The 144,179-nt window shown below is 32.5% G+C and overlaps 4 protein-coding genes across 7 annotated transcripts in view; 2 read left to right on the top strand and 2 right to left on the bottom strand.

Annotated features, from left to right (window-relative positions):
• Nucleotides 1-12,766, bottom strand: part of LOC139514331 (monocarboxylate transporter 3-like) — a 15,701-nt gene extending 2,935 nt beyond the window's left edge. Inside the window, exons 1-7 of one of the 3 annotated variants that reach the window (XM_071303425.1) lie at nt 12,669-12,766; nt 10,478-10,541; nt 8,283-8,362; nt 7,499-7,562; nt 3,173-3,227; nt 1,726-1,869; nt 680-826 (exon numbers count right to left, since the gene is read on the bottom strand). In XM_071303425.1, coding sequence (XP_071159526.1) covers nt 680-826; nt 1,726-1,869; nt 3,173-3,227 — 346 coding nt within the window. In that variant the 5' untranslated portion in view covers nt 7,499-7,562; nt 8,283-8,362; nt 10,478-10,541; nt 12,669-12,766. Of the gene's footprint in view, nt 1-679; nt 827-1,725; nt 1,870-2,439; nt 2,557-3,172; nt 3,228-7,498; nt 7,563-8,282; nt 8,363-10,477; nt 10,542-12,668 lie in introns of those variants that run through there. The other 2 variants (XM_071303424.1, XM_071303427.1) reach the window with 2 other exon arrangements.
• A 12,512-nt stretch (nt 12,767-25,278) lies between these two features.
• Nucleotides 25,279-28,074, top strand: LOC139515295 (putative uncharacterized protein DDB_G0268364). The gene has a single exon (XM_071304864.1). The coding sequence runs from the start codon at nt 25,279-25,281 to the stop codon at nt 28,072-28,074; it is 2,796 nt and encodes a 931-aa protein (XP_071160965.1).
• Nucleotides 28,075-57,709: 29,635 nt separating this feature from the next.
• On the top strand, nt 57,710-89,380 carry LOC139514330 (monocarboxylate transporter 12-like). 2 transcript variants are annotated; one of them, XM_071303423.1, is made up of 7 exons: nt 57,710-58,122; nt 62,879-62,998; nt 65,689-65,832; nt 66,473-66,619; nt 70,641-71,735; nt 72,228-72,397; nt 87,260-89,380. In XM_071303423.1, exons 2-6 carry the CDS (start codon nt 62,947-62,949, stop codon nt 72,389-72,391), a joined length of 1,602 nt encoding a protein of 533 aa, XP_071159524.1. In that variant the 5' UTR covers nt 57,710-58,122; nt 62,879-62,946; the 3' UTR covers nt 72,392-72,397; nt 87,260-89,380. The 2 variants fall into 2 exon arrangements, with proteins under 2 accessions (XP_071159524.1, XP_071159523.1); XM_071303422.1 differs by lacking the exons at nt 57,710-58,122; nt 62,879-62,998; nt 65,689-65,832; ... (1 more) ...; nt 70,641-71,735; nt 72,228-72,397 and adding an exon at nt 77,889-79,477.
• Nucleotides 89,381-110,953: 21,573 nt separating this feature from the next.
• Nucleotides 110,954-133,401, bottom strand: LOC139514332 (lysosomal acid phosphatase-like). Its single transcript, XM_071303428.1, has 11 exons — nt 133,289-133,401; nt 128,082-128,177; nt 127,466-127,561; nt 122,565-122,717; nt 122,111-122,209; nt 121,076-121,162; nt 120,260-120,386; nt 119,765-119,853; nt 119,154-119,319; nt 112,521-112,634; nt 110,954-111,308 (listed from the first exon to the last, which is right to left on the bottom strand). The coding sequence occupies exons 1-11, from the start codon at nt 133,370-133,372 to the stop codon at nt 111,169-111,171; spliced, it is 1,251 nt and encodes a 416-aa protein (XP_071159529.1). The 5' UTR covers nt 133,373-133,401; the 3' UTR covers nt 110,954-111,168.
• Nucleotides 133,402-144,179: the final 10,778 nt, after the last annotated feature.

Here is a 144,179-nt window from a genome sequence, read left to right as displayed (position 1 = left end):
ACGGCCGTGTTCTTTTCGGCATTTTATGTTCATGATTAATACAAATTACCATGCAGTACTCATGCGATGTCGGTAACTAGCCATGAAGACATAAAGCCCCGAAACGGCCAGTGTTGTTTTTGTTTTATATCTTTCTTTTGTATGATGTTCTTTAAACTAAGAATGCACGTTTTAGATATATCTGAACAAACTGGAGACTATAAAACAGTACCAGTAAAATACATCATTATCTTTGAACAAAGGTCAACCAGCATGTTTATGATCGGATAATACGTTTTTAAATGTAGCGTCATTACAGCTCCCTCCCATTTGTGTCAGATGTGCAAGGTACACTTGATTTAGAATACGTTTCTATGGTAAGAATGTTTCTGATCACTTTCTGCGGGAGTATTGCAGTAGCAGAGTCGTTTATAATTTAAACCATAAATAACTTACTTCTAAAACTGTTCATATCCAAAAACGATTTCATTTCCAAGTAATATATTCCGACATTCTTTTCATGAACTAGAATGTTCATTGTAATACGAAATTTGAGAAAAAATACGTCAACTAACGGTTACTAAAACAGATTTTTTTTATTAATTTCCACACCAAACCATCGAAACTGAAAAATAATTGTACCACGCGGTCAATCAACTTATATCAAACTAGAAAGTATTTATTGCTTTGACATACCCACCAACTAAAATGCTTATTGAAAAGAGTAGGAAATAAATGTTCGGTGCAAGACAACTAAGACTATATCCGGCTGCTATCAAAACACTTCCAATGATCATAACACCTCTTGGCTGGATAGCTTTTATCAGATACATCATGACTGGTAACGCTGAAATTATAAATTGGTATATGTTTTAAGGAAACATTGGGTATATGTCGTAGAATCAGGTAAGATGTTTGAAAAAAATATTAATCAACGACGAACGCCAGTATCAAACAGTTTGATATAGCATGTTTTTTTTTCTCTCTCTCTCTCTCTCTCTCTAATAGCTCGTACTAACTGAAGTGCCAAAATGTATTACCTGTTTTAAATAAAACCCAGAATACTTTAACAGGACAAACAATAACAAATAAGCAAAAACGATATATAGTTACTGTTAGTGCCATGTAATATTCAATTATAACTCTTAAATGATTCAATGATATGTCATTCAAGGGAAAACAATGAATGCAAATACGATTAATGGAACAAATCTGGTAATCTATGACACACGCATTTCAAAACGTCGAACAATTGTAAAAAAAACTAATAACAGCTGAATAAATATCAGAACCCCTTATTATCTATTATTTTATCAAATATAAATTTAACCACATGCACTTTTAGAGCTGCATGTGATTATAATATATGATTGTATTTATCTTGAACAATTTATCAGATGTTTTAAGAGTTTTTAATTTCAAGGTTGATATTTTTTTAATCTTTTATTGACGAAGGAAAGATTTCCAATAATATGTGAATATGAATTTGTTACTTTAATGTACTTTTACAAAATAACCAATGTTTGATTGGTTTTTTTAACGTTATTGTATTAGACTTATAAATCTTTGTAAGTATCTTCTCCATTTTTATTACAATCATTGATATAAAGTTGTTTGTAAATACTATGTTTTTTTGTGACGCAGGTGCCAGTACCCCGCTAGGGCTTGACCTGTGGTACAGGGGTAGTTTCACAGTAGGAGTTTAAGTCTAGTTCCGATGCACGTGGTAATGGACACTGGACTTACTTGATAGACAGTAAACGCCAAACATTATTCCTGTTATTAGACTGGTAAATGAGACACTTTCCTGAAATTCGTCGATAATTTCAACGTAAAAGAGTCCAAAAGATTTCAGAATGCTGTCTGTCAGAAACTGCAACACTGTACAGGCTGCAAATGAATGAAAACAACATGAGATTAGATAAAGGCAATAATAAACTTGAAATAATATAAGGATGAGGTTCTGTGATACAAGTTAATTTCGAATCACAACGTTCTATTAGAAAATTAACCATGGTAAACTTCTGAATCAATATTGTCGTCAAGAGCAAAATGTATGCTGAATCAAATTTTGATTTAATTAAATGTAAATATTTAGTTGTGGTATGAATGACAACGAGACACCTATATATCCACCAAACTTTAGGCAATCACCATACTTCTGACATTCATTAATATGTGAAACCCGTACCGTATACAGCTATAGTAGGCCCCGACATGCCAAAAATAAACAATTTAAGGTTTATGACCCCTTCTGTAGCCATTTTTGTACGAATTTTTCAAACTTCAATTGTATCAAACTACAGATATAACGAATAATAGAGATAGGCCATTTTGTAAATACACCAAGGGGAAACTTGCAAGCATTATTATTTACATGTAAACCAGGATTTTAAAAGAAAATCAACAGCTTTATATAAAGAGATTTTTGTTATAAAATTTGGAACATACATTACTCACTTGCTTTTCTATGATGTGCTAGTGTTTTACAAAAAATTTAAACCAACCTGTAAATTCAAAAAAGCCTCGTGCTGAGTCATTAAGTCGAGCGCACCCTAAAAGGTGTACATGATTTTGTCCATATTTTTATTTGTTTTAACCAATAACTACATTGGTAATAATAATAATACTTGTTTTAAGGAAATAAATCAATGCTACACTGTATGCAATAATCCTATATCTATCAGTCATCAAATTGCCAAATATGAGAGTGCAAGGATAAAGGCTGTGGATTTTCTGTAAAATTTCCATATGTTTAGCATTGAATCAACACAAGGGTACATAATCCTTAAACAAGAAAAATAACTCCTAGTAGCTGAGAGTTAGTTCAAAGTCAATTACAACTCCAAATAAACCATGTTCTCCCAGAATAAAAGTTCAATCAGTTCATATCAGGGACGTCATAAACAGTCTGAGCAAACATGGCATTATGCCATGCCACAATATAAGTTAACCTAATTTACAGGATGTACCATCATGAGTACGCATAACTGTATAATAGCAATATGCCTGTACCAAGTCAGGAATATGACAGTTGTTATCTATTCGTCTGATGAGTTTGAGCTTTTGATTTTTGACATAAATTTTAATTATGGACTTTCCTTTGAAATTCAATATTTTTGTGATTGAAATGTTTTAGCTATGTATGTTCAACCAAAACGTGCTGATAATTTAAACTATAATTAAAACTTACCAAATAAAACTATCCAAGCATAGCAGCCATCTGTTGTTTCTTTGTCTTTTAACATCTAGTACATTTATATCAATATTAACATTAACTAAATTAGCATTTCGATGTGAAAATATACGATTGTAAAATAAAATTAATGACATCTAAATGTGTTTGTCCTTTTGGGAGTTTTGTTTGGATTGGAGGTCGTCTACGTTATTCACAATTTCTACAAACTCTTGGATGATTTTAATCTTGAAAACGTTAAACACCTGTTTGTTTTTGAAGACCTTGTGTCGACAACGTGAAGGATTTTGTATTTTAATGTTGTTGGATTGCGGTCTTATTTAAATCTATCCCGGATCTTTATGTTCATATCGAAAACAGTGGCGGATCCAGCCATTTTAAACCCCCGGAACCCCCCCCCCCCCCCTTTTCCCCCCTGGATCCGCCCTCGAGGATCCGCCACTGGAAAAGTCACCATGTAACAACCAACAACGATAGCAATATTCTAATGCAATATACTGTGTAACACAATTTTTTTTTTTATTAAATTACATCAACAGTCAAGAATATAAAGTACTAAATGGTGGCCCCATTGCCGGCAATGCTATTTTTACAATTATCTTCTTAAAAGGCGTTTTTAATAAACTAATTATGGAAAAACTGCTGTTGTCTAATTAAAGCTCGATATCTATTTATGATTTTACCGCACTCAAATATATATGGTCCCATGGCTTTTCTTGGTGAATTTGAGGGTTTTCACGATACCGTAATTACGAATTCGCAGAAAAATTTCCCTAATTTTGATCAACATAAAACAAATATTTCCGGCCCTTCATCATATACATTAAAGGACAAATTTGTGCTTGCATGAAACTTCATTCATAATGCTTTCCAGTTGAAAAATATACTGAAATGCAGTGAAGTTTAGCATTTGATAATTCATTGATAACATTCTGGCGTATCATAAACAAACAACTTGTAACATCTCATTTCATTGGCCGAAAGATTCAAATACAACAACAATGTAGTCAGTGTGCACGTGAATTGACACAGGTGACCGACAATGGAATGTACTACGTTACTACGAACGTAAAAACAAGGATTTCATTTTGTATAGTTCACAAACCTTTTTTGTTAACTTCAAATAGTGGGGTCGAAATATTATACTGATATTTTGTACACAAAGTAGCTAAGCGTATCATAAACGGAGGAAATTGTCCCCCAAAATAGAAACAAAACAACTTTAATCGTATTATTTGTGCACCTAAATGAATTCAGTGAAGGCATGCTGTTGTAATAAATTGAAATGTTACATCGGCGAAGATTATTTCTTTTGCATGTGTTGAACAAAATAATGAATTATACTTGCGAGAAATGTCGTAGTTTATAAGTTTCTAGTTTGAATTGTTTTACATTGTCATATCGGGGCCTTTTATGGCTGACTTTGCGGTATGGGCTTTGCTCATTATTGAAAGCCGTACGGTGATCTATAGTTGTTAATTTCTGTGTCATTTTGGTCTCTTGTAGAGAGTTGTCTCATTGGTAATCATACCACATCTTCTTTTTTTTAAATATAAATGTACTGTTTTTGATTTTAAACGGATTAACATTTATCTTTTAATTTTATACTGTGTCATTTTGGTCTCTTTTGGAGAGTTGTCTCATTGGCAATCATACAACATCTTCTTTTGTATATGTATTTATAGTATACAAGCTAGGTATTATCCCGCAGTTAAGATTTGTCACTTTTTAAGAACACATCCGTAAAAAACGGACGCCACCGGACAGAAGGGATCAGAAGGGCAAACACCACATCTTTTTTAAATATAAATGTACTGTTTTCGATTTTAAATGGATGAACATTTAATTTTTAATTTTATACTGTAAGAATAGAGCTGCATAACATTGTTGAACTATTCGCTAAAGTACATGTAGTATGTATTCGTATTTAACATGAAATACAAAACGAAACATGTATGATAAAATGATAAACAAATATCAAGAAATTAAGGATAACTAAATGCATGTACAAGAAGAAACTCACCTTTTTATCAAAACATTTCATGAATAAACACTTTTTTTAAAAACTGATTGTTTCTATTTACATGTACATATTTACAATATACAATTTACGTTCGTTTTTCATCCGAGAATAGTAAAACCTCATGAAGTATGTCGCTGGAGTTTATTAACTACATTTAATTCCCATGTGCCATGATTTGCCATCTCTGTTTTTTTTAACAAAGCATGGTTGGTTACATGTTATGAATTTACTTACAATTTGGGGATTTTTTTTCTCTAAAGTAAACAGAATCAGAAAAAAAATCACCATCCTATGTCGAAAACCTAAAACTTGTCAAAGAATATGAAAAGTGTTTGTAGAAAAGTACGGTTTCATTTTTCAAGTACAACGCTAATTCATCGAGTCCATTGGGTGAAAAGAAGGCAGGATGAGGATGAGCAACTTGGGGGGGGGGGGGGGGGGGGGGGGTAGAGGGAGTCAATGAAAAAAATATAAATTGAGTTTTTTTTTAATTTTTCATTTAACTTTTGATGTCGTCCCTTGATCCAGAGGGCAAATTTGAATTAAATATTTCGATGTGAAAACTGTTAAGATTTTAAAGTTTAAAATTTTACTATCAATTGCAGAAAATTATAAAACCAAGGAATTTCACATGCACATTTATAAAAGCTAGAATTGTGACTGCATAATCTAGAACACAATCATGTACGCAAATACGACAGTGGAAGCTTTAAACGACCTTGACCAGCTACGTGAATATTAATCAGTCCATTCAACGTTATAGTACGCATTTTCTATTTTCGCAGGTGTGAGGTCGAAGGTTTGAATTGACCAATGAAAACGATCGTTCCTTAAAGAGTTAATCTAATAAAGTTTGTTTGACTGATTACATCGCAATACCTTTCGCTAAGCTTTACCGCATATGAGTATATATAAATGATATAACAACCAATCACAGAGAGCCATCTATTTTTATATCTATGTCATGTTCCTTCATAAAATGGCTGCGCCCATGTAATTTTAGTTGGTACATTGTAACCTCATCGACTGAAGCGATTGTAAGGTTGCAAGAAACGATAGATGGGAAAACATTGCAATTACAAATAATATTTTATAGGAACCGATGTTTAGCTTCTTGGTGTCTCAAACAAAAATGTCGCCTTGATTATTCCCGAAATACTTGCCACTGTATGTTAATCAACATACATGTATATTTATATATAAACGTCCACGTATGTAATTATTTATTCAAACACATATTGTATAATAATCGTTATAAATAGATATAACACATTTAACAACAACAACCAGATGTTACAATAATACTAATAGTACATGGTTGCGGCAATTTCTCACATGTATATGAATAAAAGAAATAGCGTAAAGGTTAATGAGATTAAACCAATAAAAAATAAAACAAGAGCGCACCCCGAAGGTACACCTATTTTATAGCAAAGCTGCAAATAACTTGACCAAACTAAAAACAAACAATGAAATTGAAAAAATGAATAACCAATAACAAGAAACTGACATAGTTCCAGAAGTAGGTCAGAAACACAAACTGCTAGTAAAACATGTGAGGGGGGAAAGGGGTTGAACTTCCCAATTAATGAGCGATAGTGATGAGCCACTAGAATAGGCATGTTTTTCATGGTGTATATTATACACAATGTTGCAAAATTGGGAGGGAATGTATTGAAGGGATCATCATTTATTTTCTTTACTAAAGATAATCAGATGTAGATATATTGATACAATTTCAAGAAAGCATCGATCATTAAATCTAGTATTTGTCAATTTGACCTGTAAGCACACCGGCTGTTGGTAGAGTTCTTGTTACTCGGTCTTTGGTTGTTTCTATAATGTTGTTTGTCTATTTTTTTCTTTTTTGTCATGGCATTGTCTGTTTGTTAAGAATACTAGTAATGAGTTTGTCAAATTAGACAAAATTAGACCAAAAAAAAAAAAAAACAACATCCGTTTAAATTCAGGTCGGGTCAATCACCACTTGAACAATGACATCTACCCGCACACCCTGAAGTTCGTATTAATTTACATTGTATACAACTTGTACTTTTCATATTATATTTTCAGTTGAAAGTACAATTTCTTGTTTTACCATTTAATAATAAACAAATCATTAAAAATTCAAACAGATATTGTTAATTCAAATTCAGAAAAAATATAAACTTGTGTATTGAACAAATCGATATTCAAAAACATTACATGCCTGATAATTTGATCGATAGAAAAGCTGTAACAGTCAAATCATTGGGAAAAAAGTAATACCGAAATATTATTCTTTTTCAGTTTATTCTTACCTTTCAATATTATTCAGTTGATGTACACGTTCCTGTGTCTTATCTGTGTACTGTCATGTGCAACCTGTTGTTAATATATCAATATAACAAAGATATACATCTCATCTAGTACATCGCTAGATCGGACGCTAAAAGCTAAACTATCCATTGTATCAAATTGTATATTATTAGTTTCGAGTCTTTCTCTATGATTTAAATTGAGTTTGTCAACTATGATATGCAAGAAAACACAAGGAAGGTAATAGCAAGCTTGGTTCTCTGTTTAAGTCAGTATATTGAATAAACACCATGTGTGATATTGATAAATGTTGATAGAAAAATATAAACTAGTAAGTAAGAGCAATAAAACGTGGCAATTAAAGTAAGGAAAACAGATAGAACATAGTTTCTTTGGGGTAGTATATATAAGTTGTGTACAAGATCTAATGTTGTGCAAATAATAATTTGTACAGAATTTGTGTACAAGTTATAATTGTTTTATGAACCGCTTAAAGCAAATGGATGATGCAAGCGCACAGTCTTTTGTTTCGCATATTTCTGTCATATTTTCACTACTACATAATATGATACAGTCTAATACTGAGCTTTGATGCAAGAAACATCACAAGAACACAAAAAGACTTTTTATGGATATGATTTTGGTAGAAGGAGAACAATAAAAATAGAATTTAAACCATTCAGGTGCCATCATTTCTGTTTTTAAGACAATGAGAATAGGACTAAATGTTAGGTTGAAGTATATAAATTTGAATTAAATTAAAAGACATTAAACTGACAAACTTACATCTTGTATACAACATATATACTACTCCGTATGCAGCGTCTGTTTACTTGTCTACTGTGTTAGAACACCCAGAATAAAATCTAGAAGCATTAAGGCTTAATTTTGTTTTTCTATAGAACCGTAAATTTGATATCATACAACGAATACAACACCGATACCAATTTCTGTTATTTATCATAAATTTGTTTTAAGAAGGCATATTAAAAATGATTTACTGTTTAAACTTAATAATCCAAAAATATCCAATGCATTTAAAATACAGTTGAATAAAAATGCTGTAGAATCAAATAAAAAGTGTTCTAAGGTATATTAATAGTAAAAAGGCTGTCCCCTTCTCTCGCCACAACTCAAAATGTTTTATTTACGGCAGATCAAAGACTAGTATAGTTTATAAGATTGAAATTTGTGATGCCCATGTAATAAACGGAGTTGTTGAAGCACGAACTATAATATAAGCTTAAATCGATCCATTATTCGTTCCTAAATACTTTATAATTCTGACTACTTCCATATATTGGACAGAAATAGCTTAAGCATTAATTTTCGTAATAAAAAATGATGCCTGTTAAAACCCGCTGCATTTGTTTGCTCATTCCAAGTCCTGAACTGTTTTTCAGTGGTTGTCGTTTGTTGATGTGGTTCAAAAGTGTTTATCGTATCTCGTATTTTTATATAAAGATTAGACCGTTCGTTTCCCTGTTAAAATTGTTTTACACTAGTAGTGTTTGGCCTTTAAGGATGTACTTAGGTGAGGTTAGGTGAAAATTAATAAATCAAGAAGTTAAAATTGATACTATAAGTTGGTAGAGCATCAATTAAGGATACAAATAAGCTAAAAATATTGATAGGTCATGGGCCTCCTTTTCGAGATATTTGAGATTTAAATTATGGCGGGAAAAAGCTGACTCGGACTTTTACCTTATATTTGCATAGGCATTATTGGGTCTCAAAACAAAAGACAAAAAATTAAGAATCTTCTAAAATTTTGGTAAATGACCTTTCATGAGCTATTAAGTCTTATATGAAAAAATAAATGGGTGTTATGGGGCAAAATATTTGACATTGTATTGTATGGAAAAACACCAAGGTGTCCGAACATTTGACACAAGTTCCAAAACCTCACCCTTTAATAGCTTGCTGTTCGGTGTGAGACGAGGCGCCGAACTTTGATCTATAATTATTTACGTTTTACACAATGTGACTTGGAAGGAGAATTGTCTCATTGGTACTAGCTCATACCACATCTTTTTTATTTTGATAGATTTGAAATAATTTACATGCCGTTTTCCTGGTTCTATTGAAGTGTTTGAAATTATAAGTCCTTGAATTGAGCGGACATCTAGTTTGCATTCATTTTAAATGGAAGGAACATATGTAGTTCAATGAGATATTTTAGAATCTCTAAATGACCTGATTTGTAAAATTCCGAAATGTATTTTATCATCATTTATTTTGAGTTATTTAGATAATATTTGATAAACAGAAACAATAAACTAGTTATGCATAATTTAAGCGAGGAAATAAAACACAAAATGCCATCATATTTTCCTTGTAATATAAGACGAAAGCGATACCGGTTCGAGACTGAGGAGTTTCAAACCAAACGACAAGGATGTATAACAATTTGTTTCGAACTTCCATTTAATAAATTCGAAGTGGTTTTTTTTTATAGAAAGTTGGATTTTTGTGAAATGCATTAGATCTTGGTTATACCTAGACACTTGTTTTATACCAAATTGTCCTTGTAGCAAAAGTTGTATCGCTCCTCGTCTCGAATTTCATCAAAGTATACTAGTTTGTTACTTACGAAGTCCTGCATGATTTATCAATCATCCAATAAAATTATGAAAGACAAAGCCACTCGAAGAAGGCTACACAATTGTAATTTTAATATTTCATTAACTAGTTACAGAAATCATAAAATGATTAATAATCTTCCCCAAACTGCCTGGTCGAAAAGAAAGTTAACCTTTAAGGTATTTCAGTTGATGGGGTTATCTTCCTTTTCGTATAATTAATTTTAATTATTCAATATGATATACTATGAGCAAAGGCACAAGTTTTTAAAATATGGGTAGTTTTAGATATATGACTTTGCAATGTGAACAATATAAAAAAAATAAAAAAAATACTGACCTTAGAATCCATGGACCCCCTAAGCATCATTCTGATAGCAATTAAGCGATAAAACATACCTGGTTCGGTTTTTCTCAGAAGTTTTCCTACACCATCATCAAGCAGAATAGGATTTCTCGCAAACTGAAAATATGATTAAAATAATACGAAAAATATAACAAACTTGCCTTTTACTGGTTTAACATGTTTAAAACCAATAATCTTGTAACAAGGTAACAACACTTGCTTCACATCCACTTTTAAGAACGGGATGTTTTATTTTGTTATGACTAATATTGCCTAACATATATATACTGACCTTATGATATTGAATATTGATAAACGTTTACTAACCATACAATTTAAAAAAAATTGTTTGACTGTTAACACCCTTCCTCTACTTAAAATCAAACTCAAATATTATAGTCCAACATAGACGTATATTCAAAAATAGCAGAACACATATGACAAATAGGTTTATCAATATACAAAATAGGAAATATAAAAATAAATGAGGAATCAGAAACCTTGAATAATAATCATCGATCGTTTCCTTCCCCTGGTATCTCGATTGTTCTGAATGGTATGTTAAATCTGATCTTGATTTATATACTATCTGATGAGACAACCATCTTATCTTGATACTAGGTTCAAAAGAAAAGAAAAATCGCAACGAAAGATACACGTGCACATTGAAAGTTATAACCATCAATCAAAATACAAATTAATACATAAAATAAAAAACATAACACGGAGAACAACTGTAATCTCAGCTTTTCTTTGTAGTGTACAATAAGCTACATATATGAGCCTACGCACACATAACCACATTTTTCTGTTTAAGTTTCCAATAATCTCATAATGAATAATTCAAGTTTTAACTAAAGTTGTTTCGGTGTTTATTGTACAATAATGAAAATAAAACTCAATAAATTTCAGCGCTAGTGGCAATCTTGGTAGATTCAAGTAAACATCTTTCAACTTTTTCCCCTTAATTCTTAAAACGTCTTGGGCTATTGAAACGAGCAAAACTTATGGAAGTGTGCATAGTGTTTATTTATAATTTTAACATGTTGCAGTTCCAACCTTTTTAATTAGAAAGATGGCTAAATATAAGATGAGCGACTTCAAGTTCAAATCCTATTAAGAGAATATCATGCTCACTTTTAAAAAGAACACTTAGAAAGGCCTAGGATATGATTTATAATATAAATCTTCCTGCTGATTAAGTTGTGCATGTGTCTACTTCAACCTCAATCTACTGATATATTTATATTTTATCTGGTAGATGTATATATATATATATATATCTATATAATGTACAATCATGAATGAATTTACTTATTAATAAAGTCCTCATATTTATCGTTTGTATAATTATATCCTTTAATTTTAGCAAATCAACTAAACTAATTTTAGCTAAATCTTTGGGAATAAGAATTTTATTAATCTAATCAAGAACCCACAAAGGGCATCATTTTACAACACAATATGATTGGAATAAGCAAAACAGAAAACCAATACCATACTATAACATTATGGACAGGATCAGAGCCTAACACAACATGTGTTTTATATAACTATTATATTAAATCTTATAACAATAAAATATTATATTATTTCATATATTTTGTTTATATCTAGATCTTATTTCTAAACCTTTATCTAATGTAATTTCCTAGGCACATGAGAGTTGGTAAATGCTCATTTGTGAACAGCCAGAAATATTTCTTATCATTACGTAGTTCTTTAACTGTTAGATAAGAAGGAGGATTGAGCGCTCACAGTCATGTTTTACCCTGTCGCATTATATATGAGCCAGTCTCAAGCATGGAACATGTATATTATAAGTGTTTGATGTTGATTGCAACCTATCATATATGTTTTTCTGTAATTGTTTTTTCATAAATCAGGCCATTGTCCTTCATACATCACAAACAATGTCAAATTCAAGCACTCATTTCATCTTTTAAAGAAACTAGTAAGTGCCTGTTTTATATCTTAACCTGAGTTTAATGCATGATTTTTTTTTTGCCGTTGTAACTGAAAGCCAAATGTCAAAATGTCATGCATATTTAGGATAGGAACACATTTACTTAATATTGCACATAATATGTAAATGGTAGTTTTTGCTCAGCCCTCCCCTAACATGGGACAGTGGTGTGTAACAGTACAACAAACTATAAAAATCAGCTGTATGTTTTACAATATTAACTTGTTTATAGCGAAGAAATAACACATACATTGTACTATTATATTAATCAAGCCTACCTTCATCAGTTACAGCATAGATATGTAATACTAGTAGCAGATGCTGTTGTATACTATAGATGTAATATATTAATGATTTAACACGTTATGTACAGTACTTTAGTTGCTGTAGACTATTGACCTAATAACACATTTACGTATAGTATCTCAAGTTTATATATTTATAACCTTAAAAGATTCATTAATCATGTTTTGTGCGTGTCAATAATGTAGTTATGCACCCATACATTTATCTTTTCAGTTTTATATCTTTCTGTACTTTTCACGTTGTAAGCATTTCAAATCAATGTTATTATGCGCGATGATAAAAGTACAATTATATCGCATTTGTTGGGATAGCTTTGGCAATGAAGGGAATGTTTCAAGATCAATGACTTCATGCAGGGTCTCAATGTTCATTTAAATTACAATTACAATCATCCGGACTTCTCTGACCGCATTCCTTTATGGTTTTCGTCTAATTGGCTGTAGAGGATGTACAAACACGTATACAGATAAGATAAGATAAGATAAATTTTATTTTCCAAATTAGGTCCCCAGGGAGGCATATACACATAACATATATTAATTGATACAACATACAGTATTTTACATAACATTGTAAAACAAACTATTGAAATAAAGTCATACAGGTATTATTTGTTAAATAAAAAAAAGTATTCAAGAGTTACTACTCCAGAGATGTGGCAAACTTTTTTTTTTACATTGTGCACAGCTAAATTAAAACTGGTTAACGTTGAAATAATGATTTTCAATTTTTTTTTTAAATTAAGGGATTACAGGAATAGTTTTCAATAAGTTATGGAACGACCGTAGAATTTCATTAAAGGGAGAGAAAACAGGGGGTATGAATTTTGTTGTGGAGACAAGTGATATGTCGTTTTTCTTTTTTAAAGTATTCTCTTTTTGTCAACTAACAAAAGATACAATTTCTTTCATTTCTATTAGTACCAACATAGCGTCCAGTCTCAATACAGAGATTATGCAAAGACAAACGAATACTTGTTATACATTTACGAAAAAGTACAGGTTGGAATGCATTTCTGTAAATAAAATTGCAAAACTACATTTGTTACCACATACTTATATAATCTACACTTTGCAGAGGAATCTAATAAAAATTGTAACTCACTTGGTAAGCTTGAACAAACAAATGCTGTCTACATGGTCTAATCAAAGGTAAATATACAGTATACTTATCGTACTAACAATTAGGCTAAGCTGATATGTAAACACCAATTAATATAATGTTTATTGTTATCTAATAAATCAAAAGTATGTATTTCTGGTATCTTTGACGAAAAAGTTTTATACACACGCCACTATTCCTATTAATAAGTTAGTTTCATTCAACAATGAATATTTGACTAGATTGCATGCATGATACAATGTATCCTCACGAGACAATAATCTTTTTTTTCTCAATGAAACAATTTTTTCTGTCTACAAAGAAATAATATCAAAAATGTGGTATACACTGAAATCTACGTTTATTCTTGTATAACATTGTATGTTTTGTCGTATTCTATCTTGTTTTTGGGAAATCTTTTTATAAATTCAAATGTGACGTCACCTAGTTGATGGCTTTGGCTAAGTTTAAACTCGGCTGTTGATCCGTATTTATTCTGTAGTTAGTCACCACTTCGGTTTTATCATGACTGTGTATTTATTATATAGTCTTTTATAAAATTTACTGTTTGCAAAAGTATGAATTATTCCAAATAATAAGGATGTTCTTATCTCAGGCATAAAACCTTATCCGTATTGATCACAGCTTTTTGGAACTTTTTGTCTTCAGTGCTCTTCAACTTTGTACTTGTCTTTCGAACTTTTTTCATCTGAGCGTCACTGGTTAGTCTTGTGTTGACGAAACGCACGTCTGGCGTATTAAATTTTAAACCCGATACCTTTTGTTAGATAATATTCGTGTGTTTCTCTGTCCTATATTTTCTCCCATTTATTTGTATTGTAATTCTGCCATGTAATGTTGTCATTTTAATGTTATATTTAACATTGCCATTAAAGCGGGATATTTGGCATGCCATGAAACCAGGTTCAACCAACCATTTTTTTTCTTAAAATGTCCTGTACCAAGTCAGAAAATGGCCATTGTTATATTATATTTCGTTCCTGTGTGTGTTAAATTTTAATGTGTTTCTGTTGTGTCGTAGTTTTCTTCTTATATTTGATGCGTTTCCCACAGTTTTTGTTTGTAACCCGGATTTGGTTTTGTTTCTCAATCGATTGATGAATTTCGAACAGCGATATACATGTACTACTGTTGCCTTTATTTGTGTCTGTTTACAAAGTATGGATTGCCTGCCATCGTACATCATTCTATGTTAAAGTGGATCGTGAAATTGTGGTAAAACTCTAATTTGGCATTTATATTAGACGGATCTTACCATAGGAAACATGTGTACTACGTTTGAAGTTGATTGGACTTTAATTTCATCAAAAACTACCTTGACTAAAATCTTTAACATGAAATAGGACAGACGGACAAACGGACGCACTGACCGAAAAATAATGTTCATCAGTGGTAAAAAAAAACACTTTTACCCCCTTTCTTTTTTCTAATAAAAAAAACCTCGATAAAATCTGAACATGGCCGTAGATGCATTTAATCCATCCATATATAAGATAAAGATATTTTATTTCCTAATCATAGGGCTCATAACAAGTGTAACCTGTAACCAGGCGTTTATATCTCAAACGTCCGTTCCATTTATTCCTGGATCCAAGTTGTCCACAAACAACACTGTAATACTAAAACTACAACTATCTATATTATGCACAACGAACCAAAATATATGCACTGGCTCTTTGTCGATACAATGTAAGCATGAACTTTTATATATACAAGTTTATACAATATAACAGCCTGTCCTGCTAATGGGACGTTATGTCACTATAAGACAATGTGGCTGATAGCTTGTCCTCCGAATGGGACAGTCTGTTACTACTAGACAGTGCAGCTTGGTACAACTTGTCCTCCGAGTGGGGCAGTCTGTCACTACCAGACAGTGCGGCCTGGTACAACTTGTCCTCCGAGTGGGACAGTCTGTCACTACCAGACAGTGCGGGCTGGTACAGCCTGTCCTCCGATTGGGACAGTCTGCTATGTCAATCCTGTCAACGTGTACGTCCACTTTGTACCCATAAGGGTTTTTAGAAGGATCTTACCATAGGAAACATGTGTACTACGTTTGAAGTTGATTGGACTTTAATTTCATCAAAAACTACCTTGACCAAAATCTTTAACATGAAATAGGACAAACGGACGCACTGACCGAAAAATAATGTTCATCAGTGGGAAAAAAAAAACTTTACCCTATGTTTTTCTTCTAATGAAAAAAAACCTCGATAAAATCTGAACATGGCCGTAGATGCATTTAATCCATCCATATATAAGATAAAGATATTTTATTTCCTAATCATAGGGCTCATAACAAGTGTAACCTGTAACCAGGCGTTTATATCTCAAACGTCCGTTCCATTTATTCCTGGATCCAAGTTGTCCACACACAACACTGTAATACTAAAACTACAACTATCTATATTATGCACAACGAACCAAAATATATGCACTGGCTCTTAATTTGTCGATACAATGTAAGCATGAACTTTTATATATACAAGTTTATACAATATAACAGCCTGTCCTGCTAATGGGACGTTATGTCACTATAAGACAATGTGGCTGATAGCTTGTCCTCCGAATGGGACAGTCTGTTACTACTAGACAGTGCAGCCTGGTACAACTTGTCCTCCGAGTGGGGCAATCTGTCACTACCAGACAGTGCGGCCTGGTACAACTTGTCCTCCGAGTGGGACAGTCTGTCACTACCAGACAGTGCGGGCTGGTACAGCCTGTCCTCCGAGTGGGACAGTCTGCTATGTCAATCCTGTCAACGTGTACGTCCACTTTGTACCCATAAGGGTTTTTAGAAGGATCTTACCATAGGAAACATGTGTACTACGTTTGAAGTTGATTGGACTTTAATTTCATCAAAAACTACCTTGACCAAAATCTTTAACATGAAATAGGACAAACGGACGCACTGACCGAAAAATAATGTTCATCAGTTGGAAAAAAAAAAACTTTACCCTCTTTCTTTCTTCTAATAAAAAAAACCTCGATAAAATCTGAACATGGCCGTAGATGCATTTAATCCATTCATATATAAGATAAAGATATTTTATTTCCTAATCATAGGGCTCATAACAAGTGTAACCTGTAACCAGGCGTTTATATCTCAAACGTCCGTTCCATTTATTCCTGGATCCAAGTTGTCCACAAACAACACTGTAATACTAAAAACTACAACTATCTATATTATGCACAATGAACCAAAACATATGCACTGGCTCTTTGTCGATACAAAGTAAGCATGAACTCTTATATATACAAGTTTATACAATATAATAGCCTGTCCTGCTAATGGGACGTTATGTCACTATAAGACAATGTGGCTGGTACAGCTTGTCCTCCGAATGGGACAGTCTGTTACTGCTAGACAGTGCAGCCTGGTACAACTTGTCCTCCGAGTGGGGCAGTCTGTCACTATAAGACAGTGCGGCCTGGTACAACTTGTCCTCCGAGTGGGACAGTCTGTCACTACCAGACAGTGCGGGCTGGTACAGCCTGTCCTCCGAGTGGGACAAACTGCTATGTCAATCCTGTCAACGTGTACGTCCACTTTGTACCCAGTACAAAGTGTCCTCTGAATATCAAGGCTCTTCTAGCACTTAATATATCCGACGTACGCTCGGTTGAAGGATGACAGCTCATCGACAGCCAACCGACAGCCCCGAGTGCTGTTTCTCGCTCTCTTATATACCCGGGGTCGATACCACTATTTACTTGATAGGGGTGTTCTCTAAATGTTGTCCTCACGGAGCATAAACAGTCCCTTACGATCACCCCTATAACTTTCGACCCGGCCAATTATTTTCCCGCCAAATGTCTACATCAGCGTTACTCTTTCTCTAGCGTAAATCTCTGGTACAATTTGAAAGCTCAACTTAACAAACATTCCTGCATTCTCTGATGCTGAAAAAACAACAGCGTCTTTGTCATTGCTTGAAGACTTAACTTCAAACTTCAGTTTCTTGACCGTACCGTCTGTATTAAAATCGTTCTTAGAATGTAATTCAAAACAGTGTGGCTGTGGCCATTGATTGACACATTAAATTCATCCATTGACTGGGACAATTCACGTGAACGTTTGTCTGTAACGACCACTGTTCACGACGTACCTACGATAGACATTTAAACTGTGGGGTCACCAAAGGTAGCAATACACAGTTAGGAAAAAAACTTAAAATTGACACTCATAATTTTTAAACACCCTCTTTCCCCTCATGTCTAACAAAGAAGGCTTTATATTTGTGTTATGCATGTATATACTTATAGAAAGAGAATCTTCCATAGATTTAATTTCTAATGGTCATAAGGGTGAAATATAATCCCTCTTGGGTGTAACCATGGCAACAATCTGCATTTCTTAGATACAAAATATAGCAAAAAAGGGGGGTGACCATGTCACAAAAGTCTCCATAATTTGGTCTAAAGGAAAATTTCAATCAATTACAGTAATACCTTTCCTGAATCCATAGGTTTATATCTATCAAGTAGTCCCAAAAAAATCATATGCTTAGTTATCTGCTCGTTTTTCCATAAAATTGAATTGAAAAGATCGAGCGCAAAATCTTTGTTGATAAACACTATAATAATGTATGGACCTATGAACGGTACGGATAGGAAAATACTTGGATCCAAGTTGTCCACAAACAATTCTGTAATACTAAAAACTACAACTATCTATATTATGCACAATGAACCAAAATATATACACTGGCTCTTTGCCGATACAAAGTAAGCATGAACTCTTATATATACAAGTTTATACAATATAACAGCCTGTCCTGCAAATGGGACGTTATGTCACTATAAGACAATGTGGCTGTTACAGCTTGTCCTCCGAATGGGACAGTCTGTTACTACTAGACAGTGTAGCCTGGTACAACTTGTCCTCCGAGTGGGACAGTCTGTCACTACCAGACAATGCGGGCTGGTACAGCCCGTCCTCCGAGTGGGACAGTCTGCTATTTCAATCCTGTCAACGTGTACGTCCACCAAGTGTCCTCTGAATATCAAGGCTCTTCTAGCACTTAATATATCTGACGTACGCTCGGTTGAAGAATGACAGCTCATCGACAGCCAACCGACAGCCCCGAGTGCTGTTTCTCGCTCTCTTATATACCCGGGGTCGATACATGAGGTTTAATTGACCACAAACAGTTTTGTAGTGACATAATTTAGGACTGATGCACTAATACAAGTGCAACCTACACGATATGATAACATGACTAGAAAGTGTACTTTACAGAAACAATAATTCTTTATTTCTAGAAGATTTTTTAAAGATAAAATCGAATGAATAAATCGGAAACAAAATATATACTTTTATTCAACAAGTAATTTACCCCCCCCCCCCCCTTTCCAAAAGAAAATAGTACAAAATAGTAAATACAGTTTAAGCATGACCGGATGTAACAACACATGTATACCTTTTATTTCAAGTATTGCTTAAATCTACAATTTACATTAGTCCGGTATCATTCAACCTTTTTTTTGCGTGTTTTCTTTTTTTAATATCGGTAATTTCTAAGTGTTACGGTTGCATCTTTGTAACGTGCTCTAATTGTCACCACATCTTTAATCAACATCATCTGAGGAAACTATTTGAGGGAAATTCTTAGACCTTCTATAGTCGTGAAAGAAAGAACGAAGAAAAAGACCAGGCAAGTAACTGTGGCTAGTTGTCTGACAGAAAAAGAATTTTTAGTTCAGTTGTTCAAAAGATCGAAGGAAAAGGGAGAGGGATGAAAAGAAGAAGACGAAAGAACTTGAACACGCATTTAAGAAGAGCAGTAGGACCGAGAACACAGTTATTTCGCAGTGCATTTCTTTTAGACAATAAATTCAAATTAAAAAAATCGCACCCGCTCTTTCTCAAAAAGATTTTTACAGTGAAGTGTACTACCAGTGAGACAAATAATATCAAAATTATAGAAACTTCTACTAGCTCTATAACTCAAAATATTGACAATTCTGTGTTAAGGGGGTGTAAAATTCAGTTTGACAGCTTCAGACGTGATCAAAATTTGACCATTTTGAACTGGACCAAATCACTACTTAAACATAAAGATTCAGCACCCAATTTTTTTTAACATGTAATTGCATCCCCCTACTTAATATTTCATGCATTTAATATCAAAAACTAAATTGGGAAAGTGTATCAAATAAAACATGCAAGTTATACACTGTTTACACTAGGGACTATATTCGACGATAACTGTGTCCTTGGACCAGTAAGGCAAAGACGAACACACAGAAGCGTTTAGTCAAAAACTAAGAGTATGACCGTCATAGTTCATTGACTAAAGACCAGTCTTACAGGTATTATATTCGTGATATTTTTTTGCTAAAATAACACGAATATCATGCCTACCCATAATAAAACTACAATAAAGTATAGCTAGCATCAATTATTTCTTAAATCAATCATGCAACTACATGTATGTATAGCAACAGCCTATTGTGTGGTTTGTGATAAGACCCGGCTGCTTACCCTTCTGAAGCATCTGAAGTCGCCTAAGTTTTTTCGGGTCCGTATTTCACATTAGTTTTTAGTTTTCGATGGTAAATGTTGTTGTTTGTCCTTGGGTGTCTTGTCTTATTTGTGGTATTTTATGTAAGTTTCATCTACCTGCCACCCTTTATTTTCTCCTATTTAGACAGTTTTTCCAGTGACCCGTTGATTCAGACAATTTTTATTTTTATTTTCAAATGGACGTCAAGTTACGAGAGACTTCGCGGCCTTGAGACTGAAATTATGCAAATATTTATACTAATTTCGGTATTCTGTATATTTCTTCACCTCCTTTATATGAGATCGGTATTGACCATTTAGTAGTCAACCATGATAACAAATGGACGCACTCGGACATTTACCTTACTTGCATCGTAAATGAACGAGTTGTAGATTATGTATTTATATTGACCGAAGGACATACATTCGCTCCCATGATCCATTGTGCCTTACTTTTACTCGCTGATCACATGACAATCTTTTTAAATGAAAGTTAAAATGCAGGAATCCATGGGTAACTGAGAAAACTGTCTAAAAACGAGAGAATAAAGGGTGGTAGGTAGATGAAACTACATAAATAAAGAGATAAATAAAAATGAACAAATTGAGGTCCGATATATTATATTGATCGATTGTCATCAGGCGGTACCAGAAGCAATGAAGCAGCGCGTCCATTTTGGACGGGCAAAAATCCACTTTTTGATATTGGACGAACTCTGAAGTCTCTGATGTCTCACGACCCAGCTTGTCTAGCAAAACAGCCGTTGGCCGTCAGACTAATCTCGGACTAATGTAAAACGTTTATGTTGCAATGTTGATTGATTGACGGGTGTCATGACTCTTCCTATTAGAAAACGTCATGGAGGTGAAAGTAGACTACAAAAGTTTTTGTCGGGAATCGGGGAGGAAAAGTACTAAAATTTAATGGATACAAATATCAACAAAACAGACAGAGAACCGAATCAATTTACTGGCGCGTTGAGTGTAGGGCTAATTTAAGAACAGTCAAATTTATTTGATGTCTATGACACTCATGGCATTATTCGCATTCTCGGAAACAATGAGCACACACGAATCATACGATGCAAGTATTTTAAGGAGCGAAATTTAAAATACATTATGATACGATAATGGAGGACCCTATTGAACCTATCAAAAGACTACTTAACCTATCAAAAGTCTCTATGGCAAAATAGCTATAGTTATAAAAAGAGGCGGTGGTGATAGGGAGAGCACCCCCGTGTTTCATAAAGTACGAACTTCTGTGACTCGTGCCAGACTCGAACAAATACCCGGCGTCCCACACACAGTTGATGACGTTTCTTTACTTGGAGGATCGAGGGAAACCTGGTCTGGTGACCTACATATTTTCTTGATATATACAGCGAATCTTTGGAAATATTTTTTTTTACAAAGGTACAAGAGTATATTAATCAAATTTAAAAAAATCGATGTTGACTTTTTCCATAAAAATTGATAAGGTAAATCAGTTTAAATAATAAAAAAATAGTCTTAAAATGCAGTTCTTCCTGATATGTCACAGTTTGACGTCGCGAAATAAACATTTTACGTTAGCAACGGCATTGCCTCCCATGAAACTGTATCTATAAAACAAACAGTTATATAAACTAAAATTGACCATAAAGGAATGCACAAGTACACATAGTTATCAAAGATACCATGCTTATTAGTGGAGTGACAAAGTCGATGAATTTTCAACTTTAATGGACCACCCTACCTGCAGGCTAAATTATACATTTTTGAATAGAGAAATGATTAAAGTTTAATGTTTGCCTGGTCGTAGAATCGAAATATGGTGCATTTTTTTTTTAATTTGGGGTTAAAGTGCAGTGGTCGATTTTTTCACCGAAGTACATTTATTTCACACGGGGTTATGAACAATCAAAAAAATAATGTCACATTTGCTTTAATAAACAAAATTTAATTCTTAAATGAAGCAATAAACTGTAACAATTCACTATTCAAAAAAAAAAATAAAAAAATTTAAAAAAAATGGCGATTTTAAAGAAAATTCAGATCAGCAACAATATTTACACACAAGATAAACATGTTTAGAAAGGTGTTCCGAATGTGCAAGTGAATGGATGTTTGAAAAAGACGAGCGAAAGAAAACCAGAGTTTTAATAACTTTTCTCTAAAAGTTTTTACCTGTATATTTTCCCGTGTCACACATTTGTTTATTTAACAACTTTTATTGAATTTTTCTCGTGTAAATAACCCTGTAAATCCTGTTAATTTAATAGATAAGGGTAGATTTGTGTCCAGGGTCCGCCATTTTTTCCCGTGCTAGTTCCAAAGAAAGGTGAAAACTTGTAAACAAATCAATTACCTGTGTATATATACTAAAGAACAATACCAAAACACTTATGTCAATAGTAAAAATAAGGAAAAACATATTTAACATATGTTTGGGTAACGCAAGAAAAAAAGAGCCAAAGAAAAAAGCCCTTCTCATAGCTGACAGCAGAGGCAGATATCTGGCGGACGAAATTTCAACTGAAAAATTTATTGATATAAAAATTGTCTCTGAACCTGGACTTAATATCAACAAGACCCATATTATTTGGAAATCTATTAAGGCCAACATAAAGAAAAAGGACAGAGCAATATTATTTCTGTGGATAGCCCCCTGTGACTTGACAACAAAAGAAGGGAAATTCATCTCCCTCACCTATAACACATCAAAATATCACAGTAAAATAGACAACTTAGTAACCAAATTTTCAACATTAAAGGCTCAGATAGAATCGAGATACAAGCATACAAAAGTCTGTTTCCTGGAGTGCCCACCATACAGTATCAAACTTTATAACAAACACCAAGGGCACGAGGACCCGATCAAATTTACAGAACAAACCACCAGGCTCGAAAATCAAATCTTTTACCTAAACAGGCAAATACGCAGGCTAAACACGCAGCTATATAGAGTAAGATCTACTGACAAACCTGCGAAGGATCCAAACAACAACAGCCAAACCATAAAAGACAGGAATAAAAGCTCAAACCTTTACTATTCACCAAATTTTACCAGAGATCTCCTTCGTCAGACAAAATTTCCTGGGCAAAAAACAAAATACTATACAGACTTTAAAATTCTCAAAGACGGTCTTCACCCGAGCCCACTACTATCAAAACTTTGGATTAGAAAGATCTTAAAACGAGTGGTAGAACTCTGCTATTAGTTTACGAAACACAGTATAAGCAAGGTTTTAGCTTGCTAACTTTAACTTCAACTTCAACTTTTTTATTCAAACATTATATCTATTCAAAGCAAGGCTTAATCTTGCTAAAAGACTACAAAGATACAGTTCTAATCATCCAACAACGCATATATAATCCATATTAATCAACAAATATTTAGCTGCAATTTCTTGGGCTCATTCATATATTAACATAACATACTAAGTTTCTAGCTTACTTGTCCTATCGAACATACAATAACCATTAACAGTTTATAATTACAAATATAATCTTAGCAAGGATAAAGCTTGCTTCATCATCATAATAATCAGTATCATAGTATTCAAATATTTCCTTAGAGCAAGGATAAAGCTTGCTTCAGCATAATCAACATACTAACTCAAGACTCCATCACAGCGAAGTAATAACTTGCTACATCCCGTCCGCTTTAAAGAATCTATACAATATAAGCAAGGATAAAGCTTGCTTCATCCTCAACATAATTTTCGAATACTCATTTATATAGCAAGGATAAAGCTTGCCTCATCATAATCATCATACTTAATAAAGACTTCCAATCAGCAAGCTAATAGCGTGCTACAATTTCGTCGCAGTAAAGACCTCCACATATAGCAAGGTAAAAGCTTGCTCAGTATCAGCTACAACTATACAATCTAAGCAAGGACAAAAGTTTGCTCCATCTTCACAATCATATTTTTTCAAATACTTATATATAGCAAGGATAAAGCTTGCTTCATCATAATCATCATACTCAGTAAAGACTCCATCATAACAAGGTAATAGCTTGCTACAATTCGTCCGCACTAAAGACAATCAAACAATATAAGCAAGGATAAAGCTTGCTTCATCCTCATCATAATTTTCGAATACTCATTTATATAGCAAGGATAAAGCTTGCCTCATCATAATCATCATACTTAATAAAGACTTCCATTCAGCAAGCTAATAGCGTGCTACAATTTCGTCGCAATAAAGACCTTCACATATAGCAAGGTAAAAGCTTGCTCAGTATCAGCTACAACATTCTAATAAATCATCATAATCATCATACTCAGTAAAGACTCCATCATAGCAAGGTAATAGCTTGCTACAATTCGTCCGCACTAAAGACAATTAAACAATATAAGCAAGGATAAAGCTTGCCTCATCATAATCATCAAACTCAGTAAAGACTTCCAATCAGCAAGGTAAAAGCTACAATCTCGTCGCATTAAAGACCTCAACTTATAGCAAGGTAAAAGCTTGCTCTTTATCAGCTTCAACTATACAATATAAGCAAGGACAAAAGCTTGCTCCATCTTTACAATCATATTTTTCTAATACTTATATATAGCAAGGATAAAGCTTGCTTCATCATAATCATCATACTCAGTAAAGACTCCATCAGAGCAAGGTAATAGCTTGCTACAATTCGTCCGCACTAAAGACAATTTAACAATATAAGCAAGGATAAAGCTTGCCTCATCATAATCATCAAACTCAGTAAAGACTTCCAACCAGCAAGGTAAAAGCTTGCTACAATCTCATCGCATTAAAGACCTCCACTTATAGCAAGGTAAAAGCTTGCTCTTTATCAGCTTCAACTATCATCATACTCAATAAAGACTTCCAATCAGCAAGGTAATAGCTTGCTACAATTTCGTCACATTAAAGACCTCCACACATAGCAAGGTAAAAGCTTGCTCTTTATCAGCACAGACCTAAAGTTAGCAAAATACAAAAAAACTATGGCAACATTAATCCAAAAACAAGAAGTGGCTGTTGCCAAGCTAAGAAGAAGTAACAGATCTAAAACACAGTTAACTTCATGTCCAGAAGATCAAATTTCAAATGGAAAAAATGTCACTAGAGAATACAGCCTCAATAGAAGGAATGCTCTACAGAAAAAGATTGACAACTGTAACTCCAAGCATATAGATATCAACTTTAAGCCAGGAAATAATGTTATAATAGCCTTCAGCTCTGCAGCATACGAACTTTTCCGGGTAGAAATGAAGGAAAAATTAAACAGCCCACAATTCACTTTTAATTACAATGTGACACATGAAGCTATCTTTGATGAACAAAGACATATAGTAGAGGATAAATATAAAATACACAAGAAAAAAATGGATGGTACTTCAGGGAAAATCTCGAAATGTACAATCAACTCATATAGAACCACCAGCAAAATACTTGTAAATGGTTCTGAAATAAATATAATCCTACAGCATATACTACCAGACATACAGGAATATATAAACAAATGTTCTGATGTACTAGATGTTGCAAATACAGGTATGGCTGAAACGATGAAGATGATAGAAAAGAACAGGAATCAGACATCTGAAATAACAGTAAGCACAGAACTGGTAAAAACATCAGATGAAACCTCCAGTCAAGTCCAACCAGTTAAACAAGATACGTTAATGCAGGATGACATAGACATATGCCTATGTCCCATATGTAAAGAAGAATCTCAAGAAAACACTATTGCCTGTGATGAATGCAACGAATGGTTTCATTACAGCTGCCTAAAACTATCAACAATGGAGGTAAATAAAATGGACCCAGACACTCCATATATATGTGACCTTTGTAGCTATGAACTTATATTTGAAAACAAGGATAAATCTAGTGAAGACACTAGCTATACACAGTTGCCAATCACTATGTATAGCCCAATACAAAATTCAGAGAGGAAAAGTGATACAAACCTTATGGCTGATCAAGAACAAAAGAATGAGAATAACACAAGCTCAGACCTACAGATAAATGCCAACAATGAGAATGATAACAACACTATACTCATAACCTCTAATCATGCTAATGATGACTTAACAAGCCAAAACATTAGTCAAAAAGCAATACAGCAGGTCCAAACATCTGAAGAAAGTGCTAAAAGTACAAGTGTACAAAAAGAACAGGTTAAGCAGCACTCAGTCAATCAAACAATAATCATTCAAACGGAAGAGACCTTTCCAAAACAAATAGAGGTGAACAACACTCACACAGAAGAAGTGATGGCATCAATTACCAAAATCAATCAGGTAAATAAAGAAAATACAAAGCCTTCCCAAAGGAAATCTTCCAAAAATATAAACCAAAAGAATGAGGGAAATAAAACTGTCTATATAACCTCATTGGAACAACGCATCAAGCAACAAGATCAGACCATTGATCTTCTCAAACGAAACATGGAACTGCTACAGAATAAAGATCCAAATGAATATGATAGAAACACAACAGAAGACCCCTACCCATGTAAATGTAAAAACTCAGATACAGGGCAAATGAGAAGAGAAATAGAATCACAGCTAAGACAAGAAATGCAAACTCAAATGCTTGAAATGAGAGTAAAACAGGTGGAACAACAAATGATCCAGTTCATGTGTCTAAACAATGCAATCACATCCCAAATGATGCTACAATCTCAAAAAGGTGGAACACATTTTATTAATGATAACAACCACTATGCTAAGAAAGACAACCCACTGGATCAGATACATCAGATGTGGAATTCTCAACAGACAGAAGAGCAAAAACAATTTCAAGAAACAAGCCACCTATCCGGACAAGAACACTACCGGTATATGAACAACTTCCACCATGACCATCATCATATCCCAAAGACATACTACAATTCCAATAGGAAATATCAAGTGGGCAATATAAATGTTGAATCAGAAAAGAACTACAACTCTAGTATACCTGATCAACTAAACAACAAAGATAATAGACCCCATCTCATAAGCCAAAGGAATATTCCAGAATACGAACACCAAATGACCAACAGAGAATGTCACCTGAATGCACACCAAGATCACCAAATCAGACATACTCATGAATATAATCACACAGAAAGAATGGTGCATAGGAAACACTCAAATGATATCCCAAACCAAACAACTGGGAGGGCTGAAGCACATAAAAATGCTCACCTACACAATTATCACCAGCCACATCAGGTGCAAGGACACGTCAACAATCAACTATACCAAGGTGCAAAAATGCATCACATACAACCATATCCGTTGCAAATTCATAGCCAGGAGTCCTTAAACATGGTAAAAAAGAATGTACCATTCCAAGATGAGCAACACCAGTACAGTCAACCACAAAACTATGTCCATCAGATTGAAAATAATCCTGTGGGTACATGTCAACCAACAAACTTTCACCAAATGGTATCAAATCCAGATAGTCAACTACCAACACGAAGTATGGAACATCAAAATAGACACAGAGCTAACGCAACATGTGATTCCAGAAGTATACCTTATAGAAAGTTCTTATTACCACCACCATACAGTCAGATTCAGAGTAATCTTAAACCATCCCACTCTTCTCCAGAGGTAGACAGACAGCAAACTATACCACAACAACAGAAAAGCAATATACCAGAACAAAAGATTACTATAGGAAGCAATGAGAAAAATAGAATGCATCTTCCAAGTTCTTTTTTAGAGATGAGAGGGACTCCAATACCCCCAGACATCAATCAAGAAGAAATACAAATAGGAAGAACCAACAGACAATGCTAGAGATTGTCTCCTTCAATATTGAAGGGATCAAAGGTAACACCCCATATCTCAAAGAATTACAGTCTGATTCAAATATTATATGTCTTCAAGAACATTGGCTACATGGATATGAGTCCAACGTCTTACAAAATATAGCACCTGATCATGACTACCATATCTCCTGTTTTGATGATAACAACATTGATATAGAAAATCACAATAGAAGAGGAAATGGAGGTGTTATAACTCTCTGGCCCAAAATTTTTTCACACAAAATAAAAAAACTTGAAAAAGAGGAAAGAATAGTGGTAATTGAAATATGTGCAGAGACTCATCAACTATTAATCATCAACAATTATATGCCAACAATGATGACAGGATCTAAACCTCAATATAGAGAACATCTAGATAAAATCTCATCAATAATAGACAAGTATGATAACACTCATAGTATTATTGTAACCGGTGACCTAAATGGTTCATTAATAGCAACCAGAAATAACAACCATGATAAACTTCTGAAAGAGTTCTGCAGGAAACATCATCTGAACCACACATTTGAGAACACCCAAGACTCTACTTTTTACCACCATAATGGTAAATCATGCTCACAAATTGACTATATCCTGGAGAAGAAAGATACAGACTTATTAAGGAGTACAATAATAGAAGACCAGTACCATTCAAATGGATCAGCACATGTTCCAATAAGAGCGAAAACTAATATCTCGATAGCGTCTGATAAGATCAAAGGAAAAAAGTCAAAACAAAAAACCATACTCAAATGGGAAGAAACCAATATAGGGTCTTATCAAGAAGCTATAGAAACACTACAGGAACATGGTAACACCACTGACTCTAAAGTAGACATAGAAGAACAGGCATTTAACATCATCAATATTCTATCCAACGCCAGCAATACAAATGTCAAGAAAAAAATAGTCTCTTTAAAAGGACCAAATTGGAAAGCCTCTGAGAAGGTTAAAGAGCTCATATCAAAAAGTAAGAATGCATTTTATAGCTGGAAACAAAATGGAAGACCCAAAGAGCAGGATAATATAGTATACACGGAAATGAAAAAATGCAAAAGAGAAGCAAGAAAACAAGTCCGCCAGGAAGATCATCTGGATAGCCAAAGATTTTACAATAACATGATGAATAATCCTGACTCAAAAACTTTCCACCGATTAATTAGGAAAAACAGGGCACAATCTGACAACACTAATAATAAAGGATACAAATGGAGATGATATTGTAGAACAAGAAAAGCAAACTGAAATCTTTGCAGAATTCTACGAAACTTTAGCAACTCCAGCTACAGAAGAACATTTCGACTCAGAATATATGGAAGAATGTGAATTTAGATACAATCTAATCAACTCAATTGTACATCAATCTGCCATCAATAGAAATGACATTACCCAATTTACTGAAGAAGAGATAAAAAAAGCCATCAATGAACTGAATACAGGGAAAACAGAGGATGGCTACTCCTTAACAGCAGAGCACTTTAAATATGCCGGTAATACAATATTACCAGATATTGCTAATCTCTTTAACAATATCATGCTGACAGGGACAATACCCGAGATATTTAAAACTGGCATCCTTACTCCTGTTCATAAAAAGAAAAAAGATCCAACCTTAACAACAAACTACAGAGGAATTACAGTCACCTCTGTCTTGGGGAAAATTTTTGAATATGCATTATTAGAAAAAATGCCTGACTTGAATGCTAATCAGACGGAACTCCAATTTGGCTTTACAACAGGTCTCTCACCAATCATGGCAGCTCTTATTGTTTCTGAAGGCATACTTCATGCAAAACAACAAAACAAAAACCTATTTCTAGCAACCCTTGACAGTCAAAAGGCCTTTGATGTAGTACATCATATGATCCTGCTAGAAAAATTATACTATGAAGTTCCAGCAGATGTTTGGAAAGTAATTCAAAATCTGTACTCAAATATGTCAACGGAAGTAAAATGGAATAATCACTTCAGTAAAAAATTTCCAATAAAACAGGGAGTCAGACAGGGAGGTGTATTATCCACTCATTTTTACAAATCTTATATCAATGAATTACCAAAAGAACTAGAAAAAAGAGCCTTAGGACTATCAATAGGACTAGAATACTGTGGCAGCCCATTATGTGCAGATGATATTGTGCTGATGTCAACAGATGAAACAGAGATTCAAGCAATGCTTGACATTGCATATAAATATTCCTGTGAACACAGGTACAATATCCATCCTCAAAAAAGCACTCTTATAAAGACAGAAAGAACGAAGTCGAAATATCAACCAGAAATAATCAGATTAGGAAATGAAGCAATACAAACTGATAACCAAGCAACACATTTAGGAATCATAAGAGCATCTAAAAACGAATCAAGAATAAATATACAAGAACATATAAGTATTGCAAGAAAGACTCTGTATTCTCTAATTCCAGTGGGACTAAATGGTAAACGAGGTCTTAACCCCAAAACATCTTACAAGATCTACCAAGCTTACGTACTTCCAAGACTGCTATACGGACTTGAAAAACTTCCTCTGAATTTGACACAAATAGGAGAATTAAGGCAATTCCACATCAAAACTATCAGATGTTTCCAATCCCTTCCAATAAGAACTTCAACAGCGGCTGTATATATGCTTATTGGCGCAATACCAATTGAAGCTGAACTTCACAAGAGGCAACTTAGCCTGCTATATTCTATCCTAGCAAGTGAAAACACCAAACTAAGGAATCTAATGGAAAGACAACTGATTGTTAACTCAGAAAATCCAGATAGTTTCTTTCCAAGGGTGCAAGAAATCTTACAGTACTACAGCTTAACTCCAATTCATGAGCTAAAAGAAAAACTTCCAACAAAATTTCAATGGAAAAAACAAATTAATATAGCCATAGCCGATAAATGGACAAGTAAGCTACAAACAGATATGAAGGAAAAATCCACTTTGAAATTCTGCAATACAACAGATCTCAAAATACACCAGACTCACCCAGTATGGAACTCTCTACCATCAGTAACATACGAGGTAAAAAAGGCACAAATCAAAGCCAGATTACTGACTGGTACATACCTTTTAGAATGTGACATACAGAAATTCAAAAGGGAACAAGAAAAAGCACACTGTACTCTGTGTCAGCTTGAAACAGAAACATTAGAACACTTCCTACTCAAGTGCCCAGCTCTGCACGAAAAAAGGCAAAACATTTTCCCGGATTTGAAAAAAATCATTATACAGTCTGTTGGAGATAACAAATGGAATGATACTTTCATAGGGAACCAGTCCTTAATAATTCAAATAATTATCGACTGCACAAAAGTAGCCAATGAAATGAACTTTAGTCCAGAGACAACTGTGCAAATTGAAAATATTAGCAGAGATCTATGCTATGGACTTCATACAAACAGAATACTGCTACAAAAGAGGATTAAGACTTTATAAAATGGTAATCACCCAATGGACACAAACTCTAATGGTTGTAAATTTTTTTTATATAAAATTTTATGTTTTAAATTTTAATGAATTTAAGCATTAAAAGTTTAAATCATGTAATATAAGGCTTGATATGGACCACAGATTAAGGACACTTACATATATCAAGACCAAACCTGTGGAAGCTTTTATTATTATTTATTTTCTTTTTTATCTTTTACAACCATTCGTAACCATTTTTAAGGATATAGCCAATTAAAATAAATCACCTTTAAATTTTATGAGTTACCATATACATGTAAATAATGCAATAATTATAATTTAAACTGATGTAAACATTATCACTGTAAATTCTTGAGCACCAATCGTATTTATTTTAAATCTTTTATTTTATCAACATCCTATTTAAAACTCATTTAACATAGCAAATGTTCTGTTTTTTAGTGTTTTAAATTTTAATAAAAAGATAAATAATGGCCTGTAAATATATCCCTTCACCTAATACTCTTTTAACATTAAAATATAAGAACTATTTTTTTTTACTACCGTGTGACACGGGTGCTCCGTTGCGGAGGAATTTACGAAGAAAAGAAAAAGTTTATGACTTTTAATTGGTATTTTTTTCTTCACATATACATTTTACGATGTTTTTCTGATTTATACGTTTTCTCAAATTAAAAGAGAGTATATTATGCTTCTGGTATGGTATATGCCATTTGTCAGTGGCAAATATTTCACCAAAGGTATGTGAATGAGATCGAAACAATTAATTCCAATGTGTCATTGTTATGTGTATTCCAATAAAAATACATATTTTATGGATAGAAAAACAAACTTTCCCTTATTGCAGGACAGCTATGCATACATGAAATCCATAAAACAAATAAAAAGTGGTCAGTCATAAAGGGCAGTTGCAAATGCAAAACAAAACATACACAAAAACAAAAAACAAAAAACAAAACAAAATACACAGGTTCAAATAATCGCATAGTCGAAGTGATATTAACCACAAAGAAACCAACTGTAATCATATTTTGTTAAAAATAATGTCATGAATATATACAGCTTTACATGATTCACTCAGACGCCATTTTCATCGTCATCTTCTTCACTAATTTGAATGTGAGTAAGATAGTTTCTACAACTCTCAGAACCTTCACACGACCAAATAGTTGTACAACCTAGATTTTGCTGGTTGCAGACACAATTTTTATCGCAAGCCTTTTTACCCTTGCATGTGCAAATAGGGTCTTGAAGGAAATCTGCTGACATAGGTCCTCTAAACAAAATCGGTAGTAAATCATTTTTACCCTCTTGCCAACCAGAGTTTTTGGGCTGTCTGTTTGCTGGTTTTGCAATGTGTGAATGCATCCAAACTTGCGTCTGTAACATTGCACGGAGGATGTGTTGTAGAAAGGACGCCTCACATGGGGGTAATCTAACAAGATTCATATCTTTTGTTGTGGCAAATTTCACCCATAACTTGTTCAGGTCTTCATGTAAATCACTGAATTTCCTCTTCGGATCGTATAACAAAGCAACAAATTTGCGTCCATCATGAATGGCGGATTCCTGATCTCCCGTTGAAAAACCTATCTGAAGGAATTGGAAATTGTCTGCACTTTTCTGTAAAAGTTTGTACATAGACTTCTTTCCGAGACCAAAAAAAAGAAGAAGTCGTAGCGCATCCTGTGAGGGCATGTGTGGCTGGCAGTAAATTACAGATTGAGGGTTCAACTGAGCGACACATATCGTGAACAGGTAGAAAACGCCTTCCATCTTTCAAATTTGATACTGACCCAGTTTGGAACCACATCTCCTCTGTATTTTCAAGTTTAGGAAAATAGTGGACACAGCACTAACACATCAGTGTCAGATGACTTTATAATAATACGACCTTTTCTATCATTCGAAAAAATATTGGCATCTGCATACACCGAATGAAGAATCATTCGTATATCTGCTTCTTCTTTTGTGCTGTATAAGTCAGTACAATTTGACAAGCCATCACAAGAAAATCTCTTGACAACTTCTGTGTTTTCAAAAACATCCTCGAGAAACAATTCGGTACCTCCCTCTAAAGGAGACTGTCCAAAATACCGTTCGCAATACTCACCAAGTAATCTGATAAGTGACTGTTTATTTTCTGGATTGCAAAGGAACTTTTTCCAGTCCGGAATTGCTCTTCCTTCAATAACCTGATAAACCTGTTGAGCTCCAAATGACAAGGTTCGACGCAATCTTTCCGCTGCTTTGATTGAATGTTTTACATCGTAGCGATCAAAAACATCGACCACTGTTCCAGCATTTAAAAAAAACACGTTAGAAGCATTGTTACATAGTTTTGTAGCAGATCACCAAATGTGTTGCGTTTCTTGACATCCATACATTGAATAATTCCCATACCATCACGTATCAAAACTGTATTTGCTGTGTCATAATTTAGAAAGTTGAAGGAAGAGCAGATTTCCTCTTCAAGAAGGTGAATTATATCTGATTTGCAACACTTACACATGGTACCATCATCGTGGAAAAGTGCTGAAGGTATTGAACCAATAGGATATGCCAAGATATTGTCTACTGTAACATCTTCTCGAACATTAGTCAGGGCTAAAGCGCGACGAAATATCATCTCTGGGTTTATATGGGCTTTCACAAAGTCACCTGTTTTACATTTGAGTTTTGAAGTCTTAGGCCGTGTTCACATTGACCTAAATTCGGTGTTGTGTTAGTGTAACTCACACGTAAACTAAACACAATTGCGTTCCCATTGATAAAACTCAATGTTTACATGTAGTTTAAATCATGTTTTATCTACACACAGTCGATAGTCAATGTAGGCCTTGTGTAGGTTAAGTGTACACAAAACTAGGCATTTAGGACATTAGTTTTACCGTGTATATATTTAAGGAGGAAACTATTTTTGAGTAAAATTGATATTTTTGATAATTATTAGTATAGTTCTTTACAGAAATTGTTGTCTAAATTTTACAGATTTTTTTTGTTAAAAACAAATTCGCGTACTTTATTAACCCCTGATTAGAGATTTCCAATAAAATGACATACGTACCTAACTCGACGTACGCACGTAACGGGACCGGTTATTGCTAACCAATTAATTTTGTTAAATGCGTTACTCGTGTTTTAACTAAGCAATCCTAAACTATGAAATCCATTCATAATAAATTTTTATCAATATCAAATATTTCTAAGATGATGAAAAACGAAAGAAATCATGATTTTTATATATCACGTGATTATTGAGATTCCCGCCTAAACTTCACTGTCATAAGACCACGTATATATACGTATCTTTACCTATCATACGATTCATTTGAGTTGTCTTTCATGGTTTTGACAATGACTTTGATTTTCAGATATACTTATCTTTGCAAAATTTAATGAACCTTTTATTATTTGATATTTGTATTGATTTTGTTTGTCGTTATCAGATAGATTCTTCTTTTCGATTTTTAATGTTTTATAATATTTAATTTCCGTGGGTATTAATTTATATAGATTTTGTCGTAATTTCAGAAAAAAATTAACTCAAAATGTTAATCAGAACGTGTCTCTGTTAAAGTTGATAACTGGGATTGCATCATACTTTATTAAGTATCATTTCAAACGTTCTCTTCTTCTGCACTTAATCTTCTCAATTTACAACTTCTAAACAAAAATTCAACAGGAAAAACGTACGTCAACGGGAAGTGAATATTTAAAAAAAAAAACATTAATACAGGCCATGTACTTCTTTAAATTTAACCGGATTGACTGGTAGCAGGCTAGCCTCGAATACAAATTCAATTATTTTGTTGGACCCCCTGATCGAATGACTCTAAGACTGTATTTTTCGGCTTATCCACTAAGCATGATGCATTCACGAGCAAGAGCAGGTATTGGTTTACTCGTAAAAAGACTAGTGTGTCTTGATAGTGGTTACACTCTCTTGTTACCTAGCATATGAAAATGAGACTCTTAATTGTCGGGCATGTTTAAAAAGGTATATGTATTTATCATTATAATTAATTTTCATCATCCTCAATATATATGTAATATTTGTCGCTGGATATAAGACATACATCAGTATCATCATCATCATAAGTACTATAGCTTGAGGCTTAATCTTCGTCGTAAGTACATGTATTATATATAGCTGTAGGCTTCTTCGTCGTAAGTATAACGTGAGGCTTAATTCGTATCTAATATTTTAGCCAGATTATGTCGAGAACTTATTTTACGCATGCATCTCTATGATACATAGTTTTTATAAATATCCAAGTTAAAGCCAATGGCGATCGTTTATCAAATGATCATGTCACAATTAAAACAGATAGAAAGGGATTGACTCGTGAGACTGAAACGAAGCATAAAAACAGCTAGCCATTTCTAGTATTTCCAAATAAGCTCCATGTACCGAAATGAAAGTATCCACAGCTGCTGAACACTATCTTAAAAACAACTACAACTAATAAATAAAGAATAATTATCCCGTTTATAATATTGATCAACTATGTCGTACTGCTACACCATTGTCCTAGTATGAATGTGACTGTCCCAAGTCAGGAACCTTTAATTCAGTGCTTATCGTTTGTTGTTGTGTTTTCGTTGATTTTTTTTAACATTAATTTGGCTGTTAGTTTTAGTTGTTTTACATTTGTCAGTTTGTGGCCTCTTATAGCTGACTATGCTGTATGGACTTTTCTCATTGTTGAAAGCCCTTCGTTGGACTATAGTTGTTAAAATTTCTGTGTCATTTGGTCTCTTGTGAAGAGTTGTCTCATTGACAATCATACTACATCTTGTTTTTTGTACATCACAAATTAAGAATAAAACATTCATAGACAGTCTAGAAAAGTGAGACCTTTTGTCATGTCAAAAGTACAGAGTATCTGTAGGACCATTAGTGGTCATAACTGTTTAGCAGATTTCATGTATTGCCCATGTGTCCATTAGATTACACGTCAGTATCACATGTCTGTGTTCAGTGAGCTACAAAATCACGGGAAAAAAATCCAATTCAGTATGTAGTCTTAAACTTTTAAATCACATGCGAGTTGCCTAATGTTCAGACATTGTTGTTTTTAAAAAGTATTTATCAAAGTCAAACGACAATCGTTTAAGGTTTTTTTTTTCGTGCAATACAATTTGTGATCATGGCCGGATCCAAGATATTTGAAAGAGGGTGTAGTTTTCTTTAATTGAATTTATACTGACGAGCGGAGCGATGCAAAAAACAATTTGGACAATTATACGCTAAAAATGATATGGATTTTAAAACTTATTTAGCGATCGAAAAGGGGGAGTACGCCCTCTACCCCTGTATCCTCGGATGCAAGTTTAGGTATACTTAAACAAAAACCTCGCCCCATAATTTGGTATAGGTAAAGACGAAAAAGTACTTTTGAAAAATATATCATTGATATGAATTTCTCCCCACATCAAATTATCTTCAATTAAATTATAGAAAAATATTATTTTGTTTTAAAAGTCGAGTACACCTTTTACATTCGGGTGTGTTGGAATCTACTTTAAACGTTAATTCTTTTTAAAACAATAAAAAGGCAACCTTCTCGCTTCGGAATTCGTTATTTTAATATTTGCATGCTAAATTACGTCTTGGTAGTTTTTAAAATTCATAATTTGAGAAGAACTAAAATATGGGTCAAGTGAAATGACAAGAAATGATGGGTGTGTTTGATTACAAGTTGCTAATTTACTTGTTCCATTATATTATTTGTGTCAATAAAATCATTCAAAGTTTAATGACAAAATATTTAAAGAGTTAAACAATTAGTTGGGGTTGATTTTTACTGACGGTATATTCCAGCAAACAATGCGTGTTCAAAGAGCAAAACATGCATGCAGTGTATGCTCCCCTCCGTCATGCTTCAATGCAGTAGGACGAAATACGTTGAGTTAGGTCGGTTATGTCGAGTAAAGTCATTTTATTGGAAATCTCTATTAAGACTCAAAGCAGCATCATTGCCGAACCCATAAGGCAGGAACCAATTGATTTTCGGGAAGGGGGGCTATTATAGATGAGTATAAAACATAAAGGCATGGGTGGGGGGGGGGGGGGGTTATTATAGTTGAGTATAAAACACAAAGGCATGGGGGTGGGGCTATTATAGTTGAGTATAAAACATAAAGGCAAGGGGGTGGGGGTGAGCTATGAATTTTGTTTTGGAAACAAAAAATGTTTCCAGCTTTTGGCCCTGAAAAAAAATTTGTTTGTTTCACCCTCAGCTGCCACTATATATATATAATGCTAAAATTGATTTCGACTTGTCACCAAAATTTGTCCTGGAAAAATCAATAGCCCACGCCCCCCCCCCCCCCCCCTTTTCCCTCCCTAAAAAATGAAGTAAATAGTTGCTGCCTAATTCATTTGAAAAGGTCTTCCCGAATCGACTTGACGTACATAGAAATATTTGCCACTGGTCTTTACTCAAACAACGATTCACGCATAAATGCATGACTAAAAAAAGTGTGGGGTAAATGATATGTTTGTCTAGTATCTCAAATCCGTTAAATAACACTTAAAATAAATTTAAAAAAACGTGACCCTATTCTTTTACCAAATACTCCTTGGAGAAGAAATACCATTTGAAACAAACAGAAAAGATAAAAATTTAGAGATCCCCAATAACTCAATCCTTTTTTTCGGCTGTAAGCACGCTGCTGCAGCTAACGTTTTCTACTGCGTAATCGAGACATCTCTAGTATATTCAAACTACTGCAAATTATAAAAATGGCTTTCATAAAGTAGTAACCACTTAACTTAAAAAGGGGGAGGGTTATTTTTTTTTTATCTGAGTAAGATTTTTTTTCGCGCGTACGTTTTTATTCCTTTTTTTCGATGCTGGTGATCAAATACATTTTTTTTCAATATTTAACACTATAATGTATGGGGAAACTCTTTGATTCAGAATATTTCTTTTATCATCTGTATGATCATTTTTTTTTTTATCAAATTGGGGATCGGAATATTTCCATTCCCACCCCATCCACCCTTTTGAAGTCAAATGGTTGTTCCCTTACCGCTAGAAAAATTGTTCCAAAATTTTGAATTCAGTTCTACGTAATGAACATTTAAATGACACATAGTTTACAAGTGAGAACAAATCTTATGTACAGGTAGCTAAACAATGTGTCTATGGATGTGAACAAATGTAATGTGAAACCAGTGCACACTTCACTAAACTAATTGTAAACATGTTTACTCTACACGGCGTTTGGTGTGAACACGGCCTAAGTCATATCCTCAAATGTCTTTAGTGGAGACCTCGAAATAGGACTGTAGAAAACACGGTTTTCACCTTCATTAAAGCAACCTTCGACAAAAGACTTGACCATTTGGTTGCCACGTTCAATAGATTTTAGAAGAGAATCTTGAACGTCTTTTGAGGCTTGCATCCCTGTAGAAATATTGATCAAGTATTTTGGATAATCGGTGATGTTAATGGATCAGTCATGTTTGAATGCACATAACTAACCATGTCAGACACATTTTGTTCGTCGCGATTCATTGCTGTTGGTTTGTTTTCTTCGTGCTCACCTTCTGTGTCGGTCGATAATCCAGATCTTGCTCTCATTTCAGCACTGAAATGCGCAAGATTATGCCTTGTAAGCATCCATCGAAGTAATGCTGGTTTTTTTCTTGTCAATCCTACAATGCCGCCACAACCTTTGGAATCTTTAATGATAGTTTTTTCTGTGGCCATGTCACTCCAGATACCATTAAAGGTTCCAGACTTTTGTCTGACTGCAAACTCACCTGGCAAAAAGGAGGACTTAACCGTTTCTGTTATAGATAATGCATATTTTAAAATATGCATATAATGTTCTACGACAAGAAAAACCTTAAAATATGCATTATCTGACTTATAAACCGTCAAAAAATATTAATTTTACAAAGATTTGTAAAATTTAGTATCCTATTTTACCGACAACACTTAAGTGGGATATTCCTTTCTAATGCATTCAGGTTTTGATACGCCCTGCGGCTCATTTAGAATGTGAAATAAAACTCACTAAATAATTTAGATATAAACCTTTTAAAATTATTATCCATACACAATAAAAATATAACTGTAACTGCATGAGGTAAATCACAAATGTATTGTTACCATCCGATAACGGTGTATGACAAATACAAGACACATTGTAAGTAATTTATTGTACCACTTAGCTTATGGAAAAGGGGGAGGGGGTATGTTTGTTTTCTATTTGTTATGTTATTTTTATCGCGGAAAAGTGGTTATTTTTTTAACAATTTTACTTGAATCGAATGAAAAATTCAGAAAGATTGTCTTTTGAATAGCAATATATTTTATTAAAAGATAATCAGGATATAATCATATACCCTCCGCACCCGACCCTTTCGTGAGTCACGTTAATGTTATTCAATAGAATATAAGATTATCTTATTATTTGATCATTTGATAGAGTAAAAGGTATACATAAATTAAGAAAAAAACTAAGAACTGACACGAAGACGAATATAAATACATGTAGGTCACAGTATGATTTCCTATTCAGTGTGTATCGTTTTGAACATGCATGAAATAGTTGCCACTGGACGTTAAGCAAGCAACCAAAAATCAATCAACCTATTCAGTTTGACTCAATAAAATTTTCAAAATCTTACACACGAATATGTTAAATCTGGATTTATTTTATGAAAGTCTACATTAAAATTCATCTGACATATATGATAATGTTTCTTTATTGTAGCGATAAATTAACAAAACTTCACGTACTTCACGTTATTTGTTTCTAAAATTAAAATGCGGGACTACAATGACGGTTTCTTTTACACCTATCATCGATTGAACTTTAAGAATAAAATTCCAAATTGGCAACAAAAAACTATTAGACGAATTAAGTTTTGAAGTAATCATAGATTGCATGTTTATCAAGGAAAATAATGACCTCACACAGGTCATTATTTTATGCCTTGGAGCATATATCATTGAAACATGGTATCGTCCGGGTTGATTCTGAAAAAGAATGACCTGCCGTTCTGAAAGAAAATAACTCCATATACACGGTGGGTATGGTTGTCCTGCGAGAGAACGTACTGTGCTGGTGATTCGGTCCTGACGGGTGCTGGTGGGTCCTGATTCTGTGCTGGTGGGTTTGTTTACATTGTATCAGAACGGCAATAAAACGACTGTTTTGTTGCTTAATTTTTCTCTGATGCGTCATAAGTACCATGCAAAGTATATTACAACAATATTATATTGAAAAAGTCGTGCAAGTTCGTTAAACGGAATTGTCCTGTCGCTGTGCTGGTGATAAGAAAAACGGTCCTGGTTCTGTGCTCCTATGTCCTGGTTCTGTGCCTTTATATTTTAGTTAAAAGTGTCATATATTTTATATCATTGATGCTGTACTGTTATTGACTAATTAACTGTTGTCTACTTTCTTGAAATTGACATTTTTGTGAATCTGTTTACTGTTATTATGAGAGAAAACATACCCCTAATTTTTTTTTTTTAAATTAACTGTAATCTTATTTATTGGCCTGTTAATGGAACCCTTCTTGTCCCCTTTTAAGATAAGAAAATATGTTAACGTTTTTCGGGATTACGATCATTTTGCAAGATCATGAAAATACGTTGTAATTTATACAATACTTATATAAAGTATATGATGTGGTATGTTTGTTGTCAATGGACAAATTTCCATAAGAAACCAAAGGAAGTATGTGTTAACAACCATACGTCATCGTACGACCTTCATCAATAACCCATAAAATAAAAATGTCTTTGGCAGCTTAAAACACATTTGTTTTTGAACAATTGAGTGATGACTATAAGAATGACAATAGTATTGCGAATTTGTTTGTTTGATTGTTTGGTTTTCTTTTTTTTTGGGGGGGGGGGATAAGTTAGAGCGAGGTTACAGTGAAAATTTTAAGCTTGGAATAGTTTCCCGTAAGATTTAAAAGTTGTATTTTAAAATGTATCTTATAGCTATTAAGAATCACTTGCTGTATCTGTAAGATTTTTTCAACATAATTTTTTTGTCTAAACGGTTATCAGGTATTTTTTTTCGAAAGTTCGATAGAACATTAAAAAAAAATACTCTATTTTATGAAAGGGAAGACTAGAATATGTCAGAGAATGAAGACGAGATAACCTAGAGAACACTAACAAAACTAAGATTTCTTAGCTTTTTCATTTCAAAATTCCAAAATAAATAAATATCTTTGATAAAGAATTACTGGGGAGGAAGTGAACAATGTGTCCTACTTTTCTATAATTAAATATTTTTATGAATAAAAATCAAATGTGCCTTACTTCTAATTGAAAAAATTAAGTAAATGGAAAAATTACCCAACTAAAATACACTTTTATTATAATATTGGTAATATCACTAAGCTTTTACGTTTTGTGTGTCAAACACACCATCTCTGTAGTAATGACTCCTTACTAAGATATTTCAATTCATCCATTTTTTTCTGCATTTTATGATATTGTGAATTCTTAGTATTATTATATGAAAATGTAGCCTTAATTTATATTCAACAAACCTGAATCTAAAACCAGATATATCAAACATTTTTGTTCCCATCCAGGGGCATAGCTAGAAAGAAACGATGTGGAAGCAACTACTGCCGAGCGGAGCGAGGCGAAAAATTTTAGGGACCCTATTATGCAGAATTTTTTTTTCTTTTCGGTTTTCGGTCATAGGACGGTTAAAAGAGGAGCTATATGTAGATAAAAATTTATGAATGTAAAACTATTAATAAATCTTCTGAATATAGTAATACATAAACAACACATATTTGTGATACATAATTTACTCAAAATTGTCCAAAATCTGCTCTTCGGGTCTGGGCAGAAACAAACTTCTATATTACTTTGTCAACATTCACACTGAAATCCCGATGAATATGCAGTAATGCTATGTAACTTTCGTTGTTCATTGTTTATCGTACATTTGTTTTCAATTACATACGTAGTACCGTGACTGATAGATCTCAGGGCTATCATGGCATGGTAGCACTCGCGAGATGTTATAAACCAGCGTACGTGTTCGGCATCGAGCGACCTCCCAATTGAATTCGTCAAAATTACATGCTAGGTCAGTTTCGTATGTTTCAGACAATATTGAGATTTGTTCGTTTGTGATATTTCCTACAACACGATGAAGCAGATACAGCACAAAGAAGCGATTTTCCGATAACTTGACGCGACTCCACTCTCCAGTTGCCTTATCATATGGTCTATGAACGCAAAAAATAATGAGACTTTCCAATACTGTTTTGGCGTGTTTGCAGGGTGATTGGCTCCAGTAGTCTGTCAACCACATCGCCTCGGCATATTTTCAACGAAATCGAAGGGATCTGATAATTCTTATGCCGATTGGTACATCTCATTCCAAACTGATGAACTGTACACGGTTAAATGTGCTCCAAAACTACATATCTTAGACTGAGTATTACAAATTCAAAAGTAAAAATCTTGTAAAAGATACAAGTCACATTCCGATTTTATCATAATCTCCAAAAAAAAAAAATATTTTGAAACCAAATGTCGTTATTTAATGATATTTCATCAATTCAAAAAAGTGACAACATAGGTGTTTCCTTTAACATTCAATTTATAATTTTTTATTTTGCCATTTCTTTTTTTGCATGCCGAATCAATGTGCATGCAACTTCGGAGCTACGATCTTTTTCTGAATGAAGAGTTTCATCAACACTTGTAACTAGGTAGTCAAACTAATATCCGGGATAGACGGAAAAGACACCAACAGTCTCTGATTCCGATTGACCAATTCATCTTTCTCTCTTTTTTTTTTTTTTTTTTTTTTTGTGAAAACGACGTGGATGCACGTGCTGTCGTGCCTCCGGGTAGCTACGCCCCTGCCATCTATCCGTTTTCAGGACTTTAACAATCAACGTAATCACGCCTTGAAAGTAAAATGCGTACTCGGCTGTCTGTAATTGACAATTTTTAGACACCCTCCTAAAAAAACAAACCGGGGGTGGGGGTTCAGAGATGCAAATTAAGTACTTAGATCAATATTTTATCTTTTCGTGTATGGTTTATGACCCCTTCTGTGGCCTGTCAATTACGAAATGTGCAAACTGCAATAGTATCAAAATAGCACAGACAAGGAATAATAGAGATATAATTTTTTACATATATCAAGGGGAAACTTTTTGCAAAGCATTATTATTTATAGTTCATTATTGTATTTAGTAAAAAAAGAGAATTTGGTGAAAATAAAATCACTTTTTTTGTAGAAAATTCACAGACCTTTGAACAGAGATTTTTGTTATGTTTAGCATGGGATCAACACAAGGATACATTATCGTTAAAAATCTATTTAAAAGTATTTGAAACTACCGTTTGCTTTATTAATTGTGCCTTCAATTTCAAAAAGTTAAAATATCTCGTAGCTTCATACTACCAATTGAGTATAAAACAAGTATATTAGTTTAAAAAAGAAATTCTTAGATTAAACACCTACATTTAACTTTAAAAGGTCATAACAGTTAAAAACAATACAAATCTACACACACAAAAAACTGGCTTTATTTCAACTGGTTATCAACCCAAATCGCTATAAGATCATATATAAGCTCAAGAGTGAATCTAGGAAAAACAATATTCATCAACAAACATGACCTTTGTCTGTTAAAGTGTATTCGAGTTTTTAGTTGCAGCCGATTCCATTGAGTATGTAGGCAAAGGTAATATCTTTGGTTAGCTTTCTTGTTAGCTAAACCGTGAATTCATTGTTAGGTAAGGTATATTACCCTCCTTTCGAAGTAGCCTTGTCCTACAGACAGAAAGATGTGTCATTTGTCGGACTAGTCTACTCTTAAAGTAGGGAAGTTTACATAACATAACAATGACTTTTCTGTTCAACAAGCAAGATAACCAAAGATATTCCCTTTGTCTACACACTCATTGAAATCGGCGTTAATATTGCAAAAGTTCAAGCAATTAGGGCAAAACTTACCGAGTAAAAAAATCAAAAGGCCAATGTCCATTTACCTTGCACATTTCAGAAAATTCAGATCAGATAACGAAACTGGGTCCAGCAACATTTATAAGCAATTTAAGATTTTGACCTTCACAGTTTCCATTCACCACAAAAATTCTCGTTACAACGAATCATTTTAAATACAAAAATACCAGTTGCAGCCTTTTGTTTATCTGTTGATATATGTATACGGATAAAGTTATGAAACGCAGCAGGGTCACCAGGGTGAGGAGTCCATGTCATCTGAAATAAATGCTTAGCATAGATCTAGAAAGCGACTGATAATCATGACATTAGAAAAACTCTCTACTTTTCGACTTTTTTCGAACAAATAGACACATAAAATGAATAATATAGTATTGTGGAATTTTTAACTTGACGTGTTCAATTCATTGGTTATACCTGTTACTAGGATAACAATCCTGTCAAGTATGAGCTGGGTAAAATATTTCAGTAAAGAAGATGGAAATGTGAAAGTTTCCGTGCGTCAGTTGCAACAGCATTCGAACAGCCTCGTTAGGGTGGAAGCTAAACAGTTCACGAACATTTGATTTGAAACCTTTATTCGTTTTAACAAAGTTATTGAGATTTTGTTGAGGATTTAACCATCTACGACAACAAGATTTTTTTCTTAGAATTTACAGCTCTTCTAATACATTAATTTTAATTCCTCTCAGTTTTTATTTGTCCAATCAAATTAATCCCAGTATGTATTGAAACTCCGCCTCCCTATTGTTTGAAAACATCCAAGCAAACATAGCAAGCAAGTCAATCAAAGTTTTTTTTTGCATGCTTTTATAGAAGAGCTGTTCTATATAATGCAAAGAAGCGTTTAAGTCTTTTGTCAAAAAAAACTATCAATTTCTTTTTGTCCTATGTAATCTTTCGTACCATTTCCTTCCATTCATGATTATTAAATTGAAGTGTAAAATATTATAGGTACCTTCTTTATTCCTTTATAAGTCTTATGCAAACATAATTATGACAATAACTGTTGTGAGCACAAGATTCACTGCACACTTTTAAAGTTCTGCTTCATCAAACATTAAAATGTGAACTTAAGTTTTGAGACTTTTTTAATCGACACGATTTGGATTTTTGTATATGAGAACATGGTTTATCTATTAGTTGAAAATGCGACTTTGAACTAGCTTTCAGCATGTTCAGTACCTGCGAGCATTCGTTGTTCAATAATGTGTGTCTTTGTGTTATTATTTTGTTGTGTTGGTACACCACTGTAACAATGAAGGAGGAAATGAGGAAGGTTGGTTGGGTGGAAGTGGGGAGGGGAATGCGGAGCGCTAGCAAACAAGTCTATGCGGCATGGGCTTTGATCATTGTTGAAGCCTCAATGTAAGGGGCATTTAATATCTTAATAAAACTATTTTTATTTTAGATAGTATATATTGTTATCTGATATTGGACGAAAGATGTTGCCCTTTTATGTAATTATGTAATACAAGTTACGATCATTTGAAAACACATATTGAACAGCCAAAATGGATGCACAAGAGCTAAAATAGGAGTCATAGATCCTATTGACAACATTTATCTGCCCAATTTTATTGATTTTGTAACATTTGTTTCAAATATGACCAACTTCTTATCCAAAATCACCAGCACCGTATCAGGACCCACCAGCACAATGACAGGACCCACCAGCACAGTATCAGGACATGAATAAATTGAGAAAATGCTAAATTTTAATTAATTGCAATGTTTTATTCACAAAATAGTTTTGTCGTGTGGATTGCTGTATAGAAAGCGGACTCCATGAGCATTTTTGTTTTATTTTTTCAGTTCTAGATTTTCTGAAAGTGAGCATTTTTGTGTTACGCTTACTGAAACAGTTTAGAGGGTCAACTTTTTAATGGTTTACATATGAACCCATAAGAAACAAAATTGAAAAATCTCAACCGTTTTCTTGCATTTTTTATGAGTGAAAACGTCAAAAATCATCATTTTCGTCTTTGTTTACATTTTTTCATTGATCACCAGCACCCGTCAGGACCGAATCACCAGCACAGTACGTTCTCTCGCAGGACAACCATACCCACCGTGATATAGGTATATAAGGTAAATTTAACGTATCCAAAACGTAGGCTGGAGTCCACCTAGCATAGTTTGTCCAGTACTGATTTCAAATGTAAAAGCCACAAACCATCCCGTTCAGCTCTTATATTCTGTAACAATATTTCAACTGCATGAAGAAACATATCCCAAAATGCAAAGATTGGTGATGTACTACAATAATGTGTTCTGAATTCTTCAAACAAAGGTAAAATATGTTCTTCAAAAACATCGAAGAACTCCTGAATATCTTCAGTGCTTTGTGGTGTGCTGGGGACAGCAAACAAGCCATGACAGTCAAGAACACCTTCCACACATTTGGTTGAATCGTTTTCATACGGTTTTCATCTCTACACCAATTAAAGAATGCCTTAAACAAAAGAACCATAAGAGCCTCATAGGCCAATGTTAATCCCCGAACACCACGATTAAACTGTTTACCAACTAGCATTTGATCAACTGTATTTGAAGTATAAATTAAGTCCGGAAATTCAATGAATTTCATAGCAATGTTTATAAATTGCTAAAAATATAGATATACTCATCCGAATGAGCTGAATTTTGGTCTCATAAGTTTAGAAAATGAAGTTTTATTACTTTTCCATGTTTTCACATAAAAACTTTGTAATATATCGATAAATTATGAATTACAAGTTTTGTAACCTCTCCGTTCAAATAAAAAAAAGAGTATGCATTTTGCAAAGGGGATAAAAAAGTTACAAATAAGGTTCAATAGAACAAATTTTCATTTTATAATATACATGTGTAGTTACTCTCTTAATAAAATCCAAAATTAAGAGTTTGTGGATTATAAAAATGAAATCATGTTAAAAAATATTTTTGGAATGCATTTCAAGTTAAAATCGAAAATTCATTTTCTTTTCACTCTCAAAAAAAATTGCACCGTACGAAATGTCTACGACCGGGCAAAAAAGTTAGATGAATGTATTGGCTTTGCAAAAATATAATTTTCAGCCTGCAGGTATGCCGGTCCATTAAACTCGTAAAATAAGCACCTTTTTTGTGATTTGTCACTCCACGATTTACACGCCAGACACGCGTTTCGTATGCATAAGACTCACCAGTGAGTCAGTGCAGTGACGCTCATATCCTCAATAGTAATGAAACCAAACAAGTACAAAGTTGAGAGTCACGTCATGTGCAAGAATAAAACACAAAAAAGGCGCACAGACAAAGCATATTAGCAAAAATGAAAGACAATACAGAAGTTATAGAACAATGACGGGATGCATAAGTACACACCACCGCCATATATATGTAACCAAGAAACAAAATAAGATATATACAGAAAGAGCGTATTAAATTGCAAAATACAAAAATTATAGTACAATGACGGGATGTATAGAGCCCGTCAAATGGATATCGCCAAAAGAACTAAACTGGAAAAGTAATATTCAAAAAGACAAATAAGAGAATACTATAACACGTTTTTCAGATGATAAACAACGGCAATAACCAAAATTTATACCTCAAGACCATATATCCATACTGATTCCATCTAATATCTCTCGGACTACCAACACAAAGGTTCCTAGTTCGATTCCCGTTGCTGGATGAAAGTTTCAGGGACTGAATTTTCGGCTCACCCTTGACACCATTTGCGAGTATGGTCTTAAGAAAACGATGATAGTCCGTCGGAAGAGGACGATAAATGGCTGACTCTTGTAAAGAGAGAGCCATATCTCTTGCACGTTAAAGACACCCTTGTAGATTTCGAAAAAGAGCAGGTTAATGCCGCTACAAGCTAGGCAGCACTCGCAAAGTGGAAAGGGGTTTATATAAGTTGCAAAACTTGTTTCCCAAACCACTATCATAAATAAATATATTTAAACTATATATCTCAATATGGACACAATCAAAACAAAAAAAATAAACGCGTATGTAACTAAATTACCCCTATTTTGACAGTTTCTTTAGAAAAGAGTTTTCGTTCTGTATTGATTTTGTTACTGTATCTTTTATTAGATTGTGTAGGGGTCGGTTCAAATCTATGTTTCTATAATTCAATATTAATTCAAACTTTAACAGCGGGAATTTTTTTTAGACTACGATTCTGTATTCAAATTGTTTCCATGTTTACATTCATATCCGTAATCACCTTTTCCAGTAAATGCTTCATCTGTTGATATAATGCAGTGAGCGTTATGTGACGCGACGTGTATACTGTCTTATTTACAACATGAAAGATACATCTTAAAATGAATATGCGCCTCCTGGTGTACAGTCATAAACGATTCATAAATTAAAACGAAGCAAGAAATCATTAGCTCAGTGTTGGCTTTTTAGTAAAGTTAGATTCAGAACTGTTTGAAAGAATACAGTGATTCGTCCCACAAAATGTACTAGCATTCCTAAATCTCAAGAAACACTGACTTTAATCTCCTCGAGATTATGTAAGTAAAACCCAATGGAAAATATATTTGTTATGTATGAATGCAGTTCACCTTTTTGTTGAATTGTTTTCATAAACCGAGTTCGACACTTCCTGCATTACACGGGCCATACGTAAGCCTTGCGTTAGCCATACCAGAGTTCTTTTGACAATGTGGGATGCATAAGTACGCAGCAACGTTATACCTTAATTAATGGGAAACATGTAAGTTGATGGCGTCTCAAGTTTAGTAGCAAGTTGTCTTTCGGGACATTTTTGAGTGTGATGAAGATAGAAACATGCAGTTATGTTCATAGGAAGGAAGACGTTAAATGCGAATACTTCCATTTGCCTCATTGGAGATAAATCCCCAATATAAATTGTGCCCACAGATTATTAAAGCCCCAAACAACATCGTTTCTATGTGTAAATTATATTACTTAAACTGCTTAATATATGAATTAGGCATTGACAATTCACTTGCAAGTTCAACATATAACCCCACAACACTTGCTAAAGAGGACATCCTGGAAAATATGATGTCTGTTCTATGCTCCTTTGGACTTTCAACTAAAAATAAAGACCTGAATCTGTCATCACTGTACTTGATACGTAGACTACATAAGCACCCTTACAAACAACGGTATATTGCTGAGATTCCAAGTAGTCTGCGTAACCTTCTAAATGATCAATATCACTTTATCAGCAATCCAAGCTCCAAAGTATTGTGAAACTATATTCGAGAGGTGGCGTTATTCAGAAGTGGATACTACATTTTCTTACTTAAAGACAAATAGAAAGAGTTGGTATTTCTTTGTTTCATGAACAAGCATAGCCAACGTGAATACAAGTATCATGTCTTTGGGAGGGATAAATCCAACTTTATAAAAAAAAATTACACCGAATTTCTGAAACTGATATTATGAAGATTCTTGATTGACAACATATTTGTTACGTTTGGATGAAGTGTTTTCAACAAACAATCGACTTTCGAATGGGAACCAACTGTGCTTCTCTTCTTGCCGACTTGTTCCTTTATTCCTATGAGGCTGACTTCATACAAAAACTTATAAGTTAGAAAGAAAAGCAGTTAGCAATATCATTAACTTACTTTTCGCAATAAAGAATGATGTTTTCTCACTAAATAATTCCAAAGTTGATGACTATGTTGAAAGCAACTATCCCATCGAAATAGACAAATAGGATAAAACAGATGAGGGACAGTTAAGTCTGCTTCATATTTTGACTTACATCTAGAAATTGACAATGAGGGTATGTAGAAAGAAAAATTATGACAAAAGAGATGCTTTCAGTTTCCTAATCGTAAATTTTCCATTTGTATGTAGCGACTTTCCAGCAGCACCTGCATACACCAAAGTCTGAGGGTTGATTATTATCATGAATAAGGGCCGATAAAGAATCGGATATGAAAAATGACACGTAATAATCTTTTTATCATATACTTCAGAAGAAATACAGAGTGGAACTATTGAAATTTTTTCTGTCTTTGAACATTTAGATAATAATTTACATACAACTCAATAGAAATTTCTGAACACTAATTGTTTTTACTTATCATGTGGCATATCACTACAATTATCATGTTCTTAGTTTGAAAAAGGTAACATTTCCTGTGATGATTGCCCCAGAAAACATGTGCACAGTTAATCTCTTTCATTGTCATGGATAATTTCTGGCATCTTATTTATCCCTGAATTTGTTGGGGCTAATCTTAATTCGTTGTTGCCCCTCAACCATTTTGTGAAAACAAATCTGAAATAAGTTGCGGTTCTCGCACTGTGTTGTCGAATTTCAAAGACCCCACAAACTGGCCGTGCTGTGTCAAGCGAAGTACTGTGTCCACACGTTATATTCTTATATTTTAGAGTAGGCATTTGTTAATTAGTGAAATCATTACAAATCGCTTCTAAAACCATTACATAAAAAAAGTACAATCTGAGTCCTGATTGATATTATTTTTTTGAAAATGACTACGATAATTATAATTTGAATGATTTTTTTTCTGTTACTACATATTTCACATTGTGGTGCTTATTTGACCACTGTTGGGTTTTTTTTCAGTCCAAGAGGAATTTTAACATCTTTAAGTGGATCAGAAACCTGTTATCCGGATTGAGATTTGATTCCGCCCACTTTTGAAATTTATACAGAAAAAAGAAACTTTGTATTTCTTTCTTAATAGACCACTTTCGAGTTCATCCATCACCGGAAAAAACTCTTCAATTATACGCGCCTTTGTGTCGTCATTTACCAGATAGAGGGGCTCGCCTGTATCCCTGCACTATAAACGTTCATCAAGCGTCTTAGTGATCGTCGTTGTGCAGGATAAACTAGAAATAAAATGTTCAGTAGGTACTTAATCACACAATTCCCTAATGACAGTGGTGCAGATTGTCAATTATGATAATTTAATTTGCCTAATAATTCGTGCAATATAGCTTTATAGTTTTCCAACCTCTCGCTCAACATTGAAACGGAAGTCACGACGCACCTAAACGCACGAGTGACGTTCACTAAAACCAAAGTTTTTGACGGAAATGCATCGAACTCGAAAGTTGTCTATTGATTTTTAATTTTAAAAATACATAAAAAAAAAAGACAGAAGCATCAAAACAGAAGGACAACTAAGAGATATCAGAAATCAAACACATTGCCAAAATGTGATCACAAGAAACAAAACCGATCCCCATACACACTGTAAACAGCAGAATAAAATACAATTTCATTTGTATAAACTGAAGATAAGAAAAACAAGACAGCAAATAAAAAACTTAAGGAGAACGCCCGCAAAAAAAATATCAGGTGCCACATAGAGTAAGCATGTCTTGTTGTATGTTACATAATTATTTCCATTTCCATTCTGATTGATGCAACTGACATAACCAACATAGTATCACAAGGACTATTTCAAAAGATACATGAAGGTGTAACCTACGATATGAAAATTATTAGAATGTTTCTCGGGCATACTTTTTATTGGATTTTAATGTTGTTGTTTTTTTGTACTTTTTCCAGTTTCATAAATATCTAAGCTGTCATAGAAGAGGGTCAAAAGATACCAGACGGATAGTTAAACTCATAGATTGAAAATAAACTGACAACGCCATGGCTAAGAATAAAAAGACGAACTGACAAATAAAAGTACAGAAGACACAACATAGAAAAGCTACAGACTAAACACGAACCCCATCAAAAAACTGTGGCGATCTCAGGTGCCCCGAAAGGATAAGCAGAACCTGCTCCACATGTGGCACCCGTCGTGTTGCTAATGTTATTACAAACACGGTAAATAGTAAAATTCGGTAGGTCACATTCATGAAAAGGGAAGGGGATTGAAGTTACGACATAAGGAACCTATACGATAACATCTGTGAAACGGTTATTCCATAAAAGTCAACCAACTCGTGATGCCTTCCATAACATTTACGAAGGGATGATTTCAACATCACCATTTTGAACTCTTCGTTTAATAGCTTCCTTGTGAGCAACAACCGTATCAAGGAATAGTGATAGAAATATGCAAACCAGGGAATATCGTATTAATCGGGATATATATACACCGCTGCTAGAATGTTGCTACACAGAAATGGAAAGTTCACAGTTGGGAAGCTGAAATCAGATCATTTGTCGTAAAGTTTTGTTTTCAACCGATCATCATTGTCAATTTTTAGATATAAGTCAAGATATGAGGTAGACTTAGCTATATATGTAGTCCCCTTATCTCTAGTTCAATGGGATAGATGCATTCATCATAATCATCGCACTTTGAATTATTTAGTGAGAGAACATCATCTATATAGCGAAAAGTAAAGTTAAAGGATATTGCTTACTTTTTATCTTTCTTCCTAGGAAGTTCCAGTATAGATTCAGCTTCATAATAATAAAGGAACAAGTCGGCAAGACGAGAGACACACATGGTTCATATTTGAATGCCGACATTATGTTGAAAAACACGTCCTCCTCCTAACGTAACAAATGTGTTGTCAATCAAAAAATCAAGCATCTTTATAATATCAGTTTCAGAAACTGTTTTGTTTGAATCAGAGTGATTTTTTACATATTAGGATTTATCCATAACACAATACTTGTATCTACGTTGGCCATTCTGTTTTATGAAGCTATTAAACCAAGAGTTCCAAATGGTGAAGTTGAAATCATTCCTTCGTAAATTTTACGGACGCCATCACGAGTTGGTTGACCGTTATGGAATTACTGTTTCACAAATGATATCGGATATGTTCGTTACGTCGTAACTACAGTTCCCTTCCCTTTCATAAATGTGACCTACCGAATTGGACTATTTACCGGATTTGTTATCACATAAGCAACACGACAGGTGGCATATATGGAGCAGGATCTACTTACCCTTCCGGAGCACCGGAGATCACCCCTAGTTTTTGGTGGGGTTCGTGTTGTTTATTCTTTAGTTTTCTATATTGTGTCTTCTGTACTATTGTTTGTCTTTTTCATTTTAGGCCAAGGCGTTGTCAGTTTATTTTTGATTTATAAGTTTGGCTGTCCCTTTGATATATTTCGTCCCTTTTTAGTATACCGCTGTTCGAAATTCATAAATCGATTGAGAAAAAAAAAAAACAAATCCGGGTTACAAACTAAAACTGAAAACAATATACCGTTGTTTGTAAGAACGCTTATGATGTTTAGGTATCCATTGCAGAATTTAAAGTGATGGAAAATCCAGTTCTTCATCTTTGAATGTAATTCCAAAGTAATATACAATACATTCTTCTAGCAATTGCCAAACTAGCAAAGAAACACTTTCAAGACCATCTGCCCGGGAGTATCTTATAAAGCCCAAACGAAGAATTGGTAGAAATAAAAATGAGTCTAACCAAACTTAATAAAGGAGTAGGTCCAGTATTACACCTTTTCAGCCCCAACATATATAAGTTTTACAAAATTGTTAAAATGTAAACTTTCAGTATTATTGGAATGTAGAATACTTCTGTTACATAAACATGGGCTGTTTTAGACAAGACAATGCATATGTATTGGATATCAACATTATTAAGTCATGCTAAATTACTGAAATTTTAGCATTTTGGAAAAAAATTAGATGGTTTCCGTCTGAACTGGATGTAAATGGAAATATTTATTATCTTTTTTTGTTTTGTTTTATGCATTTTTTTAAATCAAATTTCAAAATACATTTCATACTGGAATCTTGTAAATAAATTCAAAATCAATTATGGGTCAATAACCAACAAAACATTGTCAAATATAATTAATGTATATACACATACTTGATCTCTGACATATATTGACGGGACTTGATTCATTACTTTTTATACGCCCGTCAAAATTTTGACGGGACGTATTATGGTATACAAATGTCCGGTGTCCGTCCGTCTGTCTGTCCGTCCGTCTGTCCGTCTGTCCGGCGTAAACATGTCGCACCGTAACTTGAGAACGACTTATCCAAATTTCATGAAACTTCATATATTTGTTTCTTATGATGGTCAAATTATCTGTATACTTTTTGGTGAAAATAAGATTTAAACTTTTTGAGTTACGGCACTTTGTAACTAAAACAGGGGTGTGTTTTTTTTCACATGTCGCACCGTATCTCAAAAACTTTTCTTGATTATTGCTTAAAACTTTACACACTTCTTAGTTATATTAATCTTAATATCTGTATACTTTTTGGTGATGATTCAAAATTTCATTTTTGAGTTTTTGAGTATTTTGTAAAAAAGGGGGAGGTTTTTTTTACATGTCGCGCCGTATCTCAAAAACGATTTATGATTATTGCTTAAATTTAACTTTACACACATCTTTGTTATATTAATCTTAAGATCTGTATACTTTTTGGTGATGATTCAAAATTTCATTTTTGAGTTATTGAGTATTTTGTAAAAAAGGGGGAGGGTTTTTTTACATGTCGTGCCGTATCTCAAAAACGATTTATGATTATTGCTTAAAATTTTACACACTTCTTTGTTATATTAATCTAAAGATCTGTATACTTTTTGGTGATGACTCAAAATTTTATTTTTGAGTTATTGAGTATTTTGTAAAAAAGGGGAGGTTTTTTTTACATGTCGCGCCGTATCTCAAAAACAATTTATGATTATTGCTTGAAACTGTACACACTTCTTTGTTATACTAATTTAAAGATCTGTATACTTTTTGGTTTGATTCAAAATTTTATTTTAGTGATATTTGTAAAAAAAAAACAGGGTGGGGGGGGGGGGGGGGGGGGGGTTTCACATGTCCCGCCGTGTCTCAAAAACAAATGGTTATTGCTTAAAACTTCCTCAGAAACTATTTATGATTATTGCATAAAACTTCCACACAAGACGTCGGGCGTATCATGCGCTCATGGCGCAGCTGTTTATTAGCTCACCTGTCCCGAAGGGACAAGTGAGCTTATGCCATCACTTGGCGTCCGTCGTCTGTCGTCCGTCGTCGTCTGTCGTCGTAAACTATTTCAAGAATCTTCTCCTCTGAAACTACTGGGCCAAATACTTTCAAACATTAACTGAATGTTCCTTAGGGTATCTTATTTATAAATTGTATCCGAAGTTTTGATCTATCAACAAACATGGTCGCCATTGCTAAAAATAGAACATAGGGGTCAAATGCAGTTTTTGGCTTATAACTCAAAAACCAAAGCATTTAGAGCAAATCTGACTGAATTAATATTGTTTATCAGGTCAAGATCTATCTGCCCTGAAATTTTCAGATGAATCAGACAACCCGTTGTTGGGTTGCTGCCCCTGAATTGGTAATTTTAAGGAAATTTTGCTGTTTTTGGTTATTATCTTGAATATTATTATAGATAAACTGTAAACAGGAATAATGTTCAGCAAAGTAAGATTTACAAGTAAGTCAACATGACGGAAATGGTCAGTTGACCCCTTTAGGAGTTATTGCCCTTTATAGTCAATTTTTAACCATTTTTCGTAAATCTTAGTAATCTTTTACAAAAATCTTCTCCTCTGAAACTACTAGGCCAAATACTTCCAAACTTTAATTGAATGTTCCTTAGGGTATCTAGTTTGTAAATTGTATCCGAAGTTATGATCTATCAACAAACATGGTCGCCATTGCTAAAAATAGAACATAGGGGTCAAATGCAGTTTTTGGCTTATAACTCAAAAACCAAAGCATTTAGAGCAAATCTGACATGGGGTAATATTGTTCATCAGGTCAAGATCTATCTGCCCTGAAATTTTCAGATGAATCAGACAACCTGTTGTTGGGTTGCTGCCCCTGAATTGGTAATTTTAAGGAAATTTTGCTGTTTTTGGTTATTCTTTTGAATATTATTATAGATAGAGATAAACTGTAAACAGGAAAAATGTTCAGCAAAGTAAGATTTACAAATAAGTCAACATGACGGAAATGGTCAGTTGACCCCTTTAGGAGTTATTGCCCTTTATAGTCAATTTTTAACCATTTTTCGTAAATCTTAGTAATCTTTTACAAAAATCTTCTCCTCTGAAACTACTGGGCCAAATACTTCCAAACTTTAACTGAATGTTCCTTAGGGTATCTAGTTTGTAAATTGTATCCGAAGTTATGATCTATCAACAAACATGGTCGCCATTGCTAAAAATAGAACATAGAGGTCAAATGCAGTTTTTGGCTTATAACTCAAAAACCTAAGCATTTAGAGCAAATCTGACGTTGGGTAATATTGTTTATCAGGTCAAGATCTAACTGCCCTGAAATTTTCAGATGAATCAGACAACCTGTTGTTGGGTTGCTGCCCCTGAATTGATAATTTTAAGGAAATTTTGCTGTTTTTGTTTATTATCTTGAATATAATTATAGATAGAAATAAACTGTAAACAGCAATGATGTTCAGCAAAGTAAGATCTTCAATTAAGTCAATTTGACCAAAATTGTCAATTGACCCCTTGAGGAGTTATTGCCCTTTAAAGACTTTTTTCACAATTTGTTCATCATGTTGACTTACTTTAAAAAATCTTCTCCTTTGAATTTGCTGTATCAATTTCAGCCAAACTTAGGCTAAATGAGTTTCAGAGTATCTAGTATAAATTTTATATTTTATTTCCTTGTATGTCAAGAAACATAGCTCCTATGGCTAAAATAGAACATAGGAGAAAATGATTATTTTTTTTTGGCTTTTGAAGAAAATAGGACGATCCAAAAAACATTTAAATAAATTGAAAAGCCAAAATAATCATTGATGAGAGATTTAACCAAAAGAATTAAGGTGAGCGATTCAGGCTCTTGCGAGCCTCTTGTTTCTCTTTCTCGACATGGCATTAAATTTTATTTTCTCTTGTTTTGAAGGATAAAAAGACACAAGAGTTGAATAGGTAATATAGAATAATGTTCATCCCTTGGTCTTCTTCTGACCGACAATAAAACGATTAAAAATGTGGAGATAGGTAAATTCGCAGCCACGTCCGGTCAGAATGGGGACATTAAAACAGACGCCTCGTGTAGAAAATGACTAGATTTCTGCATGCTTGCAATAATTCGGATAGATTTATAGGTTGCTTTTTATAAGGGTAAATAATGTCTCTTTAGAATATATACTGATTTTCCAGTAGTATTCCAATTTGTCTCCCATTGGTGCACCTTTACATGGTAAATTTTGTTTATTAATTCTCGTCTTGAACATTCATGAAATATTTGCTACTAGATGTTATGCAAACAACAATATAGTTATAACAAATCTGTATGACAAATTATAAATATTGACCGATGTTACCAAACATACACATTTTTATTTGTCGATCAGGGCTAGCAATAACAGGAGAGTAATAACAAAATTGTAATTGATAAGCACAATATGATAACATGGATAATGCGTACATGTAGTAGCTATTGACAGTGGTCCATAATCATTGACGGACACCTATTTATTAATGATTACCTTCATTATTAATTTACCTAAACACTAAAACGTTTGAGTTGTAGATACAAGTGAAAGATTGACCATTCAAATATACGTAACATTGTCAACTATATTTAATTGCTTTAAATGTGTACCCAAGAACCCTTATACGTGCACATTATAAGTAGGTCTGTTGTGAAGATAATGACTTCCAGTTTATTAAACCACATGATGGTCAAGAAAAGTAATTTGTTAAAATCCAACAAAAGCAGGTCAACACGCTTACTTTAAGGTAGGTAAATATTTACATTTCAGTTTGAAAAGTTAACCTGGTCAATTTATTAAATGTATATCTATGTGGAGCAAATCCATGGATACATGTCAAAGCCTAGCTACACAAATATGTAGTGTTGATGGTTCATCAGGTATCGGTTATAAATAGCCACATCAAACTATCTAAATAATAAAACGATTGAACTGAAATAGTCGGTATTCATGGTAATAAAATAATTATTATATAATTAAATGTTAAAGTGGTATGGGAGTCTAAAATAAAAATGATAGAATTTGTTCATACTTTGCCAAAACGTTGTATCTATTGATACATGTTGAAAAATATAATAAAAATGATAGGTCACCGCGCATTTTCTCAAGCTACAGGACGGGACAAAATGGCACATTTTGTATGGATTATACAGGAAAAAATACCATTTTGTGATTAGAAACTAAACAAAATGATAGAATTGTTAAATACTTCAGGAAAAGATAGCTTTCAGACACTGCTTTGAGAATATCAAAAGAAAAGATAGGGTCACCGTACGTTTTTTCCGGCTAAAATACAAAATAGGAAAATTCCATACAGAATCCTTCAGAAAATGAACTTTTTTTTAGAGTTACCTCCCCTTAAAATGCCAATTTAAAAAAATAAATAAAAAAACAACCAAAAATAATTAACATTTGCAAAAATATCAATATTTAGAAGTTATATTCTTATAAATTGGTACTTTTAAATGAAAATGTACATTAAACATCTGCATTCCTGCATCAAATTTTGCTAACTTGATGGAAAATCTGGACCTATGATTCTCTGTTTTTTACAATCCAAGATGGAGGAAGACACCCATACCACCTTAACAACGAAGTTCTGACTACTGGGCTGATGATAGACACCATGCTACCCTCGGGGGTCCACCATCAATGGCATCGAATGAAAAGTTATTAAAGGTACCAGGGGTCGTGTCGACGAAGCTGTCCTAGGACTAGGACGTGTCTTAGGATGGTCTTAGGACATGTCCTAGTTCTAAGTCAGGTTAACGACGGTGCCCTAAAATAAAGATATGTTATGATATGGTCGAAAAGTTAGGATATATTATAAATAGGTGTCTTAGGATATTCCTAAAAGTTACGATGTCCTTAAAAGAAACACAAACAAAAAATATGGCATAAACTCAATAATAAAATAAATACTTTTACAATATTAAACTATAATACTGTTATTCGAATTATATTTTTATATTTTTTAAATATTTTTTAAAGATTCAATTGTGTTACTTTATTTTCAATTTGTAGACAAATTTTATCCATAAAATACTTCCAGATATAAAAAAAAAAAAGCGTTTATACACGTCGGGTTCCACATGTGGAGCAGGATCTGCTTACCCTTCCGGAGCACCTGCGATCACCCCTAGTTTTTGGTGGGGTTCGAGTTGCTTATTCTTTAGTTTTCTATGTTGTGCCATGTGTACTATTGTTTGTCTTTTTCATTTTTAGCCATGGCGTTGTCAGTTTATTTCGATTTATGAGTTTGACTGTCCCTCTGGTATCTTTCGTCCCTCTTTTATAGTATTCAGTTTGAGTTTTTGGAATAAGAAGCATATTACAAGAACTTTGTGTGTGTGTCTTCTAAAACCTACTTGATGCACATATATAAATACATTGAGATATTGCGGAGTCATTTGGTGAAGTCCTTTACTAACTTACATTACTTTTCATATATACAATTTTTTTATGAAATGGGCACCAATAGTAACTCTCCAAAAAGTATATTTGACGATGACATATTATTACGCTCATCTAAAATATTTCGTGTTGCCCTTTTTGAAGCTTAAAAAATGCTATCATTTACAGCGTTTTTGCACTTGAACATACGGTGCAATATTAATTTAAATGTGGAAAATTATTGACCTCTTCCTACTTTTTTCAATGAGATCAATATGTGAGAATGGTCTAATGTCTTAGGACTGTACTAAGATATATATATATATATTTTGATAGGTTGCTGTTATTTGTGTTCTAATATTCAGTATAGATATTTGTTTTGTCAATGCATGTCCTCACAATCACATTAGTGTAAGTCCTTTACTGTATAAAGATTCGTGGAAATGAATTTACTTTATTTAATTCTCCACAGCGCAAAATTCCTTATACATGTAACACAGTCGCTATTTTGTTACCAAAGGATGAATAGTGAATAGAAATATTGTCAAACTTGGTCTTCTACAGACTGGATGTTAACCCCTTACAAAAGTGGGCTTACCGCGGTTTGGCTGTGCGGAATGAACATGTACTCAGCCATGTCCAGTGATAATGAGGGCGTTTATTAGGAGGGAGCACGCTCTTTGCACTTGAAGAGCCCTTGCAAAATAAATTTGTTCTGAAGGTGGCCTATTGCAAGGCAATCTTTCTGTCCCTATCTTATATACCGCCACTTTCTGCTTTATTAATTTCCTCAGGAGTAGAAAATGTAATTCTAACAAAAACTACGTAGTGGAAGCTTAAAATTATATTTAGAAACGGGTCGCTATGACAATATTCCTAGAGACAATCGTATTTGTAAATGTTGTAAAATGAATAATATTGAAGATGAATATCATTTTGTGTTGATTTGTCCTGCATATAGAACACTAAGATGTAATTTTTTGCCAAAGTATTATTGTTCATGGCCAAATACACGAAAGCTAATTTTTCTGTTACAAGCTGGGTCAAAAAGCTTAACAAAAAATCTTTGTAATTATCTTAAAGCTGCATGGAAACTAAGATCGCAAATTATCAGTTAATATATAATTATTCATATTATTATAAGTTATCTCTGCATTATTTAATTTATTTAATTGTTCTCTGTATTCTGTCATATTTGTCATATTTGTATATACCTTGTTTTATGCTAAAGCAATGTTGTTGTTAATGCAATAAAGATTCATTCATTCATTCATTAACTTCCTTGTACTCCTATATCTCTATTTTGTCATTGGCTCTAAATTAGATTTTGTTTGCTTTCTATCAATCTGTTTCAATTAGTGTTTATTTGAATGTGTTTTACCTAATGATTTATTTTCAATTTTTTTAAGGTCATGATTTTTCTTGGCGGAAATAAATTACTACACTTCACCACTTTACAATCATTAATTGTAGAATATCTTAATTAAACCCATCATATCTTGGTGACAATAATATATGCATTCAGTGAATAATGTACTATTTTAATTATTAATATGTCAAAAATTGTAAATATAATTTATATCCTATAAGCTGTACTTGCTTTTGGATAACGTATTTTTATTTTACCACAGATGATAGTACGAAAAGCCTGACTTTCCGGATTTAATATTTTCCATATTTGTAGAAGTCGTATATTTCCATGTGTCCATTTATTATAAATTTATTATTTCTTTGCTACTTGTTTTTTATTTTGATTTATGTCACACGCTTATTGTACTTTTATGACAATAAAGATATGATTACGATTATAACAAAAACAAATAAAGTTTTAACAATCAGTCTGATATGTATGATCGACTTGAATTTTGCCTGTTTCTTTATAAAAAGGATAATGTTGTATTGGGTTAGTATATTGGATTGCAACTGCCAACCTACAACAGGGGCGGATCCAGCCATTTGTAAAAGGGGGGGTTCCAACTATATGTCCCCATTTAAATGTATAAAATGTGGCCCTCTCTAGTCGAGGTATTATATAAATGACACAGTTTGAACCGAACGTGGCTACGTATCTATACATCCCGAACGGAGAAACGGAGGATGGATAAGAAACTAAAATGAAGAGGTATGGCATTCCCCCCTCCCCCCTCCCCCCCCCCCCCCGAGTTATTTCACGTTGGGGCACATTGCAAATTAGCTGATCTAAAGTAGTTAACCGCACAATTATTCTATTTCTAGTCTGATTATATATTGTATATAAAATCTTGGAATATTTGGCACCAGAGACTGGGTCAGCTATGAACGCTCATAACACTGTGGAATTCTCGTAGCAACTCTCAACTTGCAAGGTCTTTCTATCGTACGGACACCCCATTGCTTGCTAGGATGAAAACATGTTTTTCCTGCATTTTTTTCTGTCTTGCCTTTTTATTTTACACTGTATTCGGTCTTGCTTTTTTTATTATTTCATCCTGCTTTTTTTTGCAAAGTGACTCATCAGATGATCCTGCCTAATTTTTTGTTGCAAAGTGTCTTGTTTTTACTCAAAACTCCTATCCTGCCTATTTATTTATTTTTCAAATTTCATCCTTTAACATTGTATTACATATTTGTTTCTAGCAAATAATGTTCAAAAACTATTTTTTCAAAGACCATTTAATTTGTAGGTACCAGTATTCGGAATCGCAATGCTTGTTGTTATCCATTCGTTTGATGTATTTGAGCTTTTGATTTTGCCGTTTGATTAGGGACTTTCCGTTTTGAATTTTCCTTGGAGTTCAGTAGTTCTGTGGTTTTACTTTTTTGCCAGGTGTACAGATTTTCATTTAAACGTGTTGACATTTTCTTTAAATATTTTCATTATACTATCGAAATTATAGTCACGCGTCACATATCTTTGTGTCAACGGTTAATATTTTTATTTGCTTTTTATTCGAAAATTGACATTATGAAATAAAGTAATCTTAACTTCAATCATGACCGTTACGGTGTTATTTATGTTAAAATATAAAGATTATCATGTTCAAACAAAAATTTCTTTTGTGTGCACATGCATGCATTATAAATCATAGAAACACCATTTGGATTGATAACCTTAAAATCTTTTAATACAGAGTGAGACGGGGTTGGTCGTGATTATCTATCAGAGTGTCTCCTTTTTATTTGGACTGATTTTGACGATATGAGGAGTAAAGCCAATACAGATGGCGGATATGCTTGGGTGGTTTTATCAGGTTAGTTGAAAATTGGTTATTCAAGGTAAGTATAGATACTTTTTATTTAATACTAATTTGCAATTTTAACTTTTAAAACAACAGTTGTTCTTTAATTCTGTGACTAACTGAAAAAACAAGTTTTATTTGACGAAAAACTTTAGAAGTACGCCTGAAAGGTCTTTCGCGTACCGTAGAAGTACACGTAACTTTGTTAACCTACCATAGAGCTACGCGTAACTATTTGCTCATATATCCTAGGCATACACGTAACTGTTTGTTCACGTATGTGGAATAATCCATATGCACTATGAACTCGTCTGCTGGGAACAGGGGAGATAACTCGGTCATCAAGTTTTTGTCAATTCAAATTTCAACAATGTACTTCCTCGGCTTATTAGATAAGAACGAAACTGTAAAGGATTCGACTCGATCATAAAAATTATATTCCTATATCTATTAAACAAAAATATTCCAAATTATAATTCTTATTTTAAAATATTATTACCATTTTATATCGTAGAAAAAAACTCTTAAAACCATTTGGTAATTTTTACACTAAAAGCGTTTATTTCTTCTTTTTCTTTTTTTATCAATAACACCTTCTTGATTCAAAGACACATACAGTAAAAGTTATACATGTAGTGCTATTTTCATAACCTAATTAGGAATGTAATATTCAGTACTTAATTTAAAGTCTTAAAACTTGGTTAAAATTATTGATTTAATTAAACTTATACTTATATTAAACATTTTTTTTGTCAACACACTGTGTACACGAAAAACAGTATGTTAGGCGGAAATTGACTGAATAAGGATATGATGTTGACACAGATAATCAATTATTCAGCGATAGCCTGAGGGATAACAGACTGTCCGTTGCGGTTAGCTGCACGTGCAAACTGTTACGCGTATCTCCAGAGTACGCGAACAAACTGTTACGCTGTCTCCAAGAAACATAAACAAACTGTTACGCGGACTCCCAGAAACATAAACAAACTGCTAGGTGTGTACATCTAGAGTACGTGAAAAAATTGTTACGTATACCTCTAGGGTACATGAACAAAGTGTTACGTGAACTTTTAGGGTGCGTTAACAAAGCGTTACGTTTACCTCTAGGGTACTTGCATAAAGTGCTACGTGAACCTCTGTGGTACGTGAACAAAGCGTTACGTGTACCTCTTGGGGACGTGAACAAAGTGTTGCGTGTACATTTGGATACATGAACAAAGCCTAACGTGTACATCTAGTGTACCTCGAGTGTACGTTTAACAAAATGAGTAATGATCCGAACGGCCATATATAAGTGCCAATGAGACAACTCTCCATCTGAGTCACATTTTGTTAAAGTACACCATTATAGATTAAAGTACTTCATCACAGAGCTTTAGCTCATACCGAATAGCAAGCTATAAGGGACCTGAATAATGACTAGTGTAAAACCATTCAAACAGAAAAAACCAAAGATCTTATCTACATAAAAAACGACTAACACTTACGAACCACATCAACATACGACAATCATTAAAGTTCAAATCTGAGAGTATTCGCAGTTGCTGACAGCTAGTTCAACACCAATAAACTTATAAAAAACATGAATATAAGACTAAAATATCATTTAGCACACATCCAATATTCAATAGATCTAGTGTAAGACGTCATTAAAAGTCAGATAAAACCATACCCTTTGTATGTTGAGTCATAAACAGATTGTATTTGACTTCAGCAAAATTTATAATGAAAAGAGAACAAGTTTTGTGCTATCAACTCCTACAGTTCCCAACCAAGATCCATGAAACTTCGAAGGAAGGTCGCACATTCATTGAAATTGTGCATCTGTCATTATGGAATTGTTTGATAATTTTTTCCCCAAATTACCAGATATTAGAACTAAGTATATTTATGCCCACGCCGTAGCGGAGGGGGCATTTTTAAAAGTTTTACCCGTGTCTGTCCTTACGTCCCAAAATTGGCTTCGGTTCCCTAACATTTGTTTTACCTAAACCAAATGTTATGAAACTTATACACAATGCATATATATATACAGATCAAATTTGAATTTTGGTGGCGTCACTTTTACTGTTCTAGAGTTATGCCCCTTTACAAATGGAAAAATGACTGATTTTTTCGTTTCCATTCTCTTATTTAAGTTCGCCTCAACTGAATGTTATGAAACGTAAACACAATGCTTATTACCACAAAACACAGATCAAGTACAATTTTGTGTAGGTTCACAGTTACAGTTCTTCAGTTAAGTCCCTTCTTTCGTTATATGCATGCATCATCTGTGTCCCTATTTATTTCAGCAAATTTTAGTCCGACCAATTGAGACTTTAACCTATTTTTAAAGTAATAATCTGGCTTAATTTTGTTTTTGTTTTCTAAAAAGTATTTATATTCTAGTTATGTAAGAAATAAACCACCAATATCATTGTTGTTACATACTAGTAGTCTATTATTTCGATCTATATAATTCCCATTCTGAAGACACGGTTTAACAAGGGATGTTTAACAGTTTATAATTTTAAGTGCTTAGGGGTTAGTTTTTAAGCAAAGAATGCCAGACATTTATAAAAATGTTTGGGTTTTCTTTTTTTCTGAGCTTCATAAATGAAGTACATGTATGCACTATTTGGGGAGGGGGTACATAATTTTCAAAGATTTATATGCAAACATATTGTTTCGATAACTGTTTTACTTATGCATTGCAGCTTGTGTCACCCTCCAGTTTCTGACAGCTGGGGTAGTCAGTTCTTTCGGTTTGTTTTTCGTTGAGATTCTTGAGGTTTACGAAGAAAAAGTGTCCACTGCCACCCTTATCATGGGACTGATGAATGGAGTTTACTGTTTGTCATGTAAGTTTTTTTGTATTCGAGTTCAAAATTGTTTTAAAAATATCAGTTTATATATATGAAGCATGTGACGAGTTCAAACTTATTAAAACACAAAATAATTTTTTTTCTTTTTTTCTTTCCTCCAATTATTTAGAACAAATTTATATCATATTTGTGCTTGAATAACACTATATTTCGAAATAATCTATTGTTTTCACAGAGAAATTGGTGTTAATAAAGTCAATAAATTGTTCAGAGAAAAGTTTTCACTGTACGAGAAATAGAATAGAGACCGTTTTGCTTTCATTATTTCTTTGTCTCGGATACCAACCTCCGGTTGTGAACATGAAAAATTATAAAACAATTCAAACGACAAAACAACTGCCTGATTTATGTATAAAAAGACAGAAACAAAGACAATCAATGAATTTAAAGACACAAAGTACCGACCTGATACTTCTATAAGAGTATACTTAAATTGTACATTTGCAAAACAGTTAATAGATTTCTTATAGAAAGATCCGTACAGAAATCAGCTAATATCTTTTTTATATTTCTTCATAAACAAAGAATAAAAATGACTGAGGTTGTGGCGGTTTAACACATGTTCAGATAACGCACGAACTGTTTCATTTAGATATTTGTTATATCTTTTTTTCAGCACTTCCAATCATGATGTATTTGATTAAAGTATTGACACCAAGAACAACTGTAATACTTGGAAGTTTCATCACAGCTTCCGGTTATAGTCTGAGTTGTCTGGCTGGAAATATATACTTCCTGTTCTTTACTCTCAGCTTCCTCGTGGGTAAGTATACAACTGTTATATGTATAACAAACAACAAAACAGAACATGATTCTTTTGCAATGACTATTTTAACATTTTAATATAGTACAATTGTTAATGAGACTATCAACAGTTAAACATGCAAGTAAATTACAAATCACTGTAAGGTCGTCAACAATGAACAAAACAATTATCGTATAGAAGTCAGCAATTCTGTGTTGATCTGAATTATCATTGATGTTGTGATATTAGCAAACAATGAATTGTTCGAAATACTGGTGATTTTCTAACCCAACAATAGATTATCGTAGCTGTATATGATTGAAAATTTGGTCCTCAATGTTCTTCAATTTCAAACTTTGGTTGGTCTTTTAATTTTATTGATTCGAGCGTCACTGATGAATCTTTTTTAGACAGATTTGTCTAGCGTTAAATTTATAAGCTTTGTATCCATGATGATTTTTTTAATTAAGCTATAAAACGTCCGAAATTAAAAGTAGAAGAATCAAAAGAAGAAAACAAATCGGCCTGGTTTCATATTTTAACAATAAGAAGAAAACAATAAAGACAGACAACAATCACTGGACCACAAGCTCTATCTTGGAGTAGGCACAACAAAGCACGTACCTAATATATAAACAGATCGTACGATGACCTATAGTTTTAAATTCCTGTGTCATTTGTCATATTTTTATATTTAGATTACATACACCCGTTCAATTCCGCTTTTATCTGACAACGCTCGATAAATGGATTGGTACAAAGAAACGCAATGCACTGTAAAAATGACACTAAGATACTTGAATGTTTGTCAGTTTTAATCTACAATCACATACATGTGTTGGTGGTAGCAATTAAACGTTAACTTTGCTGGATATTATTGTCTATTAAGTAAATTTAACATTCGAGTGATGCCAGTTTATAGGATTAACATGTACAATTATCCTATAGTGTGATTTTTATGCCCCACCTACGATAGTAGAGGGGCATTATGTTTTCTGATCTGTGCGTCCGTTCGTTCGTCCGTCTGTCCCGCTTCAGGTTAAAGTTTTTGGTCAAAGTAGTTTTTGATGAAGTTGAAGTCCAATCAACTTGACACTTAGTACACAAGTGCCTTATGATATGATCTGTCTAATTTTAATGCCAAATTAAAGTTTTGACCCCAATTTCAAGGTTCACTGAACATAGAAAATGATAGTGCAAATTTCAGGTTAAAGTTTTTGGTCAAGGTAGTTTTTGATGAAGTTGAAGTCCAATCAACTTGAAACTTAGTACACATGTGCCTTATGATATGATCTTTCTAATTTTAATGCCAAATTAGAGTTTTGGCCCCAATTTCAAGGTTCACTGAACAGAGAAAATGATAGTGCAAATTTCAGGTTAAAGTTTTTGGTCAAGGTAGTATTTGATGAAGTTGAAGTCCAATCAACTTGAAACTTAGTATATGTGTTCCCTATGATATGATCATTCAAATTCAAATGCCAAATTAGAGATTTTATTCCAATTTCACGGTCCACTAAACATAGAAAATGATAGTGCGAGTGGGGCATCCATGTACTATGGACACATTCTTGTTTATTATGTTGAGTAGGAACTTCGTTCACTCAAGATTTGACCGTGAAGACCTCCCGAAGAGAAATCATATTAATATTCAAGAAAGTAACCGTTTTAGAATTTGACCTACTATTAATGAAACCATATTTAATCCTCTACTGCTCAATGAGTTCAATGCCTATATTATGAAACATTTATTTCTGTGCTGTTAGATATTATCATTTGCTATTGTCTATCCCGCTGTGCCAGTAATTAAAGAAAGCGTAAATACATCTTCTTCATTCCTGCTTACATATATAACAACTGAATCGGAAAATGAAAAAAAAAACCGGTTCAACGCAAAAGGAATTTCAGTTTTTCACGATTCAAAGGGGAATACTTAAGAACAAAGGCCAGAAATACAGGAAATCTCGAACATTCTTACGTGGTGAAAATGTTAAAATAGCAGTTGTTTTGTTTTTTGTCACTAGGTTGCTTTCTAGCCTGGTACCTTTGATAACTATTGTCAAATCGTCATATAAGATTAAGGTTCATTTATATGTTTTGAAGTTTAGTGTGGTGTCTACAAAGTTTCGATGAACTAGTATATACATTATTGATTAATGGCCAGCTGAAACATGATTCTCTCGTTGCGTTGGAGATCTATTGTTGGCCTTTTGCTGTTTACTGCTCTTTGCTCAGGTTGTTATATATTTGACCCTTTTCCTCATTTTTATTCCCTATTTTATAAATGGTAAATGTGTAAATAAAACGGATCCAGCAGCCAAAACTGTATAAATAAACATCGCCGAAAAAAAACACAACTGAGTATCAAAATTTCGTACAGAGACGATCTCAAAACAAAGTTATTGCAGTTACTTGCAAATCTGACAAAGACGCCAACATTTATTTGTAGTTGATGATACATACAGTTAATAAAAACTAGTTCTAGGAGTAAAATCTAATTACAAGGGTGTTTCTTGTCTTTTACAGGATTCTTACTTTAAATACTGGGTTTCACAAAGGGTTTTGCATGAGGAATAGGATGTACTTATACTTTCGGTAAACTTTGTATCACACTCTATATTCAATTTCGACATTCATATGTACCTTATGATATGATCTTTCTAATTCAATGCCAAATTAGAGCTCCCCTCCCTCCCCCATTTCCAGGGTCCATTGAACATAGAAAATGATAGTGTGGATGGGGCATCCGTGTACTAGGGACACATTCTTGTTTTTGTATGTTTCGGAGTTTAGTGGGGTGTCGATTTCGATGAACTAGTTAACATTATTACTTAATGGCCAGCTGACACCTGAATTTCTCGTTGCGTTGAAAATCTTTTGGTGGGTTTGTGCTATGTTTTCTTTTTTGGGCAGGTTGATATCTCTTTGACTCTTTCCTCATTTTCATTTCCGATTTTTTAAATGGTAAATGTATAAATAAAACGGATCCAGCAGCCAAAACTGTATATATTTCGGTTAAATATTTCGCGGTGGGGTCTTGCCATGGCTTTGTTTGGACTTATTAGTTTTTGACCTTGAATGTTTGTCCCTAATATTTTATTTACTGTGCATTTGCATTCAGGTATCGCAGATCAAATTTATTCGTTCATAGTGTGTTAATTTACGTTTTTTTGATTTAGTTAAGCCTTCCAATTGATATTTTATCGTGTGGTTTTCTATGTTGAGATGTTATGCTATTGTTTCAGAAAAAGGGAGAAGGTTTGGTACCATTAAAACGTTTAATCCCGCTGCAAATGTTTGCACCTGTCCTAAGTCAGGAATCTGATGTACAGTAGTTGTCGTTTGTTTATGTAATTTATACGTGTTTCTCGTTTCTCTTTTTTTATATAGATTAGACCGTTGGTTTTCCCGTTTGAATGGTTTTACACTAGTAATTTTGTGGCCCTTTATAGTTTTTTGTTCGGTGTGAGCCAAGGCTCCGTGTTGAAGGCCTTACATTGACCTATAATGGTTTACTTTTATAAATTGTTATTTGAATGGAGAGTTGTCTCATTGGCACTCACACCACATCTTCCTATATCTATATAAACATCGCCGAAAAATTTCAAACAGAGACGATCACAAAAAAAGTTATTGTAGTTACTTGCAAATCTGAAAAAGACGCCAACATTTATTTGTAGTTGATGGTACATACATTTAATAAAAACTAGTTCATGGAGTAAAATATAATTACAAGGGTCAAAACATGAACACACTACCTCGTAGATGACTGGATGCATCTATTTTTAATGTTTCTTGTCTTTTACAGGATTCTTACTTTAAATACTGTGTTTCACAAAGGGTTTTGCATGAGGAATAGGATGTACTTATACTTTCGGATAACTTTGTATCACATTCGATATTCAGTTTCGACATTCACGTCCACATCTACACATATTGAAACAAATACTAAAATATTGATTCTGGTAGAAATACCATTAAAAGACTTTTACACGAATGATTTTAAATATTTTATGCCAAAATACTTGTATTTTTAATTTAGGAGTTGGAATGGCTTTGATTTTGCCACCATCAATCTATTTACTTGGGACGTATTTTTCAAAGCGTCGAGCTATGGCAAATGGAATAGCTATCTCCGGTTGTTGTTTAGGGGGACTTGTTTGTCCTCCTCTTTACAGATACTTACTGGACAACTATGGTTTAAGAGGAGCTCTGTTGCTAACTGGAGGTATCCTGATGCACGATATCCCAATGGCATGTTTATTAAGGCCAAACAGCAAGTCTTCAAACATTTCTAAAAATGAAACCGAGAAAGAGACCAACGACACAAGAAATATAATAGAATCAGAAAGACCAATACGTATTCAGAATGTTGTAAAAGATCATAGCAATAAGAATGGTGACGTGAACATGTATAATGTTTCTAGTGGATCAGATCCGTTGTTGTATGAAAAGAAGAGCAAAATTAAACTTTTATCATCAAGTGAAAATTGTCTTTATAAAAATGTTGACACCCAATTACATGATGGGCATTATAATAAGCGACGATTTTCAATATCAGATCCATTAACATTTGGAAATAGAAGTGCATCTATAGGATTATCGATAACAAATCTGAATTCCAGTAATAATCAAGTTAGCGATTCGCCAGTTGAGGTACAAAAATGTCCTCATCCATGTACTCCTTTCTTGAATCCAACGTTCATTCTCTTCGTTGTTGCAAACTGTTTGGCAACAACTGTCTCTGCTACGTTTTTATCTTACCTTCCGCTATATGCCAAACATCACAATATTGACAATATTAAAATAGTCATTTTAGTTTCCCTCACTGGAGCAGTGGATTTTGTAGGGAGAATATGTTCTGGAATTATGGCTGACATACGGCATATAAAAACATACTATATTTTAGCAATATCGCAGGGTGTATGTGGTGTGATATATAATTGTAGTCCATTATTGACATCGTTTGACGAGCTAGTGGTGTTTTGTGTTGCAATTGGTCTATTTGCTGGTGTCCAACTTGTATTAATGTTTAGTCATACAGTAGAAATAGTTGGACTTGACTTAACTCCTCCTGCAGTATCGATCCTCATTGTTGGCCAACTACCTGCGTTTATATTTGGACCACTAATTTTCGGTAAGTAGCTGAAGTATGATCTTTTTATCTCAAACTGCAAAAATTTGGATAAACGTATACTTCAATAAAAAAGTGAATATTAAAGAAAAGAAAGTCAAGTTGATTGATAACGTTTGATTTTGTCCTGCTTTTATGGGCTTCTCCCATTTTTTGAATCTACCTAGGATTTTCTAATATTCGGGCAAAGTGTTAACTTTTATACTGGCAAGTCAGCACATGGAATGATATAGAACACGTGAGAACATCGAGAAATTGAACAACTTGGTCTACATGTGTAAGGCATTCAACCACACACTGCTCTTCATAGATAATATGTCAAGGTAATACTAATAAATTTCAGTTAAGCTCTTGATCAGAATAAGTTTATACGTTTCATTTCAAGTCTTTTTGAAGCAATAGAATAAAATGAAAGTTAGCTATTCACATTTCAGATACAGTAAAAATAAACAATTATCAAAAGATATGTTTTAGAATTACTTCTTGTTTTTGTAGGTCTTTTAAGAGACTCTACAGGTGACTTTATAGCATCGTTCCATACCATAGGAGCACTAGCTTTACTGGCGTCGGCATTATTTTTATGTGAACCTCTTACAAATCGGATTATCAGACGATCTCAGGGAGTTAGGTTCGACCAGAAAGCTGTCCTTGATACGTAATTGATGGTACAAACTTACATTATTCGATATTTCAATGACCATTCTTCTGTAGGCTCCACAAATCGGTAATATAATACATAGTGATAATCATAAGGGGTAAACAAAAACAATACCAGTATTCCTAAAGTCGTTTGTATTTTATTTTTTAGTCAATCAGTGTATAATTAGTATATGGCTAAATTTAACGCATGTATTACTTGATTTATTTTTCTTGACTGGGTGGGGTTTAGCCGGTTCAGTCATCATCATAGACCAGTTCATCCAGTCCATCTATAGACAGGTGTTTTTTGGATAAACTAATAAATGAAGTGTCCACTTATGGTCATTGATCCGCTCGAAATATGTAAACACTATATGTGATTTTCGCAGTCATTATTTTCTTGTAAAACGGAGTTAATAACATGCTTAAGGTTGCATTTCTGTAAATATTGACAATGCAATTTCCCATAGGAACTCCTTTTACGGCTAAAACTGTACCACTTTTACTATGAAGTTTTGAAAAAATCTTATCCTAGAATTGAAAGTTCATATGCACTACACTATTTTTCAAGGGTCAACATATAGTGCTGTGCGGCATATTTTCAACGTTTATATGCCCTGAACTTTTCAGAGTTTAAACTAACACTAATTTTTCTTAACTACCCCTACCTTGAATGAAGGGTTACCATAGATTTCAATGTAAACAATATGCACATGTATATTTACTGGTAACATTCCCAAGTTATGTCTCTATGAGATGGAACACAGATAGCATAACTGGGAACCAGTATGTAAACAAAATTAATTTTCTATGAATATTCTATATCTCCCCAAAAGAGGCGTGGTTTGAGAAACAGCTGTATTTACAAAGTGCAACCTATAACTGTCAAAGTTTTCATACATTGAAATACCTATTTAAAATGTATAAACATGTACTATGTAACCGTCAACTTTTAGTACACATTCGTGTCGATTCAAAACTATAAGGCTCACCATGGCCATACATAGAAATATTAGAATTAATTATTTATTGTTTTCATACGCAGATAAATATGATTTGCAATTTGTTCACTGAATTTGATGCGTCATTCATCATTTGAAACAGCAAGTTGGATTTAAACTTTAAATTTTTTATTTTCTAACTGAAAACTACACTATTGGATTTTTTGTTCTGTCATTCAACGTGGGGTAAAAAGAACATTAATTACAAGTGTTGTATGATTTTAAAGTTGTATTATTGATGAATAAAACAATAAAACAAACTATGGAGTATTATAAAAGATTTAAAACGCTTAATGACAGATGAAACGCCGAATCAATAACCGTTTGTTTGGTACATAAGTATAGTAATTACATGTCGTCAATTAAGAAAAAAATAGATATAGTATAAATCGTAAAAGGTTTTATAAATATTCAATATACTCAGGTGTTAACAACTTTCAAACAGACCTTGTTCTTGTCAGTAAGTATTGTCTTTTACAATATCAGCTATGTAATCTTTTTTTCAAATATACTAAAAAAAAATGAAAGAAAGGCATAATATTTTTTTTTCTTCAAATTATTTTTGTAAAGTTTAAATCGAATATTGACAGCAATGCCTTATTGTTTTTTGAAAGTTCAAAATAGAATTTCTAGAAATATTTTCTCAAGTTTTAAAACATACTCTTTCAGTCTGAAAATACGCTAAAATAGAATAAAATATTCTTACGCTAAAATAGAATAAAATATTCTTTATATTAAGTTCTCTAGTTCATTACTTTAGGAATATTTATCAAAAAGTAGTACTTCAATATTCAGCCCCTTTCTACTATTTAGTCAGATGTCAGTCGCTACCCTGATACCTTATCTTTTTCGGGGTATTTAATACGGATAGCGTTTGACATCTTTAGCCGAACAGATTTATCATTTTTACATAGCTTAATTCATTGTATGCTGGTTCATATTCTAGACGCCAGTCTTTGCTCCTTTCTAATATAATTCACAGACAAAAAACAAATATGAAGCTTAGAAATGGAGAAATATTAAATACAAAACTCGTTCAAAGGGTATCTACACGTCTCAATCTTCAAAATCGCTTATCTAAAAATACGACCATCGCTAATATTTTTAACAATAAAAATCGTGGTTACCCTTCTATCGATAAGTGTCATGCCAAAAAATGACTTACATGTCCCCGGCTTTCCACCAACAATACGGTAAGGTCCACATTTAATGGTCGCACATTTTCTTTAAAATTTGAAACTGATATAACTTGAAAAACAAACAGTCTTATTTATTTACTCACATGAAACAAACCGGGATGCAGTATTCAGTACGTAGGTGAAACTGGACGGTATTTATCTAAACACACTCAAGAACATCTGTATTGTTTTAAAAGACCCAATAAATTCAAAAGTATAACTTATCAACACCTTAAGAAGCACAATCATCATATTAAATATTTAGCAGTTCAACCTTTGGAAGTAGTAGATAAAAAGCCTGGTGAATCTCATTCAAAGTTTGTACGACCACGGAAAATAATTGAATTAAATTGGATTAAAAAAATACAGTCTACGCTCCCGGTCTTAATGATAATATCATGGGAATTGGCAATATATCAAGAACCGATTCTGTTAACATTTTGGATATTGTTTCTAAAACTGTTCGAAAAAAACGTTCTCATGGTCGTAGAAAAAATCGCAATCAAGGAAAATTTCGGACCAATCATACAAATATTTCGGACCTAATTTCTATTTCAAAAAATAACGGCAGGCAATATCTTAACAAAGCTCTGTTCATTACCGATTAATAAGTTAAATAAAATTTAGAGGAATGCAACACAATTTCATATAGCAGTCCTAAGTATGAAATCGTTCAAATTACAATGGCATATTGTTATTCTAAACTTAAAATTGATCGTTCTGAAGATCACAAAAAACATTTTATTAAAATAAAGTATGTCAATAAAGGTTTTCCTAATATTGATCGTCCTGAAGATCATAAAAAACATTTTATTAAAATAAAGTATGTCAATAAAGGTTTTGATTTTGTTAATATTGCTGGTATTTTTAACGACCATTCTGTTAAAGAACAAATTTCTGGATATTTTGATAATACTGAGCTCCCTCTTATTTGTTATATTTACAAGAAATAATTTTTGTTTAAATATAGCCAATTGTGTAAAGATGTTAATATCAGTGAAAATACACTTAAATTCTAATTCGTAAACTCAAACGAATATAAAATATTTATCAAATAACCACAAACTCTCACATGGGAGACGTCACTTGCAGAGACAAGTGCACATTTTATTATTCGTATATGTATAAGGAATCAATGTTTTTGTGTAAATACACCGAATATTCTCATCTGGTACTGGTTACCGCATACTAAAGATGAACAAATCTGAAAATAAATAATATAAAATTATTATATTATTTATTTGGAAAAGTGCTACTGGTCACTTTAACTGCAATGGCTCGAATGACTTTAAACTACCTGAATTCACTCGTGCATGAAACTTTAAATCCCTTTCAAACCGACCTTACTATAAATAACTAAACACGTGTTAACTATAAACAACAACAACATTCTTCATGTTCGACTTTTGTACAACTTTGATAAATACATCTACTTCATGTAATTGCAGTAATTCCGAATACATTTATGGACCCATTTCACATGTTATAACAGGAGATCTTGACATCGTTCAAGACCGAGAGTTGAAATCATTCCTCAGTAAAGGACCTAAATATCGTCCCCCGTCAATTATTAATTGGAATGAGTGTCGTGATATCATCCACGACTCACTCCGTACTTACTGTTTGAAATGGATAAAACGGGGAAAAGCTGACAAAAAATCTTTGGACTTTTTTTAATTCAGTAATGAACATAGTTGATATACGTATTCAACATTTTAAAGAACATTTTACTCTTAACAATAACCACAATAAACCTATTTCTCGTATCAAACATAAACTAAAAGAAATAGCCAAGGAATTTGTTTTTGTCCCGGCCGATAAAGCTGCTTATAATATTATTATTGTTTGACGTAAATTTTACATTGAGGTTCTACAAAAAGAAATCACCAATTCACCAACATTCCAACTGACTCCATTTTCAGAAAACGACATCTGTAACAAACATAAACTTTTAGCTACCGCTTTACAAGCAGAACCAAAAACAATGAAAGTCCTAACTATGTATTGGCTTCCGAAACTACACAAAACACCTTACAAATATAGATTTATTTCGTCTTCAAGCCATTGTTCCACTACTAAATTATCTATTCTTCTTACCAGTACACTTGGTACAATCAAAAACCTGATAATAAATTGTTCAAATAAGGCCTTCGAAAATAGTGGAATTAATTACTTTTGGAGTGTCAAAAACTCGTTGGAAGTACTTGATAAATTGCATGCTTATACTGGTGATTTTGAATCTGTTCAAAGTTTTGCTTTTCTACCCTATAAACTACATTGCCTCACATTCTCATTAAAAAAAAATTCACACACCTTATTAAATGGGCATTTAAAAAGTCAGAATGTGAATATATATGTTCAAACTCTTTTAGTTCATTTTTTAGTAGCAATAAACAAAAAACTATGTCAATTGGACATGCTTTGATACTATATCTGCTTGAATTTTTACTAGATAACATTTTTGTTCGCTTTGGAGTTTCCGTATATCGTCAGGTTATCGGAATTCCAATGGGGACTAACTGTGCACCACTTATTGCGGACCTGTTTTTGTATTGCTATGAGTTACAATTTATGACAAAAATCAGCAAAGACCCATCGAAACAACATCTGATACACAAATTTAATAATACTTTTAGATATTTGGATGATATTTTGGCTCTCAATAATGACGACTTCAGTATGTATACTAAAGACATTTATCCTGTTGAACTTACTTTAAATAAAGCTAATACTAACAATGACCACTGCCCTTTCCTCGATCTTAATATATATCATTAACGGAAAGCTTAATACCAAAATTTATGATAAAAGAGATGATTTCTCATTTCCTATCGTTAATTATCCATTTTTAGATGGTGACGTTCCCTTGTCACCATCTTACGGTGTTTATATATTTCAATTTGTACGATTCGCTCGTGTATGTAACAATGTTTTAGATTTTAACGAGAGAAATTTATGTATTACTGAAAAATTATTACACCAGGGTTTTTGATATCACAAACTAGTCAAAACATTTACTAAATTTTATCATCGGTATAAGGACATCATTCGTAAATATAGCTCAACATGCAGACTTCTTATACGTTCAGGTATTTCACATCCAATATTTTATGAAAATATTCTTTATAAAGCACAAAAATGTCAGTATTCACCTCAGAAGCTAACAAAACCTTTAAATAGACTTATTAAGAAGGGATATAGTTACGATACTGTTGTCAGGTCATTAAAGATTGCATATGTTGGCGTTAATATTGATTCACTTATAGGGTCTTTGCATCGGAACTAAACACATTTATTATTAATAAACCAGTTGTTGGTATGACACGGTTATGTTCTTCTCATATATTTTATGATGGTATGATACTAAACCCCTCACGGGGAGGATTGTGCCTGATATTCATATGACGAAGACATCATTTTTCAATCAGTTTAATTGAAGTCTGGAGCTGGCATGTCAGTTAACTGCTAGTAGTCTGATGTTATTTATGTATTATTGTCATTTTGTTTATTTTCTTTGGTTACATCTTCTGACATCAGACTCGGACTTCTCTTGAACTGAATTTTAATGTGCGTATTGTTATACGTTTACTTTTCTGCATTGGCTAGAGGTATAGGGGGAGGGTTGAGATCTCACAAACATGTTTAACCCCGCCTCATTTTTGCGCCTGTCCCAAGTCAGAAGCATCTGGCCTTTGTTAGTCTTGTATTATTTTAACTTTTAGTTTCTTGTGTACAATTTGGAGTTTAGTATGGTGTTCATTATCACTGAACTAGTATATATTTGTTTAGGGGCCAGATGAAGGACGCCTCCGGGTGCGAGAATTTCTCGTTGATTGGAAATCTGTTGGTGACCTTCTGCTGTTGTCTGCTCTATGGTCGGGTTGTTTTCTCTTTGGCACATTCCCCATTTCCATTCTCAATTTCAATATAAGAAATAAGTTTGATACAATTGTTAAAAAAAAGTCCCAGCACAGCTGAGATAAGGTGAAAAAATGCTTAGTTGTTCTAAATGCACCAATAAAAAAAACCTGAAAACCATGTTTCGCTTTCATTATTTAGGCTCCATACTTATAACAAAAACATTTTGTTTTAAGTTCCGTTTTCACCAACCGCATAATTTTACCGACGTAATGCAAAATAAACAACCGGACAACAATGATCAATATATATCCATCAAACCTTTTCTCTGTGTGTACACAATGTAGATTTCCAAAAATTAAATGCGCGGGAAAAGTTTTGAATTTTTTTTTTATTATATAGATTGCTCTTTTTCGCATTTAATAGAACATGGTAGGGAAGAAAATATTGGTTACTCCTAACCTGCTCACGTCAGAAAGCTAGGTTTAGTTGCCGTTAATGAGAATTATGGATTATCACTTTCAAAATGAATAACACTTTTAAAAAACCTTTAAATTGTGGGACAGTTTTTTTAAATAAGTAATTGATCAAAGTAGAAATATGTTAACAATACGGAATTGTGTCAGTTTAGGGCGTTTAGCGCATTTTGAAACACAATAATTGCAAAGTGTACAAATAAATGTCTGTAAATAACGTAACAAAATTTATAGAAAAATTCACGGCAAATTTGTGTACATACTGATTTGTTTCTTCAATAGTAGACAAAGTGCTAACTAATGTTGTACTATACAGTTTAGGATAATAAAAAAATCCAATAGATAAACATTCAATGATTAGTTCAAATATAAAGTATTGACTTGTTTTCACCGTTATTTTTATTGAACTGATTTGGAGAAAATGTGATAATAACCAGCATTGTTAAAACGAGTTTCAGGATGTGAAAACTCATAAATAAAACATTGATGATTTTTTTTACTGGTGTGCATAGTTCATACCATGAAAAGTTAGTACAGATCTTAATTTAGTGTTATAATACTGAAATAATCCGATTATGCCAGAAAATTATAAGGTATGTAATATATTTATAAGTTTTACGTCTATAAATGAATGATACCACTAAAAAGAATCGTAAATATGCTATATTGTTGTACTCGATATAAGAATGTTTGGAAGTTAATAGATTAATTTTTAGAAGCAGTACACTCGAATTGTTAAGGTTCTTTTACAAACATTCCTTTTTAGGAATGCCACTACCTTTTTTGAACAACATATGGTGTTTTTTTTTTATAAAGATTGCACACATTTCTCTGTTACAAATACAATTCTGCTGTCTTTGTTTTGAGTTCCTTCGAATTTTTGTCACTGTCTTGATAAGTTATATTTTCAGAGAATACATATACAATCATATCTTTTGTTGAGGGCCGTATAGTGACATACAGTTGTTTATTTCTGTGTCATTTAGTCTCCTGTGAAGGGTTGTCTAATTGACAATTATACCACAACTTCTTTTTATACATTTAAGTGTATAGTATTAGTTGACTGTTGTGTGTATGTGTTTATACATTTCTTCCTACCGTTAGATAAAGGCAACATTAGCATACCGCTGTTCAAAAGTCATCAATCGATTGAGAGAAAACAAATCCGGGTGACAAACTAAAACTGAGGGAAACACATCAACTATAGGAGGGAAACAACAAAACAACAGAAACACTGAAGTGCAAAAACAAAACGACATTGCAACATACATAGAGACGAACTTTAAAATAGCATTTGCCATTTACTTGAGTTAGTACGGGACAAAAACGTAGGCTTTAACCTCGCGCTTTTACGGCAATGATAATTAACCACTAAAATGAATACATTAAATGACAGGAAAATCACAGAAATACTGAACTCCGAGGAAAATTCAATCGGAAGGTCCCTAATCACATGGCAAATCAAATGACAATGCACATCAAACGAATGGACAACAATTGTCATATTCCTGACTTGGTACAGGCATTTTTGAATGTAGAAAATGGTGGATTAAACCTTGTTTTATAGCGCTAAACCTCTCACTTGTACGACAGTCTCATCAAATTCAGTAAAAATAAATGCAAAACCATTCAGGACAGAGAAATACATAAATTAGTCACATAAAAGTATATTTCGCCATGTTAACGACAGAATACCAACGAACACGTAAAATAATTTAGGGCAGTGCACAAAAACAGCATAACAGAATAACGAACTGCCATTACACAAATGTATCAACGCCACAAAAGTGACGTCACATGTAAATTTCTAAAATATGTATTTAAATCAAGATAAGTTTCTAATTATTTTATTTGATGTGTATTTCATAAAAATTACAAGAATACTAATATAAAATTCTTAATCAAACTGTAAACCAAATAAATCGTGAACATAAAGTTGCTTAAAACTAAAACTTTATTAATGAACTTAGTGATTAATTATCTTTACTTTTACATATAGATATATAATTAAAAAAAATCGAACTATTAACGATAAGACATTTAACAATATCTGATCAGAATTACAAAAATACAACATCATAACTTAATACATGAATGTTTGATACACAACTAAAATGGTTTAATGACTTAAACACGATGAAAATAGAATACTTTGATTGATTGGTGTTTAAAGCCACGATAAACACATGGCTATTTCATGGCAGCGTTTTTATTGGTAGAGAAAGCTGGAGAAAACCACCGGTTTTGTCAGGTAAACTTACAATCCTTGTCAATAGAGATTGAAGTTGAGAGAACCTGTCACATGCTAGGTTGGAATGTTGGTATGCTACACTACTTAGACCACATGGCCACCAAGGCTCCTCAATACCATATTACTGGTTGAAGCAAAGGATTTTACTTTTGAAATTGATGACATTTTTAAATGATTTTAATCTTTATCGGTCTGTATGCTTCATTTTATTCATGTTTTCGTTTATTAATTTAATTGAAAACAACAATGTATAAATACAATACCTTATTTAACACACAAAACATTTGAAAAACAAGGATGTTCAAAACCTGGAGAGCTATTTGACCAAAAGAGCAAACATAAATCACTTGTACAATAAGATTCTAAAATGATTTTCTTAGTAGGGTCATTATCAGGAGCCCTTGACCATCAACGCCTTCATTACCTCAAATTCACACTAATTTGTCGTATTTGTATAGACCGTCAGATTGGAAACCTGGCAAATGGTTGTATTAGTGTTTAGATGAACTATTGTGAACTTTTTAATACAATTTTATTCATCTGTAAATGAGTATGATGAGCAGATATGTTTTGCGAATTTAGTTTAATTTGTCAGTGGCATCGTCGTCGAATATAAATAAACTCATCATAGATACCAGGACTAAAATTTTAGACTTACGCCAGACGCGCGTTTCGTGTACAAAAGAGGGACAAAAGATACCAGAGGGACAGTCAAACTCATAAATCGAAAATAAACTGACAACACTATGACTAAAAATTAAATGGACAAACAAACAAACAATAGTACACATGACACAATATAGAAAACTAAAGAATAAACAACACGAACACCAAAAAGACTCATCAGTGACGCTCGAATCAAAAATTGTTTAAAAGGCCAAATAAATTACGATGTTGAAGAGCATTGAGGACCAAAAAGTCCTAAAAGTTTTGCCAAATACAGCTAAGGTAACCCTTCGGATAATTAGTAGAATTCCTACTTTAGAAAATGCATGTAAGTCAGGAATATGACAATTGTAATTCATTCGTTTGATGTGTGGACTTTTGGATTTGCTATTTGATTTGGTATTTTCCTTTCTGAATTTTCCTCGGAGTTTAGTTTTCTTGTGATTTTACATTTTTTCTATCGAATTGTTATCAAGAAATTAAAGTATATCCAATGACGCATTGACTTGCTGCTGAAAATTTAAACGCCTGAAGTGTATGCCCTTTTTTTTTAAATATTTTTACAGTTAGGGTTGTTTGCTAGTGAGAGAGATGTCTATATATTTCATTCTATTAATGTGCTATTTCTTTTACTGTATTTTGTCTGTCTCATTTGGTCTCTTCTTTTTAATATAAGCATGGTAAAAGAAAAATATACAATCATCACTATAAATATCGTGTGAATTATAATAGTATCTGTTTAGATATGGAGGTTCAACTCAGTATATTTACTTATAGACTATCTTTATAAGGTATACATAATCCATCCTTTAAATCATGATTTTGAATTTTGCTATATACGTTGTATCTATTTCATCTATTTTATGTAATCGAAATTGCATGTTATTTATCTATAATGAGATATGGTTAACGTTTTTGATGTGTAAACATTTCAATTGAAATATATTAAAGATTTTAATCTAAAATTATGTCATTAATCCTCAGAGAAAGTCTACCTCATTAGCAAAGAATAAAAGTTGTTACAGTTTAGCGTAGGAATTTTGTCGATTGAAAAAACGATAGGATTTTTTTATTAATTGAATTCCAACACATCTAATGTTTGACATCATTTTCTTGATGCTATCATATTGAAACAGAGTAACCAATATAGAACATTTTAGTGATTTAGAAATGTATGCACATTCAAGGAGGTAAATTTATTGACCTTACTCCGACCAACTTATAGCTATATATATATATATATATATATACTAAAATAACGAGGTCCAATTTGTCAGCCGTCATCGGGTAAAAAGGACAAATCAAAGTATTCAACTTTATATATAGCTAATATAGGACAATGGAGTAGATTAAAAATTACACCACTCCAGACCCTTTTGTTTTCCACATAATTAATATTGCCAATAATTAACAAGTTCCAAGTCGAATGCGATACCGATATCAATGGTATATTCACCTGTTACCTATTATCTTATCTGTACGTGCCGCATCTGACATATAATTATTAAATTTAGGATTTTGCTATATACACGGGTTATAATCACAGGGTTGACACTACTAAATTCAATCATTGTCAAATTGTTCCCTATTGTAGTATTTGAATCAGTAAGACTTTTCAAGATAACAATACGAATACTAAAAATCTTGACTTAAAATAAGGCGTATAGGTACAGTTTTCAATTTATTAGCGGGCATGACGTAAAACAGCAAATCAAACAATTCAACTTTATTTATAACTAATATAGGACACTGCTGCTAATTAAAATACTCCATTCCAGGACCTTTTGTTTTCCAAATTAATATTACCAATAATTGATAAGTTCCAGGTCGACGGGTTCACACAGAAAGAGTTTGAAAGCAGACAAAACTGTGTATCTTATAAATTCAACTTTATTTATAACTAATATAGGACAATGCTGCTGATTAAAATACTCCATTCCAGGACCTTTTTTTTCCAAATTAATATTACCAATAATTGATAAGTTCCAGGTCGACGGATTCACACAGAAAGAGTTTGAAAGCAGACAAAACTGTGTATCTTATAAATTCAACTTTATTTATAACTAATATAGGACAATGCTGCTGATTAAAATACTCCATTCCAGGACCTTTTTTTTCCAAATTAATATTACCAATAATTGATAAGTTCCAGGTCGACGGGTTCACACACAAAGAGTTTGAAAGCAGACAAAAATGTGTATCTAATAATCGGCATGACTTTATCAGATGACAATACCAACACTAAAATAAGGCTTACGCATAGTTATATACTTTAATTCAGTTACGGACCCGCGATATCACGGGTGTGCTCTAGTAATATATATAATTATACGCATAGCAACAGCGTCATGTACGGAATAACGTAGTAGTTGTGTCAAATAAAACCTTGCATCGATTTTAATAGAACGTTAAAGAATTCATGGAAATGACAATTAATAAAAACTTAACAATTCCAATAACTGGAATCGCTGTCCCCGTCTCTATCATTGTTTTAGTATTGTCATTCAGCTGCCCTGATATTGTATTTTTTTTTTTTTGTAATATTCGACTTAATGTATGTATGTTTTCAATTCATACCGTGTACAACGACCTTTAAAAATTGAAACCTGTGGTCATTTGCTGCTGCGTAGAATAAGTAATATATTTTTGAGAAGAAATCGTTTACTTAAGGTCCTTTGTGGACAAAAGATTCGTGTAGAACGAAAACAGGTACATAAGAAACCGTACGAATAGTCTGAAATACATATAATAGCGAAATATTAAAGGTCAAATTATGCAAGCATGCTCGAAACAGTTAGTAATTTGACGTACAAAAGTCATGTCGATTTTAATATTCTAAGATTTTCAGAAAGTGAAAATCGTTCTGTAAATTTCTGCAGGCGGAAAGCCGTGGATCACAAATACGTGTTTAACAACTGTTGGTTCCCAACGGTATCACAATCCCATAAGCTCAGAGTCTCAATACTGGCATGGAAATTTGAGGCCACACTAGGTAAGAATATATTCTTATCCCAGGCAGATAACCATTGTCGTATTAGACACATTTGTTTGGAACTTTTGGTCCTCAATGCTCTTCAACTTTGTTCTTTTTTTTTTTTGGCTTTCGAACTTTTTTTATCAGAGCGTCACTGATTAGTCTTGGGTAGACGAACCGCGCCTTAAATTATAGTCTGGCGTCTTAAATTATAAACCTGATACGTTTTACTAGCTATTATTTGTGTGTTTCTCTGTCCTATATGTTCTCCCATTTATTTGTATTGTAGTCCTGTCATGTAATTTTGTCATTTTAATGTTATATTTAACATTGCCATTAAAGCGGGAGGTTTGGCATGCCACAAAACCAGGTTCAACCCACCATTTTTTTCTTTACAAAATGTCCTGTACCAAGTCAGGAATATGGCCATTGTTATATTATAGTTCGTTTCTGTGGGTGTTACATTTTAACGTTGTGTTTTTGTTGTGTCGTTTGTTTCCTCTTATATTTGTGTGTGAATTCGTATTGCTATAAAACTTGACTAGTTTTGATTTTATATTTGTTATTCTCATCGTATTTTGTCTAATGCTTAGTTCGTTTCTGTGTGTGTTACATTTTAATGTTGTGTCGTTGTTCTCTTATATTTAATGCGTTTCCCTTAGTTTTAGTTTGTAACCCGGATTTGGTTTTTTTTCTATCGATTTATGAGTTTCGAACAGCGGTATACTACTGTTGCCTTTATTTATATTTAACATTGCCATAAAAGCGGCAGGCTAGCCACAAAACCAGGTTCAACCCATCATTTCGTTTTCTTGAAATGTCCTATTCCAAGTCAGGAAAATTACCATTATTATATTATAGTTCGTTTCTGCGTGTGTTACATTTTAGTGTTGTTTTTTTCTGTTGTGTGGTAGTCCTTTTTTTATATTTGATGTGTTTCCCTCAGTTTTAGTTTGTAACCCGGATTTTGTTTCTCAATCGATTAATGAATTTCGAACAGCGGTATACTACTGTTGCCTTTATTTAACTGATGTACAAATCTCATAAATCTATTAAGAAGACCAAATAAAGCGGGGAAAAACAAAAATCGCATAAAATCCTCCAGGAACGAAACAGGATTAGCGTCTTCTGTTAAATAAAAATGTAGGAGCTGTGGTATTATTGACAATGAGACAGATATTCACCAATCATAGATATAATGACGTGGATGTAATCATGTTTCAGTCAGTCGACATTCAGTCAAAATATCACAAATACGAAAAGGGAAAAATCAGCTCCGTTACTAATTAAACGACTATTCTGATATCGTAATATCTTAAACCAATAAACATGTCGCTATTGGGTTGAGTCATAAACATATTGTTACTTTCAAGATAACATTCTAACTTGGGTAGTTTAGATTTATGTCGTTTACCGTTAAAAATATAAAATTAAAAAATAAATTTTTTCATTGAAATTAGCAGTTGTATAGCTAGGGAAATCATCATAAGTAATGAAGAACCCTAGTTTATATATCTAATTCCCTGTCATGAAGCGTCACCGAAGAAACATTAATTAGAGAAATACGTATTTGGTGCAGTAAAATCGGAACCATTGCATGTTGTAAAATGTACAATGTCGTCTTTTTACTGTTAAAGACATTCAAATACGGAATAAACTCTATATTAATTTCACATTAGGGAGGTAATCTACTGTATACGATTGCCGTTTTATTTACAGTTTATACGGTATTTCACTACGGGAAGTTTAAACATAGTCTATAAACTTTAAAGTTTAGAAACGTCAGCAAGTGTATTGTATTCTCATGCAAATCTTATTCTATGGACAAATTAAAGCAAAAGAGTTACTAATGGGTTTTTATCAATATAAATTGAATGAAAATGTTGACTGCAACTGCTCATTTATTTCAGGATTACCTTATTTCACTTTGGTTCATGGTGATTCATTGATTAAGAAACCACTCTACGCAAATGGAGCCAGGTTAATAATTGGTTAAAAATGAAAAACGTATTTGATAATTTGTTTTGTTATGTTTCTTTTGTAGTTATTTCATTTGTCTTATTTGGTTTGCTTCTTTTATTGTGTGGTTGTTTGAGAAATAATAGGCGGGAGATCTTACAATTTTGGTTTATTAGTTCTCAATCATAGGAACAAATATTGACGTTGCATATATATTTCTTACCTGATTGGCTTTTCCATAAATTTGTTCCAGGTTAATGTTCGGTTCAAAATGACTATTTTGTTTATTTTGTTTGTCTGATTTGAGTTTGTATTTTTTTCTTCGTTATTGTTGTTTCATTGTACAGTTGTTGAATGTACAATTTAAATTTATAATGATTTGTTGTAACTTCCCCAACTTCCCCTCTGTACGTTGAAAATGAAATACCTTTTTTGTTCAGCTTATGTATGTTTTTACTTTTTTTTTTTTTATCTCTCTGTGTTTTAACATGATCACACTTTTACATGTCTTTACTTCTTTTACAGATACAACATGATGAAATACGTTTCCGCCACGTCACATAGTAACACACACTCTTCCTAAGAAGACACGTTTGTTATTCATTAACAATCTAGTACTGTTAACAAGATTTGTAATTCAATTAGTAGAAATGGAAATGTACGAATATCATACCGCTGACCGACCGAACTCTTCTGTCAGGTTATATACTAATGAACCAGTTTTCAAATATCCTTACTATGAACGATCATCTAGATTTCGGCGATCAGCTGATGATTTTTTCGACAATAAAAACAATATTGCAATGTACATTGTAGCGCCGATTATGTTTGTTGTTTTCTGTAGCTGTTGTGGAATTTATGGTTGCTATAAGTGTAGAAAATATATGAAAGAAAACGACCCTGTTTCAACTGTTAAGCAAAAGATATATCATGTTCGAGATTTAATCACGGGGAAAATCAAATTACGACGACAGCTATTTTTAGAACAATTAAATAACAGAAGTCGTCCCTCATCTGCAAAAAGTTTCCAATATAATGACAGAAACAGCAATACAGATGATTTAGATAAAATAAGGTCAGTTATGTCAACACCCGGGATTTCTTATTTCCCGGAAAACAAATCATTTACCAGCTCATATACAAATTCACAGTCTACTGTTTCGATACACAATTTTCAGAACTCACCGATATCAACACTGACCGAGTCTACTATAATAAGCTGTGCGGTCAGTGTTGAGGATCATCCATTCGGAATTTCAACTTCCGAATCCATTGATATGCCAATTCAAAATGAAACGGAAGCTTACAAATCGATCCCCGAACAGCATTCTTACAGTAAATATTTTGATCATGGTACTTCTAATGTTGAACAAAATGGAGATTTGTTATTTTCTGTGCAAACTCCTGGAAAGGCTGCACTTGTACGTAGCACTGTTTATGAACCAAATTCAGTATATAGACAAAATAGCAACGTTAGCTTTACAGCACCTGACGTTGGGAAGGCAGCTTTTGTGAAGACTAGATCTTATGTATCTCACGAAGATATAGAAGCAAAATTACCTAACAACTATGGACAAATTTCAAACCAGCGACAAATGGAAGCAAAATTAACTAATATAGAGCTGTCTGTTTTAAAAAGACCCGCAGAAGATTCATCATATTTTCCATCCATAGGTATTTCATCACTGAAACCAAGTGTACATAAAAATGTAGAAAATGTCAGTAGTAGTTCAAAAAATATGTTCGATAGTGACGATTGTTCGTGTGAAAGGTCAGATGAGTCAACAAAAACACTAGACTTACATGAAAAACCTCTGTCACTTTCGAGTAATTCGCCTAAATTAACATGTAGTGGGGAATTGGTATTTAAGATCAATGGAGACAATAAAAATGCCGATGATCCCCCATCGTACTCCTCTATAGAACAGCTCAGTTACAAAATGCGTGGTAGTTCTGCACAAAATAGGCACGAAAAGTTTAGTACAAATAATATAGATGCAAAACTGGACAAAATCCCATTGCCTTTTTCGAATGATGAACTTAATCAGTGGAACAATTTACCTAATAGAGGTGCAACGAAATCTTTCAATTTGGCAAATGATAAACAAAAGTCAGAATTTGAAATAAAGCACAATACATTATCTGATAATGTCAACGACACAGCCAACCAAGCTGCAACAAACAATTCTTTACAACAGTGTGAAGTTAATAAAAAAACAAAGTATCAACTACATGCAGAAAAATTTATAAAAGAGGCAGCAACCAAGCAGAGGAGAAAACGACAAAAAGACAGTAGAATAGTTGATTACTGGAGATAACTAGTATCCCCTTTTCCAATCGGCAATCATCGGGTGAATCCGGTACTCTTCGGTTAGACGAAGGTATGGAATCGGCCCGAGTTGTTATGATTGTCCCGTTTTCCACATATCCAGTTTTGTATGATTTGAAAATGACAACTTTCAGAGTATAATATATGAGATTCACCAAAATTTAAAAGACATATCATAACTTGATGTATATTACCAATAGGATGCGTTTAAAATTGTTTCAACTTATTATTGATATATTTATTGCATTTGTTATAATAGTCAATCATTATGGATTAATTAAAACTACTCGAAATGATTAATGAACCCAGAAAATAAATCCTCTATACTTATTTTATTTGTTTTACATGTTATACAGAAATTGAAAAGAGTGGCTTAAGGTGGCTCATGGGTACAAAAAAAATAGCAAAAAATTAAACCTTTATTTTTTCATTACAAATTTTATTTATTACACTACATAGTGTATTAGTTGTAACTTTATGATATGGTACAAAAAACAACCCAAAAAATTGATTTAGTTTGGCCCCAAATGACTTTAAAAATTGAAAAAGCTCCAAATTATCTCCCTTTGGTGCAAACATGCCATTTTTTGGCCTTAAATTTGAAATATCTTTTTTAACTCATCGGTGACCTATATTTTTTATTATTATTTTCAAATAAGCTGTACATAAACTAAATAATTGTAAAATTTAAGTGATTTCTTATATTAGGTTATTTTTTTATTTCGATATTTCCTCTTTTTCTCCTATTAGTTCAACAGAAAAAAAGGACATTAACAAAAATGTATGCTTCTTCCAGAGGCAGATTTTAGCTTAAATGAACGGTGACCCCATTTTTTTATTTCATTTTTCTTTTAAGTATATGATAAAGTTCATTTATGAAAAAATATAGCGAAATCCTATATTAGAAAAAAAAAATTCATTTATACCCAGGAGCCCCCTTAAATACCTTTGTTTGTTTGATTGAATTTTTTTAAGAGGGGAGGTTGTTATGTGTTTTGTTTTGTTGTTTTGTTTGATGGTTTTCCTGAATGGGGGTCGATAATTGACATAGTATTAAAATTGTTGTTTAAAATATAAACTGCTATAATATCTTCTAATGACATGCTTTTAACATGATGCCAAAAAATATATCCTTTGAACGATTAACTTAAGTTTTGTTAATTTTTTCTATTGTTTTATTTGTCTCTCTGTGTCTTCTTGTGTATCTTCAGTTTTTAAATATCAGTGATAAATGAATTTCGAGAGTTATTGCAGTAAATAGATCTTTTGCAGTTTAGTGTCAGTCAAATTATTACACATGATAATCATAGTCACTGTGGTTAACGATTGAAACTGTTACATATGTATGTATACCTATAGAGTGTGTATACATTTTTTTGGTTTTACGGTTAGATGTTTTTTTTTCTTCTGTGAAATAGAAAACTCTTAAGTATGACATTGATAGTGAAGAATGAAATATGCTTCCTATTTTAAAGTTCGATATAACACTGTAACAAGTTAAGAATATAACAGGTTTTTTTTCCCATTTGTGTGATGTGTTTCAGCTTTTGATTTTGACTTTTGAAAAGGGACTTTTCGTTTGTCCTTGGAGATTTTGGTCTTTTACTTTTGATTTAATGTCCACTTTCTGACGGTAAAAAAAGAACTTTACGTTATTAGTAATCTCTAACCCAACAAGATTTAAAAAAATTCGCAAAGGTTTGAAAAATTACTCATCAAATTGACCAGTCTTTACAATTTAATGCCATAACCGCGCGACGTCTTTTTCTCCTTTGCTTTATTATCTAATGCTTATAAAACGGTAGAGATGGATTATCGATGATTATTTCCGTCTGATAACGTGATAAAAAAAATTATATGCACTCCCGCCCTCATTGGTTGCCATTGGTATCATGAAGTAAGACTCGCATCTATTGCATTCTGGTCGATGATTTTTATTCATATATATCAAGTCTTTCTAACATAGTTGCAGACGCTTTGTTTCAGTTTAAGTTTACTTTTTGGCATTCCTATTTAATTCGGCACTCTAACTGTCTTTATTTGAGTGCCACTGATGAGCTTTAAAAAGACTTAGCGCACTTATTGCATTACATTGTGTATAGTTATCAAAGGTAGCCTTATTTTTCTAACTTTTGAGCTTTTTTTTTATCTTCTTGGGTCTGAGATTACTTACGAAAGAAAAGCTATCTAAGTTTTTTTATTCTCAATTTTAATTATGGTCCGTTCTATGCAAAATGTCATCAATTTAACTTGCTTGTGTTCGTCTGCTAAATCGTCTGACTAGTTGATAAAATATCACAATTCGACATTTCCAATCATTAAACACTCACAATTCTACGAGAGGTAAATTAATAATATATATTCAGACGCTACATTGTAGGCAAGGGAAATGTTGAAATTTGAAACATTGAATCTGTTTTGTCTGAAAATTAATAGTCTGACATTTAATCTATTTACAACTTATTGTTCAAATTGAAAACAAATCAAGCAGATATATTTATGCATTGTTCCAACATATATAATTTATAACTTTGTTGTATATGCGGTTTGCATATATGAGTCTAGTTTCTATCCACCTTCTCCCACGTAGTGTATTGACTTTTTGTTTGAGTATGACAGTTAGCCGTAATTAAAACTAAACAGTTATTAAAAAAAAGAATGAACTACATATCAAATTATCGCCAATTTTCAAACGTAAATTGACGTCTTGAGTTCATTATAATTACATTAGACGAATGCTTCATTATGATAGGTTATTGTGATTTGCTAACAACTGCAACCTCGCATCCTTCTGAAATTAACATTCATTACACAATGAAATGTAACATTCATGATGACAGGCTTCTTTTTGTAACTGCATAAGGTTGTAAAAGCGTTGAATGTTCGCACATATTTAGAATGAAGCGCTTCCGCTTAGAAATAGTAGTATACTGCTGTTCAATGGTCAAAAACAAACGCCAGCGTACATAGAAACGGACTATTTGATAAAAATTGCAATTTTCCTGACTTGGTTCAGGACATTTCAAGCAATAATGGTGGGTAGAACATCACACTTGTATGGCAATTTAAAAAATACCGCTACAATGACAACATTATGTGACAGGAATACAGTACAAATAAAAGCACGAATATTCAGGACAGAGATATACATAAATAGATAATATAATAGTACATAACCATTATTACAACATGAAAACCACAGAATAACAACGATTTGATAAATTTACGACAGTTCACAAGAACAGCATAATAGAATTCTAAACTGTGCGTCACGCCAATGTATTAACGACACAAAAAGTGACGTCACAAGTAAATTTTAAAAATTGGAATACAAAATTGGGATAACCATTACAAGTCTATTAATATAGAATTGTGTAAGAAATGTTTTGTATTTTCAAACTACGTCGGTTTAAAACTAAATCGAAACTGTGTAAATACAAATAAATTATGTGCATATCGTTGCTGTAAACTAAAAATTGATATGAATAAACTAGGAGGTTTAATATCTATAGAAGCCGGTACCAGTTGTACGTCTATTAAGGGATGTACTTCAAAGTGGAAATATCCTACTTTGATTTGATGTCTTTCCCGAACACGACCGGTGAAGAACTTAAAATGAATGCATATGTAAGACGGCATATAAGTGAGGGAGACTCGTATGTTACTAATGCATCAGATTGCATAGTTTTATGCGTTAACGTGCGTTCTCATTATTTAAATTTGATTTAATAATTTCCTATTTGACTATATAGATAACTTCATTTTCAACATTTCAACAGCACCTTTTGTATGCAATATATCTGACTATTTAAGAATTGAATGCTTCTTTTTGTAACTTCATTGGGGTGTAAAAGCGTTGACCGAAGTAGCGCTTCATTCTAAAAATGTGCGCACGGTCAACGCTTTTACAACCATATGAAGTTACAAAAAGAAGCATTCAATACTTATAATTACATTTTTTAGCTATGATAATGTAAACACGAATTTTATAATTGTTTTATTTAACTCACCTGTGCACTTAATTTTAGGACCACGTGTTATCATGAATGAAAAGTTTTATTGAGTAATGCAATTGCTTAAGGAATAACACGTGATGTGCAGTTAGCCAATCAGTATAAAGTATTATAATGAAACATACGTCTAATGTAATTATTTTGATATGATAGTGAAGGGATTGTGTTTCCCTATCACGATGTCCTTTGTAAAGTGTTTGTTTAAGCTGTCGAACCAAGATCCTAACGGTTAGCCGAAGAAGTTGTCACTACTAATCTTATAAGGAATTCATCAAGATTGAGTTAAAAATGTGCATAAATTACAATGGATATTTGTCGTAGTTACAATCCCGTGCACCTTTTCGTGTTTATTTACATCATTGCAAATAATCAACCAATTCTAACTAATCACGTGAAACACGTTGTGTGTCGCTTTTGTATCAGACAGTTCTCTTCAGAACACGAGTTTTTCGCAAGTAGGTTATTGACGTTCTTGATCTTTATTTAGTAGGTTAATGGGTAATATTTGATAGACTAGTGTCATTGAGTCGGGTTTTTTTTTTATCATGTTGCTGTTATTATCTTTTCTTTTATTGCCGTTAGTAGCTTCGTCGTCTTTTCGAATAACTCAATTTAAGTCATTAAGTCATAGGTTTAGAAAATTTAACGTAAAATAATGAATGAATTTTGAGACTAAAGTCGAAAATTTAAAACCTGATAAAAACATGCATGTGTTAAAGCATCGACCACTAATGATTACAACAAATCTATTAAAATGGCATGAACGGAAAAAAATAACCTTTCAGTATGCTCAATACATGTTTGCTTTTCAATGTTAAAACTCTATAGTGTCAATATGAATTTAAACAAAGTTAATGGAGACATGTTTACCACTATATACTGTAAGTGAGAATTCTTTTACACAGGCTTTAGTGAGTTTAAAAAAAATATATTCAAAAGTGTTTTGTAAATATAATTGATCTACAGAGTTTTGTAGTCTAATTTTTTAATGAACAACCATACCAATGCAAAGACTAAAGGCAATTGAGTAAATTGGGGAGTATTTTAATTTTTTTTTACAAAAATCCAATGAATGGAAGATATGAATTGAAATGCCGGAGTGTTTATAAAAGGTACTAAGTAAATGTTGTGATTTTTTCCTAATAAAAATCCAAACGTGTCTAAAAGGTTTTGGATAGGTCACACTTTTTTTCTCTACAAATTTTTACTTTACTGGTCTTTTCAATGTCTTTTAAAAATGTTATTTCATTGTCGTCTATAAAAATTTGAAATTATACCCCAGTAAAGGTCAAAATTTACTTTAAACTCCAATGGAAAATCCTGTCATTATGTTATTGTGCTGCGGTAAATATTTGTATTCTTGTCTTTCGTTTCGCTAATGTGCTTTGTATATATGCCTTTTAGTTTTTCTTGGTTGACATTTTTGTTTATTCTTAATCCACTATTTTCTACATAATAAAATGCATGTACCAAGTCAGGAATATGACAGTTGTTTGATGTGTTTGAGCTTTTGATTTTGGCGTTTGTTTAGGGACTTTTTAGTTATAATTTTCCTCAGAGTTTTGTATTTTTGTTATTTTACTTTTTAGACATGTGTTTGTTCTGTTTATTGTCAGAAGTTTTCAAATTAAATCAAAAACTAAAGTTTTTGTTTTTGTCTTGCATTGACTGATAAGTATACGTCTTATAAAAGTATCAAAGTTTTGGTACTTTAAAATAGCCAATCTAAATTCAAAACATTCACCATCTAAGGTTAAATTTAAAATTACTGTATTTATATTTTTTTCCAGGACTAGTAAAGTGAAATGCAACCGACATTACAAACATTACAGGAATGTTTCTCCCACGTGTTTTGGAATTTTTGTTATTTTATTTTTCCTAATTTATAACCTGTAATAAAATCAATTTCTGCACCAGATCGCATAGTTGTTATGAGTTTATTTGATTTCTTTAAATTTAATTTCGATTCGATCGTTTCCTACTTTTTTCCAATGCGGACATTTTAGGTAGCAATATTTCAATAGCACATTCATATGCAATATATCTCAGCCTGGTGATACGAAAACACATAAATTGCGATATCCTATGAAGGGTTGGTTGATCTTGGTGTATCAAGGTTTCCTATTAGATATGTTGACCTTAAGCCGATACCGAAACCGAAACCGATACCGAAACAGAGTAGTGAGGTAAATTGTAAATGGTAAATGTTTTTTTATGTTTAATTAACTTAACCCTACTACTCCATACTATTAATTGAAATTTGAATACATTAGATGGAGTATCACTTTAATTCATCCATTTACATGAATCTTTCACATGTGGACAAAAGTTACCTTTAGAGGCTAATGAAAATAACAATCAAAACCAAGGAGCAAACAAAGACTCATAAAACCAAAGGACATTTACATCAACAGTTATAAATAAGAAATAAGAAACAACACCAACTCCACTAAAAGTCGGGAGTGAAAATCAGGTGCTCCGGAAGGGTTAGCATTTCCTGCAATGTTTAACCCTTCGAAGTAAATTTGAACGCTTTCCTCCCCTTATCAAATTCCTGTTGAATTATTAATTTAACCTGATGCTTACGATATATAAATTTTGATGAAAGGTTTGCTTGACTGTTCGCATCCAACAAGGACTGTTTGATTTAGTAACAAGTGTCGGATATATTCCATTAAATGTTCTTAAAGCTATATCGAAAATATCTAAAATGTGATGTGCATTAAAGCTCATAAATATTTATATAATATATTCGATCAGGAATGTATAAGACATGAATTCAACTTCTTTGGAATTACAGGTGAAACAGTAGAAAGTTTTAATAAAATATTAATTTTATTACTCATGAGAGCGCTAAACAGAATAAGACATAGGAATAAAAAAGCGGTTCTTGTAAGCAGCCAAATGAACTTTTAATGGTTTTGTTTTATAAGATGTTACGTACTCTATATTAGTTCATAAAGCTATCCATGAAATTTGGCCAATTCTTCATCCAGCTTACATATCAATGATAACTTGACCTTCAGCTAAAAAAAAATGGGAATTTATGAAGGATGATTGGCCAGAATTGGAAGACGCAGTTGGATCTGTTGATGGTACTTCCTGAAGAACAAATCGCCCAACCAAAAACCAGGCATCGTTTTATACTGGACATCGTCATATACACTGTATTAATACGCAAGTCATTGAATTTTTGGTTAACAATTTTTTATTCGAGCGTCACTGATGAGTCTTTTGTAGACGAAACGCGCGTTTCGTGCATATTTAAAATTTCAATCCTTGTATCTATAATGAGTATATTGGCAAAGGAAAGGTAATGTGATCAATCAAAACTGGGTTCCTAGGTCGTAACAATGACGCGATGACTTACAGATTGCTGGATGCGATCGGTCTACACGAGATATTACCGTTTCCACGTGATTGTTACTTATTTGGCGATACTTTATATCCATCTGAACATCCTATTGCAACACAATATACTGTTAGGCTGCTAGGCAATCAAAATATAATATAATCCGTGATCAACACAAATTTGTTAATAAACAGATTCGTGCAAAAAGAGTTTATGTTAATCATTCAATAAGACGAATGAAAATATGCCGCACAGACTGTCGAAGAGCAAAGTAAACCTTGACCTTGATAGAATTTAAATCTTATAGACATAGTCGGAATGAAAATGCACCTTCTGTAGCACTATGTGCAGCTCTTTCACTACCATGAAACCTGCTTCATGATTAATGTACATCATAAATAAAGTGTATCAGCATCTTAAATTCTGTATTACTTGCATCAGTGTATTTAAAATTGTTGAAATTAACTTAGCTTTTTGATAGATTCATGTGAATTGATGAATCGAAGTGATACTCAATCTAGTGTATTCAAATTTCAAACATATAATGAAGTAAAGGGTTGAGTTGATTAACATAATAATCATTTACCGTTTAAATTACTACTATTTTGGGCTTCGGTATCGGTTTCGGTGTCGGCTTATTGTGAACATGTCTAATAGTTAGTCTGATGTGATATATTCCAAACTAATACGAACGTCATCAAGGTTGAAAACTGTCATTGGTAATTAAATTATTGCTTCATAGACGACAATGGGCTTTCCAGACTTTCCTTAATTATTTACATCATCATGCGTAAACAACACGACGTGTGTAATCTGTGGAGCAGAATGTAACTTTTAGGATCCGATTGTTTTGTCAATGTTTATTCAAATCCTTGTTGCGCACATTTGTATTTTTTTGGAATGAAAAACAATTATTTTAAAGACTAGTTTTGTTATTTTATCTTTCTTCCTTGTTCCTTGGTGTCGTTTTAATTATTTTGCATTCTTGATTTCCATTGTAGCTTCGTGGTCTTTATGAATAACGTAAATTTAGTCATAACGCTACAAGTTTAGAAAATGCCAGAGCACCTGAGATCACCCCCAGTATTTAATTGGGGGTCGTGTTGCTTAGTCTCTAGTTTTCTATGCTGTGTCTTGTATACTAATGTGTGTCTGTTTGTCTTTTTCTTTTATAGCCATGGCGTCAGTTTATTTTCGATTAATAAGTTTGACTGTCCCTCTGGTATCTTTCGCCCCTCTTTTACAATAATCAATCAATTTTGAGAGAAAAGTAAAGTTCCGAAACATGACCAAAACCTGCATGAGGTAAAGTATCGACCAAATATAATTACAACAAATCTATTAAAATATCATGAACGGAAAACAAAGCTTTTCAAAATTCTCAATATCTTTTTGTTTTTCAATATTTAAACTCTATAGTGTCAATATAGATTAAAACAAATTTAATGGAGACATGTTTATAACTATATACTATTGGTGAGCGCTTCCTGCATAGGCTTACTTGGGGGAGTTTTTGGATAACTTTTTTTTTTAACTTCATGAGTGTTTTGTAATAATAATTGGTACACTCAGTTTTGTAATGTTATTCTGTTTAATGGACAAATATTACACCGATAACAGAATTAAGACAATTGAATGAATTTGAAAATTTCAAATCGGACGCCGCGGAGGTGATTGAAGTTTATAATGAAACCTAAAGGGAAGAGATTAATTGAAATGTATGAAACAAACAATGCTAGAGTGTTTATAGAAGGTACTACATGAGGGTTTTCACGTTGTCCCTGTTAAAAATCTAATTTGACCCTGAGGTGCCTCAAGTAGTGGTCACAGTAATTAACAAATCAATTTGTTTATATCAATAAACTCATCATAGATACCAGGACTAAATTTTGTATATACGCCAGACGCGCGTTTCGTCTACAAAGAACTCACCAGTGACGCTCGAATCCAAAAAAGTTAATAAACAGCTGCGCCATGAGCGCATGATACGCCCGACGTCTTGTGTGGAAGTTTTATGCAATAATCATAAATAGTTTCTGAGAAAGTTTTAAGCAATTGCCATTTATTGCTTTTGAGACACGGCGGGACATGCGAAACCCCCCCCCCCCCCCCGCCCCCCCCCCCCCACCCTGTTTTTTTTTTTTTTTTTACAAATATCACTAAAATAAAATTTTGAATCAAACCAAAAAGTATACAGATCTTTAGATTAATATAACAAAGAAGTGTGTACAGTTTCAAGCAATAATCATAAATTGTTTTTGAGATACGTCACGACATGTAAAAAAAACCCTCCCCCTATTTTACAAAATACTCAATAACTCAAAAATGAAATTTTGAATCATCATCTAAAAGTATACAGATCTTTAGATTAATATATCAAAGAAGTGTGTACAGTTTTAAGCAATAATCATAAATCGTTTTTGAGATACGGCGCGACATGTAAAAAAAAGCCCTCCCCTTTTTACAAAATACTCAATAACTCAAAAATAAAATTTTGAGTCATCACCAAAAAGTATACTGATCTTTAGATTAATATAAAAAAAGAAGTGTGTAAGGTTTTAAGCAATAATCATAAATCGTTTTTGAGATACGTCACGACATGTAAAAAAACCCTCCCCCTATTTTACAAAATACTCAATAACTCAAAAATGAAATTTTGAATCATCATCTAAAAGTATACAGATCTTTAGATTAATATATCAAAGAAGTGTGTACAGTTTTAAGCAATAATCATAAATCGTTTTTGAGATACGGCGCGACATGTAAAAAACCCTCCCCCTTTTTTACAAAATACTCAATAACTCAAAAATGAAATTTTGAATCATCACCAAAAAGTATACAGATATTAAGATTAATATAATTAAGAAGTGTGTAAAGTTTTAAGCAATAATCAAGAATCGTTTTTGAGATATGGTGCGACATGTGAAAAAAATCACACCCCTGTTTTAGTTACAAAGTGCCGTAACTCAAAAAGTTTAAATCTTATTTTCACCAAAAAGTATACAGATCATTTGACCATCATAAAAAACAACTATATTAAGTTTTATGAAATTTAGATAAGCCGTTCTCAAGTTACGGTGCGACATGTTTACGCCGGACAGACAGACAGACGGACGGACGGACACCGGACATTTGTATACTCCCGTCAAAATTTTGACGGGCGTATAAAAAGGCCAAATAAAGTACGAAGTTAAAGAGCATTGAGGACCAAAATTCCTTAAAGTTTTGCCAAATCCAGCAGCTTGACTCAGTAAAAATACCAAGACACTTCATCAGATATTGTTTTTCCGGATACCACTTCATTTAAAGTTCGTACGAGTTATAAGGGCAGACTACCTTCTATGGGTAAAACATTAGTTTCCTTGTAACTAGGATCATAATATTTGAGTATATGTCGTTTACTTTGTGACTTATTAATTGTTGTTGTATGAAATATCCTTATTCGAATATTTCAGGTTAAAATAAATATGTGAAATCTATTTTGCAGTGGTATTGGTTAATTGGAAATTCAATATATGCAGCGTTTATTCATTTGATAAAATTGCTTTATCACTACGTTAAATACAATTCATATTTCCATGAAGAATTTGATTACAACTTACAACTTTCACCTTAAATAAACAAATCTATTCCGATATAGATAGATCACTCATTCTTCGAAACTCTTACTAGGATATAATTTCAATATTTAAACTAATTCAATAAGCAAACATATATAACAAAACGCATTAGGGGTAGTAAACATAAAAATGTCTATGCTTTTCATTACTTATCGACTATAAACATTTGTAGATAAAACTATTATATTTAAAAATATACCATTTATTTAACATTTTATCATTGTGTTGTTCAATCATGCAAATTGAATGATCAAAAGTAACTTTTATAATAGATGTTCTATTCTACCAAATATTTACCCAGACTTTTCCAGCTTTCTATACATTTTTTGGTTACGCCTTTCTTTAAAAAAAATTGATTACACCATTCTAAACTTTGCCTTAAAATAACATAAGGTATTTTACTCTTCGTGACCAACTTAGCGGCAGTTTTTTTTCTCACGGTCTGTGCGTTAGATCGTCCGTCCGTCCGTCCATCTGTCCCGCTTCAGGTTAAAAATTCTGGTAAAGGTACTTTTAGATGAAATTGAAGTCTAATCACCCTGCAACGTAGTACACATGGTCCCTATAACATGATTTTCAGTCTTATTCTAATGCCAAATTAAAGTTCTTATCCCAATTTCATGGTCCACTGAACATCGAAAATGATAAAGCGAGTGGGGTGTCCGTGTGTTATCGAAACATTCTTGTTATGCATTGTTGAAAAAGTATTATACTCACTGTGCTTAAACGGCTGTGGGTAACTTAAGTTACCCACAGCCCAAGATGGCGGACTCTAAACTCGTTGATATTTAATTCATACAAAATGTACCTTTTGCGACGTTTTTCATACAGAATGTAAATATTTATAGGATTATTGAATAAAGAAATGACTAACAATTACCATAAATTTGTTAATATAGAGTTCACTAAAGCGCAAGACCAACTTTAAAAAATGCATAAGATGTCCGTAACTTTTTGATCGAAACTAAGCAGACTGTCCGTAACTTTATTTTTAGATGTGGGTAACTTTTGATTTAAAATTTTAAGAATTATAATTTCAACAATTAGAAGACAATTAACATCATATTTGTAACCTTCGCAGCCGTTTATACTACTCATTCACCACCAAATGTGATTTTATTAACGCATCATACTTACACCACAGCAGTTTTATGTGGGGTTTGTGGTACTCCATCCTGGTTATGGTTTGAACTTTTATTTACTGATGTGCGTCTTATCGACGTTTTTCGCTTGTCAGACCAAGGCTTTTCCATACTCTTTAATGTTTTGAGTTTAATTATATGTTTTCGGTTTACCTTCACCTCTGATTCTTTCTATGTGTATTTTGATGAATATTCTTTGACGCGGCTCGGTATTTATACATCCCACCAGTTAGTTATAGTGTTATGATTTTTTGAATATGTTTCCTAGTATGTTTTTTTTCTCTCTCTTTGTATGTTATCAGGGGTTGTTAGACTATTAAATTACCCTGTTGTCCTACGTAGTTATTTATATTTTTATGTACTATGTCTAATTGTTACACTATGTTGACTGCTCTTTTCCTTTTATTGTCACTGACTTTTACCTATTGTGTCTTTTAGTTTTATTCAGTTTAATGAGATTTAATGCAACTTGCATACAAATGAAATATGCAGCTAGCTGTAAAACTAGGTTTATTCATTTATACAAAATGTCCTTTTTCAAGTTTTCCCATTTACTGTAAATCTTGGCTAGGGTGCCGCAATATCACCGTGCACAACGTCCCAGTGTGTCCAGATTGACACCCCTTTTATTTTACTGTCAATGCTGATGGGATTTGTTTTTGTGGGGATGAGAGAAAAGTGTTTTTGGCTTTTTCAAAAAGATGGGAAAAGTTTGTGCACTTAAGTCTCGTATAGTCTATCCACTGCATGCCTGGGCAATTTGGGTTCCCCTCCAAAATCCCGGATTCACGCTACCCTTGTCGTTGCTGGCAGAAAATCAGTAAGTGTATACATGCTACATGTATGTGTAAAAAAAACTTGTGTAGTCTACTTGTTCAAAAATAAAAACGAACAATGATGTTTCAACAGTTTATCTGCTATGATCGGAAACAACCCTCCGAACTAGGCGATTCGGGTACCCCGACGTTATACAAATTGAGACCCGAGTTTTGCGGATTTATCGTGATTTTTTTCATATTTTTCCCAATTTTGTCTTCCATCGATACAATGAATTATACCATACTAGACATCTACTTCGTTTTGTGAATATGTATTCGATGCAATCTCTATCATCAGTTTAAACATTACATGCGTATGTCGATTCTTTGAAAGTTACGGACATCTCTATTGGTATGATGAAAAAAGTTACGGACAAGTTGTTTTGAAGTTACGGACAGCCTAAGTGTTTTTTAAAATCGTGCTGTGATCGTTTATTTTGTAGAATTTAATCACCTTTCCAGTTTAGGGGTTTCCCTAAACGATTAATACAACTTTTAAATTCAGTTGTTTAATTGATGCATTCGTGGTATTGTTATTCTATAGAAGAAAAGTATCTAACCGACGCAAGGCGGATCCATCTTGGGCTGTGGGTAACTTAAGTTACCCACAGCCGTTTAAGCACAGTGATACTAATACATGGAAAAAACACTTGTATGCTGCTTAAACAAAGCAAAGCGCAAAAGAGTGAAATGACGGGTTTTGTCTTAAGTCAATTATATAGTCAACAAAATGCTATTTTACTCAAAATAGAATCAAATTACTCAAAATTCATTATTAAACTGTATTTTATGTTTTGATTGTTTAAACAAGACGTTCAACATGTCATATCAATGTGTGTTCCTCGCTCTAAGGTTGGTTTGTTATTGTATTTCTTTATTTAAGAATTGAATGATTTTTTTGTGATAGCAATTGTGATCATGAATGTTAAACTTAATTGGGATATGAAGGTGAATTTTAGTATGACGCACAAGTCTTGTTATCCAATCAAAATAGCGGATTCTTCTAAAACATACATGGTAATGTAATTAAATGGTTATGTATTTTATGTACAAAAACTTTTCAAGTTTCTCATATGCTCCAGGAGTTTAATTGTGTTGATCAATGTTACGATTCAGTAAACCTCGGCAACAAACTTGAAAGTAAACTAACTACTCAATCACAAATCACTGAATGAAGTATTATTTGGCCAAACGCATTAAAGATTCATAATAAATGTGGAAGAACAATGACAAACAAAGTAACAATACAACTGAGGACAATAAATGATAATTAACTCTGGTTCATATGAGCCAACAATATGGACTCAACATTTAGTGCCATATGAATTAACAAAGGAAAAAATGCAAAACTATTTCAATGGTAATAACTAAAATTTACGAAAGAAAAAAAGCAATATTGAATAACCAGCTGAGCATATTATTATTAAACATTTAGAATAAAAAATACTTTTAATTTCTGACCTTTGACTTATAATGGCATTAAGAAGAAATCTTTCAAGAATGACAAATAAAGAACAGTTTTTATTAAGTAAAACATAAACGATAAATTATTGCATGTACAAATAAGAGTATTTTTTTAAAAGACTTTTAAAAACACTTTACTTCATACTGATCTCTTGTTACATTCTAAACAATTTATGGCTTTAAAAAATAACTTCATATTAACCGCAAATCTAGCCCCAGTATGACAAGATATATTATCTTCAATCTTAGAATGACGTGCTTCTTTCACTTTGTGAATAAACCCATGCTTTAAATCAAATAAAATTTGTTTGCACATGCGTATATTGACTACTGCAGAATAATGAATTTTATCAAATTGGCATGCATTTATATTTTATTAACTTAAAACACTTCCAAACTCTTAAATGATGCACATATTGTTACCAATTCATTTTTATGACTGTAATGTGTTGCATTCAATAATTGACATATTTGACCTATATATGATAAGCGTACATGTTAGCTGTTCAAAACTCCTCCCTCTGAAAGATCACAGTGCCAACCGTTTGCTTCTTTACAAACAAAAATGGGAAGTTCATAGACGAGCCTACACAAACGCGTTACACTTATACACATTTAACATACAAATTACCGTAATTGTCCTAATTAGAATCGAAATAATTGATGCAAGCTATACTTTATTGTAGTTTTAACATGGGTATGCATTATATTCGTGTTATTTTAGCCCTCACAATTGCTCAGGCAAAAATAATCTCGAATATAATGCCTACCCATGTTAAAACTACAATAAGTATAGCTTGCATCAATCATTTCTTAAATATTGATATGAAATACTCTCTGAAAATAATCCAGATCTTTCTTTAAAGAGAAATAAATATCATGAACTTTACTTCAAAAATCAAACTTTTAACATACATTTTTCATTTCTACAGCTAAAACAAATATCTCAGGAATCTATTATATTCAAATTATTAACCAGGATTTTTTTTTCCTCATTTCATTTTCTATTCCTTCATTTTAATGTTGCATTTGGTCCCCTTCTTATAGGGCAACCAACAACATACTCAATTTCTTTGTCATTTGGTGGCTTGTGGAGATTTGTCTCATTGACAATCATACAGCAGCTTCCTATTTTTATGATTTGGTTGTTCAAGTGAGCTATAAAATAAATGTGGTGTCTAGGTCAATTCAGCAAAAACCCAACAACCAAATAAAACCAAAAACAAGTGATTTCTACAAAATTAATCTGAGGAATTACCAACAATTTTACCATCTAACCAGATGCTCCACAGGGCGCAGCTTTATACGACCGCAGAGGTGGAACCCTGAACGCTTAGGGAAAATATGGACACAACAATCAAGCTGGATTCAGCTCTGATTTGGATTGTGATTAAATAGTTGACACAGCATAGGTTTCTGACACAGAATGAATGTGGTCTAATGAACTTAAACGTTGTTTTTTTTGCTTTTGAGCAATTCACTTTGATGTTTTGAATATCAATCCTCTCAAAAATAAAATGTTTGAAGAAATTTTCTTTTTATTTCTGAAATCTGAAAAATTTAACAGCCCCCCCCCCCCCCCCCCCAATTTTTTTCATCTCCCCCTTTTCCTTTTTCCAAAAATGATCTCAATTCAAATTTCTAATGGAGTTTGCAACAATAACTACTCATTTAAATACATCATAAAATATTGAAATATAAAATGTCATGGTTAAAATTAATTTTAATTAATAGTAACTTCTAAAAAAATAAATGGGGAATGTGTCCAAAGGGACACAGATGATGCCCCCACTAGCAAATAACGTTAAAAAGGGACATAACTCAAGAACTGTAAAAGTGAAGCTGCCAAAAATTGAACTTGAACTGAGTTTAGAGGTACTACGAATTATATAAACATTTTATTAAATTTAGTTGAGACAAACTTAAGTTAAGAGAACAGAAACGAAAAAAATCTTCAATTTTTCCACTTGTAAAGAGGCATAACCATAATGGTAATGCTTGTAATCACTGAATGGCAAATAAAATTGAGAATGGAAATGGGGAATGTGCCAAAGAGACAACCCGACCATAGAAAAAAACAACAGCAGAAGGTCACCAACAGGTCTTCAATGTAGCGAGAAATTCCCGCACCCGGAGCAAAGCAAAGCCCGGAGCAAAGATTGTTTTAATTAATCAGTTGGTAGTAAAAATGAATATTGCATTGAATATTGTATATAGCATTGGTTTAAGTTGATTCAACTACTATTATGGACAAAGAAAGATTACTCCAATTTTCAAAGAATAATAATCATGGCTAAAAATAAACAAAAAAGCAACATTTTATATGTCAAATTTCCAATGAAGTTTATTAAACTAAATTATTGGAAAATTTCCAATGTACATAATTTAAAAGCAGTTTAGGTGAGATAAACAAAAAAGCTTCATCAGCAACATTTTATATTAGCAAATTTCCAATGAAGTTCATTAAACTAAAGTTATTGGCAAATTTCCAATGGAATTGATTAATAATAAAGTTTTTGGCAAATTTCCAATATACATAATTTAAAAGCAGTTTAGGTGAGATATTCAAATGAGTTTCAATTACCATTGTAACCTTACACTGCTTTTAAATTATGTTTTGTACTTAAGTAATTGTCCATTAACCTGGAAACCCTTTTCCCCCCTTTTTTGCACCTTATTCCTTAACGGTTTGAGCCATAACTCCCAAAGACAATTTTTACCATCCCTTTGTGGTATTCCAATATCCAAAATCTAAATACATGGTTAGATTCAGCATATCAAAGAACCCCAAGAATTCAATTTTTGATGAAATCAAATAAAGTTCAATTTTGGACCCTTTAGACTTCACTGTGGACCAATTTGATAACCGGGCCCAAATATCATAAATCTAAAAACATGGTTAGATTCAGCATATCGAAGAACCCCATATAATCAATTTTTGTTGAAATCAAACAAAGTTTAATTTTGGACCACAATTTTGACCAACTTGAAAACTAGGTCCATAATAAAAAAAAACTAAGTACATGTTTAGATTCAGCATATCAAAGAACCCCAAGAATTTCAATTTTTGTTAAAGTCATAAGAAACAAGTGACCAGTGAAAAATAATGTTCTTCCAATTCTTGAACCAATGCATACAAACATCATAAACTTAGTATTCTGTGCACAAAGTTATCATTTTTTTCGTGTAAATTTCGTACAATCGTCAATTTTTTTTTCAATCGGTCAGTGTTGTGAAAATATGGCAGGTAATTAAAGTTTGTGTTTTGAAGCAGAAGTATAATGATTGTACCTGTTTGTCAACAATCAACAAAAAAGAATGGAAATTGAGCACGTGTTTAACATGTAAATTCAGATAATAGTTTATTTTAAGGACATCCATGCATATTGTGATCGTCGGATTTATACGAGATGGTTCACACTGAGGTCACTTTGCATACGGAAAATATGTCGGGGGAATTGCTTCCTGGAAGGAAGCAATTAAAATAAATTAAACATATTCTATATATGAATAAATTAAAGAATTTTCTTCAGAAAAAAGTATATGTACATAAGTTTTATTATGAAAACTATCCATTGAGTTATAAAAAACGTATGCATTATTTTTTTTTGGATTTGAGATTTCTTATGACTTTAAAATCAAACTAAGTTTAATCTTGGACCCTTTTGACCTTAATGTAGACCATTTTGAAAACGGGACCAAAAATTAAGAATCTAAATACACGGTTAGATTCGCCCATGGTTCAATTTTTGATGAAATCAAACAAAGTTTAATTTTGGACCCTTTTGGTCCCTAATTCCTAAACTGTTAAAACCAAAACTCCCAAAATCAATCCCAACCTTCTTTTTGTGGTCATAAACCTTGTGTTTAAATTACATAGATTTCTATTTACTAATACTACAGTTATTGTGCGAAAAACCAAGAAAAAAACTTATTGAACCTTTTTTTGGCCCTTAATTCTTAAACTGTAGGGACCAAAACTTCCAAAATCAATCCCAACCTTCCTTTTGTTGTCATAAATCTTGTGTTTAAATTTCATATATTTCTATTAACTGATACTAAAGTTAAAGTGTGAAATCCAAATATCTTCAGACGACGACGCCAACATCATACCAATATATTTTGCGGTCGTATAAAAATGCTTCTTTCTTCAATTTTTAAATTTGGTCAGATTTGCTGTAGGAGCTATTTGGCTTTAAAGGCTAAAAAAACATACATTGATTTTGTGTCACACAGCAGTTAGTTAGTTCCCATTTCTCACTTCCTTCACATTTCTCATTTAGTTCACTATGCTATATAAAACATTAAAGCGTAAAAGTGCTTAACAATATACTGAGCAATTAATGTAGGTGGCATGTTTCCACTGCAAATAATCTAATTAAAAAATGATTTATCATACAATTTAAAACGAAATGTAGTATTTTAATGCTACAGTTGTTACACATCTCATTGACACTGATTCTCACACCAATTTTAATTTACTATATATGCTGTATGTCAATATAAATACATACCATACATGTTTTTCAATTTAATAAATATTCAAACAGTCATACTTTTTTTAATGTTAGCCAATTGTTCTACCTGATTATAGAGGATTTATGACAAGTATAGCAAGTGGCCTTACCATGTAGTAACAAAGTTTGCAAATTTTATAATAGATTGATGATTGAAAAATTAAAGCACTATGTGTACTGCTGTTATTGAATTTAAGCTTGATGTCATGCAGAAAAATTCTTCATTTGTCTAATGTGGATTCATTTATTTTCATGGATTCAAATTCACTATGGATTCATGAAAAATCACAATATTTGTGGATATATTTAAATTCATAGTTTTGTTAAGGTCTACAAACAGGCCTATATTTTTTTTTTATTGTTGAATATTCAAATTCTTAGTCTACCTATATCCACAAAATCCACGAAAATTGATATACCAAAAATACTAATGTATCCTCAGTATATGGAATGCTTACAGTAATGGAATTTTGAAATATACAACATCTTCTAAAATACATTTGAAACACAGTAAAATAAACTTAACAAGTTAATATGTTAAGCTTGATCAACAAAATAATCACCCAACTGACCAACTAAGAGAGGTTTACTTTGATGGAAATGACCTTCATAACAAACCTATGTAAAACTACAATAACAAGAAACATGTAAAAAGGATTGATGCAACTGAAAAATTCAGTCAATATTAAAAGAATATAACTTAATTACATGTGATAGAGAATGTATCATAAAAAAATATCCTTAAATGATGGTTTTGGGTGTGGTCCAGGTCAAATCATAGACTTAATATAATTGATCAAAATGTCTACTGCTTCTCCACTCAATTCAAGAGGGAAAACAATGACTAGTTAAACTGAAATAGGAATGTGTATGAACAGGTTGTCATGTCTTCATATGGAGTACACGTATGATCTTGTGAGCTAAGACGATAAAAAGAGATTCAGCATTTCAGTCTAGTACAAATCATATGATGTTAACATGTAATTGTCCTGATTTAGTGTTACATATTTGCTGATATCTTAATTTTGGATGTAACACATCTTCTGATTGTTTTTTGTCTGGCAGCTCATAGATATAATTTTGTCATGTGACTGTGCTTCATCAATATTTTTTCTTGATTCAAAAATAAAACTTAGAATTAAATTATAAGGAATGATTGTAATGATTTTTCTATCTACAAATGTATTAAAAATAACCTCATAATAACATGCTATATTGGCTATTCAGTGTGCACTTCATTTTTTATGTTTTTTTTTTTGGTAAATTATATCACTTTGTAAACAATAACATAATAATGACCAAAAAAAATAAAAATTTTAACCATTTCTATTAAACAAAATGAAGTAAAATATACATAACAGTTTACATATCAAATATCACAATGAATAAAAACATAAACTTTAATATAAATTGATATGTACACATGTTTGGCACTTTCATGAAATATAGTCGTGGAACTTCATGAAAGCACATGACTAAAAAATGAATACATTTCATTAAAGGAGTAGGTCCAGTAAAGACCCTTTTTTGGCCCCAAAATATAGTAGTTTTACAAAATAGTTAAAATTTAACCTTTTAGTTATTTATTGGAAAGTAAAATGCTTCTGCTACATAAATATGGGCTGTTTTTGACAAAACAATGCACATATATCGGGTACTAGCATCATTAAGTCATGCTAAATTACTGAAATCTTCACAATTTTAGCATTTTAGTTAAATTTTAGACAGTTTCCGTCTTAAATGAAAGTGGCTGCTTTCGTGTTCATTCTTAATATTGAAATGTAAGTAGTATCTGATGATAATACATAACATATACAAAGGTTGAGGATGAACATGGATTATTCATTTTTGACAAAATCCATTTGAAAAGTGACATGTTTTGGCATATTTGATAAGATTTTTCATATTTAAGCTTGAATCGAAGCATTTTTAATGACTAAATTAGTTAAAATCTTTCACATCAACTAACTGAATCAACTGAAATAGACACTTAAGTGGGTAAAAAGTGTTCAAAATCTTTTTTCAGATGAATCTGAAATTTGAGACCAAAATCCGCCCTTACCGTACCTACTCCTTTTTAAATGCTAGTTAAAAGTTTATTTAGATATTGAAATGACAAAAGTATTGATATGGCTGAGTTTTATGAGGATGCCATTTCTCAATTTATTTATTGAAAATAAATTTTGACAAGATATCTGAGGTCATTTCTAGAGATCCTTAAAATTCAGATTACCAACCGCCATAACTCATGTCTATATAGCTAGCTAATCTCCAATTTAGACTAGATATGATATGAAACATGATATTAAATGAACTATATTAATAATTTCATTGATTTAAATAACAATTACAATGAAGATAATGTTATGTACTAATCAAATATACAATGAGATCACAAGAACAAATTTTGGTCAGGAGATCCTAATAATCTCGTACTTTCTCATAAGCAGCTTAGATATTTTAATTAGGAAGACACTCTTTACATCAGATTTAGATGTCAGTGCTATAAGTCAAACAAATTATGTGGTTGCTATGTACACATTATTACCAATTTGGAGATAAACAGAGCACATATCATGTTTGAAAACTGAATCAAGTATTGGAAAGACTGCAAGGCAGTAAAACCTTTGACAAGTCTTGGAAAGGTTACCCTCATTTGTAACTTTGACATGTCTTAAAAAAAAACTTTAAGGTGGTACCTAACACTACAGGGAGATAACTCTGTAAAGTCAGGTAAACGTTTTAATTACGTTGTGTTTTAAAAGGAATATTAAGCTTCTCAATGATAAAAATTGGTGTTTGTCAAACTGTTATATAACCAGTGCATTTTTTCTGACAAAACGGTTGGTTAAAAAATTTTGAAATTTTTATATTTTTGTTAAAGGGTCAAAGTAAATACTTTGACAAAATTTTATGAAAATTAAACGAGCCAAATTAATTTTAGTGAAAATGTTGGGTACCACCTTAAACACTTCCATTATATTTTGAGATTTTTAAGGCTTGTAAGTGTAAAATTTGCAATATCCATACAATGGAGGAAGACATATTTGTCTATGACATAAGAACATGTTTCTCAATCCAATACGCTAGTTTAGTCCCACACATATACCCTTACACCATTAAATCCTACATAACTTAAAATAAAGAAATTGCACTTTTTACAGAATAAACAGATATGCTCAAGATTCTGCCATGTCTGTAGGTAACTCCACATATCTGTATTGTTTTCTCTGTCGTTGGTAAATACAACACATGGTTACAACTAATAATGTCAACAGGAAGATGATGCATGCCATCACAGAATATCCCAAAATATTATCTGAAATTAAAAAATAAACAAACAAATATTAAGAAAAGGAGATATGGAGGTATATATCCATAAGTCAGTATCCCACTGATAACAAAAAATTTATGTCCAACATCACTGCAGTTTTTTTTATTTACACCCTTATTGTGAGTTTCATTAGGGGTATTGACCCATATTTTGTAGTTAAACAAAACCATCATGATGAGCTTATTTAATTATTCAAAACAGAATTCAAAATTGTTCTGTTTTAAAAATTATTTCTGCTACGGTAATTAATTTTTTTTTTTATCATCTACAAAATATTATGCTGAGGAACTGTTCCTAAGGTGGATCATCAGAATATATTTCCTCAGATTGAATTTTCTTCATCTTCGCTAGCCAAGGGTTACGATCCACTATCCTCCTCTCCACCTTAGGGGAGTGGATTGTAACCCTTATCAAGGGTGGAAATGAGGGGAGTGGATCGTAACCCTTGGCTAGCAAAACTTAATTTTCTTATACTTTGTCAAAATGTTAATTTTACCATCCTTTTTTTTTTAAATACAATAAAAATTAAGGGTCATTGTGCTATATGTTTTAAAAGCTACAGTCATGCAAAATTGCCAAAAATTTGCATACATTATTCAATGCACTCTTTTGCAAATAAAAAGAAATGTATGTAATAGAATTCCGAGATAAAGATATGAGAAGACAGATTTTATATTATGATTTCAGAAAATTAAAAAAAATATGGTGTTACCTAACTTGTTTTCTTGCTACCATAAAAAAAAAAGATTCTTTTAAAATTCTTCTCTTAAAATTCCCTTAAGGATATACTTAAGGGAATTTTATTTTTTTATTTTAATGAAGTACATCCTGCAAAATAGTTTCAAACAAAAAAAAAAAATTATTTGGTTCTTGTTAAAACTGTTTCAATAATTTAAATATAAACTAACTTATTTTTCTCAATCAAATTAACAGTCTTACACATCAATCACCAATCTATCTAACATATTGCAAATTGTAGCAAAGAACTTACTGACTCCTATCTTACAATTTAAGATGGCTGTATACAGTTAAACTACCTTAACAATCATAACAATCGCAACAAACACTAAGACAACAAAAAAACTAAATTGTACATAAAAACATGTGAAATTCATGTTCTACAATGTGCTACATATTTTAAAATTTTAAAATTTTTAAATATACAATGTAACTCATGTTCTGTCACTTTGTACTTACTTTTAAAATTTTGTTCATTGGCATCTGATAAACCACAAGCTTTTCTCCAATCTGAAGGCATGGAATCATTCAGTATTGTATGAAATTGATCTATATCACAAAACTCCCTGCAACCTAAAAAAAACCACCAAAAAATCAAAACATTTATTTATTATTGTATACAAAAAGTCATATGATTTTATAATATGGTTTTGGTCAATTTATAGATTTCATCCTCTATTTTTCATAACCTTGAGAAATCTTTAATGAAGTCTTGTTCATTAATACACCTGATATATATCAATACTTCAATTTTCAAATTATCAATTGAAATAATCAGAACTATCTACATGTTGTATTGCTGAGCATTTTTGCCTACAAAAACTTCTAACAAACATCAACATCCTTAAACAGATAAAAGGTCGACAAAGACTTCCATTTCAATTTTGTAAACAAAATGAAGGTTCATGCTACATATTCGGTGTTAGACAATATACAAATATACTCATCATAGAAACCAGGATTGAAATTTTGTATTTGCATCAGACGGACAGTCTGTCTACAAGGACTCATCAGTGACCATCGAGTAAAAAAAAAGTTAAAAAGGCCAAATAAATTACAAAGTTAAAGAGCATTAAGGACCAAAAATTTAAACACGTTTTACAAAATACAGCTAAGTTTATCGTAGTGGATTTTTAATTGATAATCGACACACATTTTTAGGGCTACAGCTAAAACAATAGTCTGAAATGTGTAATTTAAAGCAATGGCTAAAGAGAATTACAATAAGTGCACAAAATAAACACAATGTGTAAAAGAAAAAAGTAAATAGTTGAAAACTTTAAGGTTGATGCTATAAATACTTAACATAAATACATTATTGGTATAATTAATTTTTCTCTAGTTCTTCTCAAGTCATGAATAGAAATAGGAAGCCTAACATTTTGACATCATTAATTTCTTTTAAAGGCATTCTCCAACCTTAGCTTCAAAATTAATTCACTTATGACTTTGAAATAAAATTTAAGTAAAATGATATCTTTTTAAACAAGACACTGCAAATACTAAAAGCTGTGTAACATTAGCATATCTGCAAGCTTTTGAAATTGTCCAAATGTGTGCATTATAACATTTTAGAGAGATACAATTTTTTCATGGCATTTTTGGCTGCACTGTCTTTTACTGCATAAATATTGTAATATCTCTTCTTTTTTTTCTTATAGTATACCGATTGTTGAATTAATAAACCTTTTCCTGTGATTATATTATTGTGTCAATATATCTAAGATACCAGAAACTAGAGGCTCTAAAGAGCCTGTGTCGCTCACCTTGGTCTATGTGCATATTAAACAAAGGACACAAATGGATTCATGACAAAATTGTATTTTGGTGATGGTGATGTGTTTGAAGTTCTTACTTTACTGAATGATTTTGCTTCTTACAATTATATCTATAATGAACTTTGCCCATTAGTAACAGAGAACTATATTTGGTAAAAATTTACATAAATTTACCAAATTAATGAAAATTGTTAAAAATTGACTATAAAGGGCAATAACTCCTTAAGGGGTCAATTGACCATTTAGGTCATGTTGACTTATTTGTAGATCTTACTTTGCTGAACATTATTGCTGTTTACAGTTTATCTCTATCTATAATAATATTCAAGATAATAACCAAAAAAAGCAAAATTTCCTCAAAATTACCAATTCAGGGGCAGCAACCCAACAACCAATTGACCGATTCATCTGAAAATTTCAGGGCAGATAGATCTTGACCTGATAAACATTTTTGTCCCATGTCAGATTTCCTCAAAATGCTTTGGTTTTTGAGTTATAAGCCAAAAACTGCATTTTACCCCTTTGTTCTATTTTTAGCTGTGGCGGCCATCTTGGTTGGTTGACCAGGTCACGCCACACATTTTTTAAACTACATACCCCAAAGATGATTGTGGCCAAGTTTGGATTAATTTGGCCCAGTAGTTTCAGAGGAGAAGATTTTTGTAAAAGATTACTTTAATTAACGAAAAATGGTTAAAAATTGACTATAAAGGGCAATTACTCCTAAACGGGTCAATTGACCATTTTGGTCATGTTGACTTATTTGTAGATCTTACTTTGCTGAACATTATTGCTGTTTACAGTTTATCTCTATCTATAATAATATTCAAGATAATAACCAAAAACAGCAAAATTTCCTCAAAATAACCAATTCAGGGGCAGCAACCCAACAACCGATTGACCGATTCATCTGAAAATTTCAGGGCAGATAGATCTTGACCTGATAAACATTTTTATTCCAGTCAGATTTGCTCTAAATGCTTTGGTTTTTGAGTTATTAGCCAAAAACTGCATTTTACCCCTATGTTCTATTTTTAGCGGTGGTGGCCATCTTGGTTGGTTGACCAGGTCACGCCACACATTTTTTAAACTAGATACCCAAAAGATGATTGTGGCCAAGTTTGGATTAGTTTGGCCCAGTAGTTTCAGAGGAGAAGATTTTTGTAAAAGATTACTTTAATTAACGAAAAATGGTTAAAAATTGACTATAAAGGGCAATAACTCCTAAACAGGTCAACTGATCATTTTGGTCATGTTGACTTATTTGTAGATCTTACTTTGCTGAACATTATTGCTGTTTACAGTTTATCGCTATCTATAATAGTATTCTAGATAACCAAAAACGGCAAAATTTCTTTAAAAATTACCAATTGGAGGGCAGCAACCCAACAACCAGGGGTCCAATTTATCTAAAAAATTCAGGGCAGATAGATATTGACTTGATTAACAATTTAACTTCTTGTCAGATTTGCTCGACGCAAAGTGATGAGAAAGGGCAATAACTCCTAAACGGGTCAACTGACCATTTTGGTCATGTTGACTTACTTGTAGATCTTACTTTGCTGAACATTATTGCTGTTTACAGTTTATCTTTATCTATAATAATATTCAAGATAATAACCAAAAAAAGCAAAATTTCCTCAAAATTACCAATTCAGGGGCAGCAACCCAACAACCAATTGACCGATTCATCTGAAAATTTCAGGGCAGATAGATCTTGACCTGATAAACATTTTTGTCCCATGTCAGATTTCCTCAAAATGCTTTGGTTTTTGAGTTATAAGCCAAAAACTGCATTTTACCCCTTTGTTCTATTTTTAGCTGTGGCGGCCATCTTGGTTGGTTGACCAGGTCACGCCACACATTTTTTAAACTACATACCCCAAAGATGATTGTGGCCAAGTTTGGATTAATTTGGCCCAGTAGTTTCAGAGGAGAAGATTTTTGTAAAAGATTACTTTAATTAACGAAAAATGGTTAAAAATTGACTATAAAGGGCAATAACTCCTAAACGGGTCAATTGACCATTTTGGTCATGTTGACTTATTTGTAGATCTTACTTTGCTGAACATTATTGCTGTTTACAGTTTATCTCTATCTATAATAATATTCAAGATAATAACCAAAAACAGCAAAATTTCCTCAAAATAACCAATTCAGGGGCAGCAACCCAACAACCGATTGACCGATTCATCTGAAAATTTCAGGGCAGATAGATCTTGACCTGATAAACATTTTTACTCCAGTCAGATTTGCTCTAAATGCTTTGGTTTTTGAGTTATTAGCCAAAAACTGCATTTTACCCCTATGTTCTATTTTTAGCGGTGGTGGCCATCTTGGTTGGTTGACCAGGTCACGCCACACATTTTTTAAACTAGATACCCAAAAGATGATTGTGGCCAAGTTTGGATTAGTTTGGCCCAGTAGTTTCAGAGGAGAAGATTTTTGTAAAAGATTACTTTAATTAACGAAAAATGGTTAAAAATTGACTATAAAGGGCAATAACTCCTAAACAGGTCAACTGATCATTTTGGTCATGTTGACTTATTTGTAGATCTTACTTTGCTGAACATTATTGCTGTTTACAGTTTATCGCTATCTATAATAGTATTCTAGATAACCAAAAACGGCAAAATTTCTTTAAAAATTACCAATTGGAGGGCAGCAACCCAACAACCAGGGGTCCAATTTATCTAAAAAATTCAGGGCAGATAGATATTGACTTGATTAACAATTTAACTTCTTGTCAGATTTGCTCGACGCAAAGTGATGAGAAAGGGCAATAACTCCTAAACGGGTCAACTGACCATTTTGGTCATGTTGACTTACTTGTAGATCTTACTTTGCTGAACATTATTGCTGTTTACAGTTTATCTTTATCTATAATAATATTCAAGATAATAACCAAAAAAAGCAAAATTTCCTCAAAATTACCAATTCAGGGGCAGCAACCCAACAACCGATTGACCGATTCATCTGAAAATTTCAGGGCAGATAGATCTTGACCTGATAAACATTTTTGTCCCATGTCAGATTTCCTCAAAATGCTTTGGTTTTTGAGTTATAAGCCAAAAACTGCATTTTACCCCTTTGTTCTATTTTTAGCCGTGGCGGCCATCTTGGTTGGTTGACCAGGTCACGCCACACATTCTTTAAACAACATACCCCAAAGATGATTGTGGCCAAGTTTGGATTAATTTGGCCCAGTAGTTTCAGAGGAGAAGATTTTTGTAAAAGATTACTTTAATTAACGAAAAATGGTTAAAAATTGACTATAAAGGGCAATTACTCCTAAACGGGTCAACTGACCATTTTGGTCATGTTGACTTATTTGTAGATCTTACTTTGCTTAACATTATTGCTGTTTACAGTTTATCTCTATCTATAATAATATTCAAGATAATAACCAAAAACAGCAAAATTTCCTCAAAATAACCAATTCAGGGGCAGCAACCCAACAACCGATTGACCGATTCATCTGAAAATTTCAGGGCAGATAGATCTTGACCTGATAAACATTTTTACTCCAGTCAGATTTGCTCTAAATGCTTTGGTTTTTGAGTTATTAGCCAAAAACTGCATTTTACCCCTATGTTCTATTTTTAGCGGTGGTGGCCATCTTGGTTGGTTGACCAGGTCACGCCACACATTTTTTAAACTAGATACCCCAAAGATGATTGTGGCCAAGTTTGGATTAATTTGGCCCAGTAGTTTCAGAGGAGAAGATTTTTGTAAAAGATTACTTTAATTAACGAAAAATGGTTAAAAATTGACTATAAAGGGCAATAACTCCTAAACGGGTCAATTGACCATTTTGATCATGTTGACTTATTTGTAGATCTTACTTTGCTGAACATTATTGCTGTTTACAGTTTATCTCTATCTATAATAATATTCAAGATAATAACCAAAAACAGCAAAATTTCCTCAAAATAACCAATTCAGGGGCAGCAACCCAACAACCGATTGACCGATTTATCTGAAAAATTCAGGGCACATAGATCTTGACCTGATAAACATTTTTATCCCAGTCAGATTTGCTCTAAATGCTTTGGTTTTTGAGTTATTAGCCAAAAACTGCATTTTACCCCTATGTTCTATTTTTAGCAGTGGTGGCCATCTTGGTTGGTTGACCAGGTCACGCCACACATTTTTTAAACTAGATACCCAAAAAATGATTGTGGCCAAGTTTGGATTAATTTGGCCCAGTAGTTTCAGAGGAGAAGATTTTTGTAAAAGATTACTTTAATTAACGAAAAATGGTTAAAAATTGACTATAAAGGGCAATAACTCCTAAACGGGTCAACTGATTATTTTGGTCATGTTGACTTATTTGTAGATCTTACTTTGCTGAACATTAATGCTGTTTACAGTTTATCTCTATCTATAATAATATTCAAGATAATAACCAAAAAAAGCAAAATTTCCTCAAAATTACCAATTCAGGGGCAGCAACCCAACAACCGATTGACCGATTCATCTGAAAATTTCAGGGCAGATAGATCTTGACCTGATAAACATTTTTACCCCATGTCAGATTTGCTCTAAATGCTTTGGTTTTTGAGTTATAAGCCAAAAACTGCATTTTACCCCTATGTTCTATTTTTAGCCGTGGCGGCCATCTTGGTTGGTTGACCAGGTCACGCCACACATTTTTTAAAGTAGATACCCCAATGATGATTGTGGCCAAGTTTGGTTTGATTTGGCCCAGTAGTTTCAGAGTAGAAGATTTTTGTAAAAGCTAACGCCGGACGACGCCGGACGCCGGACGCAAAGTGATGAGAAAAGCTCACTTGGCCCTTTGGGCCAGGTGAGCTAAAAACAGCAAAATTTCCTCAAAATAACCAATTCAGGGGCAGCAACCCAACAACCGATTGACCGATTCATCTGAAAATTTCAGGGCAGATAGATCTTGACCTGATAAACATTTTTACCCCAGTCAGATTTGCTCTAAATGCTTTGGTTTTTGAGTTATAAGCCAAAAACTGCATTTTACCCCTATGTTCTATTTTTAGCCGTGGCGGCCATCTTGGTTGGTTGACCGGGTCACGCCACACATTTTTAAAAATAGATACCCCAATGATGATTGTGGCCAAGTTTGGTTTGATTTGGCCCAGTAGTTTCAGAGGAAAAGATTTTTGTAAAAGCTAACGCCGGACGACGACAGACGACGGACGCAAAGTGATGAGAAAAGCTCACTTGGCCCTATGGGCCAGGTGAGCTAAAAAACATTTTTTTTGTGTAGGGATAAGTGACTGTTAAAATAATACTTGAAAAGGTTAACATGGTTAATATGACAGTATAATGCCATTACCTGGAAGTGTCAATGTGACAATATCATCTGTAAATGTATCATTTCTATATAAGATCCTGACTGTATTATCATCATGTAGTTCAATCATTACACAGGAGGAATATGTAGGAGTTCTGTCATTAAATATCTTCATTGTTTTAAGTAAGGCAGCAACGGTTGAATCATGCTAGAGAAACAAAAAATATATCTAGTTCAAAGATCTAGGATTTTTATTACTCTTCATCAAGATATGCTCCATGATTGGTGTTTTAGAAATAACCCATATTCCACGTTTAAGATATGCCCTATATTCTTAGTTTTAGATATGCCCTATTTTCTCAGTTTTAGACAAATATACCATGTTTTATACTTTAGATTTGCCTCTGATTTAATGTTTTATAAAATACCACTTATTCCAAGTTTTAGAAATGCCCCCTAGTCCTTGTTTTAGAGATGCCCATAGTCTAGTATTAAATTATGCCCCATAGTCCATGTCTTTGATATGCCCAAGTTTTGCTACTAATACAGTGACTTGTTGTCCATCAATGAAAATAATCAATATACTATTTGTAAAACGAATGAACCACCCTCCTTTTTGTCCAATGAAAACCTGAATCATCTATGTAACTTACTGCAGAATAAACCATTATTTTCTGTGTAAGGTTTGCTGGTGTATTCACTTTTATCTGCATATCTTCATATATTTTCTTCAATAAATTGCCTACAATAAAGATAATCATCTTTGTATTTCATTATTTCACTAAAATAAGGGCATATACAAATTTAAGTTTAGTGTGATCATTTGAATTTAGAGTGCTGTTCAAAATTGAATTGTCTTGTCTATCAACTATACATTTTATGTGTAACTTAATAGAAAAGAAAGTTTATGTGGTATCTATTCAAAGGCAAAACAAGTATAGGAACATTGCTTTTATTTCTGTTCTTCATCTCAAAGTCATAGTGAGGCTTTCAACATGCAGCAAAAACTCTCATCTCACTGTAAGTTAAAGACAGCTCCTAAGACTGGTTTGAGTGGAATTCTTTGCAAACTGATGACAATTTCACAACTGCGTCTTGTAATACAAAGCCATTGAGTAATATCATTAAAATAAAACTGGAAAACTTACCTCCTTTTAAAACAGCCATTTCATGAGTAGGGTACCACCATTTCACCTTATATGTTTTCTGTATATAATTCAGTCTTTTCAAAGTGTCTGCATTGAGCCAGTCTGGTTGTCTTTTATTATGAGTTTGCTAAAATAATAATGCAATTAGATACTCACTTTAAATTAAAAACATCCCTTAAGTCCAGTCAATTCTTCTTCTTTTTTTTTAAACCAAAATACAAAAGTTTCTTTTATTTTTGTACATGTAAGTCCACTCACAGCACTGTAGAGATTGAACATCGTTTTTCTGTTGAAAATATTCAACTTAAATAACAGAAAAAGGTTGTAATTAATAACATGAGCAATTCTGACCCTACACCATCCCCAATTATGGCGTTAGATTCATATATTCTTTTAACAGTTTTCTAACCGCCATCCCACCCTACCATAATTACTGTTATATGAATCAAAATGACTCTTTGTACTTTAATCTTTTACTCTTTTTATATTTTTACACTTGATTTGCAGAATCTATTCTTGTCTGCAAAGAACATTATACCTTCAGAAACTAATACTTTGTCTAATGTATTAATAATGTTAATAACAGAGAATTACATCACATAAATGCAAAAGATGACATTTTAGCCAAAGCATGACGGAAGAGGTACTGCACACTGAAACTCACATTTTCACTTCTTCCTGCATTAATTGTATGCATCATGTTGTCTTTTCCTGAAATGTCATAATTATTTTTTTTGCATTTTTTTTGGCTAAAAATTATATTGATTTTGCACATACCAACTACCATATATTTTATAAATTGAATAGAAGACTTACCTCACAGAATATTGTGTCTAATATTTTCATCATTCCCTGAAATGTAGCTGGTAAACCAGAATGTTCAGCCACATATTTCACTAAATCCTGGAAAGGAACAGCTTTATGTAGTTTTAAGAATTAAATATTTACTTAAATTTCTCTAATTTATCTGCAAATTTCACAGAATAAGATGTTTTTATCTTTCTTTTTTAGTTTTCATATAAAGCAGTTTGAAGTTTTCATATACACTAAATTATTTTAACTATTGCAACAGTGATCTGCAGTTATTTTTTATACATTGTCAAATGGAACACTAAATTTCAAAATATTATCTCAATGTATTAGCCATGTGATTAATCAGTATATAAAATTCTGATTGTTATAAAAAAATTATCTGTTGGCTCCAGTTAACTTTGACATGAGTTGTTTTTTTTCTATCCCATTTCCAAGTTTTTTTTAAGTTATCCTTTTCTTAAATCAAGTCTTGTTTTTACACACTTAAATAACCATCAGAAAATATGTCTTTATGTAATAAAGATATTGGTACTATTAATAATGTTGATTCATTTATTGTCCTGGATATCAATTGTTGTAGTTGGAGAAAAAATATATTTTCTTTGAAACTTGATTTGTTTTGCGAAAGTCTGCATACAAGCATATAGAATTTTCCTTAATTGCTCTTTTGAAATCCCTTTTCCCTATATTCATACAACCAACAAAGATTGGTTTCCACCTATAATAATGAATCCACCTATAATAATGAATCCACCTATAATAATGAATCCACCTATAATAATGAATCCACAGCAGTTATATATCTTTTATCACAGATTCACAATTAGAGTACTGTAAATTCACAAATTAATGTGAAGTTTTTATTATTGCGAAAAATGCGACCGAGTTGTAATAATTCAAACTCGCATTTTGAAATATTTTATATAAATTTAACAGGATTTTTCTCAAAATCGTAAAAATTAAAATCGCATTTAAGTCTAAAATGACTAAATCGCAATGATAAATACACGCAATAATTTCTGAATTTACAGTATATACCTGTGTGTCATTTTTCACTTGGAGGACCTCTGGATCATGTGACATAAAATATTCCATCTTAGACGTAAACACAGGACAAGGATTATCTAAATAAATAAGCTGAAACATATATGTTTAATGATCAAGTTTAAGAGCAATTTCTACACTAAGCATATATCAATAATTTTCACTATTATATACCAATCAACATTTACATACAAAATTTTACACAAAGAAAATGCTGATGCTTAAAATAATACAAACTTCTAAATGAGGATTTCAATGTCTACAACAAAGATCTTTTTGATAATTTGTTTTATTTGTTTCAAGAGTTAATTTTAATTCTACAAAAATTCAATGACCAATTACTAAGTGTTAATCTACAAAAAAAATTCTGTACTTATTTCAGTTTGTACAACCAAACAAAAATACATTTAAAGTTTTCTCTGTGAAAAGTTAGTTTTTAATTACATACATGATCGTCTTTCTTTGGTTCAGTATGTACAGGTATTGGCTGCCATGTTATATTTTTATTCCATGAATCTTCTTTTGTAGGTGGAAATAGTCCGGCCAGCATACAATAGGCACTCATCAATGTACGATCATAATCTGTGCTACGAACATACACCTAAAACATTTACCAATATAATTTTTTAAACTGTATCCAATACAGGCCTCTACAATAACTTTTTTTTCAACTTTTCCAGTAGGACAAGTACATCACAAAAAAATACTTGTCCAAATGGAATTGTTACTTGTCCAAATTTTTTTACAGGTAATTAAAAATAACCTTTTTACATTTTAAGTTGATTAAAGGAACAAAACGAATTTAAAAATAGAACAGAATTTGATGTACAATGTATTTCTTTTGAAATACTTTTCAAAAATATGAGTCAAGTACAACTGAATCTAGTCATGTCACAGGACTTAGGTTCTAGTTTTCATCAATGCCAGTCTCACCAGACTCTAAACATGAGGCACCATCTGATAGGCCAATGTACACTCATTGGATTTGTATCCTGTTTTTTGTTGTTGTTTTTTTTTATCTTTTTAAAGTTTTTTCAAATGCAATCAATAACAATAAAAAGAAGAACATAAGGTTTGATTGCCAATGAGACAACTCTCTACAAGAGACCAAATGACACAGAAATTAATAACCATAGGTCACCATATTGCAAGTATTTTTTTTCTACTTATGATCAAATACGATTTTGTGAATTTTATGAAATAATGGTAAATAAAAAAATATATTTTTGTGAAAAAACACTGGTATGGTATTTATTATAAGGAACAGAATAAGGTTAGACAAGAGGCTGTCACAACGACAGCAAACCGGATTTATTAACATTTATTTGTGTCCTGGCAATATCACATTACTGATGAATGGTGAAAGTGAAAATCGTCAATATCAAATATGACCTCCATTTTGTCATCAGTATCAACATATTAAAATTTGAAAAGCTTAGATTGAATGGTTCATGAGTAAATGCAACAACGTGAATGGAAATGCCATTTTACGATCTTTCAAGAACCATAACTCCTGAACGGTAAAAGTCAAAATCGTCATTATTGAACTTGACCTCTATTTTGTCATCAGTAACAACATATTAAAATTTCAAAAGCTTTGATTGAATGGTTCATGAGAAAATGCACGGACACGACGGGAAACACCATTTTTCAATCTTTCAAGAACCATAACTCCTAAACGGTAAAAGTCAAAATTGTCATTATTGAACTTGACCTCCATTTTGTCATCAGTAACAGCATATTAAAATTTCGGAAGCTTTGGTAGAACAGTTCATGCGCAAATGCACGGACACGACTGGAAACTCCATTTTTCAATCTTTCAAGAACCATAACTCCTGAACGGTAAAAGTCAAATTCGTCATTATTGTTCTTGACATCCATTCTGTCATTAGTAACAACATATAAAAATTTGGGAAGCTTTGGTAGAATAGTTCATGCGCAAATGGACGGACATGACTGGAAACGCCATTTTTTCAATCTTTCAAGAATCATAACTCCTGAACGGTTAAAGTCAAAATCGCCATTATTGAACTTGACCTTCGTATAGTTGTCAGTAATAACTTATTAAAATTTTAAAAGCTTTGGTTGAACGGTTCATGAGTTTATGCACGGACAACATTTGATTGCCGCCCGCCCGCCCGACCGCCCGCCGTACATCCCCAAATCAATAACCGACATTTTTGTCACAAAAATCCGGTTAAAAATGAGGTACTGATTTGTCTTGGTCCCGAAACATCTCCTGCCTTGCCAAACTGTCTATCAATCATGTCTACTAAATATGTCTCCTACGGTGCCAAACTGTCTATTAAACTTTGAGTTAAACCTGTTGAGGTGAGGAACTGTCCAGTAAAGTTACCTTATCTACAAAGCAGCATTAATTCAGACCAGTAAGACTGGTTTCCGAGAATAGTATACCTTTAACCTGTTTTAAAGTACCTGACAAAGAACCAGTTAAGATTATCGATTGCAATTAAACATGTTGAAGAAAAAGGTTTTGCATTTTGAATAAACAGAATACAGAAACATGTCAAATTAATATTTGTTTTTTTGTTTTTTGTTCATAATTATACTTTGTTCATCAAAGTTGGATGAAATTTATTTTCTGCAGACTAATTGTACTTGTCCCGACAAATAAGCTTGATACAGCTTTTACTTGTCCAACCTTTTTTCCCTCTGGTACTGGACAATAGGACAAGCGTTATTGTCGAGGCCTGAAATATTCTGTGAATATATCAAATATGTAGAAATGTAGGTTCTAATACATGTATTACATGTAGTGCTATGCATTTTTTTTTCTCATGAAATTTTAAAATCTTGCTTAGTCTGGGTTTTTTTTTAAATATTTAAAATTTACCTGACAAGAGTGGAACAATATCTAATGGTACCAGATTATGTGGTGAAAACTTGTTTTCTATAACAATTTTAACACCTAACACAGGCAAACCTAATCTTATTTTTCATGGTTTTTTAAAAATCCTGTTCTTTTCATGTGACATCAAACGTAACCACAAATTAACGTTGTGTCTTTTCTTCATAATACTAAAAAGCAAAATCAGAGGACAGCAAAATAATTTGACCACGGCCACATACATGCATTTAATTTTGACCAATGATGAGTTGAGATGAAGTGAACCACACATTGATTAAAAAATAAACCAGATGCAAGGCGCAGCTTTATACGACCGCAGAGGTTGAACCCTGAACAGTTGGGGCAAGTATGAACACAACATTCAAGCTGGATTCAGCTCTGAATTTGGATTGTGATTAAATAGTTGACACAGCATAGGTTTCTGACACAGAATGAATGTGGTCTAATGAACTGAAAATATTTTTTTTGCCTTTGAGCAATTAACTATGCTGTTGAATATTAATCCTCTTAAAAAAATGTTTGAAGAAATTTTCTTTTTATTTATGAAATCTGAAATGAGAAAAATTTACCCCCCCCCCCCCCTGCATTTTTTCACATCCCCCTTTCCCTTTTTCCAAAACTGATCTCAATTCAAATTTCTAATGGAGTTTGCAACAATAAATACTCATTTAAATACATCATAAAATATTAAAATGTAAAATAAAGTGCTTGTTATCACTGAATGGTTAAGATTGTTTTAATTTATCTGTTGGTAGTAAAAGTGAATATACATTGTATATTGTATAAAACAATGATTTAAGTTGATTCAACTACTATTCTGGACAAAGAAAGATAACTCCAATTGAAAATTTCTTGCTATTGCACAAAATTGTGCAATTAGATATTTCTTGCTATTGCGCAATACTGTGCAATTGAAAATATTTGCTATTGCACAATACTGTGCGATTGAGGATTTCTTGCTATTGCGCAATACTGTGCAATTGAAAATTTATTGCTATTGCACTTGAAGATTTTTTGCTATTGCTGAATACTGTGCAATTGAAAATTTCTTGCTATTGCACAATACTTAATATAATAACTTTGGATCCTGATTTGAACAAACTTGAAAACTGGGCCCATAATCAAAAATCTAAGTACTTGTTTAGATTCAGCATATCAAAAAAGCCCAAGAATTCAATTTTTGTTAAAATCAAACTTAGTTTAATTTTGGACCCTTTGGACTTTAATGTAGACCAATTTGAAAACGGGACCAAAAATTAAGAATCTACATACACAGTTAGATTTGGCATATCAAAGAACCCCAATTATTCAATTTTTGATGAAATCAAACAAAGTTAAATTTTGGATCCTGATTTAAACCAATTTGAAAACTGGGCCCATAATCAAAAATCTAAGTACCGGTACATGTTTAGATTCAGCATATCAAAAAAGCCCAAGAATTCAATTTTTGTTAAAATCAAACTTAGTTTAATTTTGGACCCTTTGGACTTTAATGTAGACCAATTTGAAAACAGGACCAAAAATAAAGAATCTACATACACAGTTAGATTTGGCATATCAAAGAACCCCAATTATTCAATTTTTGATGAAATCAAACAAAGTTTAATTTTGGACCCTGATTTGGACCAACTTGAAAACTGGGCCAATAAATCAAAAATCTAAGTACATTTTTAGACTCAGCATATCAAAGAACCCCAAGGTTCAATTTTTGTTAATTCAAACTAAGTTTAATTTTGGACCCTTTGGACCTTAATGTAGACCAATTTGAAAACGGGACCAAAAATTAAGAATCTACATACACAGTTAGATTCAGCATTTCAAAGAACCCCAATTATTCAATTTTTGATGAACTCAAACAAAGTTCAATTTTGGACCCTTTGGGCCCCTTATTCCTAAACTGTTGGGACCAAAACTCCCAAAATCAAACCCAACCTTCCTTTTGTGGTCATAAACCTTGTGTTTAAATTTCATTGATTTCTATTTACTTACACTACAGTTATTGTGCGAAAACCAAGAATAATGCTTATTTGGGCCCTTTTTTGGCCCCTTATTCCTAAACTATTGAACCAAAACTCACAAAATCAATCCCTATCTTCCTTTTGTGGTCATAAACCTTGTGTCAAAATTTCAAAGATTTCTATTTACTTAAACTAAAGTTATAGTGCGAAAACCAAGAAAATGTTTATTTGGGCCCTTTTTTGCCCCTTATTCCTAAAATGTAGGAACAAAACTCTCAAAATCAATCCCAACCTTCCTTTTGTGGTCATAAACCTTGTGTTAAAATTTCATAGATTTCTATTAACTTTTACTAAAGTAAGAGTGCGAAAACTAAAAATATTCGGACGACGACGCCAACGTGATACCAATATATGACCAAAAAAAATTTTGTGGTCGTATAAAAATCTGATTGTATGACCTTGTTTGGACAATAAATATTCTATACCAATACATGCATATTCTACACACTAAATAATTCTTACATCTTTAACATTAAATGTTTTGTTTAAGAATTTGAGGTTATCTCCATACCGTCTTCTTAATAACTGGCCAAGGTTATACTCCTGTTCTTTTCCTTCCTAAAAACACATATGCAAATTCATAAAAAAAGTCTTCATTGCAATTTTTAAGAAGTCTTTTATTTTTATTTTTCTAAAGCCAAAAGATATCTGTTCATTACAAATAGAGAATTGCAGGTCCTTATTGTTAAATGGACATTTGATTCATATCTAATTTCATTATTTTTTATGCAACAATGTATTTAAAACCCTATTCAGCATGTTCATTGGATTCAACAGTTTTCTTTTTATACATGTATACTGGATGCTTGCTTGAGCCTTTTTGTTGGTAAATGTATTATCATGATGATATTGCATTGAAATATACAGCAAAAAAATGTGATTCTCCAAAAATGTTTATTTTTACAATGCTATCTTCACGATCTTAGCATTTTGGATATTATATTGAACATAATTTCATTTCTTGCAATTTGATTCTATTTTCATTATCATCAACAAATTTAAAACTTGTAATTGTTTTAAAAGTCATCTTATTTTAAACTGTATCACTTTCACTTGAGAACATATATTGAAAACTTACATTTGTGAGCTGACCAAGACCCATAGGCCATGATGACTCAGTATTGGGGTCCTTAGGATATACTGCAACAGGACTTCTATCTCCATGACGATACAACTACAAAGATAAAAAAAATATATTTTGTGAGCCAAATTATCTTAGTTGATCACAAAAGCAGCATATGTACATGTATGTATATACATTATGTACAAGCATTTCTTAATAAATCTTTTATTCAAAGAGGTTGTTTGAAGTACTGTTTTTCAAGTTTTTAAATTGATTAATCAGCCATGATCAGTATTGTATACATAGGGTAAATAGACTTTCTTACAGTGAGTTGACTGTTAGTGTTGCTCTCCACCAATTGCAACTCTCAAAATTTTGACCAAATTGCAATTTGTTTTATTAAACCAAATTGTTCATCTGGTCAGAATATTGAACAAATTGTTCAGTCAAAATGACTCCACTTTACTGATGTTGTGACAAAATTAGTTTATCAGTTTGTATAGTTATATTATAGCCATTTCCATGCTGAAGAGGAACTGTTTATTTTGAATTGCTATAAAATTGTCCAAACTAAGCTTCCCCTTCAGCATGGAAATGAATATAATATAACTATACAAACTGATAAACTAATTTTGTCATAACATCATTAAAGTGGAGTAAAAGTCTTATAGGATTGTAAGTATGTTTAATTTTATCACCTTGCACTTTCATGACTTGGCTGTGGTTTTCTACAGCAGTTGGTTCAAATTTCTGACCAGTTGAACAATTTGATTTTATAAAACAAATTGCAATTTGGTCAAAATTTTGAATGAATTGCAATTGGTGGAGAGCAACACTAACAGTCAACTCACTGTAGTACAAAAATGTATATCTTATTCTTGAAGAATTAATTAATTATTTGAATGATACATAATCTGATAAAATAAAATTATGTTATTATCAACTCTTCAACATGTGCAAGGTTTAGGAAAAACTGATACTTACTTACACATGTAATTGTCTAATTTTGCATGTATTTGAAAATATGTACATTATATATATATATAAACAAGTCTAAATTGAAAACTACGTTCAAACCTATGATTGCGTTGGATAAAAAACCGCAATTTTTGTACGAGTGCAATTAAAACAAATTTCCTTGTAGAAGGGTCTAAATACAGCACAAACAACATTTTCCAATAGACCAAAAAAGTGAAAAAGTATATTTAAACAAAACGCATTTGACTAACAGGTCGAACAACTGATGTTCTTTAACCCTGCTGACTGCCATTGGCGATTGCCAAATAAAATTGAACACAAGATGTAAAAAAAAAATGGATCTTAATTTAAATTTAATACTAAACACAAAAATATAAACTTGTGGCCAAGATGTTATGCCACAAACATAAGGTGTCAATATCTTTTTTGTACACCAGTTCCGGATTTCGACAATAAATGTCTCTTCAGTAATGTTAGGGATCGAAACGGTATTTGGAAGGCCATATAATTTACCCTCAATTTTAGATAGACTCTTGAACTTTAAGTCATTATAGGATGAACGGATCATATAATTATATATATATCGTATTGATCAACCACTTAATAAGCTGTTAACATTATAGCACATATAATGCAAATGTTGAACTTCTGGTGACACTGCTTTAACATATTAACCATGTAGCTATATGTAAATGTCACAAAACAAAATTAATCCTTCTATGCCAAACAGTGATAATTTGCAAATTTCTTGTTAGGGTAGTTATTGTATAGACCACCAACAGAAATGGAAAGATTTATAAGTCTTGTATAAGTTGATACATTTCCTAATTTGTATGTAATAATTAAAATAAGGTTTTAAAAAAATATGCAATTTTTATATTTACAAAGGGAAATAACTCTAAAACATAAAAATGACACGTCCATAAAGGTATAATACCACCAAATCATGGTACGTCACATCCGGTTGTATACAAAACTAGGTTTAAAAAAAAATATTCCCTTGAATTTGACAGTTGTAGGTAAATAATTCTACATTTTGTTGCAGTAAACAGTAAAACATTTCTGTTTCATAAACATATGTCTTGGGTATTTCAAATAACTATTATTTTTTTATTTGGAGTTTCTATCGAATATTTTGTAAACTTGAGGTCACATGGTTCCTTAATGTTATATTTATCTTTTTAATACTGGTTAATGAAATCATAACAGAGCAGAGCTGCAGTGTGTACTGGCTGGTCATTATCGTGTATGATACGATTTTGACACGCCTACCAGCATTGCTAATGAATATGCATGAATATATCTAAAGGAACAGCACGTGTAGCCATAAACTGGGAGTTGTAGATTTGTAGTATAACTGTACACATGTAGTTTTGGGAATATAGAATAGATACAAATATATGGTTTTTAATATTAATAATCCGAGCAAGTAAAACACGGATCTATCATTAACCATTAACCTTGTACACAGGTTAGATAAGAGAGGAAATTTGATTGGTCAACCTGTGACAATGAAAATGCAGGTCATGACCTGCATTGAAGAATTAAATCTCAGGTCATAACGCGTACGACCTTTTTCGAGCTGAATTTCAGTATTTATGGTACATTTTCTTATAATAAACACCTCGAGGTGAACCAACGCCTGTGTGAATCATTTCGATAGAGTCCCTGAAGTGGATACCTTGGTATGCAGGGTTGTCAAATTATGCAAATGAATGCAACATTAAAAACATAAAACTCAAGTTACATTGTATACAAACTTTAATTTTCTATATTTATCTTATATATTTATAACTCTGTATTGCTACTTTCACTTTTCATTGTTTCTCTCACCATGACGACGTCAAATTCAATGCACCACTTTGAGTACTTCAGGGGCTCAATTTCTGTATAAAAATTGTCCTGATGAAGCCTGCCTTGCAGGCGAAACATGTAGACCATAGCAAATAAAATTGCAGACCAATTGAAGTGTTGTTGTCAATTTGGAGTATTATTTTCTTATAATGTATATCAAAGATACCAAAACATCAATGCATGTTCACTTTGTTAAGTCATTTTAAATCTTATTAAATATTATTTCATTGCACTTTTTAAGATTTTTATAAATTTGTGTAACTCGGTCTTATGTGCTTTTTGAGAAAAAATACTACAATCATCAAACACTAGAATTTACTGTAATTCTAAATGTTTGAGATTATTGACTATGTAGCTACTTTTTTTTTTAAATTGTATAAAGGTATAAAAATAATGAAAAGTTATTTTTCAATATGTATTTGAATTTTATATTTTTATGATTTAATCTTTTTCACCCATAAAACGTAAATATAAGGAATAATTTTGAATGGTGACAAATAAGGGGAAGTAACTCTAGTTCAGTTAGTAAACCAATGGTGCAATTTATTTACGACCTAAAGCTAAGGTAATTGGTGTTAATTAACAGTGTGTTTGACACCAAAGCTGTCAAGTGAAGCCATGCACTTAATGGGTCACTTAATTTGACAGTTTACTTAGCTAGATGAACTTCCTGTTCATGGAAGAATTACGAATTTGTCGGTATTTCAAAGGAATATTACTTCTGAAATTAATCTCAAGGCTAAGAAATACAGGTGAAATCGGGTCATTTTCGGAATTCACAGGTTATTTCAATGACCCGGCGGGTGTTCCGGGTGATTCCTCAGAATTGTGAAAATCTTGGGTCACACCCGCAGAATACGGGTCAGTTGACAGGTATGTTATTTTCTTGTATGCAAAGAAATGCTATATGAAATTTTTTCTATAGTACTGGACATGATAAAACTTTACTCATGCCAAGTATTTTTTTATTTGAAATAAAGATAACTTCTGCACATTTTTTTCAAAAGTGCAAATTTAACAAAGACTAATCATGCTATTGAAGCTAATCATCTAATAGGTAAAAATCAATGGTGGTATTACACCTATATGAACTTAATCTGTATTGTCTGTTTCGTAGTTTAGTAGTTATAGTTTCAGGCAATAAAATTTTGCAGAAACTTCAAATTTGCAGATTTTTTCTAATTATAAAAGAACATACATTTGTAACTAGAGAACGGCAACCCAGTCAGTATCAAACTTGGTTGTAACAGAGACATATATATATAATGTATTATATGTCTCTGGTTGTAAGAAGTATTGTATATGTTTTATAACATTTTGTGCAGGGAAATTAAGGTAAGAGACCAGAAACTAAATTTTGGATTACAAACAAGGCCAACAGTAAAATATTGACAGCAGGCATAAAACAGGTCAGGAATAACCACCAATTGATGGATTATACCTCAATTGACGTATAATCCACCAATTGACATATAATGGTATAGACTAATTGGTGTATAATTCTTTGATTTTCAAAACAATTTATTCTACCAAAATGGAGCATTGTTTTCTCAAAACCATATTATCAGATTATGGTATGAAAACTTGCCAAACATTCCTAGTTTAGTATAGTGACATAACATATTGCATTTAATCAATAATTGTATTTGCAGTTTCTTCTATTGTTATCTTGTCAATTCTTGATTGGCAAATTTACCTGTAATCACCTGCCAATGGACATCATTACTGTCTGCAGTCATGTGATCATGAGTACAACTCCACAGGTGAATGGAGCTCTTTGTTAATACTTGACTTTCATTATTAAAAGTCAATCATGGTCAATAGTACAAATGTTTCAACAAAAGAATTCCTGTACACATGTATTCTCAAGAGATGCAGCAGGCTTTGACAAAACTGAAACTTTCGGAGGACTCAATAAGGGTCATTAAATTGGTTGCAAGTTGCAAAATCATGCACCTATCTCACACTAGCATTTTATTACAAAAAAATTGCATTATACGTCAATTGGTCTATACCAATATACCTCAATTGGTGGATTATACGTCAATTGAGGTATAATCCACCAATTGGTGGTTATTCCTGACCTGTAAAAAGGAAAAAGAGGGAGGGTCCATAACTCCAAGTTCTTGTGCATTTTCCATTTCAAGTATATAATGTTGACAAAACTAATAAACACATTAAAACATATCCTATTTCAGACATTAGATACTCGTAGATGAGGTTGATATTATAGTACAATATTAAGTCAACACTTGTGATCACTTGTAACTGACTGAACAGTAAATTTGTCATTAAACAAGGAAGATACAATTATCAGAATACACGAACAAAATGTCGGTGCATTCTTAATCCTATAGTTTTTGTTTCTTTCTGCTAAATAAATTACATACTACTTGCAACAAAACTAGTTCTTGCTTTACTATTGGGATTAATGCAAAAAATAGAAAAAAAATCTGTTTTGATTTTGATGACATGGTTGTGATTATCTCCCTTCAATGAAACACTCTAAGATAAGGGTGGCAAATCCGTGCTAAGTAACACAAACATAAAAAAAATAACAAACTAACAACAGGGACTCTCCATACTTCTAACAAACAACAACAAAATAAACACAAAAAGAAAAAAAAATCATCAAAAACCGAATAATGCATAATTAACAAAAAACAGAAAAAAAACAAAACAAAACCAAAACAAAATATTTCTGAAAAACAAAACGAGTGGTATCATCGTGTAATGTGTTTTCGTACTAATAACAATTTTCACTGCTTACGGTTTTTACTGTTGAGTTTTTATTCAGGTGTTTACTCAAATTTAAAAAGCATGTCCTGTAGATTGATTTTAGGTATCTAGTTTTTGTGTCAATGATTTCTACGATTTTTTACTGTTTCCGATTACTTTGCGATTTTTGTATGTCAAAAAAACGGTGTCATATGTTTTCGTATGAAATAAAAATTGGATCAGTACACGGACAGGAAATGACTACAAAATCCGGAAATACATTTTTTCTAAAGTCGTGGTTCGGGTGATCGCTTGAATCTTAAAAAAAGTTATTAAATACTTTTCAGTACAAACAATTACTAGTAAAAAGTGTATTAAAGGTTGGTGTTTCGTGTGATGAAATTTTTAGATTTTGATTAATTTCAGCATGTTCAGATTGGCACCTGGTTTGTACAAAATACCTTATTTTTTCTAAAATAAAATGCAGTTTTCAAAATTTACGATTAAATATAAAAAGTTAAGACTGTTTTCATCTTCATGTATCAAGGATGTATAAAAAAAATTGTCAATGAAATATTGAATAGTTAGATTTTGAACAACCATTTTATATAAGAACCCTGCTAATTTTAACTCGATGGTTTGTAATTAAAACGGCCAAAAAAACACATGACAGTCATACGTCTTGAAGATCCGGTGTCTGACTTGCAAAAAACATATCTGGACTTTATTTTAACCCTTCAGAATTTTTTTCCACAACTATTCTAGTGATGCGTATTTTTGACATTAAATAAAAATGGCTAAATAGGTCAGTTTTATTTAATTTGTTCTAACGTCTTTAAAAAGCGACGTTGAATATGTTTTAAATATATCAAGTTGTAGTAGTGTTGTTGTTCTAAATATAGAAACAGAAAAACATGCCACAATGTACGCGTATGCAGTCGAAACCGACGAAATGTGGTTGATACGAAAACATATGACATACGAAAACATATGACACGACGATACCCTTAAGATTTTTTTTGTTTCTACTCTTCTCTATGAAAGTTTTGTCAAGTTTTAAATAAAGTGTTGTTTTTTTTTTTAAATTTAATTCATTTTTAATGTTTCGGAGTTTAAATGGCAATTCTCGGACTTTAGATATATAACAACGATCAATCCCCCCCTCCCCCCTCCCCCCATTTCTGTTTATTCGAAATAAAATCAAAAATATGGTGCACACTGAATAGACAGAAAACACAGTCATTGCTTATAACTTAATTCTAAATTCCATTTAAGCCGGCCCAGACTAAATCATGAAAAACGTCACGTGACAAAATAATGTGTAAAGGAGCTGATAGACAAAACACTGTCAGCCAATCAGAAGACATGTTAATTCAAAATTGAATTATGACATATTACTAAATCCATAAAAAAAAATATAAACTACAAAAAGTACATTATAAAAAAACGGAACTCAGTGAAAATTGAAAACGATGAGTTCCTTTATTACCAAATGACGAAATCAAAACTTTAAACAGTAAATAAAACACAGGAAATAAACGGAAAACAACCGTTATACATGTCGTATAGTTCTGAATTTTTTTAACACATTTTCGACATAATATAATATGCAGTTACTTTCCCTTAAATTAGATCTCAAGCATATTCCTAAAATTTCATGTTAATTTGATTTAATTTTATAAATTAACTATTTAACATCGTACCAGTAATAAATGTCATCTAAAATAAATAATCATACAAAGAAATTATTTAATTATGTTTGCATTTATGCAAATACAAATTTAATATATACCTTTTTGTCAATTATAAGTGTACCTTATATAATTCTAAGGAACACTTCAAAACATTGGACGAACGTACGGACGGATGGGTATGACGATAAATTACACGTGATACCCCCATTCGCATTATCTTAAAAGATAAATTTGTGTAGGCCTTAATGCAAGGCTAATCTAAATAAAATGAAATACATCTGATTGAAAACTTGTGAACAACCTTCAATTTTATAAAGTAATAGGCAGGACAAACTCCTGGGTCCGTTCATTCCTATAGAACATGAAACAACAGGTAGTATTGGTAGGGGCTAGATCTCAACAGGACGATGTTTTGTTAGGAGTTTTACAGGTACGTACAGTGCTAGGTCCTTTATTGTTCATAACATACATCAATGACATGCCCGGTTATACCCAATCAGACGTCCGCCCCTCAGTCATTCCCAAAAAAATGGGTACAATTACAAAAATACAGTGTCGCCGGCAAATAACCACAAAATGCAAGCTTAATATATGTCACAGATAATCTTGTTCGTGTTCTAAGTGATTAATATGTATAATAAAATAAAATAACATTCTTTTGTGATGTAAATCGTAAATATACTTGTGTGATTTTCTCTCAGGATTTTCTATTCAATATACGGAAATCACACGAATTCCGAATGTCGCCAAGAAAAACTCCAAATATCGGTGTGAATTAAAATACTTCATTTCATCTAAATCATGATTAGATTTACACTTTTTGTTTGACACTATATTGATTTTAAACCACAAAAATATTTTAGAATCAAAAGTTATAATATACACTTTGATTTACCCATTAAACCGGCAATGTCGCAGATAAACGTTTAGGTACAGTCAAAACATATTTCTATGATTGGAAAACATGCCCAAAGTGACTCTAAGCAATATTGATACATCAAATTTTAAAATCCTGCCTTTAACTTTAAGTTTTATTGCAATGAAACGAAAAATAAAAAAAATATTCTTTTTCTCTTTTTTTCGATTGTCGCATATAAGAATTTAACCTACATAACGTGACTGTACTCTGGAACGTACTAACCAAGGACACCTCAAAATGATGATTATTTCATTAAAAGCACCCATAAAGCTTCTCAATAATCAGTTTTGAGAAAGCAACTCAACAATATTGTTACATATTTCCATGTATAATGTAAATAAAACTAACCTCCGTTTAAATAACCTCCGTGACGCCTTTATTTACTTTTTTTTTTATCTGTATCACTGAGCGGCTGCTGACACCGCCGAAAGTCATTTTTGTAGCAGACAGCATTTATTAAAAAGGAAACCGACAAACAAAATACAGATATTAAGGAAAAAAATATTGTTTTGAGAAAGGTAGGTTATCTTAATTTTTCCCTATTATGTGAGCAACATTATAACGTTTAATAAACGTTATATCAGCCATTTTCTTAGATATAAAATAGTCTACAACACAACTTGTGTAAATACGACGTAATGTAACGGAGGTTATTTGAATAAAAAAAAATCCAAAAATGCATGTAAACACGATCATTACAATTGAAATTCTTGTACATTGTTATAGATACCAAATCAGTCCATCAATTATCACTAATAAATATCAAAAGGTGATGTCAATCATCATGATCATATAGACGACATCATTGATTTACGTTACGGAGGATAGAAATTTAAGGAACTTGAAAAAGTTTTTTTTCTCTAACAGGACTTTACTCTTCTTCGATAAGGATTTACTAAGAAAAATGTTTGATTCTGATGTCTTGTTTGTCATTTAATTCCAATATTTACATTCATTTATATGTTTGATGTTGGTAAGAACTGGAATTGTTCGTTATGGAGGTTTTAAATGTCGTTACGGAGGATAGAAATTTTCGAAATGAAACTAGTTGACTCCAGAACTTTATAGTCGAGTATAATATATACATTATAGTGTGAAGGAAGATGGCATTATATGTATAAAGCTGAACAACATTTTACTGTATTCTCTTGTCTCCTCCCAACCCATCAGGAAAAAGGATAAAAACATATACCATTTCAGTTGATGAATCGAAGAAAGATCAAGAAAATAGAGAACCTTGCTAAAACACGACATTGAATTCTGTCGATGTATTTCGCCTGAAATGTCAAATGACACAAATAGGGATACATGTGTAGAACACCATATTGGTGAAGAACATTTTACAATTGTATTGTATTTTTGTTCTCTTTTATGTTTTAATGGTTATTCAGCGAAAGTATAACCTCCGTTACAAACATCTATGATGAGTTTATTTACAAGAAAATATATTTGAAAATAACAGATTCCATCTTAATGGCAGTGAACAATTATAAATTTTGGTAAATACTTTTTACTTTTTTGGTAAATTGTATTATAAAATTAAGGTGACATTATTCGGTTTAGGTAAAGAATATTTCTGAGTGAAAGTTCACTGAATCGTTTCGGAGATTTTGACAAGAACAAGTCCATTTGACTAAAAGAAACATATAACTTGATAGAAAACAGTTTTTTAGTTTGTAATGTCAATAAATTGTTTAGAAAAGTTAGCATTAAAGAGTTAGGTGTTACTATGTATCAGTATTCAGATACTGGTATGATATTAACCTCCGTAACAAAGATGGGGGTGTGGATTTATACAAGCATAAAACAATAAATACCAGTGATTCAAAAAATATATAATAGGGTTTTTCCTGGAAAGCTGTATTATGAAACTAGAATTTCCAGATTAGGTATTCGGGGAAGACTATTAACTGTTTTAAAATCTATGTATAATAATGTTAGAACCTGTATTAGATTCAATGGGCTAAACTCTGATTACTTTTGTAACAACCTTGGTTTAATGCAAGGGGAAGTTCTTTCTCCAATTTTATTTTCTTTCTATGTGAATGATTTTGAAAATGAATTTATTGCTAATGGCAATTGTGCCTTAGAGTTTCAAGATATAACATTATTTTTGTTAATGTATGCTGATGACATGATTTTGATGTCTGAAACAGTAGAAGGTTTACAGGAAATGTTAAATACTTTGTCAATTTACACAGAAAAATGGGGCTTGTCTGTTAATACAAAAAAAACAAAAATTGTTGTTTTCAGGAAGGGTGGAATTGTACGGCCTAATGAGACATGGGTCTATAACGGTCAAACAATGGATATTGTGGAACAATTTTGTTATTTAGGTGTATTAATACCGTATAATTGTAAATTTCTTAAAACACAGAAACATTGTGCAGAACAAGGTAGAAAAGCTATGTTCAGTATGAGAAGAACTACATCATCATTATGTTTAAATGTATTTACAATGCTTAGTCTTTTTGATACTTATGTTAGTAGCATATTAATGTATGGGTGTGAAATATGGGGAGTACACAAATCTCCTATGATAGAAAAGGTCCATTTGGACTACTGCAAAATGTTATTAAGTGTCAAAAGAACGACCTCAAATGTGATGGTCTATTTTGAATTAGGTAGATTTCCACTGCAGTATGAGCGTAATTATAGAATACTTAAATTTTGGTTCAAAATTTTAATTAGTGACAATTGTATATTAAGGTCTTGTTATAAAGAACTCGTGTTAAATTGTTCAAAATGTATGAATTGGGCAACATATGTTAAAAGATTGATATATAGTCTTGGTATGAATAATTTGTGGGATAATCAGTGGTTGTTAAATGTAGACAGCTCATATTTACCTTTGATAAGACAGCGTTTGTTTGATCAAGCTAACCAAGAGTTACAATTTTTATTAGATTCTTCTTCAAAGTGTAGATTATATAAGTATGTTGTAACAAATGTAGTTTTGCAATTTTATTTACAGAAATGCATTCCTGTACTTTTTCGTAAATGTATAACAAGGATTCGTTTGTCTTCACATAACCTTTGTATTGAAACTGGACGTTATGTTGGTACTAATAGAAATGAAAGAAATTGTATTTTTTGTGATTTAGGAGTAATAGAGGATGAATTTCATTTTATCCTTCAATGTAGTAGATATACTGATTTGCGAAAAAAATATATAAAAAAATATTACTGGTCTAGGCCATCAACTTTTAAATTAATAGAATTATTGTCAGGTGAAAACACAAAACAGCTTTGTAACTTGGGAAAGTTTATACATTTCTCTTTTAAATTAAGAAACAGTTTATTGTAATAAAAGATATTTTGTATTGTTGAAACTTCTGACGTCACCTATTGTTTATTATACATATTGTTTATATTGTTTGTAATATGCCATATGTATACACTGTACATGTACTTGATTATACTGATGAGCCGTAAGGCTCAAAGTTAATAAAGAATTTGAATTTAGTATAAAACATAACATGTCATTAGTTTAAATTCCTTGCTAAATAAGTTGTGAAAACTACTTAGTATGAAATTCAAAACAGTGTAGCTGTGGCCATTGATTGACACATTAAAATCATTCATTGACTGGGACAATTTAGGTGAACGTTTGTATGTAACGACCAATGCTCACTATGTACTTTTTAAAGACACTTAAACTATGGGGTCACCAAAGGTTCTCAACACCTAAATAAAGTAATTCGAAAAATTAATCAGAAATAACACGATATTTTGATTTATATCAATTATATAAATCAAAACACAAAGGTTATTCCTGATTAATTTTTCGAATTATTTTATAATTAAAGGCGTTAAGAAACCTTTGTTGACCCCACAGTTTAAATGTCTATCGTAGGTACGTCATGAGCAGTGGTTGTTACAGACAAACGTTCACGTAAATTGTCCCAGTCAATGGATGATTTTGATGGGTCAATCAATGGCCACAGCTACACTGTTTTGAATTTCATACTATTTGAATTATTTTTTAAACGCTATATTAATTCAGACCGTAAAATTGGTATTTGCTTTCAATATATACAGAATAATACGTACAAATCATTTTGTTATGATTGTAAATATAACCCATTTGACATGAGCCTTTATTTACATCTTGTGTTTTTCTCTAAAGCAATTTTTAAGGTGACTTTATACAAAACTAACCTCCGATACGTTCATACTTACCTTGTCTTACAAAAAATGCTAAAACTTGTAAACAACTAAAATGGTGTAAGTAAAAATTAAATAAGTGACAGACTAGATATAGACACAGAAGAAAACAGCACTCTCTCTCTGCTCAGTTGAAATTTATTTTTTAACAGTGTCTACATTCGAATTGTACCCATTATTTGGGAATGACTGCCCTTTGCTGACGACAGTCTGCTGTACAGGGAAATTAGTAACACCAAAGACACAGACCAACTGCAGAAATACCTTAAGGATGTACTTAGGTGAGGTTAAGTAAAAATTAATAAATTAAGAAATTAAAATTGATACTATAATCTGGTAGAGCATCAATTAAGGATAAAGATAAGCTAAAAATATTAATAGGTCATGGACCTCCTTTTCGAGATATTTGAGATTTAAAATATGGCGGGAACAGGCTGACTCGGACTTTTACCTTATATTTGCATTGGTATTATTTGGGTCTCAAAACAAAAGAAAGAAAATCAAGAATCTTTTAAAATTTTGGTAAATAACCTTTCATGAGCTATTAAGTCTTATATGAAAAAAATAAATGGGTGTTATGGGGCAAAATATTTTACATTGTATTGTATGGAAAAACACCAAGGAGTCCGAACATTTGACACATATTCCAAAACCTCACCCAAGTACATCCTTAAAGCGTTAGAAAATTGGGGAAAAAGACATGGATGATGAGATTTAATCCGAAAAAATGCAATGTTATCCGCATACAACCAAGAAACAAAGTACCTGTGCAATATCCATACAGTTTACATGGACACACACTCGAACCAGTAGATAGTGCCAAGTACTTGGGAGTTTCAATATCAAATTATTTCTCATCTCATGGAACAAACATATCCAGAACGTTACAGCAAAGGGTAACCGAACACTGGGGTTTGTTAATTTAAACGAAACATTAAAGAATGTACAAGGAAAGTAAAGGCTGCTGATTATACAACTCTCGTTCGACCTGTCATATAGTATGCTTCTACTATATGGCACCCAACCAACAAATCAAGCATCAACACACTAGAACTCATACAGCGCAGATCTTCTAGATTTGTCTATGATGACTTCACATCACGCACACCAGGATGTGTCACCACAATATTAGATATCTAAAATGGGACATATTACAGACAGGACGCCGTGACAACAGGCTATGCATGCTCTATCGTATTCAGAATGAGCTAATAGAAAGCAAAAAGAGTACTTACCTCAAAGGTAACGACAGTGGAACACGTGGTGGACACAAGTTTTACCAACAGAGGGTCACCAGTGATGTCTACAGGAACTCCCTCTTTCCAAGAATAATCACGGAATGGAATTCATTACCTGCCATGGTTGCTGAAACGGGACCAGTTGCATGAAGATTTCCGCTCAAAGCTACAGACAACACATTAATACCAGACTCAATGATTGTACATAATTTTAACCGTAACAACCTGATTTTATCATAAATACTGATTATAACCTTAGGGGACTAGTTATGTATTGTCACCATGTGTAGTCCCGCAAAAGAGGTAGGACCAATTTGTCCGGATTTTTTTCCACAGAAGGGCCAATTTCAAAAACTTAGCATATACGTTTTTTTTTTAAAGTTTCTTTCAAAATGAACATATGGTGAAGTTACAAGATATCGAACAATAGGAATCGGTTCAATGTTTAGAAATAGTCCGAGAGTTCATCATGCAACAGAAAATCATCATAATAAAGGACACTACAATTTTTGTTTACAGTATATCGTGTTTGCATTAAACGTATATTGCATCGATCTGTCCATTGTCCTGAACATGCAAACATATATTGGCCACTGAACGTTAAGCAAACATCAATCAATCAATCAATCGAACGAGCTGTCCATATTTTAATTTCCTCAATTCATGCACTATGACAACTTAATACGCGGCAAATAATTACATTAGATGTATGTTTCATCATAATACGCTATTCTGATTGGCGAACTGCCATCTCGCGTTATTCCTTAAACTTCATTGCACAATGAAATTTATCATTCGATGTCAACCAAAAAAGTGCACAGGTATCACAGCTTGTTATATCTCAAGTATCAGATATTTTGTATATTTGCTGTGCTTTCCTTCACTCTATTTTATAACAATATAATGTCTGTTTTCAAACGTTTGCTATGTTTATCATTAACTATGAGTTACTTTGAAATATGTATTATTATGAAGATTCAAATCTGAGAAGATGTATGTACACTGTCCCAGGTTAAGGGAAGGTTTGGCACCACTTGACATGTTAAACCCTGCCAGATTATGTGTGCCTGTCCCAAGTCATTCAGTGGTTGTCATTTGTTGTTGTATATCATATTTGTTTTTCATTTTTGATTTGACATAAATCAGGCTGCTGGGTTTCTTGTTGGAATTGTTTAAATTTATCATCGTTGGGGGCTTGTATAATTTACTATGTTGTATGAGTCTCGTTCAGTTATGCAGGCCGTACGGTGACATAAAGACGCTAACTTCTGTCAACTTCTCCATACACAAATTAGAATGACGGTGTTCCACAGTGGTGTATAGTTTAATTGCAATATGTAATAATTAGGCTTTTCATATGCCACATTAGCATTTTTAGTTGGACCAGCAGGTGCCATTCATTACACACAGGCTGCGATTTTTAATTAGAGATTTTCGGCGATTAAACATTTCTTACAATTGTTCGTTTACATCTAAGTCAATAAAAAAGCACATGGGATAATGAACTACTTACGGATTTCTATTGAGCACTATTTCCTAAGTGCAACTTCAAATATTTTACGTCGTTCGGCGATCATTTAAGGTTATTTTGGTCATAATTATTGTATTCCAGAATTTAAAGTATGAAAAAAGTGTCCAATTAGTTATAAATAACATATTAGCCTGTTAGATAATAACAATGGTACTTTTTTAGCATTCGTTGGGAATAACACACATATAGGGTGCTAGCATAAGACAGCTTAATTGCCTAAAAACCAATAAGATCTCTAATGATTACTAATATGTCCAGCCTACCTTCCAAGAGAAACTTTTATTCAATTGTAGAAATTCATTTTTATTTTTCTTCTTAAAAAAAAGTGTAAAGTTGTTTGAACCTTATTCACCGAGTATGAAACCGTGGCATTGATTGATTTGTGCAGTTAAGTCAAAAATAATTCAAGACCAGCAATATGGTTGTGTATGATCGATGGAAGGCCATTCTCATCCCCAGTGTAGCATAAAAGTTCAGCTTGCCACAACAGATATTTTAAAATGAGAAGAATCTTGGTCATCAGAAGTTTAACAAAATGAAAAACAAACCACCCATATAATAAGGTATTATTAGGGCAGATGCCTCTTTGAGAGAAAAACTGAGCACCATTGGCTGAAGGTAATCTGCCCCTTTGAGCGACAGACTGAGTACTATTGGCTGAAGGTAATCTACCCCTTTGAGAGAGAGACTGAGTACTATTGACTGAAGGTAATCTACCCCTTTGAGAGACAGACTGAGTACTATTGGCTGAAGGTAATCTACCCCTTTGAGAGACAGACTGAGTACTATTGGCTGAAGGTAATCTACCCCTTTGAGAGAGATACTGAGTACTATTGACTGAAGGTAATCTACCCCTTTGAGAGACAGACTGAGTACTATTGGCTGAAGGTAATCTACCCCTTTGAGAGAGATACTGAGTACTATTGACTGAAGGTAATCTACCCCTTTGAGAGACAGACTGAGTACTATTGGCTGAAGGTAATCCGCCCCTTTGAGAGACAGACTGAGTACTAT

Source organism: Mytilus edulis, chromosome 3, assembly GCF_963676685.1.
Source record: "Mytilus edulis chromosome 3, xbMytEdul2.2, whole genome shotgun sequence".
In the NCBI taxonomy this organism is placed as follows: Eukaryota; Metazoa; Mollusca; class Bivalvia; order Mytilida; family Mytilidae; genus Mytilus; species Mytilus edulis.
The sequence above is the reverse complement of the archived record's forward strand: the minus strand, read 5'-3'. Positions and strand labels throughout refer to the sequence as shown.

Excerpts from the sequence above, each read along its gene's own strand:
- LOC139514330 (XM_071303422.1), top strand. The coding sequence starts at position 87,385 with ATGGAAATGTACGAATATCATACCGCTGACCGACCGAACTCTTCTGTC.
- LOC139514332 (XM_071303428.1), bottom strand. The coding sequence starts at position 133,372 with ATGTCATCAAAATCAAAACAGATTTTTTTTCTATTTTTTGCATTAATC. Across the intron at positions 122,210-122,564 it reads AACCAAAGAAAGACGATCAT|CTTATTTATTTAGATAATCC; the intron begins GTATGTAATTAA and ends TATATGTTTCAG. Across the intron at positions 112,635-119,153 it reads TGTCACATTGACACTTCCAG|GTTGCAGGGAGTTTTGTGAT; the intron begins GTAATGGCATTA and ends GGTTTTTTTTAG.
- LOC139515295 (XM_071304864.1), top strand. The coding sequence starts at position 25,279 with ATGGCAACATTAATCCAAAAACAAGAAGTGGCTGTTGCCAAGCTAAGA.